Here is a 144,179-nt window from a genome sequence, read left to right as displayed (position 1 = left end):
GAGACTGGATGCAATAGTCAAAAATATGGGTGCCGAAAGCATGGTTTGAAATGTACCAATTTATGTTCAAATTGTACTTCTGATAAATGCTCCAATGTCGAAAAACCATTTTTTTTTTGATATTAATGAATATGATGACATTATGGATGAGAAACCAATGCCAAATAAAGAAAATGTAGACGAAGACCATGATGGTTTAGAAGATTTAGAGGAAACTGCAGAATCTGTAAGCATTACCGAATGTGATGAAGAAATGCCATCAAAGAAGCAAAAACTTAATTAATTGATGAAAAATTGGCCATTAAAATTATAATAATTACTTTCTTCTGTATTAAATAAACTTTTTCGTTAAAAAAGTTGTTGCGACTTTTAATTTGGTTCATGAGAAAAAAGCTTAAAAAAAATGTAGTTTATAGGTAAGTAGGCAGACTTAAAAAAAATATTGTTTAAAAAAATAAAAAAACACGCTTTTAAAGCACTAAAAATTTAAAAGTAACTTTTAAAATTAAAGCTAGTAATATTTTATTTTTAAATTTTTAGTGCTTTAAAAGCGTGTTTTTTATTTTTTTTAACTATAATTTATTCACAAAATTAAAAATCACAGACAACGGCATTAGTGTAGTAAATTTTTAACAGAGGTTCGTTGGTTCCTGCTCGCTATGCAACTTATATTACGTCTGAGAGTCTGAAAATGGAGAGAGGTTGAACATAAATTTCCGATTTTTGCCTTTTGTGACAACATTTTCCACAGTAACGTATATATTTTTTTACACCATCAGGAAATAGAGGTTTCAATAAATAAAAAAAATGCCAACTTCTTTAAAAAAGCTAAAAAAATTTCGGAAGATTTTTCAATTGAAAAAATGCTTACATTTTCTCTTAAACATAAAAAACAAGAGTTTAAAAAAATATTTTTATACAGAAAAATTACAGCGTGTTTGGGACAGAAAGAGGTAAGTTTTCACCATATTAAGTAAAAAAAAAATTTTTTTTCAGTGAGAAAAAAAAAAATAAAGTCAAAAACATCGAATTTTCCAATTTTCTCGGATATTTTGAGGTTATGTGAAAAATGTTTGTTTACAAAAGTTATAGATCTTTCTATTGCCTACAATTTTGCAATTCAACCTTTTTCGATAGGATATGCCGTTTTGCCGCAAATCGTAATTAACCGTTTTCACCCCTAAAAACGCTCCCCCAACCCATGTTCCCCTCATCCAGATTTGGTGAAAAATGTTCCACATGTTATCTAATATGTGTACTTTCATTTGGAATTGGTCTCATCCTGCTATTAATTTTTTATTTTTTTGGTCCATTTTAGAGCTATCTGCACTGGTCTATAACACATTCGTTCAAGGAAAGCGTGGGGCGAGTCTTCATCGAATAAACGGTTTGAGGATAGATACCTTTTTTAACGCGCCCCACTCTTTTCTTTAACGAATGTGTTAGATTTTTTCAATTTTTTAACGAATGTGTGAGATTTTTGTCTTTTTGAAATTTAATCTGTCGTAACAGTTTTTTTCGAATAATCCTTCGAGTTTAAATTTTTTTTTCTTTTTAATTGATTTTTTTATATTATTAATTTTAGTCACTCGTAACTAAAGAAAAGCGTTTCTTAAAAAAATTTTTTTTATATTTTTTATTATTTTATATAGTCTCCCGTTTTATACCGCTGACGCGGCTTTGGTTATGGGATTATAGCAGGGCAGTCTGCTATATCTAGGACCTACGATATATAAGGAAGGTAACAGGGCCAGTGCTACGCTTCAACCGCCTATTATTACCCCTGGTTTGACCCAAGGCTATCATTTTTATTCAGGCTGAGTCGACCTGGGGTCTATAGACATTTTTAAAAATGTCTAGATCTTCTTGTCGGTTGTCGGCGCTGGGTTTCGAACCCCGGCCTACCTGCGTGAAAGTCAGACATCTACCGCCTGAGCTAGCCGGGCTCATTTTATTTATTTTTAATTGATACACCAATAATTGCTGTCTTTATTTACATTTAGAACGTGACTTTAAGATAAAATTACAAAAAATTTACACAAACTTCGCACAAGTTGGTTCGTAGTTATTTCGTCGCTTTCCATGGATCGTGGTGAGTTTGAGATGAGTTCGCTGTAAATATAATTTCAACGAACTGTATGCGAGCAGTTCGCAAACAGTTCGGCTCGTATATGTGTACCCGGCTTTATGAAAACGGCATCTGGTCGAATGTAAACAAGAAGGTATCCAATGTCACTGCCTTTAAAGCGATCTGCAATATACTATTATCACCACTATATTTTTGAAAGAAAGATATTGCGACGGATATTGGGAACCAATAAAACCATAAAAGAAACGGAAGATCTGAAAACAACGTTAATACGTTATTAAGGTCGCTCATATTACATAACCCCTATTCTCCCCACATCCCATTGCATTGTATATTTACACCAACTATAATAGTAAATTAAAATACTTCATTATCATTATTTATTAATAACATGTTTGATAGAAGTAGTGTTAATATACTCGGTAGGTATTATTTCCAATCCAAAAGGATTGCAATACATTTATACTCTCTATGCACTTGGAAAAATCATACTTAAATTCCGTGCCGTGACTTGAGTGGCTTCCCAACACGAGTTGATGATGTAACGTATAAAATCGTTTAACTAGTTACGCAAAAGAATACCTACAATATTTGTTCCTACATCGATTTTAAGGATAACTTTATGCAGGCAGTAATGTAATATAATTTAAAATCTTTAAGAAACGAAGATACAATAAAACAGTGTAATACTAAAAATTACGAGAAATGAAAAGGTCCAAGTCCTGCAGTAAATGCCAGAGTCTTAAATACATAGGGTTAAATAACAATTTTCCGAGACATTAGTCAAAAATAGAGTTGGTCACTTAAATAATAAAACAAAAGAAACTAATTCTGTTTGAAATCTTCATTTGTAACCGAATATCAGATAGGATGGTATTTATGTTCTTATATCCTGGAAATCAGGAAATTTGTACTTCCAATAATAATATGCCCGTAACTATTGGTTGACATTAGAAAAAATGTTCCCTGAAACAGAAGGTTCATTACTGGTCATTCAGGATCAGGTTATACCAACCAAAAATTACCTGAAAGGTATCGTCAAAGATCCTCAGGTACAAAACGACAAATGCCGATATGGATGTCAAGTCCAAGACCCCATCCAACATCTTACAGAGAGCTGTCAGGCATTTGTTTCAACTGAATACAAGGAACGGCATAACTCACTAAGAAATATCCTTCATCAAGAGATTGCTATCAAGCTGGGACTTCTGCACACGGACCATTTTCGATATTATCAATACGTTCCTGAGAGTATGCTTGAGAATGACAACTACAAGCTATACTGGGACCGCACTGTACTCACAGATCAAGCAATGGCACATATTAGACCAGATTTCGTACTAGTTACTAAATTATCAAGACAAACAACACTAATTGATGTACCGATACCTAACAACCATAATGTACGTACTACATTTACTGAAAAGATCGCCAAGTACAGAGATCTGGAAATTCAAATACGAAGACAATGGAGAATGCAAAGTACACAGACAATACTGCAAAGTCTACTACTGGAGTCATTCCGAAGAAAACATAAAAATGAACATCTTTATAAGACCATGCAGAAAGCTGTACTACTCTCGACGGCCAGATGTGTACGAACATTCTTGGGAGATACTCCAGCATACGAAGTCACCTAGGGCTCGATAACACGGAAAGGGTCCCACCAGAGCTCAATCCTTTTAATACCTTAGGTAAGTTGGGATAAGTCAATTTTCCTCTTGGAGGGAGTGAGAGCCGTATGGCTAAATCTGGATAAGCCCGTAATATACTAATAATAACAAAATATTTAATGATGACTTTTAGTATTAGCTGATCTGGACAGTTACAGTAAAGTCTAAATGCAAATTTGTAGATTTCACGTAGGGATATAGTGACATGATTATGTCACCCGACTGTTTTCAGCTCCTAATATAACAGACCCTTTTTGTTTGCTGAATTTATTTATGTGTTTGTGAATGCATTTAAAAGGGGGACCTTTTTAACAGGTACACACCTCGATGTTTCTTTTTCATTCTAGAAGTTTTATTGATTTATTATGTAAATACTGTTTCTCGATTTTTCTGCACTATTCTTTTACTTGTATTATGGAAGCATACAATTTCTTTCCGGAATATTCGCGAAAGATTATGTTTCTATAAAAAGGAAACAAAATTGTATATTTAGTCAGTTGTGAATTTGAAACCGTCGGTGTAGTTTGATATGTAACGAGCGCAGTATATTTTTGAATTTGTCTTCTCTTCTTCTTCTTTTTATATATACATTACTCTGTCTGTTTTTCAATGTGCCTCCAGTAAGTTGTCATTCCATCGTTTTCGTGGTCTTCCCACTGATCGTCTTCCTATTGGGGAACTGTCTCTCGCCGTCCTTACTACTCTATTTGTTGTCATTCGGCTTATGTGGTCGTTCCATTCTACTCTTCTGCTTTTCACCCAGTTATTAATGTTGTCCACCTTGCATCTCCTTCGTATATCTGCACTTCTAGCTCTATCCCACAGCGTCTTACCATCGATTTTTCGCAATGTTTTCATCTCTGCTGTTTCTAGCATTCTTTTTGTCCTTTCTGTATCAGGTCGTGTTTCTGCCGCTTATGTCATTATTGGTCTGATGACTGTTTTGTAAATTCTGCCTTTCATTTCTTTTCCGATGTTTTTATTTCTCCATATTGTTTCATTCAGGCAACCTATTGCTCTGTTTGCTTTATTCACCTGATCTTCCACTTCTGTTTCGAGCTTTCCGTAACTGCATAGTGTAATGCCTAGATATTTAAACTCCATGAGTTGTTCTATTATTTGACCCTCCAGCTCTAATTTACACCTTATTAGATCTGCTGTTATAACCATGCATTTAGTCTTTTTTGGGGAAATTAACATGTTAAATTTTCTAGCGGTTATATTAAATTCGTGCAGCATACGTTGTAAGTCATCTTCACTTTGAGAGATTAGTATTGCGTCGTCTGCATAGCAGATTATTTTAAGTTGTTTTTCTCCCATTTGGTATCCTTTTTTTGTTCTTACTTTTTTATTATTTCGTCCATGATCAGGTTGAACAACAGAGGACTTAGAGAATCTCCCTGTCTTATCCCATTACCAGCTTCAGTTGGGTTAGTTAGTTCTTCATCTACTTTTACTTTTATTGTGTTGTTCTGGTAGATATTTTCGATCGTTTTAATTATTCCTAGAGGTACCTCTCTTGCGTACAATAAATGGATAACGTCCTTTAATTTTACCCTGTCAAATGCCTTGTTAAGGTCCACGAAACATAAGTATGCCGGTTTGTTGTAATGTAACGATTTTTCTTGAATCTGCCTCATTATAAATATAGCGTCGGTGCATGATCTTCCCCACCTAAAACCTTGTTGTTCTTCTGCTAATGTTATAATTTTATTGAGTTTGTTTGTTATTACTTTGGTCGTTAATTTTAGTGTTGTGTTTAATAAATTAATTCCTCTGTAATTCTCCGGGTCCGATTTTTCTCCATTTTTGAAGAGAGGTATTAGGATGCTTGATCTCCATTCTTGTGGTATTCTGTTTTGTTCTATTATTTTTTGGATTAGTTTTAATAATTGTTTGGTCAGGTCTTGTCCTCCATACTTTAGGAGTTCTTTCGATATTCGGTCCTCTCTTGGTGATTTTCTATTTTTTAATTTCTTTAATGCTTCCGTTACCTCTGCTTCTTCAATATTTATTTCTTCGTTTGTTGTCACTTCAGGTGTTGGTGGTTCGTTATCGTTATCTTTAGCAAACAGAGATCGAAAATAGTCTGCCCAAGTTTCCTTCTGAATGTGTTTCGTTTTTATTAGTTCGTTCATCTCTTTTCTTTGTCCTCTGATCATTCTCCATATTTCCTTTTGTGTTCCGTAGAAGTCGTGTTCCATCTGTTTTGAGAAACTCTCCCAGTGTTCTGTTTTTATTTGTCTGACTAAAGTGTTTGTTTCGTTTCTAATTATTTTATAGTGGTTGTATGCCTGTTGTGTTTGTTGTGTTCTGTATTGTAAAAGGGCTTTATTCTTTTCTTCACATTTTATCTTCACTTCCTGTCGAAACCATGGGGTTTTCTTTTTTGATATATTGGTATTCGTTAATTTCCTCTCTCCAAGTGATTCTGTTGCTGCGTTAATTATGTTACTTTTGAGTTTTTCCCAGCTTTCCTCGATGTTATCGTTTTCTAATATTTCATTATCAGCAATCTTCTCTGATATTCTTTTTCTATATAAGTACTCCGTGGATTCCGTACTTAGTCCTTCGATTTTTGTTTGTGTTGGTGCCACTCGCTTAGGTGGTGATTTCATGGTGATTCTAATTTTACATAATACTAGGCTGTGGTCACTACCTACATCTGCTGAGTTGAGGCATTTTACGTCAATTATTTTTGATGGATGTATATCTCTGTTAATTACAACATAATCTATCATAGATCTTTGTCCACGGGTATTATTGAATGTATATTTGTGTTGGCCTTTGTGGTCAAAAAAGGTGTTGTTTATTCGAAGTTCGTTATTCGTGCAGAAGTTTATCATCACTTCTCCATTTTTTGAATTTGTAATTAGATAAATTAGAAGATTTGGTGTAATAAATAAATTAGAAATCGTACTTTGTAAAATCAAGTAATGCAAATAAATAAAGTTAACTAAAATTAAACATTAGTGCCTAAAAGATCATAGAAAAGTCAAGTCAGTTTTGTGACATTGGTGATCAGAAGTGGATAATAATAAAGAAAATAAACTCGGTTTACATACAGTGTGGAATCTTAAATAATAAATAAACATAAATCGTAATTAATAAAGTGTGTGACCATGTCCTCACATCATAAGCCGCTAATTAGTGACCTGCACGTTACGGAGGTAAGACTTGAGTTAGAAGATAGAGACATGGACACTACTGGAAAAAAGGCTGATTTAGTCGAACGTCTGAAGGAAGCCCTAAAGAAAGGGGATTGCGAAAGTTTCGACAGACATTACATCGTTAGAGAACAAAGTTTCGGCGGATATAACATCATTAGAATATAAAGTTTCTAGTGAGATTTTGAAAGTTTCGGGTGATATTTCATCCCTTGAAAGCAAGATGACTAACGAGATCTCTGCTAGCATCTCTAAAGTCACTTCTGATGATCTTTTAGTCATAGAAAAGTCAAGTCAGTTTTGTAACAATATACTCAAAGACAACTCATTGATATAAGTGAAACATCCTGTATAATCTCATAAGTTTAATCATCGCTACAAGTTATGGCAACATATAGTTAATTCTGCTAGTTTTTTAATATCAATCGAACATTTTTGAAGTTACACTTCTTTAGGCGCGATTGAGATTGAGGGTGAATTTATATTGATCTGCGCGCATGCGCACACCGACAATATGGTATTAGTCGTTATACGGGCTCTGATTGGGTGTTGAAATGATCTGTCAATAATAAATAATTGTTCAATATGAAGGTAAACAAATGTATAATATATTAGTTTTATTGTTGTGAGGACAGAAACAAAAAAAGTTTATAATTTTAGTGACTTTTAAATAGTTTTTAAAGCAACAGGTACGTAATAATTGTAAATGTATCATAGGTACCTACCTATTTGAACCTACCAAAATACATAGTATGTAATACTTTTATTTACATAATTTGATTACCATCAAAATTTCTATCAATATTCACCTAATATATTGTTTTCTTACTCTATGTTTTGTTGTATTTTTTCAATTCTAAATCATTTCAATTCAAAATCAAAATAATTTGATTTATGTAATTCAAAAATGTCAAAAGTTTAATCCGTTTAGGTTTAGTTAGTCGATCTTCGCACATAATGACACGTTGTCTCCGTGGCGAAGCGTTTAATGCGAATGAACCCCAATACAACGCCAATACTAACCGCGCTGATAAGTTGGTTCGAATCCCAATAGAAACTTTTATTTTTTTATTTTTTTTATACATTTTATGATTGTAAGTATATTTATTATATAATTTTATTTTCAGAAAATACGTATTTAGTTAAAAAAATTTCCGACAATTAATGTTCAGAAATCATTTGTGGCATTTTTAATGTGTTTGTGTGTGTTTTATTCTTTTATTATTTTAATTTTTGGGACTGTTTTAATAAAAATGTTTGAGAAGTAGTAAGTATAAATTAGTTTAATATTTAAATAAAATATAAATAAAAAGTATATTAATTTCGTTTATAATCATATAATCATATAATAGAAGTATAACTTCTTACGTGCGTACAAAGTACACACACATTCTTTTTTTAATGTTAGGAGGTCATGTAAACAATGGAATATTGAAATGTTAATGGGCTAAAATTGAATACCTGTTGTAAATTGTCAACTAAATAGAAAATCTTTCAGCAAGAAAGATACCGTTCAAAATTGAAAAGGTTCTGTTCTGAATCAAATTTTAATTAATTGTTTTTAGGTCTGCCTTAGGTGGAATAATTGATATAAAACACGAACTAAGGAAATATATATATTAGTGGAGTCACTGAAGGTGGATATGAGCTATTACCTCCGATTTCGTTCAACCTCCATCGATTTGCATGAAAATTGGTGAGTGGTTAGAGGATATCTCAAGGAACAAAGGTGAACTGGTGCCAACTTGTGCTTTTACCCTGGGGGTGGATCCCACCCCTTCTCGGGGTGAAAATTATTTTATTAATAATAACCCCACAATTAAATAGGGGGACAAATTCTAAGCAAAATTTGTTATATAAAGTTATTAAAATAAATCAAAACTTTTTGAGTTATTAAAGATCAAAAATTTTAATTTTTCAAATCTAAGTATTCAAGCTTAAATCACGGGAAAATTATGTATTTTATAACATAATAAACTTATTAAACGTTTGTGACAGTACTTAAAAATATCTATCAAATGAGATACAGAACAAGTTAATAGCATTAAAATTTATGCTTCAAAAATTTTTCAAACTTAATCTTTTAAAAATTTTTCCAAAAAATGTTATCGTCTTTTTCTAATAACTCCGTTAACTTTTAAGATATCAGGTTCATCTGAAAACAGTTTGAAAGGTAATTCCAATTGCTATTAAAATGCGTTGAAATTAATCATTTACACCCCTTACTTTTTTAAAAATCAAAGATTAAATGACCACGGTTACATGGTTCTCGCAGCAAAATTTAAGCTGTAAACGTTTCTATCTCGGTTATTTTTCACCTTACAGAAATAGTAAAACAGGTATAATATTTTATATAGAAAAAACTCAAATTTGGTTGTTTACCATTTTTTACGTATATTGAGTACTTTTATAGTTATTATCAAAAGAAAATGAAAATGACGATAATTTTAAAAATTCTGATTTTTTTAAATTATTTTTTTTTCAAAAATATGCATTCTAAACCGGTGAAAATTGTTAAAATCATTACTTATGCTAATACAAAGAAATTTTGGTAAGGATTACTATAAATTTTAATTTTTGTGGAAATGCGTATGTTTTATTTTTCACTTTTTCCTAAAAAAATCGAAAGGGTTCTCTTCGTTTCATCATAACTTGCTTAATTTTGATGCTATTAACTTCTTCTGGAGCTCATTTGTTAGGCATTCTGAAGTACTTTGATAAGTGTTTAGCAGGTATATTTTATAAAATGCGGTGCCGCCCAAAATCCCGACAGCCAAAATTCCGACAACCAAAATCCCGACGGCCAAAACACCGACACGCCAGAATCCCGACACGCCAGAATCCCGACAGGCCAAAATCCCGACATGCAACAATGCTCGCATAAGTAAAAATTCCGACTTTTGTTTAATACCTTTAATGCAAAATACTTTTGTTTAGTAACAAAAAATAAAAAACAGATGGCCATAAACAAAAAATAAATGTAATTATATGTTAAAAAGAAACTTATCAAACCTGTCGATATTCTGGCCTGTCGGGATTTTGGCCTGTCGGGATTCTGGCGTGTCGGGATTTTAGCCGTCGGGATTGTGGCTGTCGGGATTTTGGCTGTCGGGATTTTGGGGTAGACACTATAAAATGCATCGTTTTCCCGTTATTTAAGCTTGAATACTTAGATTTGAGTACTCGAAAAAAATATACATTCAATTACCCATACCTCACTTTGAATTAACATTAGCTTAGTACTTTGAGTGAACAGTGTATTTAATTTTTTATTGTCTTCAATTTTGGTAGGAATAACTTTTTTGTTAAAGCTAATAGTTTTTGAGTTATACGTGAAAAAAAACTTTAAAACATGCATTTTTTTAATAAAAAATAAAATCTTTGATCTTTAATAACTCATAAAGTATTGATTTATGTTAATAACTTAATATAACAAATTTTGCTTAGAATTTGTCCCTCTATCGATTTATGGTATTATTTTTAATAAAATAATTTTCACCCCAGAAAAGGGGTGGCATCCACCCCCAGGGTAAAAGCGCAAGTTAGCATCATGTCACCTTTGTTTCTTGAGGTGTCCTTTAACTGCTCACCAATTTTCATGAAAATCGATGGAGGTTCAACGAAATCGGAAGTGAAAACCTTCAGTGACTGCACTATATGTAAATAATAGATAATGGCGGTGGCCCTTGAATCGAATTAAATGTAAAGCTGTCTTTCCTTATTTTACTTATATTTGAGTACTTGTAGAATTCTGTTGGATTTTATCTAGATAAGCAAACATGTGATGAATGCAAATTGTACATTCTCCCATGTCCGCTTTTTATCGGCCTTTTTGCTTTATAAATTGTAAAATGCTCGGGCAATAGATTGTTGCCAAGGATTCTGCATTCCGACCTAAAAGAGAATTTTTTCAAAAATGAATAACCATTTTCATGAATTTTTCTTTTCTCTTTTGTTTAGAGATGTTGCTAATGCGTCCAGCAGCAAATAATTGTTTATTATTTTGCTTAGTAGACAGCTAGATTTAGTTCCCTTTAGGGCATTGTTTCCCAACCTTTTTGTGCCATGCCCCACATTAGTCTTTCTAAAATTCTTATGCCCCCTATGTAACATACATAATTTTTAATATTAAAAATCTAATATGATTGGTTTTAGGAAGAAATCGCCAGGAAATTTGTAAAGAAACAGAGTAAATAAATTTTTAAAACATAATAATATAATGAAAAATTCAAATTCCAATTATTAATTTTCCAGATATTTCTATATTAATTTATTTTAATTTAGTGAGCTCCTTGTGCTTTATTCCTGCTGCTTGCTTCCCAGGGATTTTATATTATTAGGTTCCAATTTCCTTAACTTCAGTCTGAAGTCTCCACGTTGTGTTATGTACAGCCGATTTCTTTTTTTACCAGTAAATCATTTACAGCACTAAATCCATATTCAACTAAATATGAAGATGGAAATAGTAGCGATAGCTTTCTTGTACATTTGATTGAATTTGGGTATTTGACTTCTAATTCCTCGGAAAGCCATGCCATCGCTCCTTTTTTATTAAATAAAGATTTTCACTGATTCATTATTTCGTAAGTCTGTGAGTGTTCCTTGACACTGCATATTTGCTATATCAGACAAATCCACTAACATTAACTGCATCATCTATGTTGGAAAATCAATTTCTTTTGAATCAGAAAATCTTTCTTTTAATTCAGCTTGTAGAATATTCAGAACATTGACGATTAAAAGTAAAGCGGTATTAGTTACTTCACTTTTTTTGGAGCAAATGAAATTGTTCAAAGTTTTTATTGTTAATATGTTTCTGTCATAACTCGATACATAATATGGGTAATGAAACCAAATATCTTCGATCTGCATCGACAATAGTTTTGTTTGTACTTTATTAGTTTTTCAAAGAATTTTGCTAAATAACTCAGAAATGTTCTACCTTCGATTTCAGATGACAACATGATGATGTACTCAACAGATACTTCATTTCCGGTTTGTTGCTTAAAAAATCAAACAGTTTCATAAATCTTTTCAATCAGTTTTCTTCCGATAGCGATCTTACTTCAGTATGAAGTAAAAGTCTCACGTGGTCTTCATTTTTTTTTCACAAAATACCTTGAATAGACGCTCACATTTGACATTAGATTTAATAGCATTAACATACTTTATTACTGAATACAGGGTGTTTCATTAATAATTGTCCATATAAAAACTGGAGAAACCTTAACAAAATACGAAGATTTAACCTAAAACACTTAAATAAAATGTGGTTCCTTACTGAGTTACAGGGTGTTTGATCTAAAAATTTTACATTTACTTTTGATTGAGACTGGCTGAATGACCATAGTCCAAGCCAAAAAAGAAAAAGGAAAAAAAATCTGAAAATTTAAAAACTATTTTGGTTCAGCATTTTAATACTATTCGACGTATCCTTTTCATACTTGGCATGTAGGTATAGGCATAGGTACTGTACAAACTACTAAATTATGTTAAACAAACGTTTCTGGCTATTAACAGAGGCGTACGACGGAGGAAAGTGAATGGTTGACCCTTTCCAAATTCTACGCCACTGGCGAAATTGCTATTTTAGTTCAATTTTTGGATTCTCCAATACTTTCTATACAAATAATGTACTCTTCATTCGTAACGATAAAGTCATTAGTTTTCGAGATCTTTGAAATTAATAATGAAAGGACACAGTTATTTTGATTAATGTATTGTGTCGCTTCATTTTTAATTTCAAATATCTCGAAAACTAATCATTTTATCGTTACGAATGAAGAGTAGATTATTTACATAAAAAGTATTGCAAAATAAAAAATTACACTAAAATAGCAATTTCGTCAGTGGCGTAGAATTTGGGAAGGGTCAACCAGCCACTATCCCCTGTCGTACACCTCTGGTAGTAGCTAGAAACGTTAATTTATCTTAACTTAGTACAGTGTACAGTACCTATACTTTCTGCCAAGTATGATAAGGATACGTTAAATAGTTTTAAAGTACTGGGTACAAATAATTTTTTAAATTTTAATCATATCATAAATTAATCAAAATAACTGTGCCGTTTCATATTTGACTTCAGATATCTCGAAAACTAATGACTTTATCGTTACCAATAGAGAGAATATTATTTACGTAGAAAGTATTGGAGAATCTAAAAATGGCACTAAAATAGTAATTCCTCCATGGCGTAGAATTTGAGAAGGGTCAACCATTCACCATTCCCTGTCGTACGCCTGTGGTAGTAGCTAGAAACGTTTGTTTATCATAATTTAGTAGGGTGTCAAGTATAGTCGGTTCGCTAAACTCAGACACAACTGGCTAGTGATTTTAGTAAGTAATTTTGCCAATTTAGTAAAATTTACAAAAAAATATGCAAAGAATAGTTTTTAATTACTAAATAGTTAGTAATTTTGCCAATTTCAGCAATATTGGAAAAAACAAAAAAATTACCTACTAAAATCACTAGCCAGTTGTGTCTGAATTTAGCGAACCGACTATAGTCGCGCTTTCTGCCAAGTATGAAAAGGATTTGTCGAATAGTTTTAAAATGCTGAGCCAAAATTGTTTTTAAATTTTTAGATAAAACACCCTGTAACTCGGTAAGGAACCACATTTTATTTAAGTGTTTTAGGTTAAATCTTCGTATTTTGTGCTAAGGTTTCTCCAGTTACTGTATGGACAATTATTAATGAAACACCCTGTATAGTGCGCTATTTAGAATAGCTGAGATGTTTTTAGCTACTAAGTTTTCTCTATGAATAACACAATGCACAATAATCATTTCTGGATTCACATCTTTCATGAATTTTAAGCAGAAATTTTTCTTGCCTATCATATTAGGAGCACACCAGCACATACAAGATAATATATAGTCCGTCCGCTATAACTTTTCCCATGCGGTACGATTCATTTTCAATCAAATTAAGTCAAAACATAAATTGAAATGAACGTCGATGTGTATATACATTTTGTATACTGTATACTATATACTACACACATCAGCGTACGTTTCACTTTCTGTTTTGACTTAATTTGATTGAAAATTAATCGTACCGCTTGGGAAAAGTTATAGCAACCGGACTATAAGTTATCAATAATGCCTCAATGTCTCTCAAAGTTACATCATCCATTTGCACTGAGAAATTTTTTGTTTTCAGCTTTTCAACAAGTTGTTTTTCAATATCTTTGTTTTTACCCATTCTATCTGTTTTTCTAACAGTATTGTTACTGAGAGGCATAGCTTTTACATCTTTCGTCATCTTTTTCAAGAACTGTTTTAAGAAATGCTGATATTGACGGTTTGATTAAATTATCTCATATAGTTTAATTTTTTCCCGTTTTAGCGACGAATAAAGACATTTGATAACTAGCTTTAAGCACACGATTATTAGTTGAAGTGTGAGCAGTAAATAGAGACTTTAATGTTCTTCAACGAAATCTAGGTGGTGAGAACGGAAGGGTTAAACTCGTGTCGAGTCCACATTCGAATTGCCCCCCTTAAAAATCAAATTACCCCCCAGTGGGGCGTGGGCCCCACGTTGGGAAACACTGCTTTAGGGTACACCACAGGTGGTTCTGAAGACTCTAGAAAGCAGAAACATATGTCAACCGATGGTGATGGCCCCTGAATCGAATTAAATCTAAAGCTGTCTTTCCTTAATAGATATCTGTGAAAAAATTTGATTTCGTCTCTTTAATGTAACAGTGACAACTTTTGTAAGAAAATATTGTGACTTATACAAATATAAATTAATAAACTAACTAGAATAAACATTTTTAACACTATAGCAAGATTTCTACTGCGGACATTCTCTTTAGCTTCTTGCTGTGTACTTATGGTAACATCACAAATATTATTTTACAATTTTTCATGCCACCTTTGCATTTTTATCTGCGTTGCATTACGGTTAAATGGATTTATATTGATTTTCAGTAACTTTAAGAATAACGCGGGGTCCAGATGGACGCGACAGAGCTGTGATTAGCGACACTAATGAAGATACTGATTCTGAAACGCCAGAAAAATCGGTTGATTGTTTGGTTTTATTTGAACCAGAAGATATCGATATTGACGTTATATTTTTGCATGGGCTTCACGGAGCAATCAATAAAACATGGAAACAAGGTAAGAATATTCAGACTAGGACTACTATTATATTGCATTACTTACTCCGTGGCGTTACAACCCTTCGTGGTTTTAGCCGACTCGACAACATGCCTCCTTTCTTGGATGGGACTCTTTCAGGTCTCCTGCTATATTATCTCGCCACCGGAGTCGAGGGCGTCCACCTGATCTTCTTCCAGTTGGGACTTCCTCCCATACCAGCCTTTTGGTCAGAATGTCTTCTGAGATGCCCTGATAATTGGAGTCTTCTGGACTTTATTTTTTTTTATTATGTTGGCGTCTGGGTAAAGTTCTTCGATCTCTTTGTTAATTTTGTTATTTCTTACCTTATATTGTCCTGCTGCTTCATCAAGCACAGGCCCAAAGATCTCCCTTAGTTTCGTTTCCATAGATCACAACGGGTCGTATTATTATTTTATGTACTTGTATCTTCGTACGTCTTGTTAGTTGTTTCGATTTTATACGGTTTTGAAGGGCATACAGACATCTGTTGGCGGCTTGTATCCTGTTGTTGTTCTGAAGCTATTTCCTTGTGGCATTTGTGTAATTAACTATTCTAAATGGGAAATAAGCCACAATTTTACTAAAAAATGATTTTATTAACGCTTCGCCGTCCGATGTGGATAAAAAATGATTTTTAGTCCGAATAACTAATACCGAATAACTATTAGACTGAATATATAAAGGAATTATTCGATGATGAAAGAAGCGAACTAGAAACGCTAAATGACATAAGCAGTCCTCCAATAACTAAGGAAGAAATGCAATACGCTATAAAGAACGCAAAAAATGGCAAGGTGATCGGACCAGATGGGATTTACGTAGAAACACTTAAGCTTTTAGGTACCGAGGGCATTAAGATGCTTACGAAATTATTCAACTTAATCTACGAAAGCGGAAAAATTCCTAAATATTGGCTTAAATCACCCGTGTTGAGCTGCCCCCCCCCCCCACTTGCAAAAATTAAAAAACAAATAGCCCTGATTTATGAGCTCTCATATTCCGCAAATTAAAAATTTTGAGCTCGTTCCACTGAGCAGGAATTTAATATTTTAGTAGGGGGGGGGGGCTACTTAAAAATAGGAATATTGAATCGATTTTCGCGGCAGAATTACGAGCTATTTATGAGCTCTTGAAATGATATAGTTTCGATTTTTGAGCTCATCCCCTTCACCCCCAAACAACCCTTTATTTGATTTAACTTGCTGAGAAAACTTAAAATATATCGTATTGCGTATATAATTCCTATATAATATATATTCTAAGAATAAACTATTAAATCACGTGCATTTCGATTATTGAGCTACAACCCCTTCGCAAGAAAACTACCCCATCTTCGCGAGCCGTAAAAGAAAGTTGTACTTAAATACATTAAATTAATTATTTGGCGACTACATATCATTTAATAATTTATAAGCTCCCAAATTACGCTCATTTAGATCAGTAAATTGCAATTTATTTTGTATAGTGCAGTCACTGAAGGTAAAAATCAATGATTACCTTCAATTTCGGTGAATCTTCATCGATTCTCACGAAAATTGGTCAGTGGTTAGAGGATACCTCAAGAAACAAAGGTGACATGGTGCCACCTTGCGCCTTTACCCTGAGGATGGATACCGCCCCTTCTCGGTGGTGAAAATTATTTTATTAAAAATACCTGCACAAATCAATAAAAGGACAAATTGTAAGCAACATTTGTTATATAAAGTTATTAAAATAAGTCAATACTTTTTAAGTTATTAAAGAACAAAGATTTTAATTATTCGTGAAAAAAATGCATGTTTTGAAGCGGTTTTTTGTAAATCACTGAAAAACTGTAAGTTTAAAAAAAAAGTTAATGGTAGTTTAATTCGTATAGCTTATATTCTAAGAATAAACTCTTAAATCACACGCATTTCGACTATTGAGCTACATCCCCTTCGCAAGAAAACCATCCCATATTCCCGGCTTAAGAGAGAGTAGTACTTAAAATAATTTAAATTAATTATTTGGCGACTACATATCGTTTAATAGAGCTCGCAAAATATACGCATCTCAATTATTGAATTGCAATTTTCTTTCTATAGTGCAGTCGCAAGGTAAAAATCAACTATGACCTTCGATTTCGGTAAATCTTCATTAATTTTCACGAAAATTGGTAAGCGGATAAAGGATACCTCAAGAAACAAAATTAGCAATAACAACTTGCGGTTTTAGCCTGGGGTATAATATGTCACCCCCTCTTGGGGGTTAAAATTACTTTATTAAAAATAACCCCACAAATCCAGAGAGGGACAAATTCTAAGCCAAATTTGTTATATAATGTTATTAAAATAAATCAATACTTTTTGAGTTATTAAAGATCAAATATTTTTATTTTTGTGAAAGAAAATGCATGCTTTAAAGCGATTTTTCATAAATGACTCAAAAACTGTAAGTTTTTACAAAAAAGTTTTCATCACTAAAATTGAAGCTAATAAAAAATATAATAAATTGCTTACTTAAAAGTAATGTTAATTTAAAGTAAGTTAATTCAAGCTTTAATAACGGGAAAGAGATGCATTTTATGTAACACTTACTAAATACTTGTGAAAGTACTTAGAAATACCTAGGTATCAAATGAGCTCCAGAAAAAGTTGATAGCATCAAAATTTATACTCCAAAAATTTTTCCAAAAAAAAATTTTTTTGAATAACTGTTATTTTTTATGATATCAGGCACATCCAACTATTTGAAAGGTAATTTCAAGAGCTATAAAACTGTATTACATTTAATCTTTCAAATACTTTATTTTTCAGGATAATAGTAAAGGGCTCCTGTTACATTGTTCTCGTAGTAAAATTTAGGCTTAAACGTTTCTATCTTCGTTATTTTGATTCACACAGAAATCAAAAGGCAGGTCAAATCTTTGTTAATAAAAAAAACTCAAATTTCGTTATCTATCATTTTTTACGTGTACCGAGTATTGTTGGAGTTATTATCAAAAGCAAATAATTTCCAAAAATTTAAAAAATTTTGATTTTTTTAAATCATATTTAAAATAATAACTACAACAATACTTTACTTTACTTTAAGTACAACTCTCTCAAGCCGGGAATATGGGATGGTTTTCTTGCGAAGGGGTTGTAGCTCAATAGCCGAAATGCGCGTGATTTAAGAGTTTATTCTTAGAATATAAGCTATACCAATTAAACTGCTATTAACTTTTTTGTAAAAACTTACAGTTTTTCAGTGATTTACGAAAAACCGCTTCAAAACATGCATTTTTTTCACGAATAATTAAAATCTTTGATCTTTAATAACTTAAAAATTATTGACTTATTTGAATAACTTTATATAGCAAATGTTGCTTATAATTTGTCCTTTTATTGATTTGTGCAGTTATTTTTTATAAAATAATTTTTACCCCCGAGAAGGGGCGGTATCAACCCTCAGGGTAAAGGCGCAAGGTGGCACCATGTCACCTTTGTTTCTTGAGGTATCCTCTAACCACTAACCAATTTTCGTGAAAATCGATGAAGATTCACCGAAATTGAAGGTAATCGTTGATTTTTACCTTCAGTGACTGCACTATACAAAATAAATTGCAATTTACTGATCTAAATGAGCGTAATTTGGGAGCTTATAAATTATTAAATGATATGTAGTCGCCAACTAATAAATTTAATGTATTTTAAGTACAATTTTATCTTAAGCCGGGAAGATGGGGTAGTTTTCTTGCAAAGGGGTTGTAGCTCAATAATCGAAATGCACGTGATTTAATAGTTTATTCTTAGGATATATAAGCTATAGGAATTATATCCGCAATAATATATTTTAAGTTTTCTCAGCAAGTTAAATCAAATAAAGGGCTGTTTGGTGTGAAGGGGATGAGCTCAAAAATCGAAACTATATCATTTCAAGAGCTCATAAATAGCTCGTAATTCTGCCGCAAAAATCGATTCAATATTCCCATTTTTAAGTAATGGGGGGGCTGAGTCAGCCCCCCCACTACTTAAAGCGATTTACGCTTAAAGCGTCACTAAAATATTAAATTCCTGCTCAGTGGAACGAGCTCAAAATTTTTAATTTGCGGAATATGAGAGCTCATAAATAGCTCATAAATCAGGGCTATTTGTTTTTTAATTTTTGCAAGGGGGGGCAGCTCAACACGGGTGCTTAAATCCTCATTTGTTTTACTACCAAAAAAACACAGAGCCACAAAATGCAGCGACTATCGCACCATCAGCCTAATGAGTCATGTATTGAAAACTTTTCTCAGAATAATTCAACAAGAACATATAGAAAAATTGAGGAAAGAATCTCAAGTACTCAATTCGGTAACTTTACAAAAATCTACGCGGGACTAAACAATACATGTAGTTTCAAAATAAAACAAAAATTAGGTCTCTAAGTGCTTTGGTTGCAGAGCTATGTGACATAATGTTAACATTGTCGTTAAATGGGACATTGGGTGCCCTTAAAGATGCAGAGATGTAAATAATGACGTTTTCATGTGCGCGATTGATTTTGAAAAGGCCTTTGATAAAGTTTGCCATGAAAAAATGCTACATATTCTCAAAACTACTGGTCTGGACGGTAGGGGTATTAGAATAATCGCAAATTTGTATTGGGGCCAGGCTGCATGTGTTAGGGTTGGGAATCAGTGCTCTGAAGAAGTAAAAATAAAGCGTGGAGTTCGACAAGGCTGTATATTGTCACCAATATTATTTAATCTTTACGCTGAAACAATCTTTAATGAAGTGTTGGAAAACGCAAAAGAGGGAATACTCATTAATGGTATGCTTATCAACAATATCAGATATGCAGATGACACCTTGTTACTGACAGGATCAATTGAACATCTTCAAGCGTTATTGAACCGAATGGTGGCATTCTGCGCGATATATGGACTCAAACTCAACGCAAGAAAAACAAAGTTTATGGTTATTACTAAACAGGCAGCCGTAAATAATAATAACTATAACGTATCAGATACAAGATATCAGATACGCAGATGACACCTTGTTACTGACAGGATCAATTGAACATCTTCAAGCGTTATTGAACCGAATGGTGGCATTCTGCGCGATATATGGACTCAAACTCAACGCAAGAAAAACACAGTTTATGGTTATTACTAAACAGGCAGCCGTAAATAATAATAACTATAACGTAACAATCGGTAATGACTCAATTGAACGAGTAAGTAATTTTGTATATCTGGGTACTTATATTAATAAAAGCTGGAACCCTAGTACAGAAAGAAAAAGTAGAATTGCCAAAGCAAGAACAAGTTTTATGAAATTTAAGAAAATCCTGTGCAGTCATGATCTAAATTTGGAACTTCGCATAAGAATGGTTCGATGTTATATATTCCCAGTACTACTTACGGGGTTGAAGCATGGACCCTGACAGAATCGCTTTTAAAAAACCTAGAAGCATTTGAGATGTGGGTCTACCGCCGTATTCTGAAGATCAGTTGGGTAGAAAGAGTCACAAACGAAAGGGTTTTGCAACGTTTGAATAAAAGTTGCGAAGTAGTGAACACGGTTAAAAGGCGCAAATTGGAATACTTTGGTCATATAATGCGCCAACCAGAAAAATATGGCATACTTCACCTTGTCATGCAAGGTAAAATAATGGGAAAAAGAAGTGTGGGCCGCCGTACAACTTCTTGGCTTAAAAACCTACGCCAATGGTTTGGGAAAACTAGCACTGAACTATTTCGTGCGGCTGTAAATAAGACAGTGATTGTTAATATGCTGGGCAACATGAGAGCCAACGATCGACAAGCGGTCTCGGCACCTTAAGAAGAAGTCCGAATAAAATAATTTTTTTAGTTAAATTGTGGCTTATTTCCCATTGAGAATAGTTAATTGTATCCTGTTGTTTATTTCTTGTGATCCTCCATCTGGTGTTTTCTATTAAATCGACATCGTCTGCAAATGCCACTAGGACATTCGTGGTAAATAATACTTTTGTCTGAGATTCCTTGATTTATGGGTTTGGGATTAATCAAACACTTTAAAGCTTTTTAAACTTTTTTAGGAGTTTGGAGAACAAGCTCCCACAAGCTCAACAAACAATCGCCTGTAAGAAGGCTATCGACAGGCGATATGTACGTCCCAACCAAAGACCATACATTAAAAAGAACCATTTCAAGTATTTATTCCAAAATACCCAACAAAGTGGCGAGACGAGAAGAAAATGAACAAAATGAAGAAAATAAAGAATATAACGAAGAAGACGAAAGGAGGAAGATTGAGGATTATAGTGACTGTTGGCCTAGAGATTGGATTCCAAAGGATTGTCCAAATGCTAGAGTTATAGCGTTGAACTACACTACGGATGTACTATGGCGTCCTACGTGGATGAAAAAGCGAAAAAGGTATGGTTTTCTTTACTTACACAATATGTAATTGGTATTCATTAATCTCGGGAAAGCCCAAACAATGTTTAGTGCCATGACGAAATGTTTAGTCTGTATCCGTCCTTGAGTGTTACTCGACCATTCAAGAGACTTCTTTTGCAATCATCATCAGCTCTCTTCCGAGTTTTCCAAAAGAGAGTGAGAGCCGTATGGCTTTAATCTGGAAATATTAATCATAATCTGGGTATAATGAATGTCTTTAAGGGCTTTAAGTTTGAGGTTAATTAATTCATAAAATATATTCTCCTGATCATCCCAACAGGGTCCGCATTGCCATGATGATTTCCAACCTTCGATAGAAGATGGAATTTAAAGAAGAAGATTCTCCTGATGTTCCATGGATGGATCGTATTCGCTTCAGGAGGTTGGGTATTCTACTGTTATACTATATAGGAGAAGTTATGGAGGAGAAATGCTATACGAATTAGCCCTTAGCGAAGAAGTAAATATTAGGCAAAAATCTACGTTATTATTATGTACAGACTTCGGATAATACCATTACCTACTTCAATTCTTTCTCGTGTTTTCGTTGCTTGTATTCATATTAACAGTTCATTGTCAAACGTGAGTAGGTCGGAAAACATTAGCTGACCACGCAGGACTGTATATCATACATAGGCGTAACCAGGATGATCCTAAGGAGGGGGTTAAAACTACTGGAAAGGGGGGGCGTTACAACTACTGGAAGGTCTCTGAGGGGTATGGTGTTAAGCGTATAGAGCTCAAAGTACATCCCAATGGGGGGGGGGTTATAACCCCCAAAACCCCCCTGGTTACGCCTATGATATCATAATATCCAAAACATTACACATTTTATTTTTATACTTTTCTACCTACATGCAGAAAAATATTGAATTGATTTAATAATGAAATATCTGATAAGGTTACTAGATAATTATTATCTAATTGAAATAATGACACATGGGGTCTATTCCAAGAGGATTCATTGAGTCCACTGTGGTTCTGTCTAGCGATAAACTCTGTATTCTAACTACTGAATTTCAGTGATTAGAGTTTTAGTATCAAATTTAGCAATGCTTTAGTGGTGAAGCTTAATCGTAATTTATATATGGAATATTTGAAATTAATGGCGTCCATTTCAAAACACTTCACTTTCAAAAGATCAGATGCTAAAAACTGTTAAAACCTTCTATAATGATATTAGTATACATTTCGGACTAGACGTGCTGTATTTAAATGTGTAGTTGGAGAAATTTTTGATATAAAGCAAATGAAAATCGAGTTAACCCATTAGCGCCCAGCGTCCTCGTTTGAGGACGGTTTGTTTAGGTGGGGATAAAATAATTTCTGGGTGAATATTTTGTGATTGCCTACCTTAGTGGTTTAGTAGAAGCACTATCGTTAGGCGTAAGTTAGGTTAAATCCACAACTTGCACAAAAAAATACAAAAATGACTACCCAGTAAAAAACGTTAAAAAAATTATAAGAGTATTATACGTCCTCAAATGAGGACGCTGGGCAATATCATATATTTTGTGTAAAAAGTCGACATTGGCATTTTTAGTACCTAACTAATTATTTTCTTCGATTCTAGGATGAGACAAAAATATTTATTAGAGAAAATTATTAGAGAAAACCGAACTGCAAAGTGTCCTACCAAACAATAAAAATACCTAGAACAGAAGGCTTGAGGTGCATATGGCTGGTGCTTTGACAACAACAATGCAGTAAATGTGTTTTTATTGGAACCAATTATGAAACGATTTTTCTCACCAGCCAAGTTCAACAATGAAGTAAAAAGGAAAAAAAGAAAGTACAAATTTCCCAACTATCCGCTATTTCCAATATATGGGTGGCGTGGATCACCATGACTGGTTGTAAGAAAAATACCATATCTGTAAGCGGGCTCGCATACCGAAGCAATATCCTATATCGCATGTGGCATGCATTGCGAAAAGATACGCACTGAGTGTCACATCTGGTTTTCGGTGAATCTTCGGTGACTTTCGGTGGAATTTCGTTCACCGAAAACCAGATGTGACACTCAGTGCGTATCTTTCCGCAATGTATGTTATGCGATGTAGGGATATTGCTTTGGTTTGCGAGCTCTCTAAGAGGAAAAAAATGGTATTGGTGTCTTATTACACGAATGATAGATATGGCTATGGTAAATCGGTGCGTGCTATACAACATAATACATAAGGGAAAAATATATATTCATCAAAGAATTTAGGCGACAAGTAGCTTATTCATATCTAAAAATTGGACATGACGTAAGAATAAGCAAAGGTCGTCCATTTAGTCTTCCATGTACATCAAGAAGCAATATCTCTGAAGACATTAGATATGATAGTAAAAACCACACTGTAGCAAAACGAGAAAAATAACGAATATGTCAAAATCGAAACTCTACGTCAAAACCGCGAACATATTGCCAGAAATGTAAAGTAACGCTTTGCGTGTCGATTTGTTTTGAACAATTTCATAAAAAAATATAGGATTTATATAAACATTTTTGTTGTAATATGAATATAATTTGAATATAATTTGAAATAGTATGTATATAATATGAATATAATTTGAAAAACTACTAAATAAACTTATTTTGCTAAACTAAATTTTGTCTTTAATTTCATAGTAATTGAGCCCAGCGTCCTCAAATAAGGACAGTTGTTTTTTCAAAAATTTGAAAACAAAAAAACAAAAACTTTGATAGGACATCATTTTGTACCTCGAAATATATTACGAAACAAAAAATTACGTTAAAAATGCAAAAAGAAATTATTTGGGCGTTAATGGGTTAACTTGTAGTATTATATGAAACAGTTGCTTCGTTCATGTCTTAACAATAAAAATTCATTTAAGATCCCCATACGCATGTCCTGCGCTTAGCTATTCATTTGGTACCTATTGTTAAGCGGTCTAAAACGCATATAAAAATTCGTCAGCGAAAAGTACGAACACAGGTCATAAAGACGTAAAAATATCATCCTGTAGACAGAACGATATTACCGCGGTATTTAGGAGGAAGGGAACTTATGGATGTAGATCAGCAATTAAAAAAACAGATTGCGAATTTGTTTCATCCATTATCAAATATCGTTCCAAACGGCGTTATTTAACCTGGGCCCATTAATCCCAAGTACCTGCTGCCCCATCGCCGAGAAAGTTGGGGATTAAGTCTTAATGACCGGAAATTCCAAATTTGATTATAGTTGAAAGTAAGAATATAAATATTTTCAGTTATTCACTTCAGTTGCAAGTAGTTGCAACTTTTAAATGGCGAATCCAACGACTATGTTTAGTCAAAGGAGAGAACTTTTATTAATAATTAATGAATATAAATATTCAAAGGCCCATGTCTCAAAAGATGGAAAATTTAGATGGCAATGCATCAAAAAAGGGTGTCAACAAAAAGTGTACACAAAGGAAGGTGATGAAAATTACGTTATTCTTGAAAAAGCATCGGTGGAGCATAATCATGCTCCAGATATCCACGTTGACCGGCAAATTTTTAGTAATTCTACAAAGAGGAAAGCTGTAGAAGATGTATGTGAAAGACCTTTAAAGATTGTCCACAAGGAATTGAGGAAGGAAAATTTCAGCAATTTACCGCTGACGACGAAAGACATTTCTTGCGTTCGAAGAAATATCTACGCTGCAAGACGAAAATCCACCCATCATTGCCCAAGTCACAGGTTCTACAAGTGTTAGTGAACTTAAATTTAAAAACAAATACAGGTGAAAACTTTTTATTATCTACGAAAAATAATTCCGCAATTTTTAGTTGTTTCACAAATCTTTACTTTTTGTGTAATGTAGATTCTTTATATGTAGATGGAACATTTCAATACTGTTCTAAATATTTTTGTCAGATGTTTACTATACATGGCTACAAAAATGGTTTTTATGTTCCTCTAGTATTTTGTTTGTTACCAAATAAAGCATAGCAATCGTACAAAAGTCCTTCTGATACATTAATAACAATATGTACAGATTTGAATTTAAATTTCAAACCGAAGCGAATAATCTTTGATTTTGAAATAGCAATTTAAAATGCAGCCAAGTTAGTGTGGCCCGACATTATTATTTTTTGTTGCCATTTAACACGAAATTGGTACCGAAAAATTCAAAATTTAGGTTTGTCATCGGAATATAAAAATCAAACTGTTATTGGAAAATATTTAAAATTATTTTTCGGCATTCCTTATTTAGATCCAAATGATGTTGGTGACTTTTATTCTGATGAACTTTTTAATATTATGCCAGAAGATGACAGAGTTTTGCAATGTTGTGATTACCTAGTTGATAATTATATAACGGAAGATTCAACATTTCCGCCTTACATGTGGGCTTCAAATTCATCATCTCTTATATTTACTACAAACGCATGTGAATCATTTCACTCGAAATTTAACGAATGTTTTTATAAATCGCATCCTGACATATTTAAATTTACAGACATTTTGTTAAATTTTCAAGTAGATATGTGAAAATTAGAACTGCACATAGATTCGAAAAAAAACTTGATAAAACGGCAAAAAGAAAAGGTGATTTTATTGAAAATAGGCTAAATGAATATTACGTTAATCAAAACATTACTAAATTAGACTTCATTAAGTCAGTTTGCAATTATTATGCAGCTAACTTTTAAAATCTAAAATATAGTGTTCACTCTTACTTATTTTAATCACTAATCAGACATTAGAATTAAGCATTGTTATTGTTTAACTGTAGTTTTTGTTATTGCATATATAAGTTAATGTAGATTTATAAATAAATTTTATTCGATTATATTGTTATAGTTTCATTATTTAATCATTTAAAATTTTTGCTCATGCTTTGGGAATTGGGTTCCTTTTTGAATACAATAAAGTAAAACAAAAACTATATATGTTCACAAAAATATTATCTAAGTACCTAGGTAGCGTGGGGCAGTTCGTAGTCGCTTTTAATTATACTATAAAACTGAACCCATTAAAATCTAGGTAGCGTGGGGGAGTTCGTAGTCGCCCTTTCCAAAGACACCTGTTTATTGTACTAATATATAGTTGCATACAACACTTTGAATAGTCCACATGCTGTTTTTGCATGCTAGCATACCAGATAACCATTTTAAACACATTTTTCTCATTGGACAAATATTCATGGACAACGGTAACTTGAGTATTTTTACAATATGTATGTTACGAGCAAATGCTAAAACCATCATGCAACGTAATAACCGCACGGAAAAGTAGATGTCCATAGGCTAAAATGAAGAATGCAAATTAATTTCGAATCGTTCTTGAATCTAGGATTAGACATATCAAATAAATCAATGTAATGCATCAAGTACCTTTTCTTTTTATGTAACATTTAAAATATTAATCAATAGATATCATATTGTTGTGATGCAATAAACCATTTTTGTTTTAGAACCAATTTGATCGAACGAAGTAATGAAATGATCGAAGAATTGGTCAAAATCGGTGTAGGAAAACACCCTATTGTATGGGTTGGACATTCCAAAGGAGGACTCTACATTAAACAGATGATGCTTACTAGTAAGTAAAATTTTAATATGTACAAAGTATAACTCTTGAAAAGTATTTTTTATTCTGACTTTTCATTTACTACTTCGATGTCATTGATTCTGACAATTTCTGGCTGGTTGTTATTTCTTCTACATATGATCATAATTTTTGTTAATGTTCTATCTAGCAGCTGCGTCAATTCTTCCAAGGATTCGACAAAAAATGTTGTATCATCCCTGAAGTTGCTGCTTTTTCTGCCGTCGGTAGATGTGCTCTCTTTCTATGTTGAGATTTAAGTTACAAAAAACATTACACTACACTTGAGAGCAAAAAACTCGACTCACTCGCTGCATTGTACACCTTAGAGGTCTCGAATTTCCTAAACCTGTTGTCCGATTTGAGTGATTTTTTTAGTATATTATAGCCTTATTATTTAAGAAAATCGATATAATAATATTGTTGCTATACAGGTAAATGTCATTTTATACCGGGTGTAACAATCATACTGTTTTTTTATTAAAATTCGGAACACCCTGTGGAATGTTCTAGCATATATAAAATATTTAAATTAAAACTTAATTATAGCCTCAAGCTTTTTTGACACTTTGTTATGCTAGGTATGCTATTTGGCCTTGATCAATATCATTCCAAATCTCAAGAGCTACTGTTTCTATCTCTTGTAAGGTTCGAGGAGGTGGCAAACGCTATCGTAGTCTTCTGCCAATTATGTCGCACAAATATTCGATACGGTTAAGATCTGGATTATGCGATGGCTAATTCAAAGTACGAAGATTTAGCTGTTGTAAATATTCGGTTACAGTTCGTGGACGTGATGTCATGCATTATCGTGCATTAGCAAAAAATTGTTACCAAAATAAGGAGCCGATTTTATTATTTGTTTTAAAATACAATCTGTTACATCACTAAGTAACACTAAGCATTTCTGTTAAACGAACTAAATGTGAGAGGAGTTTAGTCCAATGACTATCAACTCCTAGTAGGTTTATTACTAATAACTACTCTAAGCTACAGTAACCAGAAATGGTTCGAGCAGTGAACCTAACTTACTTGATGTGCACATAAAAAAAAGTTACAGCACTTTGAAGTTACAAAGTGAACATCGATTTTGGCCAATATATCGAAAACTGTTAAAGATTTTATATTGAAAATAGACAGGTGGCTTTTTTATGGCAGGAACATCTTTAAAAAATAACAGTGAAATTTGTGCACCCCATTAACATTTTATGGGTGTTTTGTTCCCTTAACCCCCCTCTCCCTAAATGTTTGTGTACAATTAAATTATTATCGTGGTACCATTACTGAAACACAATATTTTTAAAACTTTTTGCCTCTTAGTACTTTTTTGAAAGCGAGTTTTTGAAGAGATATTTTGATACCTTACTGAAACACAATATTTTTAAAACTTTTTGCCTCTTAGTACTTTTTTGAAAGCGAGTTTTTGAAGAGATATTTTGAACGTTTTTAAAATCCACCAAATATTTGTAAATATAAGATTAAATGTTCCTACAATAAAAGCCACATGTCCATTTTCAATGTAAAATCACAAATAGTTTTCCATATACAGTGCGTCCATAAAGTAACGCATAAACTCATTATTTCGAAAACTGGCAACTTTAAGGAAAAATCCTGAAACAGGTAGATCTTTATTTTTAAATTACGATTTTTTGGCATATATTTCATACTAGTGACGTCATCAATCGGGGCGTGATGACATAATCGATGATTTTTTTTAATAAGAATATGGGTCGTGTGATAGCTCATTTGAAAGGGTATTCAATTCTCTATTCAGTAATATAAACGGAAATATAATTAAAAGAAAATAACAAAAGATGGTTCAGATTTAGTACAGAGCCTCTACTATGTGCTTATACGTATTTCGGGATAACCGTTTCCTCATCGGAGCACCTGGGTAGAGGCACTGAACTGAAATCAAATCCTTTCATCCTTTCCGGGTAATTATCAAAATAATTACCAAAGATGCTACTAGCACCATCTATTAATCAAAAGTCTAATAAGTCAGGAAATAAAATTCGAAATTATTTATCGTTTGAGCTTTTTAAGTTGGAAAAATAAAGCATAACAGAGTGGCGAAATACTCAACAAGGTAGTTTTTTCCTGTTTTCTGACAACAGTAAAAGCTATTTTGTTTTAAACAAATTACTTACATTCTTCTTTTTGTCTCAATTTAATTAAATTTTTTTTTAAACATCCTGTGCAAATAATTATGTTAATGTTTATATTAGTGAATAGAGAATTGAATACCCTTTCAAATGAGCTGTCACATGACATATTTTCATTTAAAAAAATCATCGATTACGTCATCAGGCCCAGAGGGATGACGTCACTAGTATGAAGTATATGCCAAAAAATCGAAATTTAAAAATAAAAATCGACCTGTTTCGGGATTTTTCTTAAAACTCGCCGGTTTACCAAATAATGAGTTTATGCGTTACTTGGAATTTATGCGTTTATTGGAAAAAATCGATTTTAATTTTGTAACTTTAAAAAGCTGTAAGTTAGATTCAATCGAACTATTTTTGGTCCCAAAATATGTAATTTAATTTATGTCCTACCTTTTTGATACACCCTATAGATCCATCGCTCCGTGTGTAGACGATAGAGTGCGTTACCCGATAATATGTTACACAGAAGAAAAAAATACAATAATATTTATTAGTGTTTCATTTAAAATAAAAACATTGATCGCGACTTTTTATACTCAAAGAACGAAATAGTTAGCAGTGAATTGTTGCATGACATGTTTCTTATTGGTTACTAAAATAATAGTATAATTATAAAATTATACACGCAAAACTATAGTATAATTTTATACGTCACTGAAATTACTCCCCTTTCTCCTCAAATTCCGTAATAATACACGAACTTCGAAATGAATCACTGACAACTATTTCGTTCTTTGACCATATATTACTGGAAATAACAGCCAGCTGTACTGTATCTAAGTATTTTAATTATATAATTATGTTTCTAGCTTTTGACAGTGCCGAGTCTAGTAAAATTAGGGACATATTTAACCACTCTAAAGCAATAATGTGGTACAGCGTACCGCATAAAGGGTCTACCTTAGCCGATTTTACTTTGCCCTTGTTACGAAGAAGTGTTGAGTTGCTTGAAGTACAAAGAAGTAAGTATACATTCATATATATTGTTGAATTAATCAACTGATTGTATATATCGACCCTCCCTACGAAAACTATCGCAACTCTTTTATTTGTTTCATTTGTGTTTTTACTCAAAATTTCGTTCAGGGAATACCTTAGAGTAGGGAGAATTTTGGGAGAATTTTACACTTCCCTAAAGTGTAAAATTCTCCCTACTCTAAGGGGAATACAATAAAAATAACCACTAGTGTCTTAATATAGGCAACATATTGTGCATTAGTAGTAGGTAGGTACTCCATAAAGTGGTATTATGGAGTTATTACTAGGTGTACTATTTTCTCATCCTCATCATACAACTGAATTACTCGATTAAAGACACTTTTGTTTATAAAGAAATTTGAAAAAATAATTAAAAAAGTAAACTTTAGAGAAAACTTTAGCAGTTTTTTACCATCGAGAATAATTTGTTGCGGATCTAGCCGATTTTTATTCTTGTTTGGAAACCCGTTTGTGCTACACTGGTCGTGCTGTAGCCAATTAGAATATTGTATATATTCTATTAATTATTATACAAGTCCTCGAAATTTTTGTAGATCTGCTATGTGGAAGCTTTCAGCTAATACCCGATCAATATTTTATTCTACCCTGGTACACCTAGGTTACACGGTCGAACAACTAATAGAAAAAAGAATGGCCAAAAATAGATCCGTCCATCTGGCTTTTGACGATCTTAAGAAGGCATATGACTCGATACCTAGAACCAAGCTATGGGAAGCAATGGAAGACATCAAAGTTCTACAAATATTAATAAAAGCAGTAAAAGCACTGTACAATAATAGCAAAGTACCTAGCTATCAAAACGGGCAATAGAATATGCAGTCCATTTAAGACGACAAAGGGACTACTACAGGGCTGCTCCACATCCCCTACCCTGTTCAAAATATTCTTGTAAAAAACCCTGAAACCATGGAAAGGAAAGTTCGAAGGAATGGGTATACCTGTTTCTCAAAGAAGAAGCTGCAGGGTAACAAGAAGAGATAGAATAAATAACATAGAGATTAAGAAAAGAATGGGAATGGACTCGGGTATAATAGACTTCATCGAACAGAAGAGATTAACCTGGTACTGACATGTCAGAAGAGCAGACCAAAATCGTTGTTTAAACAGAATAACAGATTGGAGCCCGATAGGAAGAAGGAAGATAGGCAGACCCCGAAGATCTTTCAGAGATAAAATGGACGAAGCAATAGAAAAGAAATCTGCAGGAAGGGGACTGGCAAATAGACAGAACTGAAGAGAACGGTTGAGTGAAGGAATACAGTGAAAACTGTGGAAATCCTTAGTATATAATAAATACCCAAGAGCTCGATTTTTGACCCTTCGCTTCGTTATCGAACGTATTCGCTTCGTATCTGTTTAGTGTACAGATAGCGAATGATTGATAACGAAGCGAAGGGTCAAAAATCGAGGTCCAGGTCTCTTGTATCAATGCGACATTGTGTCTTCTGGTGGCAGTAGTAAGTTTTGCCGAAACTAGACACGATAGTGCTACACCTCAGGATTTGAGAGTGCAGCCGTCGCAACACCATTATGATGAGTCACTTGTGGTGCAGCTCTCTAGTGATTTTCCGATTGAGCATTGTGTAGGTATTCATCAGGGCCGCCGCTAAGGTATTGGCCACCTGTGTGCAACTTAATATTTGCCGCCCTCAACACTTTAGAAAAATGTACCTTATACTAGTATTTAAAGAAATGAGCAGAAGTAATGTGTTGAGTAAATGTCTTGTTACTTTGAAAAGTCGACTTCATTGTCTTTCCAAAGAGACGCTAATTGTATCTGAACGTATGCTGTCCTTCCGGTGAGTACCGATTCCACAAAGATAGAAACTATTTTCACCTATTATTTTTAATAAATGAAATGTCTGTCTGTCTGTTCTCTTCTCCCTCTTTTTCTCTTCCTGTTCTCTTTCTTTCTTCCTCTCTCTTGGTTTGCTGTTTCTCTCTTCCTTCCCTCTTTTCCCCCTTATCTTCTCTGTCTTTTCCATTGCTTTTGATTGCACTGGTTCTAGATCCGATTTATTTCTTTTCTTCCACTTCTCGCCTCCAGCTTTTCTCCCCTCGAGTTTCGTCCCTTCCTTTTTCCCTTCCTCTTTTGTTTTCTCTTTCGCCGCCGCTGCTCTCTCTTCCGCCTTTATTGTTTTCTTTTTTTGTCCCATTTTTCTTCCCACGAGTTGGGTCGTGCTGATCGGTTCAGTGGGGTAGTGCGCCCTTGCCCCTCCAAGGCTATTTTCCACTCGGGTTCGCCATCTCCCTTAGGAATCGCTTGTAACCCACTATATTACCCCTAGGCCATCACCCCTTCGGCATGATGGTGTTACACCTTGAGGTTGGGGTGGCGGTATATTAGGATGATACATAGCCGTCATCTCTATGCATATCCGTTTGTTTTAAGTGGTTTCCTCCAGTGGTTTCAGAGATTTTCTCCTCGGGTATAGGTTTGGGTATCGGGACGTGTACCTATGATGGGTAGGGGTGGGTGTCGTTGGGAGTATTAACTATCACACTGGGACAGGTTAGGAGCTTGGCTAGAGGAGAGCGGACAGCTGCTCCAATTTGTTGCCTTTTACGATGAGCAGGAGAAGCTGTGGAGGTATTCTACTTGAGCGGCCCGCCTCCACACAGGGACGAGAAAATATCTAAAAGTCCGAAAGCCGCCAGCCGCTTTGAATGAAAAGTATTCCCGGAAATGCTTTATGACCATACTTGCAAAAGGGCAATGTATACAATAAATAATATTTTCTGATATTTTTGTTTAGATTAGGATTAAAAAAAAGAACTATAAAAAATGATAAATGAAACTCATTTTAGTATTATCAGGTAATAATAATAATAGTTTACAGAATTATCTGAATCATTACAATTTAATTATTTGAATTTATTTTCGTTTTAAAAAAGTATTATCATCAGTGGTCTGCTTTTGGCCGCCCCTATTGTTGTCCGCCCGTGTGCGATGCACACTTAGCACAAATGGTAGATGCGGCCCTGGTGTTCTTCTGCATTTTATTTTTGGGCATACGTATGTGGATCATGTTTATGTTTAATACTTTTACAGTTATTATAATATAGCCTATTCGCGGTGTGCAAGTACTTGGAAGGGATACGCGAAACGATCGTGCGCGAAGAGCGGAGATAAATTGCAACTTTCTTAAATAATTCATATTGTCAATTGAAATTGTCAAATTGACGTACATTTCATACCTATTGTCATTTAAGAAGAAAAATTATATATTGCTCCACAATATTGATGTGATATGCAATTATTATATAAAGGTAAATTTAATTAATTGTATTTTGCTTGCAGTACTGCATTTTAATAACTAATTTTATTTACTACATAGGTACAATTATTTACGTTTTAATAACATAACCTAAATCTTATTTTTTCTTCTTCTTATTTTTTTTTTGGACTATGGCCTTGACAATTATCCAGCAACCAGAACCATATGACTGGCCAATATAATTAAAAGTGCGAATAAAAGTGCAGAACGTAGAAACCAGGTGTCGCTTTTCCGAACTTGCACGGTCCCAGTATGTTATGTTATCAAGTAATCCGCAGATGGTTTATTTGGTTTTACCCTATTCACACCTATCCTATGGTTCCATGTATCTATAGAACGTTTCCTATTAGTCATTTGGATGCGCCTTGTAGGGCATGAGAACTTCTCCACTTAGTTTTTCCTGCGTGGATTACTGGAAACCTCAGATTCAGATAGACAAGGACGGGTTTAGTAAGAATTGTCAGGACTTTTTTTTATTTATTTATTGGTTAATTAACCAATTTAAAATTAATACCTTGTTTTGTGGTATACACCACAAAGTGCATAACCAGAACATTTTTGTGGTATAACCAGAATAAAAGTCGAGAATGAACTAACATCGGAAGTAGACCTCAACTCGGGAATCAGACAAGGGGATAGCATGAGCCCATTGCTTTTTAATTTATTTAGTCATGGACAAAATCATAGAAAACATTAAAGGTACTGGAAAAGGATATAAGATGGCGGAAAACAAATAAAAATCCTCTGTTATGCTGACGACGCAATCTTAATCTCCGATAACGAGGATAACCTACAGCGAATGGCACAAACTTTCAATACAGTGGCGAAGAACTACAACATGAAAATATCAACAGCCAAGACAAAATCCCTGGTAGTGTCAAGGGAACCCATAAGATGCAAATTAGTAATTAACAACGAACTAATTGAACAAATCTCGAGATTCCAATATCTGGGAATCGAAATATGTAGTTATGGAGATGTTAAAGAGAGCGTCCGAAAGCAAGCAAATAAAGCCAATTACGTGTCAGGATGTCTGAGTGATGTCATCTGGAGAAACAAAGATATGAGGCTGGAAGGGAAAGTACGCATATACAAATCATGTATAAGACCGATCATGACGTACGCGATAGAAACAAGATGTGACACAGCAGAAACCAAGAGGATACTGGGAACATCAGAAATGAGAACGCTGAGGTCAATAACTGGGAAAACATTGAGAGACAGAATACTGAACGACAGAATAAGAGATATCTGTAACATACAGGATATAGTACGGTGGGGAAGACAGAGACGACGAGAGTGGAATCAGCATGTGACGAGAATGGACAGCGAGAGAATAACCCGTATAGCCAGGGATTCGAAGCCAACAGGCAAAAGACCAATAGGAAGGCCCTTTAAAAGGTGGCGAGATAGCTGGCAGTCAACATCACAGCTACGAATACAAGCTCAAAATCGGTAAGGAACAGGCCAAGAGGCCTATTATAAGAAGAAGAAGAAAATTGATACCGTACAGATACTCTTTAAAGTCATAGTAGTTGCTAGAAGACTGGCGATTAAGATTGTAATTTTGATTCTGTTGTTATGGCAACAAGAACTAGCCTATTACTAAATCGTCCCATGCGTATCTGAGTGTAACTCTCAACCCCCGATATATCTGTACACAAAAATGCAGAAAATAAAAAAAATAGTTACGTTCGTATGACCCTAAACCCCTGAAATGAAAATTGAGATAATTGATCTTAAGAACGATATGAAATATCTCTTCAGGTATCCGTCAATTCTACAGTACATGACGTCTGAATTGACTATTCGAAGGGTCCCTTCAAGCCAGTGAGGATTCCTGCAAAGGACCCCGCAGAAACCTTATGGGAAAATGGCTCCCTGTCAAATGCTCTGAAACTTTGGGTTCTGGTAGTCCTTGATGTGTAGAACATAAGACTCAATGGGCGCATAGCTCTAAAAAATCATGGTTTTAAGATATAAGCCTCTGAAGTTATAGGTACAGTGAGGACGTTTGAGTTGGAATAAATTCATTTTCTCAAGAATGGGCGACTCTGGAGATAAATTACAAATCAGAAACCAGAAAAAGATATTTATTTGATAAGTAAATATTGTTTTTCGCTTATATTCAATATTAAAGCTGCCATCTACCTGCCTCTAAAGCGCTGGTTTCCTCGAAAGCGGTGCCGACAACCTCCGATCGTAACACTGCGATGAATGACATCATAAAAAACTGTACCATGCAAAATAATAGCTTTGGTTTCCAAGGGTGCGTTGGAAGCCACCGCTTGCTGAGCTTGCACATTCCATTGCCCCAGTGAAGAACCTTGAATTTTTTACCGTAATCTGACGTAATTCATCGCAGTGCTACGATCGCTCTTTGTCGGTGCCGCTTTTGAGGAAACCCAGGCTTTAGCAGTTTGAACATTTAATATAAGCGAAAGGGGTCGTGTGATAGCTCATTTGAAAGGTTATTTAATTCTCTATTCGCTAATATAAACATTAACATAATTTTTTATACAGTGTGCCCAAATTTTTTTTGAATTAAATTAATTGAGACAAAAATAAGAGTGTATATAATTTATTGAATTCGAAATACATTTTACTGTTGTCCGAAAACAGGAAAAAATGTTTATTTGATAAATAAATATTGTTTTTCGCTTAAATTCAATATTAAAGCTGCCAAACACCTGCCTCTTAGCAGTTTGAACATTTAATTTAAGCGAAAAGCAATGTTTATTTTTCAAATTACCATTTTTTCTGTTTTCTGACAGTAGTAAAATATATTTCGAATTAAATAAATTATATACATTCTTCTTTTTGTCTCAATTCATTTAATTAAAAAAAATTGGGCACCCTGTATAAATAATTATGTTAATGTTTATATAAGTGAATAGAGAATTAAATAACCTTTCAAATGAGCTATCACACGATCCCTTTCGTGTATGATATATTTCGTCACTAGTATGATATACAGCGTGTCTACTTAAGTTGGAAACATATGGGAAACTTTTTTGTTATTCATTTTATGAAAAAAAGTTATTCTTTATAAAAAGTTCTGCATGCTCTAAAACCTAAGATTCTATCATCATATATCAAATTTTGTCAATATTATACGAGGTATGTGAAAAAATATGAACTTTGTTCAAGAGTAAAGTACCTTTATTTCTCTCAATATCGAAAATTCTTATGATCAAAAGTTGTTTGGAAATAAAAACTAAGAGCAAATATGCAATTACATGCTTTTAATTGGAAAAAAATATTTTCCAAATTTTTCTCAATTTTATTCATACTAACTTCGTTTTTATTTATTTCACATACAATAACTCTTTTATTATTACTTTTACGAAAAAAATGTATTCTATATAAAAAGCTCTCTATGTCCTAAGACCGCAGATGCAACCATCAGATGTCACATTTTATTAATTTTATACGAGGTATGTCAAAAAATATGAATTTCACTCAAGAGTAAAGTACCTTTATTTTTCACAATATTGAAAGCGGTTATTAAAAAAGATGTTTAGAATTAAAAACTATGTTTCAGTATGCAATTACATCTTTCTAATTGAAATATTGTGAAATATAAAAGTACTATAATCTTGAGCGAATTTCATATTTTTTGACACACCTCGTATAAAATTAATAAAAGTTGATATATCATGGTTGTGTCTTAGATTTTAGACCATGCAAAGCTTTTTATGAAGAATAACTTTTTTTCGTAAAATGAATAATAAACGAGTTATCATATTTGTAATAATTAAAAACGATGTTGGGTATCCATAAATTTGAGAAAAAAATTTTTTTTTTTAATTAGAAGCATGTAATTGCATATTTGATCTTAGTTTTCAATTCCAAACAACTTTTTATCATAAGAATTTTCGATATTGAGAGAAATAAAGGTACTTTACCCTTGACCGAAATTCATATTTTTTGACATACCTCGTATAATATTGAGAAAATTTGATATCTGATGATTGAATTTTAGGTTTTGGGGCATGCAGAACTTTTTATAAAGGATAACTTTTTTTCGTAAAATCAATAATAAAAAAGTTTTCCATATGTTTCCAACTTAAGTAGACACGCTGTATATGCCAAAAAATTATAATTTACAAATAAAAATGGACCTGATTTGTAATTTATCTCCAGAGCCGCCCATTCTCCAGAAAATGAAATTATTCCAACTCCAACGTCCTCACTGTACCTATAACTTCAGAGGCTTATATCTTAAAATCATGATTTTTTGGAGCTACGCGCCCATTCAGTCTTTTGTTCTACACATCAAGGACTACCAAAACCCAAAGTTTCAGAGCATTTGACAGAGAGCCATTTCCCATAAGGTTTCTGAGGGGTCCTTTGCAGGAACTTGCCTTGGGGAGGGGGAGACTTTCAATGCGACACCAACCGAAAGACAAAAAATAATGTAAACCCAAACTACCTACATAAATAATAACATATTCATTATCATTAGGTTCACTTATAATTTCCTAAGTAGCTGGTTTATTGGGTTGAATTTGTCCGTCTATGGTGTAAGAAACTTGTATTAGATCTTCGAATCTTTGGGAAAGAAATTCCCCCTATTCCCCCTCCCTCGCCGCCCCGTAGATCCACCACTTCATCGGTGCAGTTCATGAAGCCGAAGATGATGAGAAAGCTGTATCAAGTGGAAGTGAGAGGAAAAACGATCTACCCATAATAGGGAACTTGCACATTTTTTTATTACATAATAATGTTCAGTTTTGTTTAAAAATGAGATTTCCAAAATTTCACGCCTTAAAAACTCATAATAACTTAGAAGTATCAATTTAAAATCTTCTGTGTATTTAAACCATTTCAAAGGTAAACGACCCAAAAGGCGCGCGAACACTTGTGACGTCACATCATTATATTTTATAATGACATTTATCGTACCTAAGTCATTGTAATAATATACACTCACTGACAAAAATATTGCATATTTTGAAATTAACGTGTGAAATAAATTTTTTTGTGCTGCCCCCAGTGTCATAGAAATAGGATTTTCTTTCAGAATGCGATGTTTTAATGTATCATATAAATGGCATAATCGGATTTAAATTTAATATGGGCTATATGGTGGCCAATATAATTTTTAAAATGAATCTCATCAAGGTAAGTATTCACTATTCTACCGACATGAAGACCTGCGTCATGGTGCATTAATACAAATTTGTTATCCAATAAGGATGGCAAATGGCAAAATATGATCTTCTAAAATGTGTTTAATGTACATACATAGTAGCTATTATTCACCCAATCACCTCCACAAGTTCGGTAGTATCTTCTTTCCAAGAAATACCACTCAATAGCACTATGCCACCTACATCAAAATTAATACTCTGTATGAGGTTACATCTGGCATACCGTTCACCATATGGAAGCAACATTTACAAAACTTCGTCTACAGAAGAGTTGGCGAACAGTATGTAAGTTGTAACCTCATGCAGAGCGTTAGTTTTGGTGGTTGGTATTGCTTTGAAAGGACATACCGAACACGTGAAGGTAATTTAGCGAATGCCAACTGATATGTACCGGGTGTCCCAATAAGAATGGCTCTCGACCATATCTCAGGAACCGTTTATAGTACAGCGTTGAGAAAAAAAAAATATAACAAAACTTGTCTCGGGAAAAGCCTGGAAATTATTTTCATAATTATGGGTCCACCGCTAGAGGGCGTTATTGAATATCAAAAATAAAAAATCTAAATTTTACAAAATTTTCCTAATGAAGGGTCACTGGAAATTCAATCATCGTATTCTTCATAAAATTCTACGCATATTTGATTTCACAAGTTTGCACTACCTTTGCCAAAAAATGGTGGGGGTGAGTGGGAACCTTGTTATGAAAAAATAGCTGTAAGTCCGGTTCTGCTAAATCGAATGTTGCAAACTTGGTATTGTTGAATACAGATCTTTCTCATCAATGTAAGAGTTATAATTTCGAACCAGCCTAATAAGTAATATGCCAGCTAGGAGGCGTTATTTAATTTTTTTCATAAATCTAATTTTCTTTGGAAAATTTAAATTTAAGTATGCATTTTTATTCCTGTATTATAAAATTGGATTAAATTAGCAACAGAATAGCGAAAACCGCATGTCGATACCTTTTTCAACGCTTCTTATTTGTTTCTAGCCTCCGAAGCGTTGAAAATCCCTATTAATTAAAACAACAATAAAACAAACAACACTATAAAATATAACAAAGAAATAAAAACAACTATTTTAGTGGCGACCTAAATGTTCAAATTGTTGCCTTTTCGATGCAAGCATTTACTCTTTCAAGAGTAGATTGAACTGCAATCTGCTCTCGAAATGCTTTGAATGGCCTTTCGTATTATCTGGATCATGTTTTCCCGAGTAATGTTGTAGTAGTAGTGTAGTAAATGATTGCATCGAAAATGATGGGCAACAATTTGAACATTTAGGTCGTCACTAAATAGTTGTTTTTATTTCTTTGTTATATTTTATGGTGTTGTTTGTCTTATTGTTGTTTTAAATAATTGTATTTATATACGTTGACATCTGGAAAATGTTTCTTTGTTTTTTTCCATAGCACACTACTTTTCCTTAACTTAGTTTACCGGTGACAGTAATAACAGTTATATTTAAAATTTACACGTTTCTGAAGATATCTCGAGATAGAAAAAAGATATCGACATGCGGTTTTCGCTATTCTATTGCTAAATGATTATAATTTTATAATACAATATTTTCCAAAGAAAACTAGATTTCTGAAAAAAAAAATGAAATAACGCCTTCTAGCTGGCATATTACTTATTAGGCTACATTGACGAAAAAGATCTGTTTTCAACAAGACCAAGATTGCAAAATTTGATGTATCCGAACCGGACTTACAGCCATTTTTTCATAACAAGGTTACCACTCACCCCCACCTTTTATTTGCAAAGGTAGACTTAAAATTGTGAAATCAAATATGCGCAGAATTTTATGAAGAATACGATGATCGAATTTCCCGTGCCCCTTCAATAGGAAAATTTTGTAAAATTTAGATTTTTTAATTTTTGATATTCAATTACGCCCTCTAACGGTGGACCCACAATTATGAAAATAATTTTTAGGCTTTTCCCGAGGCAACTTTTGTTGTAAATTTTTTTTTCTCAAAGCTGTAAACGGTTCCTGAGATATGGCCGAGAGCCATTCTTATTGGAACACCCGGTACATACATTGAAAACATTTCAGAAGAACATGTTTTACCATTCAAAAGCCATATTGGATATGACATATTTATTGTTGCTAATGCCCGTCTTCATGTCGCTAGTATAGTGAATACTTATCTTGATAAGATTCAATTTAAAAATTTTAAATACAGGCCAGTATCAGATTTAAATCCGATTATAGCATTTATGTGATACTTCAAAACATTGCATCGTAAAAGAAATCCCATTCCTATGATATACAGGGGGGCTAAGGATAGCAGCACAAAAATTTTCATTCCACATGTATATATGCAATATTTTTATCCGTGAGTATATATGTCTTAACAAAAACACTAAAATATTAGTCAGAAATAGCAACTATCAAAATATTTATAAAACTGAGTGTCATAACGAATGCCAAACCTAATGAATTAATGGCGAGGACATCAAATACTATAATGATATGACGTCACGACCAATGGGGCGCGTTTTGGGCTGCCTGCTATAATTTGAATTTTCTCTCTATTTTAATCGTCTTTATGGCCCAAACGAAAGACAAAAAAACTTTTTTTCTTTGATATGTTTTAAATTATATTCTGTTGTGATTTATAGTATTTTTTTAGGATTTAAAATTTTATGCAAGTTACCTATTACCGATGGCTAGTTCATATAGCAAAAATTGCGCACTATTCATTTTTCTCAAACTCGCACACTGCGAATTGAACTAGTTTTAGCTACACATCATTCATTCATTCATTTATCAAACATTACATTAGAAACAAAACAAATTCTGTAAATAAAGTGTCATTTAGTAATATAATTTTTGTTCTTAGATTGCGATTTCGTATTGGACCTACACAGACGTTTTGTTGAACTTATAAAACAACAAAAACCGACAATCGATATATTTAGCTTTATAGAAACATCTTTTACTTTGATGAGTGTTGTTTTTCTGAAGATCGTCGCATACGAATCTGCAGGTATGTATAAATAAACAAACAAGTTTAATAATTTTTAGAATATTTAGCAAACAATTTGTATGGGTAACAATGCACACTCCTGTTCCAGTAATTTTTTAAAGGTTTTGAAGGTGTAAATTAAACATACAACAAATAAAATACAACCTTAGGAACTAATATGTTTAAGCTGCTTATGGTGGTTGGGGTTGTTTACCCACGACGAGGGGGTTGACTTGTAAAACACTATTTATCAAACATGTATTTATTTACCACACTAAATATATCAGTAACGAGTTGGTGGGCAAAGTCTATATTCTAACTACTTGATTTTTAAATAATGAATGATGAATAAAGAATGATCTCTGCAATACATTTTCCGTATCTATAAATAAATTCGTAATTGTTTTGTTATGATTTTGATGACACGATTGTGACCGTAAAATACTCAATATCAAAATCGCTGACTGAGGTGTTCTCGAACCGATTGGCCTACATTGTGAAATAAGTCTCACCCAGTTATTTTACTATAAACAATAATATTTGTTTAAGACCTTTAAAAATTAAATCGATATGAATTGCTCTTATTTTTGAATGCCAAAATATAAATCCTGTGCATCCCTATCCTTTACAAGAAAAATTTTATGAGAGATGTACATTATTTTCTCTGCCCTTCTTACAAAGAAGAAAATTTTTCTAGACAGCGTCACCAACTGATTACTGTGTTTTAACCAATACAAAATTAAATATTTATTTCCTATAACTAATAAGTAAACACAAAGAGAAAAAAATTTTTCGATATCAACATTGTTCCCGTTTCACTTTTCACTCACTGTGTCCTTGGACTGTAAGCGTATAGTCTATTCTTATGTATTTCCTTGATCTTATTGTTTTCCATTTTAATTTTACATTTAACGTTATTTACCTCTGTTATTGTGAAGGGGTCTACATAAAGACTATCAAACTTACCATTCTCTTCTCTTTTTACCAGGACTAGGTCTCCTATTTTAAAGTGTTGTGGTGTCGCTTTGGGCTTATTCTTTTCTTGCCGCTCTTTTTTGTGCTTTAGTAAGAAGGGCAGAGAAAATAATGTACATCCTGGCAGGATCGCCATATACTGGTTGGGGTTGTTTACCCCCGACGAGGGGGTTGACTTGTAAAACACTATTTATCAAACATGTATTTATTTACCACACTAAATATATCAGTAACGAGTTCGTGGACAAAGTCTATATTCTAACTATTTGATGTCTAAATAATGAATAAAGAATGATCTCTGCAATAATTTCTCCGTATCTATAAATAAACTCGTAATTGTTTTGTTATGATTTTGACGACACGATTGTGACCGTGAAATACTCATAATATGAAAATCGCTGACTGAGGTGTCATCATGGGAGTATGTCTAATTGGGAGCAAGCTATGGGAGCGTTCCAGCTCAGTTTTCGTCTTGGCACCTGGGCCTACAGGAGTCATGGGTCGCACCATCCTGGTGCATCATTTTCTAGGATGCAACCGCAACCTTTTTAGGAATCATTGGGATTCGTTTGGAAACAATTAGTGTGTTTTAGTAACTATTGGTTTTTTTTTACATTTCAGACTCTCGGTTTAATGCGCTATGTTAATTAATTTTTTTTCCAGATTTAGTTTACCTCTGGTTTTTTTTTTAATATGACATATTTGTATATTAGATTATTTGGTTCCCAAACTTTGTATCTACGGTAACTTCTTGTGCACAGGAATAAGCCTAGAGAAAATTAGGTTTTTAATACTTTATTATTGTTGTAGTAAAGAAAAAAGCAACCCATTCATTACTTTATTATTGCTTTGATATTGGTTTATGTAATTCGGGTAAATTTATTTTGTAATATTACTTGCTTGTTTCCCAAATATTTTACTGTTATTCGCTTTATTCCATTTGTTCGGTTAATTTAGGTCATCGTCGGTATTTATCTCAACTTCATTTCTACTTTAGTCAATTGTATATTTAACTTTATTTATTCATTATTGTATTTTCCCTTAGTGAGGCTTGGGCCTATTTATTTGTATTATTTTCATCTTTGTCGGTTTCAATTCAGTTGTACGTAGCAGGCGTACTATAACCATTTGGTAGAAGACTTATGTAATTTTGTACCCTATATGTTAGTAAGAGGTACTTATACCTTTAAGTTTTGTAACAGGTAACATTATTATTATCTCAAATATAACTTTTTGTATAACTTATGTCATTTTAGAGTCACATGATATACACTTTGTGTAACTCAGAGATTGTTAAAAATCTAGTAGTTATTTTAATAAATATTTACTTATTTTGTATATCAATTATTTTATTATTCCTTTATGTTCATTATTACAGGTTTAATATATTTAATATTGGAAAGCAGTGTAAGATACCTGGGAAAATGATCGAAGATCATTTTCATGGCGCCCATGATTAGTTAGTTTTATTTATTTTGTTCGTTTTTAGTCATTATTCATCTCCATTCAGTTTCAGTACATTATTCTTATCTTATTATTTCATCTTTTAGTCATCATTACTATCTATATAGAGCTACTGTTCTTCGACAGGCATGCAAACGAGCCGTATCCATCCTTGAGTGTCAAGTGGTTTTCTTGCATCTCTTGCTAGCCAACTCTATTCAGTTTGCCTCTGTCTCTTCCCACTTCTACTTCTATCCCTTCTAATCCCCCTTTCTTCAGTACTACTGCACTTTAGTAGTATTTTTTCATTTTTTTTTTCATTACTTCTGTTGGAGTATATCACTCCAACAGAAGTTCATTTTTGTTACACTGGCTAAAACTGGCTGTTACTAAAAATTAAATCGATATGAATTGCTCTTATTTTTGAATGCTAATATAAATCCTGTACATGCTGCATATGACACCCAAATATAGATAAAAATACTTTAGTTACTTGTACATAGAGGTACTGTAATTTCTTTGTTATTCATTAAGAAACTCTTCCACTGAATAATATGGTCTTTTAGATAGATAGGCTTTTGTAATTTTACGGAACTTGGGGAAAGATGTTGCAGATTTAAGTTGTAAATTGAGATGGTGGTTGTGATATAGTTTTTTTTTGCGGAATATAATATAAATTTCTTTACTAACTCAGTGATCGGGATCGGTAAATACCTAGACATCAAAGGTTGATTTTCTGGTGAAGTAGACATGATTAGGCATTGCTGGAAAGACATGTATCTACATAGGTGTTTGCGAATTAATCAAACAGTTTGTAAAATATATAAAAATGGAAGTATTAAAATTCCGTGATCTTTGAAGTAACTTCTGTAATGTGTATTCTTCTGAGGCCAAACAGATATGGTATTGCTCTTTTTTTTTGTAATTTAAAAATAATATCAGATTGGGCAGCTGTACTAAAACCCCAAAAAGGAAGACCATATCGAAGATGAGACTCGAACAAAGAAAAATATGCTATTTTAGAAGATGCTAAATTGATTTCCTTCGAAACAGATCTTATTGCATAGCAATCTGAGGTGAGTTACTTAACAAATCGATATGAAGATACCATTTGAGATTGCTGTCTAAAAAATACCAAGAAATTTTACAGAATCAACGGTACTGATCTGGCTGTTATTAAAAAGCAAGGGTTGAATAGCTCTTATAGGATAATGCTACTGTCTTATCCACGTTGAAAGAGAGTAAATTAGAGTCAGAGCAGATTTTTATCATAAGTATATCAGAAGTTATAGTTGCATGAAGAGTTGCTCTAAGTGACACTAGTATCATCAGCAAAGAGAAAAAAAATTTCATCAATTTTTAAATTACTGATGTCATTTATACGGTTAAGAAAAAGTAGAGAACCCAATACTGAACCTTATGGTACTCCATATACATACAATGTTTTTGAGACTAGAGTCAGTATCATTTGTTCTAACCAATTTTTCTCTGTTATCCAAGCAAGATTGGAACCAATTCAAAGAAATACCTCGAATTCCGTAGATATTAAAATTTTATATCAAAATGTCGTGATTTAAATAATCAAAAGCTGTTCCATAGTCACAGAACAGTGGCAGTAGGTATAAAGATTATTGTCTAGTGCTTGGTAAACCTCATGTAGTACAGAAAACATAGCATCAGTGGTACATTTATTATTTAAAAAGCCGAACTGATTTGGTGATAACATGTTTTCACCGAGAAAGGACATAAGTCGGGCTTTTATGAGTATCTCAATAATTTCGGAGAGTACCGGTAGTAATGCAATAGGTATGTCTATAATTGCAGGCATTGGATTTTTCACCACCCTTATGAAGAGGAATAATAGCTTTTAGGCAATCTGGAAAGTTACCTTTTTCACAGGAATCATTATTTAATTAGTGAGACGAGGGGTACCTGTACAACAACAAAAATGTATAAGGTTATTTGTTTTATTCCATGTATTGACATTGTTCCAAAAGCGAGAAAGTCAAAATTTCATATACAAAAAGTGGTCTGAAACATAATAGTCCAGGGCGCATCTGTTTTGAGATGGACGTTGAGAGGTGACTCAAATTTTTTTGCAGAAATTGCTTGAAAATAAATCAAATAATAATATTTGAGTTATTCTCCCTCTCAAAAAGGTCCGGAACATTGTTTAAATAATCAAAATGTCAAAAATTAAAGGAAAAATTCGATTTTTTTCTTCGTTTTTTGATTATAACTTTAAAAGTATTCATTTCCGAGAAAAGTTGTACTAACATAAAAGTTGCGTAATTAAATTTCCTACAATATAGAATCGGTTAAAAATTTAAAAAATAGTCACCCTAGTTGCAAAATAGCAATAATTGCGAAAAAACCATACAAAAACAAGTATTCGCATTTTACGTTTTTCAACCATTTATGCTACACTTAGGACCTTCATATTTCACCCAGAAAAACTCTATGATACAGTAAAACAATACTGTAAATTTCTTTAAAATGGGTTTAATAGATTTTGCAAAATAAATTTTGCAATCCAGCTTTCGCAAAAAAAATTCATTTTTTCAAAATGTTACAGGACTGAAAATAAAGCAGATAGCAAGTTGAATTTTTTTTTTACTTATAGAAGTTTACTGTACCTTTCATTTGCAATTTTCATAATTAAAATCGATTAATTAGCACGGCGTCAGAAAATTTTTGAAATAAACAATAATTTTTGGTGCTACGCGCAGGACAGCGGTGTTCGATTCACACAAGTTGATTTCCACCAAAATTTCTTCCAATCTCTATCTAATATATTATTTTCTTACTCTATATTTTGTTGTATTTTAATATTTTAATTCCACAAAAATCAAACTAATTTTATTATTGTTTGTGAAATATTGTTTAAACAATTGCATATGTTTAAAAATAATAAACTTTTATTATTTAAGTTAAAATATATGAACAAAGAAAGTTTTTGCTAATAAAAGTGTTATTTCAAAGGATAGAGTAGGTGTTTTTATTTTGCAATAAACAAATTTATTTATTTATATCGAAATGTAATAAAAATTAAAATGTATTAATCATTATCAAAGGTCATTGGAATGCCCAATCAGAGCAAACTATCCGCTGTCCTGCGCGTAGCACCAATAATTAATGTTTATTTAAAAAAATTCCTGACGCCGTGGTGTTAATCGATTTTAATTTTTCAAAATTGCAAATGAAAGGTACAGTACACTTCTATATGCAAAAAAGATTTCAACTTGCTATTTGCTTTATTTTCGGTCCTGTAACATTTTGAAAAAATGAATTTTTTTTACGAAAGCCGGATTGCAAAATTTATTTTGCAAAATCTATTGAACTGATCTTAATGAAATTTACAGTATTGTTTTACTGTATCATAAAGTTTTTCTGGGTGAAACATGAAGGTCCTAAGTGTAGCATATATGGTTTAAAAACGTAAAATGCGAATACTTGTTTTTGTATGGTTTTTTCGCAATTATTGCTATTTTGCAACTAGGGTGACTATTTTTTAAATTTTTAACCAATTCTATATTGTAGGAAATTTAATTATGCAACTTTTATGTTAGTACAACTTTTCTCGGAAATGAATACTTTTAAAGTTATAATCAAAAAACGAAGAAAAATATCGAATTTTTCCTTCAATTTTTGACATTTTGATTATTTAAACAATGTTCCGGACCTTTTTGAGAGGGAGGATAACTCAAATATTATTATTTGATTTATTTTCAAGCAATTTCTGCAAAAAAATTTGAGTCACCTCTCAACGTCCAAATGTACTAATATTTTTACAGATGGGCCCTGGTCTATAAGTTTCAGACCACTTTTAAACAAGATCGGTATACGTAAGTGTAGAGTCATAATTAAGGTAATATTATGTAAGATAATAATTAATGAGATTCAACAGCATATGTTGCCTGACTGTAAATTGTAATCAGAGGGGCAATGAAATCAAAATATCGAAGAGGACAAGAGAAAAGGTGTCTAGGTATTCTGAAACATAAAAAAAACTTGAAAATTTTGAAAAAGAAATCAGAAAATAGGAAGAGCTGATGGTGCCCAAACAAAGTATAAGAAAACATTCAGAAACAACTGTTTAAAGGGTAGCAAACAAGAGGCGTGACCAAGATCTTAAATTTTAACTATTTATAATGGGAAATAAGCCACAATATTATTAAAAAATGATTTTTATTTAATAAAAATCATTTTTTAATAATATTGTGGCTTATTTCCCATTATAAATAGTTAAAATTGTAAAAATGCCACAAGAAAATAGCTTCAGAACAACATCAAGATCTTAAAAAAAATAAAATGGGAAAGCTAGAATTAGTTGTGTCAAAAGTTTAAGTCGAAGCTTATAAAAAAAACTATCCAATTAGACGTTGTTTGTAGTGGTTTTTGAGGTGCGCTGTTAAATCTTTTCGGCCTTTGTTGCCATGCTCTCTCTTTTTGATTAATTAATTAATTAAGTTAATTGGGCCGTCTGTACTAGCATCTCCTCATTCACAAACTCCTTCTGGAGCTTATTTGATAGGTATTTCTGAGTACTTTGACAAGTGTTCAGTAAGTATATTTTATAGTATACATCGTTTTCCCATCAATTAAGCTTGAATAATTAGATTTGAGTACTCGCCAAAAAAATTTACATTCAAATATTTACCTATAACTCACTTTGAATTAATATTAAGAGGTTTTTCAAGAAAGAAATTTATTCGATTTTGTATTAGCTTTCATTTTGATAAGAATAACTTTTATGTAAAAACTTTTAAGTAGTAGTTTTTGAGCTATTTATGAAAAACCGCTTTTTATCTATGCTATTTTTTCACGAAAAATTAAAATCTTTGATCTGTAATAACTCAGAAAGTATTGATTTATTTTAACTTGACATAATAAATTTTGTTTAGACGTTGTTCCTCTATAGACTTGCAAAAGCGCAAGTTGGCACCTTATCAATTTTGTTTCTTGAGGTATCATCTAACAAGTCACCAATTTTCATGAACATTGATAGAGGTTCACCGAAATCGGAGCTAATAGTTGATTTTTTACGCTCATTCACTGTAGTATAGGAAAAATTTCCAAATTATGGCCTAAAAGCTTAGAAAATAATGTAATATTACAGAACTGTTTAATGTTTAGTTCGGAAAACTTGCATTATACCATTTTTTTTACAGGACCCGCAACACTCTGGTCTCTTTTATGGAAAAGTGGCTGCAGTCAAATTTAACGAAAATTCGGCCAATGATATCTCTCAGTGCGCAGATTAAAAAGTCCATGGGATCTAGGTCTGAAAAACTATTATTTTGAAACTACAGCCTTCTGAAGTTATTGGATTCAGGTGCTCGGCTTACGTTTAACCCTCCGTTAGATGTATCCTATTTTAGTCTTCAGAAAACCTCTGAAAAGTCCTTAGAGAACTGAAGAAGTGCGATAGAAAATGTGCTGCTAGAGCTACATGCATCTATTTTTGACCACGAATTCGTGTCCAACACGCAAATATTCATCAAGGAAATGAGTATTGTCTGTTATTTAAATAATAAATATTATCGTTCACTTGACTGTGGATTATTAGTGTACTTAAACGATAAGCCGAACACCTGAATCCAATAACTTCAGAAGGCTGTAGCTTCAGAATAATAGTGTTTCAGACCTAGGTCCAATGGACTTTTTTAATCTACGCACTGAGAACTATCATTGATCGAACTTTCGTTAAATTTAACCGGTGCCATTTTTCCATAAGGAGTGTTGCGGGGTCCCCTTTACTTACTTTGTATGCTGTTAAGAATATTTGAAGCATTCGTTCATTTTATGTTTGTTTTAGATGCCAATATTGGTATTAAATGCGATGTACCTCTGGATCACAGGGAAATCTGCAAACCAGCTGGACGGGATTGCTTTTTATATTTGGAATTAGTCAAGATGATTCAAAAATACAGTAAAAATGATCCTTATCTCCAAATAACATAAAAATGTCCTTTCCATATGAAATTAGTTTTAATATAATGGAGAAGCAACTATATCTAATTTTAAATCTTGTGATATTAAAGTTTTGGAATTTTTTTTAAATAATATAGTAAAATAACATTGGTTACCTGCCTATTGTTTTCCTCGAGATGTGACACATAATTATTTTTTTATTTTAATTAAGATTCAAATGCTATACTAATATTTGAAACTGTGATAGGATCTGTATAAATTACAGTATTAAATAATAAAAGAAATGTTGTTATTAATTATATCACTTGAAACCCCATTATACTATTTTAAAAATGCTTGTTCGATTGAAACGCATATTTGGTCATCATGATAACCTCGAAAGTAATGTATAGTAATCAATGAAAATAAAAGAGAGACGTACTCACAATCATTTATTGGTTTACTCTGACGACCGGTTTCGCTGTCTTTAATTTGCACAGCATCATCAGGTCCCGGTAACAGTATACTAAATGTGATGTACTGGTAAAAAATCATTTAGTAGGTATACTGTTACCGGAACCTGATGATGCTGTGCAAATTATAGACAGACAGACAAATCAATAAATGATAAATGATTGTGAGTGCAGCTTATTCCAAACCTTTTTTCAGTGCGTCATAGTTTGTCGAATTCGCTCTAATGCATTAAGCTCGAAGATACAGACAAAACGTACGTCCATGATTATTATACATACAACTTTTACAGAAAATTATGTATTCCTTGAAGGCTGTTTCCATATTAACGCGACTTATACTTAGAGAGGTATAATATTGGTTGACAATTACAATACTCTTAGGGCAGGTTGTTCGAACGCTAATCAACAATAATCACTATCAAATATTTAATTACTGTCACAACTGTCAATGTCAACTTTGGTTGGGTTGCTGAAAACGCATATGATTATAAGTTATGAGATTGGCTAATCAATTAACATAACAATTATTAACATAATTGATTAACTAATTTCATAATTGTTCATCAATAATTATGTTTTCAGCAATCCAATCAAAGTTGACATTGACAGTTGTGACAGTAATTAAATATTTGATAGTGATCATTGTTGATTAGCGTTCGAACAACCGGCCCTAAATCTAAATAGATAATTAGATAATCAATCCATGATGCGAATAAAGATAATTTGAAACAAAAGTAATCTATCGTGACAGTACCTACTTTCACAATCTTAACGGATAAAATGACAATTGCAATTCTGGGTTATAAAGTCAAGGAGGTAAATATAAATATTTTCTATCATTGGTATATTCGGACACTGTATAGTGAAATTGTATTTTATATTTATTTTTTTCTTAAAATATTTTAAATATTAATATTCCGGCAAATATTGATATAAATAATGATATTTATATAAACATAAATAAATATTCTGATAACTGTCAGATTTAACTAAAATGTTATGCAGTGATTCGCGAGATTTGGGATAAACTGTACGTCTCTCCCTTTGTAAATGTCATAGGCGTAACCAGGATGATCCTAAGGGGGGGGTTACAACTACCTAAAAGGGGGGGGTTACAACTACTGGAAGGTCTCTGAGGGCTATGGTGTTAAGCGTATAGAGCTCAAAGTACATCCCAATGGGGGGGGTTACAACCCCCAAAACCCCCCCCTGGTTACGCCTATGGTAAATGTCACACTGATCAGTTCATATATCATTTGTATTTGACTGCGGTTTTAAGTAATGGAACTTAAAAATGGCGTTTGTCGTTAACAATCCGTTCAAATATAATCAGCGTGCGGTCATGTGTTGAAGATTTGCAACCATTACAAATTGATACACGAATGCAAGTAGTGTATGGAAACGCATGTTTTGCACGCCTCGGAACAAAACTGATATACGACAACGAAAAATGCTACGGAAAAGAAAAATGATTACGGAAACCAAATGGAAGCGTCAAGGATCGGAAAATCTAGGTAAATACGACCATTTCTACATCGGAGTATCAAATGTCCCTATCTAAGGATTTTCATGTGTACAGTTGTTTTCTCATACTATCATAGAGTCGTATAAGGATATATAATCGCAGGTATAACCCTAATAGCACACGACGTCCAATGGACGTCCAAAATAGGTCCATTTTTGGTCCTAACGTCCATGGACTATAAATGGACGTCCTTTGGACGTCCCATGTTGGACGTCCTTCGGAAGGAATAAATATGGACGTCCTTTGGACGTCCGACGTTGGACGTCCTTCGGACGGAATAAAAATGGACGTCCTTTGGACGTCCGACGTTGGACGTCCTTCGGAAGGAATAAATATGGACGTCCTTTGGACGTCCGACGTTGGACGTCCTTCGGACGGAATAAAAATGGACGTCCTTTGGACGTCCGACGTTGGACGTCCTTCGGAAGGAATAAATATGGACGTCCTTCGGAAGGAATAAATATGGACGTCCTTTGGACGTCCGACGTTGGACATTCTTCGGACGGAATAAAAATGGACGTCCGACGTTGGACGTCCTTCGGATGGAACAAATATGGACGTATATATACTGGACGAAATACGGACAATTCCCTAATAGCACACGACGTCATTTGGACGTCCAAAATAGGTCCATTTTTGGTCCTAACGTCCATGGACTATAAACTGACGTCCCATGTTGGACGTCCTTCGGAAGGAATAAATATGGACGTCCTTCGGACGGAATAAATATGGACGTCCTTTGGACGTCCGACTTTGGACGTCCATACTGGACGAAATACGGACGTTTTATGAACGCTTATATTGGACACATTATACCAATTACGAGATCAAATAGCAAAATAATTCAATAAAATATTAACTTGCGTTAACTTTACGTTAATGAAATACAGTCAAACCTGTCACTAACGGCCACTAAAATGAAAGAACTATTGGCCGATATAGAAAAGTGGTCGTTATTGCCAGTTTTTGTAGCCTAGATATACAGTACAACCTGTGTTACTGGCCACCTGTACTAACGGCCAGTTTAAAAATTCCCCAAACCAATTATATCTAGACTACAAAAACTGGCAATACCGGTCACCTTTCTATATCGGCCAATAGCTTTTTCATTTTTAGCGGCCGTTACTGACAGGTTTTACTGTAATTAGTGTGGGGAATTTTTAAACTGGCCGTTAGTACAGGTGGCCGGTGTTGGCAGGGGGCCGGTAACACAAGTTTTACTGTAGTTTAAATCGATTAGATCGAAAGATTAAATCTTAATTCAAAATTGTATATTAAATTATTACAATTATAAAACTATATAGTTTAATATCCAAAACATGTTTTGATTTCATGTAATGTAATGAAAATCTTATTTGTAAATTATTGGTTACAATGTTTAACAACAGGAAATATTCAAGAATAAATAAAATAAAAGTTTCCCCTAACAACAAAACATTCCAGGAATTCTACTATCAAAGTTCTATTCCGTGAACATCTGATTAAATTATGGCTGGAAAGTTACCACAAGATATTCTATGAAAAGAGTACAATGTCCTCCTGGAGGGGTAAAATTTTCCATACTCTAAAGAGAGGCCATTTACTATTCAATTTGCGTTCATTTTCAAATTTGCCGCGCGAGTATCTATGTAGCGTCGCGTGGTCATTGGTCAAGTCATCAATTATTTCATTTTCATCATAAGATAACCTAAAAATTTAGTAAAAATTTTGATTGGAAAAAAATGCATCGATAAGGGGGTGAAAAATGGAAATTAGTGGCTTTTTTTGCTGTACTCAACTGTACTGTTTAGTATGCTAGTTTTGGCTATGGCTGGATCTCTTAAACAATTATGTAAGTATTATAAAATCCGTTTTCAATTTTCTTTATGAAACGAATCATTTATGCATGTATTACCTGTAAATATTTTGATTTTTAATTGTAAAGAATAGAAAAATTACCGTTCATTTTAATTTTTTTTAGAATCAGCTGAAAGTGGTCTACAAAAAAACAGATATAACCAAAATAAAGATATAAAAAGTGTATTGGCTAATTGGAAGAAACAACATTGTCCATGCATAATAAGTTATTACTTTATAAACAAATATTAATACCTAGGAATGGAACCTGGATATAATCATCAAGAAGATAGCAGGAATCCCGACAAACAACTTAAATAAGTACAAGAATATTGAGGAAATCCTCCTCGATACTACTGGGCAAACTAGAAGATTGAAGAGGACAAAGCCTTTTGAACTAGTTTGAGTGATAGGTGATAGTGAAAAGCAGAGCATAGTGCGTGATGTGGCTGTATATGTTAGAATAGTGCACGATCTTGTTAGATTAGATAAGAGACGCTATCGGGTAAGCTCTTCATTTTAAGAAACATTAGTAATTTAGGTTAAATTAAAATTGCTCATTGGTCAGTTATGACCAGATTGCTTTTTTTATGTTTGACAAAAAGGGCGTAAGTCAGAATTGCACATTGCTAATGTTTTGATGATTTCTGGACCAGCAAAAAACTGTTGTAGACGTAAACTGTATGTACCAATAAAAAGAGCCGATTTTTCTGGTCCAGAAATCATCAAAACATTATCGATGTGCATTTCTGACTTAAGCCCTTTTTCCCAAACATCAGAGAATTGTAATGTACAAATTCTCCTATCTGATTTTTCATGAATTTTGTAGGAGACGAAAAACCATTTTTAGGATCATCTCCTGCTTTCACATGTAAATTTTGACATGTCTTGTAGTAAATAGATAGTTGAATTTACTACAAAACATGTCAAAAAATATATGAAAACAGGAGGTAACCATAAAAAAGTTTTTAGTCTCTCTTACAAAACTCATGAAAAAACAAATCGGAGGTATGTCACATCAGTGACTATATCCAGGGAATGTCTAAAAAATATACTTTGATGTCCCAAGAACCAAATATAACCTTTATATATATATACAGGGTGTAACAAAAATACAGGTCATAAATTTAATCACATATCCTGGGACCAAAAATAGTTTGATTGGACCTAACTTACCTTAGTACAAATGTGCACAAAAGAAAAGTTACAGCCCTTTGAAGTTATATATTAATAGCACCAAGGGCCTTAGAGGCCCATGGCTTGAAAAGTTTGTTTTTTCTTCATTTTCACGTTTCTTTATGTACTGAGATCTTCTCTGGCTTGATATGTGATTTTTCTCCATTCCTTCCTCTTATTCATTTTTCTTTTCTGACCCTGTAACACCATTCTTTCCAAATCTTTTTCGACCTCTTGCTTCCATCTATTTTCCGGTCTTCCTCTTCTCTTTCTTGAAGCTATAGTGTAGTTTAGTACCCTTTTCGGAGTCCTCGTTTTTGGCATCCTTTCAATGTGACCTCGTGATCTAAGTCTCTGTGCCTTTATCACTCATTTGAAGTTACAAAATGAAAAGTGATTTTTTCCAATGTATCGAAAACAATGTGCTTTTGTGCACGTTTCAATTTAATTATTATTGTAGTACCTACCATTTAAACAACGTTTTAAAAACTTTTTTGCCTCTTATTGCTTTTTCGAAAAGTCAATTTTTATCGAAATATTGTGAATATTTGTCAAATCCACCACATATTTGTATATGGTTAAGTACGATTATGGAGACTTGGTAATAATATGCAAACTTATTTATGCTTTACATTTTTAGGTATATTTTGAACCATATTAAAAAAGAAGCCAGACTCGATAAAACGTGCCTTATCGAAAAAATACAAAGAGGCAAAAAAGTTTTGAAAACACTCTGTTTAACTAATGGTACCTCAGTAATAGTTTAATTGGAACATACAACATTTGGGGGGTTTAAAGGAACAAAACCCCCATAAAATTTTTACGTGGACATATTAAAAAAGAAGTCGCAACTCGATAAAAACTGCCTTATCTGAAAAATACTAAGAAACAAAAATATTGAATTTAACTAATGGTACCACAATAATAAAATTGAATTGGAACATACACAAAAGTTTGGGAGGATTTAAGGGATCAAAACCCCCATAAAATTTTTATGGGGTGCACAAATTTCACCATAATTTTTCTTTAAGATATTCCTGCCATAATAATGCCACATGTCACATGTCCATTTTCAATAAAAAATCGCTAATAGTTTTCGATATAATCGAAAAAATCCATTTTCATTTTGTAATTTCAAAGGGCTGTAACTTTTTATGTGCATATTTGTACAAGGTAAGTTAGGTTCATTTGAACTATTTTTGGTCCCAGAATAATGTGATTTAATTTATGACCTGTATTTTTGTTACACCCTGTATATACAGCCCATTACGCACCACCTTAAAAATTGGGCATTTTTCATGTCTCGAATTTCCTAAACCTGTTGTTGCATCTAGGTGATTTTTTTTATAATATTCTAGCCTAGGCCCTAGAATATGTTACCTCCTTATGCTTGTCATGCACAGGGAGCTATACTGTAATATATATTATATCACATTACTATAGAGAGCGATATGATATAATATACATATATTACAGCATGACAAGCTTAAGGAGGTAACCTATAGCCTAGGCTATAATATTATAAAAACATCACTTAGATGGGACAACAGGTTTAGGAAATACGAGACATCAAATATACCCCATATTTAAGGTGGTGCGTTAATTTCTTGGAGAAGTGTATTGTAATTTAATGTAAATACTGTAATATCCAATAATTGTAATTTGATATAAGATGAAATATAAGTTCCTTAAAAAATATATTTTTTATTTCCCACAATACATTCTCCACAGGTCTAAATATCGTCGCTAGACGTCCACCGAATGACCTTCCAGGACGGTAGATGGATGTTCAGCAGCAAGACATTGGACCAAACTGGGACATCCTATGAATGCCCAAATGACGTCCACCGAACGTCCCCTCCGACGTTAGGTGGACCTCCATTGGACGTTTAACAACTTGGCCTTTGGACCAAAATTGGACGTCCTGTTAAGGTCCAATTCACGTCCCCTAGGACGTCCGATTAAGGTCCAATTCACGTCCCCTAGGACGTCCGATTAAGGTCCAATTTACGTCCGATTAAGGTACAATTTACGTCCGCTTAACGTCCCATTTACGTCCGATTAAAGTCCAATTTACGTCTGATTAAGGTCCAATTTACGTCCGATTAAGGTCCAATTTACGTCCGATTAAGGTCCAATTTACGTCCGATGAAGGTCAAATTTACGTCCTATTAAGGTCCAATTTATGTCCGATTAAGGTCCAATTTACGTCCGATTAAGGTCCAATTTACGTCCGATTAAGGTCCAATTTACGTCCCCTAGGACGTCCGATTAAGGTCCAATTTATGTCCGATTAAGGTCCAATTTACGTCCGATTAAGGTCCAATTTACGTCCCCTAGGACGTCCGATTAAGGTCCAATTTGCGTCCGATTAAGTTCCAATATACGTCCCCTCGGACCTTAGATGGACGTCCAATGGACGTTCGGTAGCGCGACATTTGGACCAAAATAGGACGTATAAAGGACGTTCCTCGGACGAAAACGGACGTCCAAAGGACGTCCCTAAAGTCCGTGAAGGACGTCCAATGGACGTCCATTGGACGTCCTTGTGCTATTAGGGAAGGATCCCTCACTGGATGCTTCATAGCTCAGGAACAGTGAGCCATGTCTGAGTTTATTTTGGCCGACAAAGAAAGTGAAAAAGAACGCGTATTTTATCGGTTTAAAGCAGATTCTTCTTTTTTAACTATGTAGCGTAAGGTATGATGTAAGTTAACTTAAGATTTAGTAACAATAAGGGCCGTTTGCACCGACTATATTAAGGCCCGGTTAAAGTAAATATTTTCGATGCACCGTATGTCAAACCCGATTTAAACCTCACTTAATTTAAGTTTTCTTAAGCCGCCGAATTTGACGGCTTAAATTAAGTGAGGTTTAAACCGCGTTTGACATACGGGGCAACGAAAATCTTTACTTTATGCCTTAAATTTGTTAATGCATAAATAGTGAAAATATACTTGAAATAATTGAAAATTTTTAAAGATACATTCAAAAAGTACAAAATTCTGCGAGTAATGTTTATCACCCTTTCCGTGGCCGTGCGGCAACTTGGTTACCCCAGATGCGGTTTTGTCTTTATAACTTTTCAAAATATTTTTATTTTTTTTATCCCTCCAGGTAATCTTAGAAAATATATTACTAAATCGTTTTTTATAAAAATCAAATATAATTTAAATTTTATACCAAAATTGAAATTAACTCCTCGGGGCACACAGTGCCAGAAACCCCTGCCAGAGACATTCAACAATATACAAGTCGAAGATGCAGCTTTTGTGCCAGGGCACGTGATAGAAAGACTCAAATATCATGTAGTATATGCAGAAAACCAATTTGTACCATACATCGAGAAGAAAGTAAAACATTTTTATGCCCGGACTCTAAAAATCAGGAATAAAATCAAATTGTAATTACAGGTAAAAATAAAAAAATGTAATCTTTTTAATAATAAAAACAAATTATTTCAGTTACTAGTGCCTTATTATATAACTTTCCAAACAATAATGTAAAATTTAAATGAATTATTAAAGCATTTTAGTGGGGTAACATAGTTGCCCTGCACGGCCTGCAGCGTAAGTTTTTATAGCACGGTTCCGGAAAGGTTAATCTTAAAATGTATAATACGAAGATAAAGAATCACTTGGGTTTAGCTGTATATGCATTGCTGACAGTTGTTTGAATACAAAAGTGGGAAATGCCGTATATTACATGATTATGGCGATTGTTGAGTATGTATGGGCGGTTGTACATAAGTAATAGGTTCTGAATATTGTATAGGGTGGCCGGAAAGTCCCTTTACATTAAAGAATAGGTGTTGTTGTAATACAGAGGTAAAAAAAATAATACAATTTTGTTTGTATGTTATTTATTACTTATTTACGTATCTAAAATATCGGTGTGCATACATCCATTGTCGCACCACAACTTGATACGACGCATGTTCCTATGCTCATCCGTCTCAGCATGTCCGGAGTTACTGACGTAGAAGGTTGGCGAACTCCGTTCGCAAGTCCTCATATGAAATATATCTGCGTTTTCTAATTTCCTCATTAATGAAACCCCGCAGTACATTGTCCAGCGTCAAATCTGGACTTTTTGGAAACCAAGAAATTGGAGGATCTCGCCCAATCCATCGATCCTGTAAAATTTTATTCAGGCGATTGCGAACATCGAGAGCAAAATAGGGTGATGCGCCATCTTGATAAAAATAACTTAGGTCTTCACTTGTTAATCCTTCTGCATGTGATCTTGACTTGTTAACCGTGCAATATCAAACTCTGCAGAGCGTTTCCGCGTCGACTTCATCGGTGAAGGTTCAATGGAATCCTCAATACCAGCAGATGTTTTCGAGTGCTTGGTCTTCCACTTCTTGGTGCATCGAGAACGGTTCCCAATGAAAAGGCCTTCTTCTCCTATTATAGCAAAGATGCTGTGGATGGTGATGGTTTTTCAAAACAAACAACAAAGATATTCATACTGTCGGCCACTGTTTTATTGTTATGACACCGTTCATGTATCTATACTGCAGCGACCAAACGCTTTTCAATTGTATACTCACTTGTGTCAGACATTACATTTTAATCGCAACTATTGTTGTCTGTCTGCGTGACCATACAGATGCTCTTAACGATGCGCATGCGCCGGAACGCCAACAAACATTGGCGCGGTGTTGAAACATTATTATTTTTAGTGTAAAGGGACTTTCCGGCCACCCTATACTTGATGAAGAAAATCTACTGGTTATCAGAAATTTCAAAAGTCCCTTATAGTATAAAAATTTAATCAAATATGCGTTTAAAATAAAATTTTCGAATTTCTTTCGGCCATATTGGATCCGATATTTTGTTAAAAAATGTTAGATTTATAATCAACGACTTTAAGCTACCAAATTTGACAAAAAAATTGGCATTTTAATTGATATTTTCAATTTCTTTCCGCCATTTTGTTTTTCAGAAGAAATAATGTCAGATTCGTAATCAGCGGTGCCAAAAACCCTTAGGGTACGGCCAGGCTTGCGAGCGATTTGTTGCGCGAGATAAATCGTTCACGACAATGTAGCGGGCGACAAGCGAGAAGCTGTCCACGGAAGAGCGATTCAGATATCAGTTTTCGTCATGCTTCTCAGACGAACGCGTCGAATTGCCCTTCTTTCAGAAGATGATCCATTCATAGAGTGTTTGTTAAAAGGCAAAAGGAAGTATGGTGTACATTGTACATCCCAATAATAGATATAGGAAAGCATACGGGAAATTTCATCACTTATACAAACAGTTACGAAAATACCCAGAGATTTTTCCAGTAAGTATCTCAGAATGAGCATAAGCACATTTTTAACCTACTGCCTGCTACTGCTAAATAAAATTAAAATTTGTCTACTTTGCACTTCGGAACTTAAAATTTATTTGGAATAAGACCAGAGAACAATGAACACGTGGTCGTTGTTCTCTGATAAGACATCGTGCCGTTTAGTTTGACGACAAAATGGAACTAAAGCAAAAGAATTGGAAACAGAGCGACACGCTTAGCCGCTGAGCGATTTTTCGCTACGCGATTTTTTAGGTATGGCCACTGTAATAATATCCATTGGGTTTGAAATATTTTTTTGTAGTTCAGTCATCCACGATTTATCTCTTAAGAAAAATCGCTCGCAAGCCTGGCCGTACCCTAATAAACGAAAGTAATTCCGAAGTGTATAAACAATATACGCTTTTAAAGGTTCATGACCAAGTTTTCGGCATTTGGAACCACAGTGCGCCGGAGGGAATTTTGTTTAAGCTGTTTTGATACGAAGTAGGAGAAATCATGAGGTTTGTTCCAACATAACGAGAACCGGAATGTAGCGATCACGTTACTATAAAATAATACGTTCCATGCTGTTCCATTCTGTGTCTGTATTTCGTGCGTTCCATGCGTTACTTTGTTTACTGCGCAGGCCGGTGATCGTTACATGGACGGTTTCTCGTTGTGTTGGAACAAACCTATGATAATATAAATAACGATAAATAGATATCAAATACATAAATAAACGATAAATAGAGTATCATGGATATAAATATCAAACGGACGACGTTTAGGGAAAATATTCCATCGTTGCATCTCAGCTTGCCTATTCGAATCGTCATCATTTTTATACTCGTACTCGCTCCGTGCGTCTCCTCTCTATTTACATTTACAGTCACGTGACACGCTGTCAGATTTTGTAACGACCTTTTAACATTGAGTCTTATGGGATTATTTTGTTAAACTTGAATATTTTATTTTGTAGTGATAATAACCGAATACAAATTGTTAGAATTCATTAGTTATTAATTTATAATGCAACAAAAATATTTTCTTTTTCGTTAATAAATATTTATTGACATAAACTGCGATAGTGAGGTTATGTAATGTATACATAATCAAACTGATAATCAATATTGGAAAGTGAAGAATTTATACCAGATTAAGTGCATTTTTATTAATACATAATATATCACTAGCGTGACAAGGCATTTTTTTAAATGTCCCGTTTAAACATACACAAAGCGTCCTTACAAAATTTCAAAAAAACCGCCACCATGAGTAGGACGGTCGATTTTGCTTTGACACTTTGTTAACGTTCGAAGCGAGTAAAGTGTAAAAGCAAAATCAACGGTTTCGTTTTGATTCAAATCGAGTCTAAAGACTAACGATTCTAAGACTAGACTTGAATCAAAACGAAAGGTGTTTTGTTTTTACACTTTACTCAGTATACGCTGAGCTTCGCTGGTATCGCCAACTAGCGGATTACTTGTGCAACTTCGCTGGAAATTTATTTAATTCTTAACGTGCAATATTTCCAATGCAAGAAGTAATTACAGTAGAACCCCGCAAATCCGAACTAATTGGGGGGAGAGCCTGTTCGGATTCCGAGAAGTTCAGATTATCCGAAAGATAGCCTAATTAATAATTCAAAGCTTTCGTTGTCGTTGATTTTGAGTCTCAAAACGTTCTCGCACGAGTGTGGACAATATTTTTGGACTTAAGTTGACTGCAACAGGACCGACGTAAGTTTATATTTAACCTCGTATAAAGTACGTATTCATTTTAAAGAAATTTTAAATGTCAAAGTCCTATTAATCCTACATTGTTCAATTTTCTGGTTTTACTCTGTATAATAAACATGTTTTTAAGTTTTTGTCGTGAATTTTTTAATTTTTTTCACTTCCTGTTGGTTCGGATTAGCGGGGTTCGGATTTGCGGGTTTCTACTGTAGATTGTAATCGATGGTTAATATCAGTAGTAAGTACAGAATTTTTGATTCATTATGATTATTTTTTTAAGATTATATTTGCCATTTTTACTAATTTCCTTTTTTCCTACTTCAGGTACTTTCATAATTATCGTGTAGATGGCGTTAAATTAATAGATTAATTTATATTATAGATTGTCAAAAACCAAATTTCAGTATTTAAAACCTAAACATATTGGTAAAAATATATGCCACAGCTTTTGCCAACTAAGATTTTTTCCTATTATGTTTTTAATTTCAATGTTTTAAATTAATCACTTTGACATTTATGTCAAATTTCCAACAAACGTTCACTGATTTGTCACTACTGACGCTCACGAACTTTTAAATGTCCCCTCTACCCATGATACTATAAATAACAAGATAATATATTGCACATCAGAAGTCGTGACGTAAGTGGAGACCCGCAAGTTCGTAATAGTTCGGAATCATTCGTAATGTCTGATTAGTTTGAATTGTTCGCGGTTGTAAGCTAATTGTATTCTATATTTTATTTTTGACAGTTATTTTGACTGGAATCTCGACACTAAATTATTTTCGAATACATTGAAGTTTAATGTTATTTTGCTAATTGAATAATTTCATCACATACTGCATACAAATCCCATTTAAGTTTAACAAGAATTCAAATTCAACTTCCGGTCTCCAGTTACGTCGTCAATGCGCGAACTCGGACGTATTTGCGCTACGGAAAAATACTATCTCTTTATTTATAGTATCACGCCTCTACCTACGAGCTCACAGCGGATACGAGTAAAAAATGAAGACGATAGGCAAGCTGAGATGCATAGATGGAATATTTTTCCTAAGGCTACGGCTCCACGGGCGAGAAATTGACGCTAACAGTAGCTGTAAAATTACGGCAGCAGCACAGCTGTAAAATCTTGGCTCCACGAGAACGACAATTTACAACATGCATAGCGCCGCATCTTGGTTTGTAGTGGCTCCATGCAGGGTCGGCGATAACGGGCCTGCGATGGATGCACTGCAGGCGGGCGGTCCTATTTGAGGGGCTCCAAAATGAGCTTTTTTCTGTATACATGTTAAACAAAATATTGTAATAATTAAAAAAACCGAAGGGCGTCTATGCTAATTTTGCAGACGGGACTTCATATCACCCATTTTCATAGGTCCACTGACATCTTCTACGGTCTTTCGCTTCAAGGAGTTATTTAACATTTGACGATTGAGCACATCTTCGTTTAATTCACAATGATTGAGGTCATCCATAATTTCCGTCACTACGTTGTCCCATTGGGTTTTTAAAATTGCTTTACATATTTCTTTCGTCTGCGCACAACAAATTCAACGCTTGTCATCATGCCGTCATCTTTTGAAAATTTGTGAAAATGATATTTGAAGCCATTCAACACAATCAATTGTTTTCCTTTTTCACTAAGAACAACTTTCACAGAATTCATTTTGGCAATCAACTCAAACCGTATCGTATACAGATAGATCGAGCTCTATAGTGTTACCCTTCCTTATTAACTTATTTATTTTTAGCATATAGGCAAAACGCTCGGACAGGTCGAATTTTAAAATAATCATAGTATATTATAGCATCAATGTTTCGAACTTTACGCGATCCCTCTTCAGGTGACGGGCATAAATTTGATTTTTTTAAATGGGAAAGTACATCATGTGACAACTCATTTAAAAGCTTTTGAAATACTGATTACAAAAATGTATAATACCTTAATCCTTTTTGAAAGCGTAGGTGCAAAATTTCGATCGAATTCTTTTTAAATGCATTCATTTTTTTTCCAATCCTGAGAAGACTAAATAAGTATTTTTGAAAAATTTAAACGCAAAATTAAATATTACAGTATTATCGAGGGTCAACAGCCCCTAAGAACTTCTATATTGTTTATTTTAATAAGTCACAGGGGTAAAAAAAGAGAAAATATAGTCTGATTTTTAATTTCAAATATATCATTCAAATGAAACTTCTTGTTTATTCTAAGGACTTTCAGCCCTCCGTATTAATGTAATCTTTCATTATGTGTTTAAATTTTTAAAAAATACTTATTGGTTTTCTCAGGATTTGAAAAAAATTAATGCGTTTAAAAATACTTCGATCGAAATTTTGCGCCTACGGTCTCAAATAGGATTAAAGTATTATCCATTTTTGTAATCAGTATTTCAAAAGCTTTTAAATGAGGTGTCACATGATGTACTTTCCCATTTAAAAAAATCAAAGTTATGCCTGTCACCTGAAGAGGGATCGCGTAAATTTCGAAACATTGATGCTATAATATACTATGAGTATTTTAAAAATCGACCTGTCCCAGCGTTTTGATTATGTGCTAAAAATAAATAAGTTAATAAGGGGGTAACACTTCGTCCAGCGCACTGTATGTATTACATTTTATATTTGGTTATCATAAATGCATAACCAATAAAATACTTACAAATTAAAAGCTATTAAAAGGTAATTAGAATTATTACGATGCCATTTATTTCATCGTTTTCTTATTTCTCATTTGGGTCTAACTCAGTGGCGACTCGAGACTTTTTCTAAAGTGTTACCAAAACCAGATGTAAAAAATCTTATTTAAAAAAATATTTTGAACCTCCCAAATATAAGTTTTTGTTTTCAATCCTGTGGGATAAAATTAAACAAATCACTATTCCCAAATTATATGTATGTAATAATGTAATAATGTATATGTAATAGGTATAACAGTAAATAATACACAAACTAAACAGATTATTCTACCATAAAATTAACATAAAAAAATGAACAAGTAGGAAAAAAAACATATTTTGAAAACTATTGTTTATATTAAGTCTTCCATAATCAATATGTAATCTCATATACCAGGAGGATGACTTTTTAAGTAGTTGATCGATTACGCAGCAACACTCTTCCATGTTTAAATGCAGGCACACTGTAATCTGTAATAGGTACTAAACTAACGTTACCAAACCAAAAAATACTGATATACACAGCGTGCCCACGCGCCGTCTCTAGAGCCGTAGCTCCTTCAAAATTTTCAGAAACAAGCCAGTCCCTAGCGATAGCGAGGATCATCCTTCGTTATCACAACCAAAAGTGGTAACAACGTATAATGAGCATATAACGTGCAACGGATTCACATAATCTCGCCAATATTTTCGTGCGTCTAGTTGGCTATTTACTGAATTAGGTATGTACTATTAACAAATATTTCTGTTATAAAATAGTAGTCATAAAATATTTATGTGCAAGATTTTTAACTGTTATCAAAGGTAGCAGTGGTTACATGGACGCTTCGCCAGTGGTTAAACTGAAATAGGTATCTCAGCAATATTTCGTGACAATTTAGGAGAAGACACAAATTCGAATTCATATGATACTGGTAGTGACTTAACATCGACAGTTACAGACACAATTTTTGAAGAATCATACAATTTGATTTCACTTTCTCGATCTTACTCTATTAAGATCTGGTTCGATTTCGTATCTTACATTAAATAAAATATAATGCAATAAAAAATACTTAAGTACTCTAAAAGTACTCGAAATGTATTTAAACCAGGGACCCGGACCGAAATGAAATAAAAGGTTCCGGTCCGGTTCCGATTCTAGTAAAATTCAAAATTTTAGGTCCGGTCCGGTTCCGGTTTTGGTAAAATATTTCGATTCGGTTCTGACCAATTTTTTCGGTTCCTTCAAATTTTTCAATTTCACAGTCTGATAAAAAAGTAAATATATGGTGTAATTTCTCTATATAATTATTTTTATGTAAGATATAGTAGGGGAGGAAAGTATGCTAAATTTGCAGTTACTCGAGCGATATGGGGACCTATTGGGTTGTGAAGATTAGGTCCTAAAACCAAAAAAAGTTAAGTAAAGTTTTCTATTTAAGTGGGGACTTTCCATTTTTTAATTTAGTTTTCCATTTCCAACAATCATTTTTCCGATTATGGCGCCATCTATCCATAATTCGAAAAAATATCTCGAATAAAAGTTACTTATTTTTATGTAAGAAATCCAAATCTTACATTAAATAAAATATAATGCAATAAAAAATACTTAAGTACTCTAAAAGTACTCGAAATGTATTTAAACCCTTCACGAAAATTTCTTAAGTGTTACGGATTACTGCAAATATTTTTCAATGTTTTCGATTTAGTGTGATGTGTGGTAATCATGTTTCGACACATTTTTGTTTCGTCCTTTAGAACTCGTCAGCCAGGTTTCCTGAATCCGACAAATAAATATTAATTATAATAAAATATTACTCTTACTCTGAGTATCTTCATTTATTTTGCTTTTGACAAAATTGTAATTTATTTATATGTTCCTGTTTTAAACATCCAGCACTCCATTTCATGCAACAGTAACAGTACTGTAATTATCTAATATTTACATAAGTGTTCTAATCCTTAATTTCAATGTGATGTTCCTATTACATACAGGGCCTATTTTACCACTAGGCCCGTGCCTCGGGCCCGCAGTTAAATGGGGCCTGGAAAGGTTACCAAATTTTTTTTATTGCAATAAAATAAATTTTCTAAATTCTTTCATTTTACGAACAGGAAATGATAGATGATGACTACACTGTTGATTTTCAAGTGACTTCACCTGTCACAAATACATTTCCGTCAACTTCTATAGAAAACGACAATGTTAATAACTCTTTTCCTAACTATATAGGGGATTGGCCAAAACATTTAAATCTGGAATTTCAACAAAAAATAATCGACCGAATTTATATATTGAATTAATTAATGAATGTGTTACACAACTGGATAATAATAAAACCAGACATTTGCAAAGTGCGATTTTTTTATAAAATGAAAGCTAATGGGGAAATATTCTTCGCGAGTGGTTAGTGTACAGTCCTAAATGTAGCCGTGTTACGTTTGTAAACTGATCCACGAAACTTGTTATTCTTCTAACTTTCGATGAGTATAACCACTGGAAAAATATCAATAGGACAGTTATTCAATATGAGCCATCTCCTGAACATATTTCATCAATTGGTACGTAGTCAAGAGAAGTAGTACAACAGGACAAATTGTAACATTAATTTACTGTTTTCTTTGGAAAATACTACATCCACAATTCTAGCTTGAAATTAATTTATTAACGTTTCGAATTCCACGTCGAGAGTCGGTATCGAAAAATGACATTATTTTAAATTATCCCAAAGAAAACAGTAAATTACATAATTATGTCACAAGGAAATAGCTTCAGAACTGTAACATTAATGGAAAAAAGTTATTTAGAAGAACAGGAACATTGGAGAAACGTTCTTCAACGAATAACAGCAACCATTAATTTTTTGGCCAAGAACAGTCTATCCTTTTATGGTTCAACAACTAAATTATTTACAAAAGAAAATGACATATATGTATACAGTGTGTCGCATTTAAGATGAAGACAGCCCTACATTATGACAGATTTACAAAATAAATGCAGATTTGACGTTTTGCACAGTCATACAGGTCGAATGTTCACATTTTTTTAAGATAGTCAGCTGAAATTTAAATTTTAAACACAGCCTACTGCGACTCCACAAACAAGATAAATTTTAGATATTTTGCTTCGCGTTAGAGATATTGGAACAAGTTATTTGAAAAAGTTCTTCCAAATGGTACACTAACCCCACATAACAAATTTCATGACAAAATTCGAACTAGTTTTTTCATTATTTGTAGTCAGGGTCAGGACCTCACAACTTAAAATTGGCTGGCCCGAGATGCATCTCGGGAAAGCTGAGATTTATTTTACGGTCCTGACTACAAATAATGAAAAAACTAAAAGTGCGGATTTTGTCATGCAATTTGGTATGTGGTGTTAGACTAATATTTGGAAGTACTTTTTTAAATAACGTTTTCCGATATCTACAACACGAAGCAAAATACGAAGAAAATTTACCCTGTTTGTGGATTCGCAGTAGGTCGTTGAGTATTTTAAAAAATGTGAACCTTCAACCTTTATGACTGTGCAAAACTTTTAAATTTGTATTTATTTTGATAGCCGAAATATAGATCTGTCTTAATCTTAAATGCGACACACTGTATTTAAACAATGTTTAATTGTTTAAATGTAAATTTTATTTATTGTTAGTAAAAATTTAAATTTCTGGTGCAGTTATGTTTCTATTAAATAATTAATTCATTTAAAAAAGTTATTATTATTATTATTAAATCATATTTAAGGGCCCGAAACTTGTGCAGTGCCTCAGGCCTGACTTGACGTAAAATAGGCTCTGATTACATATGAGTTTCTTCACTTTTACACAAGTATTTAGAACAAATGGCAGTACTTGTACTTGGACTCGATATTGAAGCACCAAATCTTTTTAATGTAGGTAATGTAGTATGTACACAAATCGGTTATTTAATACTCAGTACTTAAATTTACTGTTTTCAAGTACTACTTAACTGAAATACTTAAGTATTTATTTATTCTTGGTACTAGTACTTATACTTATTTCCACTTAATGAATAAGTACTGGTACTTAAGACTTCAGTACTTTTTGTCAGTACTTACAACAGTTCTGGTTTGGAGAAATTTTGATATAGCAAACCCCAATTATTTTTCAGTTTTTTACTTATTCTAGTGACGGTGTTACCTTTTTGAAAAATATGTATAAAATTGTACCAAAAAAACGAAAAAAAAACCGAAAAAATGCGGTTTTTATTTTAAAGGTGCGTTTCACCAATTTTAAAAATTTGAAAAAATTCAGGGTGAAACATTGTGCAAAAATACACGTTACATATTTTTTTAGTGAAAACGAATGTCTTAGTTATTTTTTATACTCATTTAAAATTTTAAAAACGTTCTTAAATTTAAACATCCCGCCAAAAATTAAAAAAAAATTTTCGGACAGAAATTTTTAAAGCTTACAACTTTTTTATTTAAATTTTTCGCTAGTTCTCGATGCGGCTGAGATAAAAAATAAAAACACAAAAAGCGTAATTAGGCTCTAGGTGGGTTACATGACCATCTAGGGGCTAAAAATTTCAGAAAGTGAGTTTCACTATATATGATAAACGGCGAACTATATGAAATTCGAATCGAGTTGGGGGCACTTTTCATCATCTCACTCGGCTAGGCCCTTTCTCACTTTTAACACTTTTCTCCAATGTGAACTTTCATATGCTCATCGAAAGAACTTTTATGAGCGAACTGCTTAAAACAAATTTCACACTTATAAGGCGTTTCCCCAGTGTGAACTCTCAAATGTATATTCAGACGACCTTTGTGAGAAAATTGCTTTAAACAAATTTCACACGAGTAAGGCTTCACTCCAGTGTGAAACAACAAATGTCGATTGAAATTACTTGTGTGAGTAAACTGCTTAAAACAAATTTCACACTTGTAAGGCTTTTCTCCAGTGTGCACTCTCAAATGAGTTTTCAAATTATATGGTCGAGTAAACTGCTTAAGACAAACATCACACTCATGAGGCTTTTCTCCAGTGTGAACTTTCGTATGTTCATGCAAAGAACATTTTTGAGTGAACTGCTTAAGACAAATTTCACACTTGTAAGGTTTTTCCCCAGTGTGCACTCTCAAATGACTTTTCAAATCGTATGCTCGAGAAAACGGCTTAAAACAAACTTCACACTTGTATGTCTTTTCACCAGTATGAACTGTCAAATGTCTTTTCAAATCGTATAATCGAGTAAACTGCTTAAGACAAACATCACACTTGTGAGGCTTTTCTCCAGTGTGAACTTTCGTATGTTCATTCAAAGAACTTTTTTGAGTGAACTGCTTAAGACAAATTTCACACTTGTAATGCATTTCTCCAGTGTGAAACATAACATGTTTCTTCAAATCTTCACTTTGAGTAAACTGCCTAAAGCAAGTTTCACACGTGTAAGGCTTTTCTCCAGTGTGCAATCTCAAATGTCTATTCAAATGACTATTGTGAGAAAACTGCTTTAAACACATTTCACACTTGTAAGGCTTTTCTCCAGTGTGAACTTTTTTATGGTCATCCAAAGAACTTTTACGAGTGAATTGCTTAAAACAGATTTCACACTTGTAAGGCTTTTCTCCAGTGTGCAACCTCAAATATGTTTTCAAATGACTTTTGCGAAAAAACTGATTTAAACAAATTTCGCACTTGTAAGGCTTTTCTCCAGTGTGCACTCTAAAATGTCTTTTCAAAGAATGTGCTTGAGTAAACTGCTCAATACAAATTTCACACTGGTAAGGCTTTGCTCCAGTGTGAACTTTCGTATGTTTATTAAAATGACTTTTATGAGTAAACTGCTTACAACAAGATTCACACTTGTAAAGCTTTTCTGCCTTGTGCGTTTTCATATGTTGTTTCAAAGAATCTGTCTGGTTAAATTGCTTAAAACAAATTTTACATTTACAAATGGAATTTTTTAATGTTTCTTCAGTGTTTGATCCTATTTGCTGTTCTGAAGTACATGCACGTTCAGTTTTCATGATATCCATTTTGTTCTGAGGAAATCCTGAAATAAAAATGAAGCTATAATAGTATATTATGCAACGAGCATTTAACGATGGTAATTATGAATCGAGTATGAGGAATATGAAACGAGCCGCCTAGCGGCGAGTACGAGCTTCATAATGATAATTAAATGCAAGTTGTATACAAGATTTTTTCTATGATCATTCACAACAAAAAATATATTCAAATTTATTAATTTTATAACGCAAACAAATTAAGTAGTTTGTCAGGTTGTTTACATATTGAGAACTGTCAAAGCGTATATATTTGACTCGCCATTGGTCACTACGCGTGTGCCACCTTCATCGCGAAAGCCATATCGAGATTCTATTGGTTAAAAATCTGTATCATAATGAAGTTCATTATGATACAGGTAGTGAAATCATAATTATTATATTATACAAATGTTGAATGGGTTGCATATGTGAGTTCATTTTAAATGAATGAAGTAAAGAAACACAGACGTACTCACAATCTTTTGATTACTTCGACGACCGGTTTCGATCTCTACAATATACAGATCATCTTCAGGTCGGCGTTACAAGTGATTAAATGATGCCGTTACAAGGGATGAGTTGTAAGTTCATCAGTAACATATTTAAACGTCCAGATTATGCTAGTAGGTTAGCTAGGTGAAGGACTGGGTAGGCGGACATGCTTCGTAGGTCAAAACACAGTGAATTGGAATGGATCCTGAAGGCAGATGTGTTATGTGAAACAGAGATAAATGTGTTAGCTATGAGAAAGACAACGCTTGGATGGAAAGTTCGTAAATGCAGCTAAAGTGCAGATTGACTATGTGTATGCACTTGTAGGATTGTAAAGGTCAAATGCACTTGTACAAATAAATGGATAAAATTTTTGGTAAGGAGTAGCACTACATTTGTTGAATTCACTGTAATAATTGCAAATATTTTCACGAAAGATAAGAAAATCTGCTAAACGAAGGGAGTAGATTGACGGGTATATAGAGGGGTAGCTTAGGTAACTGGTCGGGGGGTGGACTGAGTAGCTTCTCGGCTGTTTTCCTGAGACACCCAATATTGCCCAAAGTCTGCAAGGGATTTTCTCGAGAAAAGCATGAGGTCAGACGACTATCCAGATGATCAGAACAAGAAAAGACCGGCTGAAAACTTCGATATCTTACAAAACAGTAAGTTTGAATCCACTGCAATTATTACAGTGAATTCAACAAATGTAGTGCTACTCCTTACCAAAAATTTTATCCATTTATTTTTTCTATGTAGTTGTGATAAATCTTGTGTGTTTTTGTGTCTTGTGTTATGTTAATTTATTTATTATTTTAAATTTCTCAATGTAAGTGCCTACACCCTGTAATTATTAATTCATTATGTGTTTTGACCTACGAAGCATGTCCGCCTACCCAGTCCTTCACCTAGCTAACCTACTAGCATAATCTGGACGTTTAAACATGTTACTGATGAACTTACAAATCATCCCTTGTAACGGCATCATTTAATCACTTGTAACGCCGACCTGAAGATGATCTGTATATTGTAGAGATCGAAACCGGTCGTCGAAGTAATTAAAAGATTGTGAGTACGTCTGGGTTTCTTTACTTCATTCATTTATTATATTATAGTATGAGAATAGAAAATAGTTATTTATGTATTAAGAGTGAAAAGTGATACATTATTGCTCGAAAGCAATAATGTCACTTTGCGCTTGTAATACATACCACATTCTACAATCACTTTTAATAAAATGAAACTATTTTTAAATCATTAACTTTCTTCTTCTTCTTCTTTTGCCCTTTAATTCGTCCAATTCTGAACATAGGCTTCCCCCAGTTTCCTCCATTCGCTTCTGTTTAGTGCCTTCTGTTTCCAGTGCGTTCCTCCTATCTTTTTAATGTCGTCTCCCCATCTCATCTGGGGTCGTCCTCTTGCTCTCTTTCCTGTCCATGGTCTCCATTGTTGTATCGTGCTATTCCACCTATTGTCCGTTTGTCTAGCGTTATGACCTGCGAAGCTCCATTTTAGCCTGGTTATATGTTGACCTGCGTCTTTGACTTTTGTTCTATTTCTGACCCAGTTGTTTTTCTTTTTGTCTGTCAATTTTACTCCTAACATTGCTCTCTCCATGGCTCTTTGTGTCTTTATTATTTTATCCATGTTTGCCTTGGTCAAGGTCCATGTCGAACTTGCAATGTCAATGTCGAACTTACAACAATGTCGAACTTACAACAAAATGTCGAACTTACAACATCATTAACTTTATTGTTACTATTTTATATCTGTCATTATAATGTCATAACATTAACTTTTATATCTTTCAGTTTGAATGTTCAATGTGTTTGTATTGTATGGTTGTACGGTTGCTACGGACGACGAGCGTAACATCAAAATTTACGCGCTAGAGCGATACAGTGACGGTACTCAGTAAACGTCAACTTTTCGTTGCCATTGACAAGCGAAAAAGTCTTCTTTATCAAGTGGGTATCAAGGAAAATGATATTGCTAAAGTACTAGCTAGATACAAGCGGCAAAATTAACGGAACACCTTAAAAATGGTATATGTTAAATGTCTCCAATTTCCTAAACCTGTTGTCCGATTTGGGTGATTTTTTTAGTATGTTATAACCTTATCATTTAAGAAAATCGATGTAAGAAGATTGTTGCTGGACAGGGAAATGTCATTTTATACCGGGTGTAACAATCATACTGTGTTTTGTCCTCAAAGTTCTGAAAACCATGTGGAATATTCTAGCATATATAAACATTAAAATTAACATTCAATTGTAGCCTTAAGCTTTCTTAACATTTTGTTTTTTAATTCATTCGCTTATGTTCGATAATACAGTTGAGTCCAAGGTTCTTTACCCTTCTTCTTCTTCAAGTGCCGTCTCCTAATCTGAGGTTGGATATCATCATCACTATCTTTACTCTATCCACCGCTGCTCTAAAGTGCGTCATTAATTCCTGGTGAGATAAAACACATAACTTTTATCTAGCATCATTGTCTTCCACGCATGAGACTAAATACAAACCAGATACCGCCTGTTATTAAGTAAAGACATGTTATTTTAATAAACGCTCTAGACTCAGTACATCGAAAAAAGATAGGTACACAAATGACGCTTTTCAGATTTTAAGTACAATTTGTGACATTTCTGATTTGTTTACTTGCCACTGTCAGTTTCTTGAATTTTTTGCTGTTTGTTTATCCTGTTTCTACCTCTTGTAAGGTTCTAGGATGTGGCAAACGCTGTCATAGTCTTCTGCCAACTATGTCACACAAATGTTTGATCGGGTTAAGCTTTGGACTATGCGATGGCCAAGATTTAACTGTTAAGAATATTCGGTTACAATTGGTGAACGTGTGGTCTTGCATTATCGCGCATTAGCAAAAAGTTGTTACCAATATAAGGAGCCGATAGCATGGTAGCTCAGTCCATCGCTATGTAAGATCACTGCTTGAACACATTCATCACATAGCGCGTTCCATTTTCACCAAACAAAAAAATACTGACTTAATTCAAACTTAATAATAATAAATAAATCTCCTAAATAAATAATAAATCTCCTAATTTTCGCAACATACCAGGCAATTTTTTAAAGTTAAAAACTTGACATCTATTAAATTGTTAATTTCTCATAGCCTACTTTGGGCTAAAACTAAGGGTTTGTCTACTTGCTCTGCTTATACCATCTATTTTCGTGTTTTTAAATACCTCCTTGTAAATTTCTTGTTAAAAAATAAACTCACTTTCACTTTTGACTAAAGCAACAAAAGATTCTTGGCACATATGCCAAATTACTTGAAGGCATATCTATCTAAGTCCGTGCATTTCAAAGAGCCTTGCCATATGTAAGAAAATTTATTATTAGGACGTCTTAAGTATACATTTGCTTACGTCCTTTTCTCTGAACCTTTCGAACCACAGTGAAGAAACGGTCCATCCCCAGGATTTATGCACATCTTTTAAGTATGTACCAGACAGAGAGCTAATTAAGTCACGTCACAACACCTACCAAAAGGACGCTCTTTCTAGGAGCGGCTGCCCACGGCATGCAACCCCTGGAGATGATGTCTTACTACAGTACTTTAAAGGTAAGTGCTATTAATCTCTTATAGCTATGACAAACAATTCTGCCGTGCTTAGCTTAAAAGTGGTATCTCCAATTTTGTGCCAAATGGAGTTATGATGTTATACATTTATAAACCTTTACATTCTACATCATCTTTCTTAACTTAAAAGTTGTAAAAGCTTATAAAAATAAAAATATATTGTTAAAAAAATTGTGGTATGTACAACAAAACAGCGCAGTAATAGTCTTAAACGTGGTATCTACTATTCCTTAGCTAGTAAGTGGTATGTTCTCAAAATTCTGTACATACCGCTTTTAAGACAAGTAATTCACCGGCTTATGAATGCGCGCCCAAAAATGCAATGTTTGTTTTCATTTGATTTAAATCAAAGCAACAAATGTGTTAGCGTTTCATCCTACCTAGTAAATTTGCTTATTATAATTTTGTTTTTACCTAGAAGTGGGCACAGTTTAGGTGTGTAGTTCTGGGGAAAAGGTACAAGTTTGCAAACAATTTTTTATATCGACATACAGTAAAAATAATGATAGAATACTACAAGACTGCTTTTCTAGAAACTCAGAAAAAATTATCTGTCACAGTATTAGTAAACAAGGTAAGCATAAGGCCCCCCCCTGCCCATAGGTATGGGCGCCCATGAGGTGGATATCACTTTTATTTCTCTAAACTTATTCTTATTAAGAAAAGTGTAGGTTAATAGTTTGAAAAGATAGATGCATGTGCAGGTCATACTATTATTCTTTTTAAATGTATCTCTACAAGATTCGTTGTAATCTAAGTTAAAAATTAAGCGAATGAATTGCTTTTGAAGGACGAATATTCGCCCAGTTTCCGTAGCTCTGCCCCCACACAATTATATTGCAGCTGATGGCGGAGTATACAAATGCATAGTACAAGTTAAGTAGGTAAGATTGATAAAAATTTGATTTGAAACTATTGAAAGCAAAGTGGAGTTTATTTAGTTTTTTACAGAGAGAGTCAATTTGATGATTAAAATTTAATTTGGAATCTAATTCCATTTCAAGGAATTTAGTGTGCTCGACAGTCTCAAATTTGCAATTATTTAATGTTAAGGTTATATTGTCACCTTTCTTAAGTGGAGATGTGAATTGGATAAAAGTGGTCTTATTTTCATTGATAAGAAGGTGATTTATTTGACACCAATGAATGAATTCATTCATGGTTATTTGTATTTTCTTATGCAACTCGTCTAAACCATCAGCTACAATTACAATTGTTGTGTCGTCTGCATATATAAAAACACGTCCATTTGTTAAAGGTAGGTTATTTATGTAGAGGAGAAATAAAAGTGGTCCTAATACTCCACCTTGCGGAGTTCCAATAGGAGTACTAAACTCATCAGACAACTCATCATTAACCTGCACTTTGAGTGTTCTGCCAGACATATGAGTTAATCCAAGATTGAATTGGACCTCGAATACCCGTTGCTTCAAGTTTTATTGATAAGTAGTTATGGTTAATCGTGTCAAATGCACGGGTTAGGTCGAAAAATATGCCCACTAAGTAGTTGTTCTGATCAATATTTTCATGGACATATTGTACAAGCTCAATTGAAGCAGTTTCGATTGAATAGTTCTGGCGAAAACCATGTTGGAATTGAGTAACTCATTCAATGACAGCTTTTAGGCGTGCATAAATGTGTTAGGAGGTCATTTTGAACACCTTATGTAACTAAATATTTAAATATTTTAATAAAAGTAGGTACCTTTTAATGTCTTCAAAAATGTTGCATTTTGTGTTCATGTTTTTTTTGTAAAATTTATTACTGATAAATTATTTTTCTTTCTGTATTCAGTAATCGTAAATTGCCAATGACAATTCAGTCATGGCTTACTTAAAATTTGGAACAATTAAGACACCTAATTAATAATTTGCCCTGAAAAATGAAAATATCTCAAAATCTAATAAATTTAGACATAGAATGTTATATAAAAATTAAAGTACAGTAATAGTGCTTTTCGATAGTGATATAAAATATAGGGAGTGCCATTTAAAATTACTAAGAAAATAATGTACTTGCGTTTTGACTCACCCTGTATTCGATATAAAGAAAATTAGCAATATCAATAATTTTTAAAAATTTTGACACTAAATAAAAATATATGGCATCATTAATCCATTGCTGTTGTGTTTATTTTTATTTATACAGTTAGTTGAACTTGTTACGATTTTCATATAAAATTGGTTATAACTTTGTAAATAACCTTGTATAACATAACAAACATAAAAACATTTTTGTGATGGAGAATTTGAGAATATTTCGAATATTAAATAAAATACAGAGTACTCCATTAAAAAAACATGGAAAAAAACGTGGAAAAACAACTTTGCTTTTGTGGAAATGTCGGGTTTCTCAAACGACCGATTCATATATTTTTATTACCTGAGTTTCCTTCATCCACTTTATTAATCAAGTCTTCAAGATCTAGGGACGTACATAGCTCGCTCTCCCTGTATTCTTGGTAGTCTTCGGCAAACTCTTCCTTAATTTTAGCTCTTAGTTCCATTTCTAATAAATAAAAATTACATCAACTTATGTAACACTAATTTTTAATACTAGTAGCAGTAAAAGCAGACCAAACAGTCTGTGATAACTACAGAGGCATGACCCTGCTAAACGTGACCTACAAAACACTGGCCTTTACGATCGACTGTCGGGATATTGTGAAAGCATAATAGGCAAATACCAGTGTGGGTTTCACAAAGAAAAGTCTACTATCCATCAACTATTCCTTCTAAGAACAAGCTTTGGAAAAAACATATGAGTATCGAATTGATACAATTTGAGGATTTTAGTGTGCCTATGACAGTGTAAACAGAAACGCATTATACAAAGTCATGACAGAATTTAATATCCCAATACACTTAGTGAGATTGGTGAAAGCATCCTCTCAACAGTCGAGTGTAAGGTTATAGAGTGCGGATTACAATATCAAGAACTTTCCAGGCACAAACAGGGCTTCAACAGGGAGATAACCTATTGTGCCTTCTATTCAACATTGCCCTAGAGAAAGCTATTAGAGAATCTGGAATAACAATAAGAGGGACCATTATTAATAGGTGTGTACAAATACTAGCATCAAAGAATACTCCATCCAACAAGAAGCGAAAGCATCGACTATTTCACGATCCAAATTTCTTTGCGCATGTACGATCCGCCATGTTTCATGTATTATTTCTTATTTCTCAACCTAACCCCTAACAACTGTTGTTGAACCTAACAAATAATGTGAATGTATTTGTAAAATTATTGTGTTGTTTAGTCTTTTCTAATTGTAGAAAAAAGAATAATACTATTAAACATACTTATCTATTGTTAAAATAAACTCTCATTGTGATGGCTCCACGCAAAGGTGGATTTTCTTGTGTGGTTCGTACTGGGATGCCCCACTAGATCGTAAACAAATAATTCTCTTTTCAGTACCGAGACCGAGAAATCGTAGCAGGTAAACGATCGTTGGGCAAGGAGAGAAGTTCCTTTTAAACATTTATATGATTCATTTTCAAACATTTATGTGATTCCATATACAGTGGAACCCCGATAAGTCGGCCCCCGATAACCCGGAACTCCGGCTAACCCGGACTGATTTTTATCAGACAAACATTTCAACAATAAAAATGTATTGCTGTTACAGAATCTCGTGAACCTAATTCATTCATTTGGTGACGTCAATATACGAACGAAACGATTGAATCCGACATTACTGAAAATATCAGGGTGCAGATGGGACCCTGTCGCGCAATTCGCAGCAAATAAAATAGTCGTATGTTTTTTGCTTAATTTTATTTCGGTTATACATACGCATTTTCAAGGTTCACGAGGTTTTGTACCAACTTCTATGTAATATAATATTTGAGAGATAATGGAACCGGATTGAACTACATATACCATAGTAAAAATGACTCATCATGGCACACCACATTCATTGTGGTGTTATCGAAAACAGACACCTGTATTATCCTTTATTTATTTGAAACTTTCTTAGCATTGTTTAGAAAAGACTATTAAAATTCTTTTTTTAACAATGGTCTTAGTTATCATTGTTATTAAATAACATAACATCAGAGACGGTATTGTGTGTAGTAAAGTCGTATTGTTCGCTTCGGTTTTGTAATCGTTCGTAAATTTATTCAGATTTTGTGTTTGCGTGTCTTTTGTCTATAAGGGCAACAAAACGTAAAAATGTTGTAGTGACAATGGAAAAGAAACTAGAAGCATTAAGTAGAATTGATAAAGGTGAATCTTGCAGCATTAAATTATGGTGTCGGTACATCTACAGTATCGGATTGGAAGAAAAATAGAACTAAAATCGAAGAATTTTTTTTCAAAATGATAACAAAAGACAGTTTGGACAATCGGTGCAAAGCTAATAAAGCTAAGAATGAGACATTTGACGACGCTTTGTATGTGTGGTTTTGTGTGGAATGCGAACGTGGTTTACCAGTGTCTGTGTGACAATTATAACGGAGTTTATCTGTAAGCATACCATGTTTTATTAATTTTTACCATTTTCTCCGGCTAACCCGGATTTTCGATAACCCGGATCGGCCGCGGTCCCAATTAATCCGAGTTAACGGGGTTCCACTGTATTGTTATATTTTGTGGCTGCCTTATTTCTGCGTTTTTACTTACCTGCATATATTTTGTTTTGTTCTGATTGATTTTAACCTTTAACTACCAGCGCATCAAGTTATGACATAACATGCGTGGCGTACTTTATATGCCACAAGAAAATACACAATAACAGCGGATTTGTTTATTTTTTTTTTTTTTGAAAAAATACACTTAGTTGTTTGTTATAAACCTTATTAGACATCAGTGAATACTTGGAGTTCCTTCTCAGTAAGCCAATTGGGTTTTATAACTGGAATTATGGAATAACTGGATTCCACGATAAATAAAATTGCTAATAAAAATTTTTTTGAAATGTGATTTTTTACGGGAGAAAAACTATTGTTTATAAAGAAAAATATATTTTGTGCCATAATGACTAACAAACAATTGAAATATGTACTTATATTAATATAATCGTGGCGTATATTGTCCAATACCGGAAACAACAAATAATAAACAGTAAATTACAATCTTCCCAAAACACTGATTATAACAAACCTAAAACCAAATTGTAAAGCACATTCCAGTGATAGGTTAGAGACATAAATAAGGTCAAAAATTAAATTCTTAAATATATTTGCAGTAGAATTCTTATATCTGGCTTACAAAATACGCCAGCACGTGTAGTTAAAGGTTAAGGCCACTATTTTGTGCAGCTCGTTCTATTTGGTTGAACGCCTCTATCATTTCTCTTCTTGATCTTGCGATTATGTCAACATCATCTGCAAATGCTAGTATTTGCACGCTTTTATTAATGATTGTTCCTCGAGTATTGACTGTTGTGTCCCTCATTATTTTCTTATTTATTTATTTATTAACGGGATAAACCCAATACATACAAAATACAATAAAGCAGAGCTTTTGTCATAATAATGAAAATATAAAATTTAGATACATGTAAAACTACAACTATAAAACACAAACATAAAATAAAAAAGAATATAAACTATTTGTAAATGATGAAAACAACTGAATTAACTTTTTTTTTTATTTATTTATTTATTGCTTATTTACAATCTACTTCAATACAGTAATAAGTAAATATAATGTATGTTGTTGGCTTGTGGCAGGTGTCGTCCATTGACGACTCTCTGGAATTTACCTAGCAGCTAGGTCTTCTGGCCAAAGTCTTTTCAGACGTCTGTCAACCAGTGGGGGGTTGAATAATTCATCTATGAGATGGTTTGGATGGTCTGCGCTGCGATTCATGTACCTTCTGGAGTGGTCAGCAATCACATCATTGATGAAGGGGATGTTGAGGTCTGCATGAAGGGTTTGGTTTGACACATACCATGGGGCTTTAGCTAACATACGAATAGTTTTTGACTGGAATGTCTGTAGTATTTTGGTGTTGGATGGTTTGCTACAGCCCCACAGCTCGATTCCGTATGTCCACACTGGTTTGAGTATTGTTTTATAGATGGTCAGTTTGTTTTCTAATGAAAGTTGCGATCTTCTGTTGATTAGCCAGCTCATATTTTTAACTTTTAGGTCGAGGTGTCGTCGTTTGGCTGCAATATGTGATTTCCAAGTAAGTTTTTCGTCTAGATGAAGGCCCAGGTACTTTACTTCTGTTTTTATTGGTATAGGTGAATTATTTAGGTGTAGTTGTGGACATCTAATTCTTCGATTTGTGAAATTTACTTGACAAGACTTGTTTGTGTTGGCGTTTATTTTCCAGCATTTAAGCCAGTCTTCTAGTTCATTGAGATGATTTTGCAATTTGTTAAATGCTAATATTTCGTTGATGTCTGATGCTAGTATACCAGTGTCATCCGCAAATGTTGCCATTAGTGTATTTTCGCTAATAGGAATATCAGCAGTGAAGATTTGGTAAAGGAATGGGCCAAGTACACTGCCTTGAGGTACTCCGGATTTTATTTGGTGGTAGTTGGATAGAGTACCTTCGTATTTAACTTGGGAGTATCTGTCGGACAAGTATGATTTAAGGAGGAGGTAGATTTGGTCAGTTAGCTGAGTTTTTATTTTAAAGAGAAGACCCTCGTGCCACACTCTATCAAATGCTTGCTGTATATCGAGAAATGCTGATAGACATATTTGTTTCCCTTCTAGGCTCTCTTTTATTTTGTTGACTAATCTATGGCACTGTTGTATGGTTGAGTGATTTGAGCGAAAACCAAACTGATGATCTGGGATAAGGTTTTCTATAGGTATTATTGTTTCTATTCTGTTAAGGATTAACCTTTCGAATACTTTTGATAAAGTCGGAAGGAGACTTATTGGTCTGTACGAACTGGCTTCAGTTAGAGGTTTACCAGGTTTAGGTATCATTATAATTTGTGCATACTTCCATTGCACTGGAAAATAACATAGTCTCAGGAGGCTATTAAAAATAATGGTTATTAAGACGACACCTTTTCTTGGGAGTTTTTTTAAGATTTCGCCAGTTATGAGGTCAAATCCTGGAGCTTTATGAGGGTTAAGCAGGTTGATTTCGTTACGGACTTCATTTGGTGAGAAGTATTTTAGTGGTAATGATAGCTGACAGGGTGCATTGAGGAAGTCTCTAATTTTCTCGTCGTTAATATCGTTGGCCTCTGGGGTGGAGAAGACGGTTGATAGATGTTCTGCAAATCTGTTGGATTTTTCTATATCTGATCGAGCCCAGGCTCCATCATTTTTTCTAATTGGTGATTTCATTACTACCGGCCTTTTGAATTTCTTTGTGGCTTTCCAAAGAGAGTTGTCGTCAAGAGAAAGGTTTGTGACATATCTTTCAAAGGATTCGTTTTTGGCTGTTTGGATAGCGGAATGAAGTCTGTGTGTGAGTCTGTTAAGATTTGTTTTATCTATCGCGTTTCTTGTTCTTTGCCATTTGTGACGGGCTCTTCTTCTCTCTTCTACTAGTGTTCTAATATGGAGGGGTATACTATACCTTTCATCGATGGTTTTTTCCTTTACAGGAGTAGCTTTCCAAGCGACCTGTTGTATTTGTTCCGTTAAATATTTTACAGCTTCTTCAATATCGTTTTTGTGCTTGAGTCGAATGTCAAGAGATATTTTATCATTTATTTCTTCTTTGAATTGAACCCAATTCGTGTTACTGGAACATAGCCTTGGTGCAGGAGTTTTCCAAATTATATTGGTACTTAAGGTAATCAAGATGGGACTGTGGTCCGAATGGAGATCAAAACTGGGGGTGATGTCGCTGTGTATTTCAGGTATTCCCTTAGTTATAGCAAAGTCTAACAGATCAGGAATTTTGTTGTTATCAGTGGGCCAGTATGTGGGGGTACCAGTTGTTAGGTATTTCAGGTTATTATCTTGTATGATCTTAATAGATTTCTGCCTTTTGGAGATATCAGTCTTGCTCCCCAGGTTGTATGTTTTGCATTCCAGTCCCCTGCCACTAGGAAATGTGAGCCAAGTTGTTCAAAAAACTCTCTGTATTCCTCCAGATTGATGGTGTGGCGTGGTGGGCTGTAGATAGAAGCTATTGTTAGTGGAAAGGTGAGCGCATGTACTTTTATGATAGTACTCTGAATTTTGTTGGTGATATATGGAGCAAGTTCGTAGTGTTTTATAGCTGTACGAATTATTACAACTGAACCAGCATGGGCTGTTCCATCTGGATGGTTTGCGTAATAGACAGAGTAGTTTGGAATTTTTATAAAAGACCTCTCAGTTGTGTGACTCTCGGATATAAGTAGGATGTCTATTTTGTTTAATTTTAGAAATAGTATAATTTCTTGCACATGGTTTGTTAGACCATTTGCGTTCCACTCTGCTATTCTAAGTGAGTTAGCCATTACGACGTTCTATTTATCACTGTTGTAAGCATGCTTAGTATCATGCTGTTTTGGTTTATCAATTGTGCAAACATATTTTTAAATTCGTTGAGGAACTCTGTAAGTTTATTTGAAAGGTCTGAATTATTGTTGTTGTCTTGTGAAGAAGTATTAGTTGCTGCAACTTGAGCATATGTTACATGTGATTGGTGTATGTGGTGAGCATTAGTGTTATTATTATTTAGGCTTGCAACTCTAGGTATAGGAATGCTGCTTGTTATATTTTTGTTTTTCGAATTGACTAGGTCTTTATATATAGCACATCCTTTATAGTTTGCTGGATGATTGCCATTACATAAGGCACATGTTGCTGGTGTGTCGCGTGCTTTTTTGCAGGTTTTTGTGTCATGTGATCCTCCGCATTTAACACAGGCGAATGGCCTTAGGCAGTAACTTTTTGAATGCCCGTATTTTTGACACCTTGTGCATTGAACTATTGTATTTTTTATTCTAGGTGGTTCTACTGTTATTATGCAGTTTCGTAGGACTTGTAGGTTAAATATGTTTTTGTTGTTTTCGTTTGGCTCTATATCGACAAAGAATAAGGGCAATGGTTCTTTGGTAACTCTATGTCTAACATTAATGATGTTGCGAACTTTAAAACCCTTATTATTTAATTCATGCGAGATATCTGCTGTGGGTATTGAATGGTGTAATCCTCTTATGACAACTCTATAGGCCCTCTCTTGTTTCGGTTGGTAAGTGTGATGTACAATGTTTTCTTTTCTAAGGTGCTGTATGAGTGTCCTGTAGGTGTCTGAGTTTGTAGGGTTAATTTTTACTGTATTATTTGAAATGGTTTTGGTGTAATAGGTTTCTGCCGCAGTTGCAGTTGAAAGGTTTGCTATCATAGCACTATAGTCAGTAACTCCATAAATATAGATTGGTGGCGGTGAGGGATCTTTTTTGGTGATATTTGTGTTTTGTGTATTTGATAAATTGTCTGTTTGTTCATCTAGATTTTCTTTTGAGAGGGAATCAAATCTGTTTTGTGTTTGGATTTGGTTGGACTTTTCTGAAGTTGTTTGTCTTTTCATCCTTTTTCTCTTATTGGCAACTTCTTGCCAAGGATGTTTATTTTGGTTTTCTGTTTCGTTAAGTTCTATGTCGCTATCGCTATCTGTGTAGTTATTGGTGTTTTGTGTTGATGAGAGTGAGCATTGAGGGTTTGTGGATAATGTTGTGTATTGTGACTGAATAGGGTTTTGAGTGTTTTGAATATTTTGTGCAGTTGATTGACTAGGAAATTGTACTTGGTTTGGTATAGCTATTTGGGTTGGAATAGGTATTTGGTTTGAGCATGACATTTGATTTGTTATCTGGTTAGATGGTGTTTGATTAAAATACAAAAATGGTACTTGCGGTTTTACTGCTGTTTGGTTTGACTGGTTCTGGTTATTTATTGTTGGGACATCCTGTATAGTATTCATTTGTTGATAAATTGGTTGGCCATTATTATCAAATCCTAATAAGTTCCCCGAAGGGAACATATTTCTTTTGTTTGTTTCACTAATCACTTGGTTTTTGTTACTTTTCACTTTAACAATTTTTTGATGCTGATAAGATAATTACTAGTTAATTAGGTAGTTTTACGATAAGGAAGTTCTCTAGCGCTTTTAATGACGGAACATGTTCACGCTTCGAGAATCAGATTGCTACTAACTGAATTAACTATAACAGTTAAATCTATTTAATTTTTTAAATTCAAAATTCAGGACGCCCGAGTTCTTGTTTAATAGAGGAAACTGAAGAACCAAACAGATCTATTACATGACTAAACTTGTTTCCATACAGGGCCAATCTACTAATTGGTGCATATTGACCATAATTTGTAGCATGTCGTTGTTCCTTGAATATTTGTGGATTTCGTGTCAATCTAGCAGGTATATTAAAGTATACAAGACTTATCAATTCTTCGGAGTTAATAACACCAGAGATAATTTTGCGAAGACAACAAATATCCAACATGACTCTTCTGCATTCAAGAGTTTGTAAATTTAATCTCTTTAATATATTATCGTAAGTATAATTTCTAAGTGTTAAACCCATCTTAAAAGCTGCGAAACGTAAAAATTTGTTTTGAACCTTTTCAATATTTAGGATTTGATATGCATAACTAGGTGACCAGATAATAGAACCATATTCAATAATTGATCTCACGATACTGCAATATAAGATTTCTTGAGTACGATGTTGAACAAGATGCATGATAGAGCGTCTCCCTGGTGTAGTCCCTTTTTCACATCTATTGTTTCCGTTAGTTCGTTTTGTATCCGGATTTTACTTTCTACTTTTAGAGATTCTTTTATCAGTTCTATTAGTTGTGTTGGTACATTAAATTCTTTCATTGCTTTTACAGTAGAGCGTCGATTAACCGAACTAATTGGGGGACAGGGGTGTTCGGAAAATCGATTTTTTCGGATAATCGAACTATATTGATATAGGAATACTATTTATCCATAGGCGAATGAAAGCATTATTTACATAATTACATATTTACATATATGATACATGTATATCTTTAGTGACAAATAGGATAAAAATTAAACAAAAAAGTGGTGTATTTGCAACAAAATGAAGATTTTTAAAGTATTAAAAAACCTTCAATTTTCTTCTGCCGAAGCAATCCTACCTGTTTACGAGCGGCTGGTTTACGTGTTTTTTAACCATTTGTCTGGCAAAGTATTTCAGAATGGATTAAAAAATATGAAACTTGATTTAAGGTGTCAGTTTTTCATCACAAACTATATGCAACAAAGCTAAAACGCCCTGGAATCTTGGGAGTAGAAATAGGTTCTCCCCGGGATCTTTTTTTTAAGTTTTGAGTAAACCGCTTATATGTACATACAGCATCATTTAAATCCGTATTGGTAAGTTTTATCTTATTAAGATTTGTGGATCCGTCAGAAGAATTAAGCCGGAACATACAGATACTTATGTCCGTCTTTTGTTTTTTATCCATTTTAGCAGCCTACCATTTTGTATTAATTGGATAAATTGGTTGCAGATTCACCTCCCTCAGACGGTTTGTTAATCTCGTGTTTATTTTTCATAGAAAGTACAATACGCTTATACGTTTAGGTATTTTCAATCGAGTTTTTACATGACAAGTCAGGAGTTCGGATAAGCGGTCGTTCAGTTGATCGACGTTCGGATAATCGACGCTCTACTGTATTAAGAATTCTCGGTTTATATTGTCATATGCGCTTTCGAAGTCTATGAAGAGATGATGTGTGTCGATTTTATATTCACTTGTTTTTTCGAGGATCTGTCGCAGAACAAATATCTGGTCTATTGTTGACTTCTGTCTACAGAAGCCACTTTGGTATTTGCCAACTATTTTTTCAGCTTGTGGTCTAAGTCTTTCATAAATGACGTTGGACATTATTTTGTATGCTGCATTCAGCAGCGTGATTCCACGGTAGTTTCCACATTCTAACTGATTTCCTTGTTATGTAACGGTACAATAATACCGCTATTGCACTCCGCTGGTAGCTGTTTATTTGACCATATCTTTGTTATCAATTCATGTATTGTATTCATGTATATCAATATTGTTGTTCTTTTTGTGACTATATTTGATGTTAACACATTTGCGGACACGCTTCAGTATATACACTTTTTCTTATGGAGTAAGTAACTTCATATGCAGTCGTGTCCATGAATGTGTTAATAAAAGTTTAATCCATAGTACGCTCTATTTAAAAGGAGATTTTCCGTTAAATAAATAAATAAATAAATATTTGCTAGAGATATACGTCTGTTAATCTCTGCAGTTACTGTATTACTTTGGTTGATTTGTGAACCTAGATATATAACTCTCTTACTCCTTCGAAAGTATATGTTCCAACTGTTAGATTTATTTATTTATTTATTTTAATAGTAGAACCATTTACAAAAGAATACAAAAAATAGTAAAAGTAACGATCATGTACAAAAAACATCAAAAAATCAACAAATAAAAGACAATTAAACAATAAAATTGGTAAAATAATAAAGTATATCAAATCACAGAAGGTGAAAAATATCACATATTTAAATCATTTAACTTCTATGTTGCCTTTTGAAGATATTAATGTTTGGACAGAATGGATCCAGAAGCATGTCAATGCAATCGCTAGGCATTCTCGAAAGGAAAAATGAGCATACTCAGTCCTATGAAAAGGAATATAAAAGTGCAGTGTGTCGAGTTCTATGAATTGTGTTTAAGCAGTGGCGGATCCAGGGGAGGGCGATCGCCCCCCCCCTCTCAAACCAACTTATATATAAAGATTATAAAAACATTCATTTATTTTTCATAGAAATTTAGCCAATCAGTCCCCCCTCTTGACGATGCTGGATCCGCTGTTTTTAAGTGTACACATTATCCAATAACGAGGGACAATTAATAGCATTGTTTAGAATTTTAAATAGAAATAACATATCGGCTCTCGACCTGCAGTTCATCAGTGTAGCAATGTTAAATTGAGACATTGTTGCAGAATAATCTATGAAGAAATTTTCAGTATTAAGATCTTTAAGTTCTGCTATTTAATTATTATTTGAGACCTTCATATACTTAGTTTTATTAATATTAACTTGTAGCCTCATTATTTTTGCTGCTGCTTCCAATGCTGTGAACAATTTTGAAGCAGGTCCGCCTTTCTTCTTGCTATGATATCATCATCTGCACATGCACATGCTAGCAAAGAATACTCCATCCAACAAGAAGGGAAAGCACCTGTCGGTTCCTTTGATGTTCAGGGGACAGTAGTGGTAATACTTCACACTACACTAAGAAAAGTAATGAGGAATTCGTTCAAAACAGTAGGAAATTTGAGTTACACTGAGAAACAAAGTAATAATTAAAACTAGTGTTTTTAAGTTGATCTATTTAATATTGATTGTATTTTTTTCTCTAAAATTTAATATAACCCATACATCAATTTTGTACTGATAAGTAAAAAGGTTTTAAGTTAAAAATATCGATTTTGACTAAGTTTTTTAAACTATGTAAATGCTTAGTTGAATTTAATGCTTAGTTGAATTTAATAGTTAATTTCAAAACAGAGATGAAAATTTCTATCGATTTCTATTACTTTTTTTCGTATTAAAAAACTTTGTCAAAATAGACATTTTTGACCCAAGACCTTTTTACTTAGTACCTACATAATTATACTTTAAAATTTTCTATTAACTTTGTCTTAGGTTGATGACTTTTTTTGTTTCCTTTTGAGAAATTTCTTTGAATGTCTATTGACCTCCAACACCACTATATTCTCGCTGCATGAGGAAACTCTGCGGCTGAGGCTAGAATTACTTTATTCACCTTCGATTTCTTTCTGTACGTCTGAGGTTTCTGGAAACTCTGGTTGTACTGTACCAAATTCAATTCGCCTGGATATAACAATTATCCCATCACATCTAGCATCTAATACCTGGGAATTAATCTATCAGCTGAAAACAATATCGAAGAAGAGGTAAAAGAACAAATAATTGAAGCCAGTAGAACGGCCGGATGCCTAAACGACACAATTTGGAAAAACAAACACGTAAGAGTGCAAACAAAGGCCCGAATATATAAGTCAGTTATTAGGCCACTTATGACTTATACACGGCCGAAACAAGACTAGATACAAGCAAAACACAAAAGCATCTGGAGACCAACGAAATGAAGATCTTAAGGATTGCTGGAAAAGGACTACAGAACAGGATAAGAAGTGAGGAAATCAGACGCATATGTGGGGTAGATAATATAAATACCTGGGTAAAGAACGGAAAAGAAGAGTGGAATCAACATAATATAAGCAGGATGTTTAAATCAAGGATAGTAAGAATAGCCAGGAACAAGTCACTGTTAGGCAGAATAAGTAATGGACACCCAAGGAAAAACTGGAATGACAATTTAGAAACAGAATGAAATGCACCGTAGAAGAAAAACAGGCAGTACTGCCTATATAAAAGAAAGAAGACATCAGATCTAGCATCTAGCCACCTTAACCTGTTTCTTATTTTGTTTCCAATAGGATCCACACCCAATTTTTTCTTATATTAGGCAATCCAAACCACGTGACCTCTGGTTGGCACACAAACTAACAAAGAGGTTATGTTTGCATCTATTTTTCAATGATTTTTCATTGTTTATCGTCGTATTTTGGATTCATTTGGATTTCGTTTCCTGTTTTTGTGAACTTTATAAACTTTACCACAATGCAAACTGATTATTTAAGGAAATTATTATTGGAAACTCCAGATGTTGCGAGAAAGGTAGGCGAAACAATTTTTTTACTGTTCATTTTGCCCCGATATTTATCAATAATGATGAATTTTGCAAGCAATAACATTATTTCTTTTATTGTTCTAGATATTTATTGAAGCTGAAAATAATTGGGGATTTAGATCCATACGCAATTCAGTCAGAATTAGATTTTACAGTAAAGTGCAGTCCATCAAGTTACTATTATAGATATTTATACATATCTGGTGGAGTCTGATATGTCACAGTTGCTACTCTAAGCAGCAGATGAAAGCATACAAAAGCCTACAGGCACATAAATATTTTACAGCTGGATTTGTTTTGAATGGAGTAAAAATTGTTAATGATTTCCTGATTTCCATATTATTGTCGGGGAGGTATGCCTTTATTTTATTTATTCACCATTAAGAAATATATGGATAACAGTATTAGTGTCTTTTGGATAAATTGGTTTTAAATATTAGATTTATTTACGTCCTAATCTGTAAACTGCGAACTCCATAATTCTCTGAAAATGATTTATTACTGCCATATATTTGAATTACTGTCATGATTGTTCTAAAATTATATTATATGAATGTCTGATTTTAAATAAAATATTCTCAATCATTGTAAAGAACGCAAATACTCTAATAAAAATAAATTTTTGTAGTTGAAGAATTTCCAAAAAAATAAAATATTTTTTTTTAGGTGAAGCATTTCCAAAAATCTAATGCTAAACGACTAAATGCTTGGGTGGGGTGATAGCCAGTTCTGATGACATAGCAAATTCACATTGTATGCGTATGGCCGGTAATAGTGAAGTCTGCAGCCATATTGCAGCAATCCTATTTTTAGCTTAGTATGCTCAGGGCAAGACAGACGAAGAACCCAATGTATGTACATATGTTACAGCTACATGGTTTGGAGATAGCAACATATGCATTCTCTGATGAAAAACTAATGAGTTTTGAAACTGTTCGGTCAGAGTGCTTGTTGCACTCACTAAACGAATTGAAATATAAGATGGCTTTGGCATTGTGTTGCAGCGATATGAAAATGGTTATTCATTTTTAATTATAATGTACTTCTTCATCATGAGTAATTATGTATTGGTCTTTTAAATGTGTATTTATTTTTGTAATTAGTATCAACTTGTAATAATAATATTCATTTATCGTTTAAGGTATGACTATGTTTTGACTCTAAAATAAATGTTTTAAAAATCGAATCCTGCCTCTTTCTGTTAGTAACTACCCATGGATATCACAAATTGTGCTTACTGATAGGTTTGTTCGTAGAACGATCAGCAACTCTTGCCAACCATCAGACACATGTGCATTCGTAGTTAACTGCTCATGCATCTGATGGTTGGCAGCAGTTGCTAATCGTTTGTGTCGTACTATGAACAAACCTATTAGGTCTGGATCCCGTGTACCAAAAAAATTGATTAATAGCAAGCTGAAAATTTGTTAATAGCTTAACGGTGTCCAGTTGGACAAACTTTGATGCATTGTGACACTGGAACAGGGGTAGTTTTAATTGTGAAACAGTTTGGAAACTCAGATTTGGAACATCAGATTACAAAAACATCCCATATATTTTGTCGGACAGAACATCCAATTGATCTGTTATCCTTTCATTAAATTCTCATGCAAAAATCAGACTGCTATTACTAACCAACATGATTCCTGTAGTTTGACATGGTCTTCGTGTTCTACTCATTAAAATGCCCAGTTAGTGATTTTTTCACCAGTCTGGTTTTTCCATGAGAGTTTAATGAATTGGTAGCAAATCAATTGGAAGTTTTATCTGACAAATTACATAAACATTTTCGTAGTTTGACGTTCCAAATTTTTAACCTGTTCCACAGTTAAAACTTCCAGTGTTCCCGTACATCAAAGTTTGTCGGACTAGACACCATTAAGCTATTAATAAATTTTCAGCTTGCTATTAATCAACTTTTTTTTGGTGCGCGGGATCCAGGTCTATATGGAATAAATAAATAACAAAACAAATTCCCTGTCAAAACTGCATTTATTTTGAATAGAATGAAAAACAAAATAATATTGTTTTAACAAAATAGGGGATAAATGTTAAAATTTAGTACTATTAATAAAGTTTGTCACATTGGCCTAAAAATGAATGTCACTAGTTACGTTAGTGTCACATATAAATAATTGTAATAATATTAATAAAAACCATAATTCCTAGCATGAGTGCGTCCTGTTATTTGACAATTTAGTTAGGTGAGGAAACATAAATGAGTTTCTAATACGGCTTTTCATCGATTGTCATTTGTTTCGAGCTTCTGTCAGATGTTGTATAATCCGTGTATAATATTACTATACACGGATTATACGACATATGACAGAAGCTCAAAACAAATGACTGTGAATGAAAAGCCCTATAGAGGGAACACGAAAAAAATTAACATTATCCGATCAGCTCGACTTCCACAGTTCACTACTATACAGATTACAGGCATGTTTTCAGCACTTAAAATCACCACAAACGAAAAGTTTATAAAATAATCAATTTAATGAATGTCTTTAAATACTATATTAAGCTCAAAATCACGACAAAAATCAAATTAAAATTAACATTATTCTGATCAGTTGGACTTCCACAGTTCACTACTATACAAGTCACAGGCATGTTGTCAGCACTCAAAATCACCAAAAACGTAAAGTTTATAAAATAATTAATCTAATGAATGTCTTTAAATACTATATTAAGCTCAAAATCACGACAAAAAACAAATTAAAATTAACATTATTCTGATCAGTTGGACTTGCACAGTTCACTATTATACAAGTGACAGGCATGTTGTCAGCACTCAAAACCACCAAGAACGTAAAGTTTATAAAATAATTAATCTAATGAATGTCTTTAAATACTATATTAGCTCAAAATCAGGACAAAAAACAAATTAAAATTAACATTATCCCGATCAGTTGGACTTCCACAGTTCACTAATATACAAGTCACAGGCATGTTGTCAGCACTCAAAATCACCAAAAACGTAAAGTTTATAAAATAATTAATCTAATGAATGTCTTTAAATACTATACTACCTCAAAATCACGACAAAAAACAAATAAGAAAAATCAATAATTACATTGAGTTTAGGTTAAGAACAGTTTTGTGTGCCAACCATAGATCACGTGATTTAACTTTGACAGGTCGATGGATTCCCTAATACTCATTTCTAACATTATCTTTTCTAGTTATTCGCTAGTTCTAGTTATTAATAACTACGGGTTTAATACGGAACTTAACCTAACCCTAATGAAGCTCTGCTTTCACACAAAATTTTCCGGTTTCAGCTGCATTCGCTCTCTCTAATTGTTACCGTCTGATACATCACTTGTAACACTCTCACATATTCAGCCGGCACTCCTTTCCTACTTAGTACCAATAGGTTTCTGGTAACTTTTCTATATACTACAGTGGAACCTCGATAACTCGGATTAATCGGGACCGCGGCCGATCCGGGTTATCGAAAATCCGGGTTAGCCGGAGAATTTGGTAAAAATTAATAAAATAAGGTATACTTACAGATAAACTCCGTTAGAATTGAAATAACATCAAATATTATATAAATAGGTATGCACAGTACCTACACATCTAGTTTACTAAAAACATGCAAACACAAACGTAAGCAAACGGAAGCGAACAATATTATATTATAATACACGACTGTCCTACACACAATACAGTCACAATCGATGTGATGTTATTTAAGAACAGTGAAAACTAAAGACCATTGTTTGAAAAAGAATTTTTTAAAATAGGTAGTCTTTTAGTCTTTATAAACAATGCTGTTTGAAATATATAAAGGAATACTATGTACAGACAGGTGTCTGTTGTTTCTGCCGGCGCAGCGTGTGCCATGAGTCATTTTTACTATCGTATAGTTCAAATTACACAAATACACATTATGTCTCAAATATTATATTACATACATTTTTATTGCTGAAATGTTTATCTGATAATTAACTATGTATTTTGATAGGAAATAAGCCACAATTAAATTGAAAAATAATTTTATTAACATTCCGACGCCCAAATCGGGTGTCGTCAAAATACAAAATACTGAAAATCAAAATGTTTATCTGATGAAAATCGGTCCGGGTTAGCCGGACTTCCGGCTTATCGGGGTGTGACTTATCGGGGTTCCACTGTAGTAGAATACAACATTGAGAGGGTAAAAAACTTTACATACTTGGGATCCCTAGTCACGTCTGATAATAACGTTGCAGAGGAAGTGAAGAGGCGAATATTTATTGCCAATAAAAGTTACCATGGCTTAATTCAGCAACTAAGATCAGATAACGTCGCAAGAAAAACAAAATGCCAAATATACAAAACCTTAATAAGACCGGTACTCACATACAGCTCAGAAACCTGGACACTCACTAAAAGAGAGGAAACATTGCTAGTCACCTTTGAAAAAAAATCTTGCGACACATACATAAGGGCACAAAAGAAAACGGAATTTGGCGAAGAAGGTACAACTTTGAACTATACAAAATATACCAGGTTCCGGATATCTAACATTCATTAAAATAGGACAGCTGCGTTGGATGGGATATGTAGAAAGAATGGAAGAAGGCGAAATACCAAACAAAATATTCAAACAGATGCCAGTAGGGAAAAGAACAAGAGGAAGACTGAAGCTGAGATATTTAGAACAAATAGAAAATTATATAATAACCTTAAAAATAAAAAACTGGAGAAAAAAGCATGAAACAGATCAGAACGGAGAAGAATCCTGGAAAAGGCCAAGACTCAGAAAGGGTTGTCGAGCCAGTGATGGTGATGAATATTGATATACAGATATACTAATCAAGCCTGTCCTCACATGCCAGTAAGTGATAACTGATAACTCATGATCCTCACTAACGTGGATGATAACAAAAAGTGATGAAACTGTTAGGCTGTTTTGAACATTAAATCCGCAGATATACCTATAAAGGTGTGTAGGAAAACAGATTATGGCGTAGACACTATAATTATGAGCTTTACCGCCTTTATAGTGAGCCTAGTATTGGTAGATCTAACATACACAGGCTAGGTCACTTAGAGAGAATAAATAAGGTGAAGCCATCAAAACACATTTATAGCCAGAGACTGGATGGAGCGAGGAGAACAGGCAGACCCAGAGCACAATTAAAGGACCTGGTGGAAGACAACTTGCGAGTGTTAGGAGTGCGAAATTGGAAAACCAAGGCGAAGCATGGAAGCTGATTCGAGAACAGGCCAAGACCCACCATATGGGTTGTACAGTGAATGATGATGATGAATTTTTAGTACAGTAGAACGTCAATAGTCCGGATTAATTGGAACCGGACCCCATCCGGATTATCGAAATTACCTCAAAGAAGGCCAGTATACACATTAAAGTACAACAAACGTTTTAAAATTTTATGTTTTCTCTTGTACAGTAAAGTGTCTAGAGGTGAAATTAATCAAAACATTTTTTTATGTTTAAACGCTGTATTGTAATTAATTTATAATATGAGCATGTGTATAGTAAAAACATTAGACACTATTTGGGCTTTTAAAAAAATGTGTAAAATATTTTTGAACTGCGGTAGAGGTTCGTTTTTCGCAGCTAAGTTCTTAATTTATTTTAAAAGAATCAGATATTTTTGCTAGATACAAATCCGGATTATTAACGGTCCGGATTTTTGACGTCCGGATTATCGACGTTCTACTGTATTTGTCCTACCTGAGTTAACTTCATTTTTGAAGTTTTTTAGGTCTACTGATGTGCATGGCTGGTTCTCTGTATCTTTTTGGTTATATTCAACAAATTGCTCTTCTTTAATCTCTACTTTAAATTCCATAGCTGACATTTATATTATAATCTGAGTAAATATATTAGAAATATACAAAATCCTTTACTACATTCAATGTAGTCACCGTACCACCATGAATGGTACCATAGAGTATTCCTGTTCTTTGTTTATATGAAATCCAAGAGGGTCACCTCACACTACAATTATTAAAGATGTAAGTATTTTAATGTTTATACATACAGTTGTTTTTTGTTTTGTTTCGAGTTGTAAGAAAATATTCTGAGCATCCTGTAATCAGTTCAGTTTAACGCGAAATGCTTATTTACTTTTTACTTTAACTTTAATTCTTGTTTTTATGTCTCTTCAACATAGAGTTATTAGCATAGAGAGAGTGTCAAGTGTCATTCAGAGCGAAGTGACGACACCATCTTTTTTATTTGGATTAGTGCTGTTTCACTCTTACGCATAGTAAAGCTGCTACAGTTGTCCTCCTCTTCCGTGCCTATATTCACACTTAATGTCATCATAGATTTTCGATACAATGTGTTAGAAAGAGATGCAGCAAACCAGTCCATGAGATCTTGTCGTCAGGAAGCGCGGAAGGTAGGCTCCCTCTATGTTAATATATGCCTCTATGCTCTTTAACGAAGATGAAGATAACCTAACCTAAGATTTATTTGACATTGACATATTGATTTGACTTATTTTTCACATAGGGCACTCTAATATGCTGTCAAAATTAAGTCAATATGGCGGCTGGGAGGCAAACATAAATATTATAACAAAATGTTATTTTGTGAGTTCATAATTGTATTTTAAGGACTAATTTATTATTTTCTTTGGAAGAATTAATTTAAAAAGTGAATATGCCTCATTTCTGTTATGTATTAATGCAAAGTGTGGAACGCGAAGTCATGATACTATAAATAACAAGATAATATATTGCGCATCTCGAAGAGAAGGGAGTCGTGACGTAACTGGAGACCCAAGTTCGTAATGACCGAATGATTTCCGATTAGTTTGAATTGCTCGAGGTTGTATGGTCCAGGCTGTATGGTCGCCCCCGTTATGTAAATTATTCCGATTCGATTTTTTCGCACAAACTTACTAAAAAAGAGTTCCTTATAACAAATCCGCAGGGTTCCGGGAGGTGCCGCGGTCAGAAAATGGTTTAAACAATTTTTTTAAACAAATTCAAAACATTAATTTTTTCGATTCGTTCAATTTTCTTACATTTTTTGGATCATTATAATATAAGCAAAAAAGAGGTGATTTTTCTCTAAAATTTATTTTTGTCGAGTTATACGCGATATAATATTTAAAAAACGCGGAAATCGCCATTTTCAAGGCTTAATAACTCAGTTAAAAATTATTACTATGAAAGTTAAAAAGTGACCAAATCAAAGTTTAATAAAGTCCACCCTACAAAATCCTGAAGAAATTTTTGTCATTATTTTATTACTAAGCTGTTATTTTTAATTATTAACAATGAGCGCTAACTGCATATTGGTGGCCGTCAATAGTGAGTGCGAAAGAGATGCACCATTCCGGCCGTCTAATGGCCGTCAATTCACATTGACGGCCGCCTCACTTGGTTAACAATTAAAAATAACAGCTCAGTAATAAAATAATGACAAAATTTCTTCAGAATCCTGTAGGGACGGCTTTCAACTTTGATTCAGTCACTTTTTGACTTTCCTAATAAATTCATCGAGTGAGACGTTTTTTGCAAGTGTAGTACATAATGTTAATAGACCAGAGCGCATCTGTAAAAATATTAGTACATTTGCACGTTGAGAGGTGACTAAATTTTTTTTGCAGAAATTGCTTGCAAATAGGTCAAATAATATTTGAGTTATCCTCCCTCTCAAAAAGGTCCCGGAACATTGTTTAAATAATCAAAATGTCAAAAAATGAAGGAAAAATTCGATTTTTTTCTTCGTTTTTTGATTATAACTTTAAAAGTATTCATTTCCGAGAAAAGTTGTACTGACGTAAAAGTTGCGTAATTAAATTTCCTACAATATAGAATTGGTTAAACATTAAAAAAATAGTCACCCTTGTTGCAAAATAGCAATAATTGCGAAAAAACCATACAAAAACAAGTATTCGCATTTTACGTTCTTCAACCATTTATGCTACACTTAGGACCTTCATATTTCAACTCAAATATTATCGAGTTATTTTCAAGCAATTTCTGCAAAAAAATTTGAGTCACCTCTCAACGTCCATCTCAAAACAGATGCTCCCTGGACTATAAAACATTATTTTAAAATGCGTCTGCACGAATTTAAACACAAAAATTAATTCGGATTGATAGATACGTTTATTTACAGGCCAAAATAATTTTCTTCTTATTTCAGAAATATTTTAATTATTCTTACAAAATTGTATGAAAAGTGCGTATTTTGACCAATCTATCATGGTCGAATTAACCAATCTTTTATTAATTTATTCTTATTTTAGGGCGCAAGAGTGGTGTACAGTTTAGCAGCTGCATTTCGACGTTTATAAATTTCCACATCCTTTCTTCATAAATGATGGAGCATGGATTATTCTTCAATATTATAACAAACTAAATATTTCTTTAATATATCTTAGCCTTTATTGAATATAGTACATCGTACTTAAACACCAACACATACGCACATTCACACAAACATGCACATATACAAACACGTACGAGTACACTTATTTACACAATACACCCACACAAAGACAACATGAAACACACGTAGAACTCACAACGGTTTAGCTTGAATTATATACATAATAAATAATTAAAACTGTAAGTTAATCATAATAAATATAGATTCCACAATCTTTCCATTGTCTACATGTGTTCAAAAATCGGAATATTTTTTAATTAATAAATTATTTTTAAGCATATTTAAAATGCTGACGCAAATGAGTACTAACCATTTCCATGTTGTTCTGAAGCTATTTCCTTGTGGTATTTTTATGATTAACTATTTAGATTGGAAATAAGCCACAATTAAATTGAAAAAATAATTTTATTAACGTTTCGAAGCATAAATCGGGTTTCGTTGTCAAAATACTACTGCTTCGAAACGTTCATGAAACTATTTTTTCAGTTTAATTGTGGCTTATTTCCCATGTAAATAGTTAACCATTTCCATATAAAGATAAAAAATGTTTCTTCCTTATTGTACTGTTAGGTGGCATTCGGCAAGCTGCGCTATGTCCTTAAGTCAGAGCTGCCTACGTGTCTCAAAAGAAAAGTCCTTGATCAGTGTGTGTTGCCAGTACTTACCTATGGTGCAGAAACTTTAACAATAACCAAGAAAGTAAGAAATAAAATTTGTGTTACCCAAAGAGCCATGGAACGCTCAATGCTAGGCATTTCTCGTCGGGATCGAATTACGAACATGGAGATAAGACGGAGAACAGGAGTGACGGATGCCATATAAAGAATTATGACCCTAAAGTGGAACTGGGCTGGACACATAGCTAGAATGTCGGATAACAGATGGACACAGCGAATAATACACTGGAGACCAAGACAAGAAGCATATCGAAGTAGAGGTCGTCCGCCAACCAGATGGTCTGATGACCTAAAACGGATCGACAAAAACTGGATGCAAACAGTACAAAACAGAAATGCATGGAAAATACTGAGGGAGACCTATATCCAGCAGTGGATAGATCCGGGTTGAATGATGATGATGATGACTGTTAGGTTTAGAAGATTTGTAAACAGTACATGAGTTAATCCATAATCCATGCAACATTTAGAACACAATAAAATATTCGTCATCTTTAGATACTTCTGTCACAGTTATAATAGAGAACAACGACCACGAGGTCGTTCTAGGTTTTCAGCCTGAGTCTGCTCATCAATAATAACATTGTTGATCCTGGGAAGTGGTTCTGTAGTAACCATGGTGGAGGTTGCATTTTATTCGATATTTTAACACGTAGAGTACGGCGTGACGCTAGCAATACGTCACAACATAATCACAGTCAATTGGCCGGTGAGACATTAAGAGTGGTCACGGGCAGACAAGCATGTTTAGACCATTTGTTCCAATCTAGAGTCCCACAGTAATGCTATTTCATTGGAATTCAGCTATTTTAGACTTCGGCAAATATGCAAATAAAAAAGTATGAAATATGCGCATAAATATGCAGTATATTACCCAAAAATATGCATGTTTATCTAGAAAATATGCATGTAATAAAAACAATATTTACAATATTTTTTTATTTACAAAAATATATTCAATATCTTCACATGTATTAACTAACATGTACCTATGTATTTTACAAACCAAGCCTTTGTAATTAAATATTTATATAAGTATTTTAACAAATAAATTATATTATTTCGAATTATGGTAACAATAAATTATCAAATGCTGTTCAAAATTTTCAACTTTTTTTTTCAAATTTACGATAATAGTTGGCTCTAAATTAAGTGGTTCGGAAAATGTCGCAGCTAGTATTGCACCACTTCAGAAAGAACCTGGTAACCACTATTTATTTCCATGGTTGCTTTAAATTTTTGGAAAATTTCCTCCTCAGTATGTAGTATTTTTAATGTTTTGACACAATGATTCAAATTCTTTTATTAACAAGTTGACGGACAGTGCGTCAAATGTATAAGCAAGTGTCGTGACACTATATGTATTTTGCAAAGTAGAATAGGGAAAAATGCAACGTCTATAGACGTTGTGTCACATTACATCAAAGGAAATTAGACGTCTATAGACGTTCTATCCGTCAACGTGTTAAAAATGTACAGTCTAACAATGATAATTTGGAAGATTCTAATTGGGTAATGGTTTTGTGATCAAGACTATAGCTTGATTTTATGAATGGCACTGAACTGTATATTTTCGGCATTATCAAAGCACAATAATTGTATTCACAATTACAAAGACATGTGTTCACGGTTTATTTTACAACAAAAGAAACGGACCATCAAAATAAAAAAGTTTGCCTAGAGATATAAACAGGCAGATTTTGGAACCCTTGTATCAAGGACAAAACGTGACAAAATGTATAAGCCGATATCTTTTATTAGTTAGTACATTCCGATACCAAAAATTTGAATACCTACCAAGAGATTATAAAACAAAATCAAATATTGAGATTTCCAAGCTATTTTTGTTACCTGAATATAAAAAGATATGTATAATAGTTTCAACAAAATTTAAAATTATATGCACTTTATGCACATTTATATAAAAATATGCAAAATTGTAAATTTTTGCATTTTTATGCATAATATGCAATTTGCATATTTGCCTAAGTCTAGCTATTACAAATAATTGTAAATTTGCAGACAAATTTTATTGTACAAAATGTAAAAAATACTATACATAATATAAATTTTGATTAATACAATAAAATATAGTTTCCATATTTATTTTGTTTACTTAATGGATAACAAAAAATATGACATGCAAAAGTTTTTTTGACTCATTTACTCAAACCAAATGTCTTGAAAAAATTTATTACAAATCACACAAAACTGCTTTGCAAATATATACAGAAAGCGTAACGCTACTATATACATGGGTAGGTACCTAATTGCTATGGGTTAACCTATGGGTTAATCCGGTCCGTTCTCAGATGTGACTTTCATCTCTGTCATGTTACTGTCAAGAAACTATTCAAAATAATTGTTTTTCCATACAAAAAATACATTAGTTAATAGTATTGTTACTCTGCTTTAAAATAACTTTATTCAAACACCAAGAATATTACACTTTAAAACTTTTACAACTTTAACAAAATCACAACTATAAGTGTCAAATACAGTTCATCTATTGTTAACTTTCTCTGTTAATATTCAGTTTCTATACATTTTCTGACGTTCTAAACGTTAGTAGACATAAAAATAAATACTGCAACAAGTGAAGGGTCCGGGACTGTAATACCTCAATGTTCCTATGTGCCTAGTAGGGTGCCGGTTACTGTATGTGTCAAGACTTTGAGAAAGTGATATTGAAATCTCACCGGCCTGGTAATCAAGATACGTTCCTCAGGCCACCGAGGCACGCAAGTTATGTCTCAAATAAAAGTGCAAAAAAAAAATAGCGAATCGGTGTAATATTTGAATGAATAATATTCGCAATGCAAAATATTTAAATGTACAGTTAAAAAACCAGTTTAAAATATCTCAGAGACCATTTATTTGTTATGTTACATCCGTGCTCAACGTGTTCAATACTTTGGGAATGAATACGGTCAATACTACAGTAATTTAGTGCCTTCATGATTGTGAATTATATGTCACATAACGTATAAAAATTAAGCGCAGAAAACTTAAATAACTGTGAAATCTGCGATGAGATTAAATAATGTTGTTCTGAAGCTATTTTCTTGTGGCATTTTTGCAATTAACTAGTTTTGATGGGAAATAAGCCACAATTTTACTAAAAAATGATTTTATTAACGTTTCGACGCCCAAATTGGGGTTGATTTCATGTAATCGAATGAACTATCTTTCAATAAAGTCGTCCCAGGAACGCAACTCATAAATATCGGCAATATCATTTTAAAGTCCTCTACTTTAAAATGCATAATATATGTTTGAATTGCCGATATAAATGAGTCAGATTAAATAAATTATTATAATTTTTTTTACTAAGCAACAACATTTTTGTTTAATTCATTATTTTTTGTATTTTGACAACGACACCCGATTTGGGCGTCGAAACGTTAATAAAATCATTATTTTAGTAAAATTGTAGCTTATTTCCCATCAAAACTAGTTAATTGAGATTAAATAAGGCGTTATGTCACTACTCTCCACAATAAATCAAACTTATTTATGAATATTCAATAGCTAAAATCCTGGCTCCTGATACTCAATTGATATTACAGCTCCCGGACTGAACCATGGCCGGTGAGAGAAATCCTGTCTGCTTAAAGTTTAGGTGGGTGTATAATCGACGTCAGCATTTTTCATCGGCCATGGTTAGCTCCGGAAGCTGTACATACTAATAAAACCTGCTACCAAAAAAATAGTTTATTTTATAATTTTACAGTTTATTCGCAAATAAATGTCTGATAAACTTAAGTTGTCACAAAAAAAATGGTATATAGTATGTAAAAAGAACAATGTATTTTTAGTGTCCATAAGATTCAATTAAAGTCCACTTGTAGTTTACTAAATTAATATTTTATTTTTTGTTTAAATAACTAATACTCTGCATTCAATGAATTTAAGGAGTCAAAGAAAAAACAAAAACCTGTAACTTAATGTATTAATTATTGTCGAATATCGTGACGGACAATTTTTTAAGATCAGAAAAACTTAAACCGGTTTCTCTGAGACGCTGTGAAAGGCTTCAATCGAAAATGATCATAAAAATTATGAATAGCGTTATAGACGGGACTATACCGTCGCCCCCGTTAGCAAAATTATCCCGATTCGATTTTTTTTTGGTACAAACTTACTCAAAAAGAGGTCCTTATAACAAATCCACAGGGTGCCAGGCGGTGCCGTGGTCAAAAATTGTTTAAACAATTTTTTTTAAACAAATTCACAAAAAAAATTTCATTTCGGACAAATTTTTTTTAGGTAATTTAGGTAATTCTGAGCAAAAAAGGTCTCTTGTCCTTTTTTTCTAAAATTGATTGTTGTCGAGTTATAGGTGATTTAAAAATTGAAAAATGCAAAAATGGTCATTTTCAAGGCTTAATTAATAATTAACTCGATTAAACAGAAGGTTTTAACGAAGGTGGAAGATGCAATTGTAAGAATTGCGCTAATGAAATGGAACTGGGTAGGACACGCGGCACGGCAAAACATCGAAAGGTGGACGAGATACATTTACATTGGAGACCACGCAAGCATAGTCGTAGTAGAGGAAGACCACAAAAACGATGGGTAGACGACATCAAAGCAAAAATGGGGAGAAACTGGAATCAAATAGCACAAAACAGAGAAGAATGGAGAACTCATGGGGAGAACTTTGTCCAGGAGTGGATGCAAACAGGCTGAAGAACCTACCTATATATTTGACTAAATGACGCTACATAATACGTAGCGCCATTATATAAAGATAATGGAAATACAAATGCAAAGACACGTTTTGATTTATCTCAAAACTACGTTTTTGGGCTTAGGCCACTGTTGCTCTGATAGCCTCAAATACAGGTTGACTCTCTGATTCTTTACCCGTGCGTCATCATTTAAAGCATACGAAATTACAAGCTACATTTGAAGTAGCTTAATAAATTATTTTAATACCATTAGTGATATTATTAAATATTTGTTACAAAATAAATATTTGAAAATAAAATATTTTCTTTCTGATATTTATTTCCCTTTTACGGAAACTTAAACAAAACCATTCCTTAAATGTGAATGAGGTTAACCTTGCATGTAAATTAATGGTAAAATAAAATACACTTACCATAAAATTTCAAACTCTAGTATATAATTGTAGTATGTTAGTTTGTTATGTATTTAAGAGTCAGAAATACAGAAATAATTCCTCTGATTGAAAAAAAAATGTTTGTTTTTAAAATAACAAAATGCCTGGTTAATTGGCTCGGCCAAGGACATCAAATTCACACAAAAAAAGTATACAATTAATTGGTTGTGAAAATAACTTTTTATTTAATATAAATAACTCCTAAATGCAAAAACAGGACAAAAAATAGCAAAAAATCCAACAAACTGACAGTGACAAGTAAAACAAGAAACGTCACAAATTGTACTTAAAATCTGAAAACGTCCCCAAGCGTCTTTTTTATACCTATCTCTCTTCGATGTACTAGTCTAGAGCGTTTATAAAAATAACATGTGTCTTTACTTAATAACAGGCGGTATCTGGTTTGTCTTTAGTTTCATGCGTGGAAGACAATGATGCTAGACAAAAAGTATGTGTTTTATCTCGTCAGATATTAATGACGCACGGATAAAGAACCCCTGACTCAACTGTATAACACAGTTCATAATATTTTTGATCATTATCAAATTGACGCTTTAGGTACGATTCCGACATCGACGGCAGTTACAGTTGTTACCATGACATACGTATTTATTTTGCACTATTAATTTGTATAATTACTAGCAACTGACGTTCTCCCGGACAGTAATTGAAGTTAGATGTCGGAATCAGTCTCATACAAATTAATAAAGCAAAGTAGTGACGCCTGTTACGGCGACAACTGCAACTGCCGTCCGTGAAAGGAAAATGCCTGAGTTTAAGACTTTCTGACCATAAAAAATTGTGTGAGAATATTTTAGTAATCCTCAAAGTTACTTTCAGCCTGCGTTTTTGCTTCGACTCCTTAGGTTGATGGACTGTAAACTATAAGTCAGGGGTGGCCAAGCTCTTTGATAATCCGAGGAATTTTTAAAATTAGAAATTTTTCGCGAGCCGCTTTAGCAATTATTTAAAAAGTGTAAAAAGGTATTCAATTTTTCCCTCACTGATTGGATTTACAAACTCTAAAGTGAAATAGAATGGTTCACATCGTTGTTTCAAATATTCAAATAATACTACAAGCAGCCTTTACTAATTCAGGATACTTCGATTCTTCATCATCCTTCCATCCTTTTCTGGGAGGGCCTACTGATCTTCTACCGTTAAAAACAGTGTTTTTAACACTCTGTCTTCCTGTGCTCTTACCACCACTGTCCATCTTATCTTAGCTTTTATGTACCATCTCTGACGATGTTTTCAGTACCATACAGTCACCAACTCAGCGTTGCGGCGTCTTCTCCACTTCCCAGTCAATTCATCTCTTTAACGGCCAAATATCATTCTGAGAATTTTCCTTTCAAAAACTATTCCACGTATAGTGCTTTGTTCCACGCAGCTATCCATGCTGATACCTCTTTTTATATGTGGTTGACATCCGAGATGAACGCCCCTAGATATTTAAACTCTTTTACTACTTCGAAGTTGTGGTCATCAATAGTTATGTTCTGCCTAACTCTTGGTCTTGGATTTTTGGTTATTAGAATGTATTTCGTCTTCCCTTCATTTATTCGAAGGCCCAGACTACCTGTTTCTTCCTGGATTTGTCAAAACACCTCTCTCACGCCTCTTGTAGAATTAGCGACTTCACCTAAATCATCACCAAAGGCCAACAATTTAGAATGAGCGACTTCACCTAGATCATCACCAAAGGCCAACAATAGTTTTGATCCTTGATTCACAATCCCCCTGTCAACTCAGATGATATTTTACTTATTACGGATTAACTTTTTACTTATAACGGTAATGAGGGGTCTCCCTGTCCAAGTCCTGATGTTATAATTAGTCTTTTATATTTGCTATCCGTTGGAATTTACCAGCTGAACAGACGGGGTCGTGAAATGTAAGTTTTTGTATTCCCCCTTGTCTTCTTCGCTTCAGCATCCATCTGGCTTGCAAATTTTAGAAGCATGGAGGTGTTACCAGGGAAATGGACCAATAAGTTTTCAATTTAAAAACAAGTTTTCAATTTAAAAATCTTTTAGTAATATTTTTCAATATTATTAATGTTGCTATTATTAGGATTGAAAACTTTACCTTTCTTTTATATTTGTTGTCAGTAATTTAAGACATTTTGAAACACAAAACTTAACAGTAATTCAGGTACATTTATTGAGAGCCCCAAATAATCCTTCAAAGAGCTCGTGAGCCACAATTTGGCCACCCCTGTTATAAGTATTACAACTTTTTGCAGATATCCATACTATTACTTTACACAATCAGTAAATAATAAAATTTCTTCTCTATTACGTATTTACAAAAAATAGTCTATTCTATAACATCGTTAGATTGTTCTAGTACCGCTCCGCTGTACGCTAAATCCCAGTAGTGTTCCACTTTATGTTTTTTAAAATGTTCTCTTGCCATTTTCTCCATAGGACACACTTTAAACTTAAGTTCTCCAAAATTTCTTTGTTTAGCAGTACCCTCCCATACTAGGTTGCACTTGTTGGGTATTTCTTTACCGTCCGGGTCTTTCACTAAATCTTCCTCCCACTTGATTCGGTTCAACATCAACCTGAAATTAAGCACTAGGATTATTATTTATTAGATCTGGATATGTACGAGTAGACCAGGGCATTTAGGAAAAAATAAATCGATTTTTAAATACAGCCTTTTTGGATTGTGTTCGAAATCACATCAGCAAAAAAGTCTATAAATGGAAAATGTTTAATTGCATTTACAGTGCATAACATGCATCCAAAACTGCCTGTCAAAATCAGTATTTATGTATGTATACACCGTTCTTAGGCGTCAACGCCCTTCGGTAGGGATCTATGGAGAAGTATCACCAAGCCGGAAGCCCTTATCCCTTCCCGTACCGCTCCTCCATAGGTCGATCAGACGCCAGTTTATTCCAGACCAAGCCGTAGACCCTATTGAGTTTTATACTACGGCGTTGGCCTTTTATAAATTTCATGACCTAGCTGAGGCTCGAACCAGCGACCGTAAATCGCAAATCCACTAAACTTGTCGATCGACTGAGCCCCAGCTAACTGGACCGTCAAGACCGAAAATCAGTATATTAACCCATTAACCGCAAAGCAAAGAAATACTGTAATAATATGTAATATATTTGATTAACTAGAGTAAAATAAATTTAAACAATCGTAAAAAAATTGTTTTACACTTTGATAATGGCAGGTGTCACAACAACAAAATGGTTCGTTTTCGAACCTTTGGCGGGACTGAGCTATAAAAATTGAAATACACAATTTTATTTTTTGTGAAAAGTCTTAAAACATTTAGAGTGTAAATGGACCTGGCATTTTTGATAAACAAAAATAGTATGGTTAGAACATTGCCTACACCTTCTTGTTTGTCAAAAACGAAGTCGAACGGCCCTTTATCTTTTTTAAAAATTATTTTAGATGTTTCCAGTTTACACTTTTCAATCCTGTATCTCTCACTATGCCAGTTGCATAAAATCGACAAATCGACATATTGTCTACAATTCTACAACACTACACAACCTGCCTTATGTAGCCCCCCCCCCCCCCTTCAGCCCTAGATTATAGCTAAACTGAATACAAGAATACCCGTCTTTCGAAAGGTACGTACCCACTATGTTCGTAATATTGGACCACCAAGGCGGAGCGCGCACTGTTGCACGATCCGGGAGCGCCACTATGTTCACGAACCTGTTGCGCTCCGCGCTCCCTGCAACTGCTCCAATCGATACGGTATGCGCTCCTCTACATATAAACCAACACCAATTGGAACGCCGAGGCAGAGCGCGCACTGTTGCACTGTCCGGGAGCATCAACCATTCACTATGTTTACAAACCTCTTGCGCTCCGCACTCCCTGCAACTGGTCTCATCGATACGGCATGCGCTCCTCTACATATAAACCGCCACCTATTGGACCGCCGGCGCTGGGGCGGAGCGGGCACTGTTGCACGGTACGGGAGCGCCAACATCCACTATGTTCACAAACCTCTTGCGCGCTCCGCGCTCCCTGCAACTGCTCCTATCGAGACGGCATCCGCTCCTCTACATATAAACCGCCCGCCACCTATTGGACCGTTGAGGCGGAGCGCACACTGTTGCATGGTCCGAGAGCGCCAACCATCCACTATGTTCACGAACCTATTGCGCTCCGCGCTCCCTGCAACTGCTCCAATCGATAGGGTATGCGCCCCCTTACATATAAACCGCCACAGATTGGAGCGCCGAGGCAGAGTGCGCACAATTGCACAGTCCGGGAGCGGCAAACACATCCACTATGTGGAGCAGTTGCAGGAGCTCAGAGCGCAAGCATAGTGGATACGTGCTTTTACACATTTTACACATAAAAATATCCAAACAAATTACTGCCTGTGCGTCACCTTGAAATTCCTGATAAGACAGGATTATAAAGCAGGCCACGCACCGAATCGGCATAGAGCGATCGGCTCGGCTAAGAGCAATCGGCAGATTTTGCTATGCATGTAAATAAATGAGCCACCGCGCACCGCTTAAGAACGTTCGACTGTCGAGCGGTGCGCGGTGGGTCATTTATTTACATGCATAGCAAAATCGGCCGATTGCTCTTAGCCGAGCCGACCGCTCTATGCCAATTCGGTGCGTGTGAACCTTACGTCAACTTCCGCCAATGGTTCGTTATCGAACCATTATTTTCAAACACGAGATTTGATGACTCAGATTTTTTAAAATTTTTATAACAATTGATTTACAAACAGGTTAAAAAAATAATGTGTTAATTTATTTGACCACAAAAGTGTTATGCCAATAAAATTACTACAGTAAAAATAAAGTTGTGTCGAAGGATTGAAAATGTCGGACATTTAGAAAATATTTTTGTGATGAAAACATGAGTTTAGAAATGAAACAAAATTAAATTTAGTTACACTTATATCTTCTGGTTGCTTAAAAAATACAAAGATTTAAAAAAAATTCTACAAAAAAATGGTGCGTTTTCGCACCGTTGCACAGTGGTGCAGGAGAGCTAAAAAGTTGGCATAAAATGAAAATACCAAATGCAGTATTTTCTGTCGCATTCATTTTAATTAAATAGTACACAATCCTACATATGATTTGGCATCATTTTTTTCCCATTAAATCCCCCTCCACCAGTTGCGACGCGTCGCAAAGAGCACATGGTCCCGTGTTAACAATGCATAGGCCGCGATAACGTGATTCGACTTACGTTTGATCCACTTATTTCAAGTCAAAAGTTAATTTACCAGTAAAATTGGCTACGGATATTTGATCTTCAGGAAAGTGACAATATTATTACAGATGTGATATAATAATTAAGTAAATACAGTCTGTTATAATATGTTGTTTAAAATTACCTGTACAAAATATCAAAATATGCATTTTTCAAAAAGAGCAAGTGATTTGTTAGTGTTCCCAGACTGATCCAACTTTAATTTTGTTTTATTTTGAAAGCTTGAGTATTATTCTTCAAAAAGTCATTTTAACTTTTTGCTCATATTTGCTCCTTTTTTTATAATTGTATTTTTTGTGAGGTTATGTTGACCTAATTAAATTGAATAACACTCTATTCTAATTTTTGGTTATTTGCATAATTCAATTAAAATAATTCAAGAAAGTGTAGTAGATCCAAAACAAATTAAGATGTATTCCACTTTTTGTGGATTAGTAGTGACCCACTGATCACAAGCAAAAGAAACATAAAAAGAAAGAAATTAGAAGACCTGCCAGTGGAAGCACTGCATATTAGTGCATAATATATTATGTTTCAAATCTCCGAATGTGCAAGATGTTGACGTCACATCTGATGATTCTGATGATGATCTGTAGTTTAAGTTTTTCAATATTTTACTTACGAAATTTTATGTTATTTTTATAAATATGCGGTAAATGGTTTTAAAGAACAATTTGGTTAAACAATTTTTCAAAAATAATGTTAACACAATTGTTTTGAGATATAAATAATATTAGATAATAAATCTACATAAAAACAAGTAAATTAGACTGTAGATTTATTTTAAATTAAAATGACTAAACTTCAAATATCATTTAAATCAATATCGGTAGTAACTACTGACATGCAGCTTTGAAAATTTTGAGCTAAACACTTTTTGAACAAGCCATCCTTCAAGGAAAAATATTTGTAAAGCGAAGCCTAGCAAGAAGAAGAAGAACATCCTGGTTAAAGAACTTCAGAACCTGCTTTAACACAACATCTGTGCAGCTTTTCCGCGCTGCTGCAGATAAAATTAAGATTGCCATGATGATCGCCAACATTCGGCACGGATAGGCACATTGAGAAGAAGAAGAAAACATTGAAAAAAGATCGTTTTTGTTTATGTACACACAACTTATAATATTTGAAAAAAAAAATTGGCCATAATATATCGACAATGATTTAATGCCAACTTATGTTGTCTCTTGCCCCACTGTGCGTTGGCGCTAAATGGGTTAAGGGTCAGATTTTATTACTTAGGGGATTTTCGGGTCGCTGAACATGAACATGCCATGGCGTATTCAACCACCGGGCAGAATGATATCATGGTATCCAACCAGAACCGACCACCGGAGCACCTGCTGCCCAGGGTCACTGCTAAAGCAGGTCATCCGAACTTTAGAGGGCTTTCGGCACTAAATTGCTGTTAACAGATTACTCGGGGGTTGTAGGGTCGCTGAATAAGAATACACCATCACAACCGACCTCCGGTTCAACTAGTGCCTAAAAACCTTCGAAACTTCAGAAGATGACGTGTCTTAGCAGTGACCCTGGGCACCAGATGGTCCGAGGGTCAGTTCTGATGGCGTATTTGTGTTCAGCGACCCCAAAAACCTCTCAGTAATCTGTTTGCATTAATTTAGTGTCAAAAATCTTCGAAACTCCATTACGTGCATTAGCAGTGACCCTAGGCACCAGGTGCTCTGGGTGTCGGTTCGGATGGCGTATTCGTGTTCAAACCCCAAAAACCTTTCAAGAAACCTCTTTGCATCAATTTAGTGTCAAAATCTATCGAAACTCAAGAAGATGACGCGCCTTAGCAGTGACAATGGGCACCAGGTGCTCCGGGGTTGATTCTGATGGCGTATTCTTGTTTAGTGACCTCAAAAAACCGCGAATAACAAATTCGGGCCCTTAATATACTAATTTTGACATTTTTATGCACTTTAAAACGTAATTATGCATTTACACCCATTTTTCTATTGTAGACTTTTTTCTGACGTCATCCTGAACAAAATGCAAAAATTGACGAGTTGATAGGTGTTGTATTTAAAAATCAATTTATTCCTGTATTTTCTGTTCTAAATACCTTGGTCTAATGAAATCGGAGATGTCCAATAGCAGTGAGAATTACCTATCCGTCTTTCGTCATTATCGATCATGGTAACTCGAGTACTCAACAGCCCAGCGGGGGATTCACTAATAAAATCTCAAGTAATCAAGGTATCCAGAGATGAAACGCGAATCCGTTAAAATATAATCATTACTGTCTTCATTCTGGAAGGGGTTTTTCATTGATGTGGCAGTTGTTTTTGTTGTTCGTTTCTCATTAATTCGAATTAATTCTCATTCATTCGAAATCAAAATTGATGAGAAAATAAGCAAGGTTGAGATATCTGGGAATAGATATAACTAGTTACGGAGATGAAGAAGAAGTACGACAACAAAGCTTAAAAGCAAGTAAAGCGGCGGGATCTCTTAATGACACAATCTGGAAGAACAAACACCTAAGACAAGACACAAAAACAAGAATCTATAAAGCAGCAATTAGACCTATAATGACATATATGACGGAGACAAGACCTGACACACCTAAAACGAGACGACTACTAGAAACAACAGAAATGAAAATACTTCGACGAATATCAGGGAAAAGTCTGTTGGATAGGGAGAGAAGCGAAAACATAATAAGAGCATGCAATGTAGAAGACATAAATGGATGGGTGACAAAACGGAAACAGGCGTGGAACGAACACATTAGTAGAATGGCAGAGGATAGGATAGTACGAATAGCACGAGATAAGTCACCAAATGGACGAAGAAGTATTGGCAGACCAAGAAAAAGCATAGTGCAATAATTTAAACAATTTAGGAAGCTAATATTGAAGAAGAAACAGGCTTTAAAGCCTACATACAAGAAGGAAGAAGAAGTTTCCCATTAAGACATTTTTGTCTTTTTATTTTTTGATAGACTGGTGTAGTCTCTTGTACGTATTGGTTTGCTTACCACAGGTGGTTGGTTGGTTTGGTTCCTTGAGGAAGAGGTCGAAAGAGCAGAGAATAAGGGAGATATTGGTAAATGGTTTTTTAGATTTCGTTATTATTTTTAATTATTAGTTTATGAATTCCTTTCAAATATCAATGTATTCGTCAAAGAGTTTGTGGCAGAGACCCGCAATTTAGTGGAAAAGATTCTTTTTGGAATGGTTGACAAATACATAATTGAAAAATGAGCAGAGTGGTTTGGAGGTTTTGGGGTCTGCCTCGAATGGTTTTAAGGGTGTAAACTCCTATGTATATATCTTGTAGGAAAGTGCAAACATGTGTTTACGAGAAGGAATAGTCGTGTCTGCTGTAATTAACTTTACGTATGATTTTTCTTTAAAAATATAGCAGCTTGCGTGTTAAGTCGTCACAGTCACAGAGAGCAAATATTCGTTCTGTAATTCAAGAGCAATTCAAGAAAAGAGAAACAGATAGAGAAAGCAGAATTTTTTAATATAAGTGTGAAACTCTTGTTTCTAGAGTTCATTCTCTCGGTTATTGTTGGGATATTGCGTATATAATGGGTTTCCTGTATATAATGGATTGCGGTACCTTTTGTTGTTTGCTAAATGTATCGAAACCATTCTGCAACAGAATGGGTTGTTTGGACGCCCCTTGGGGTAGTAGGAATTTGCCTTAAGGCGCCGTTGGCTGTACGGAGTTGGATTCCAGACGAAAATGAGAAGTAGTCTTCCTGCTTCTTCATATTCTCGGGATGCCTATTAGTCCACGTGGTGAGACCGCTCCCATCTGAAAAAATTTCTGATTTGGTTTCTTTGTGGATTCCTATTAAAAAATGTCCCATTTAAACAAATCCGAAGGGTGCTGGGCGGAATTTTTGGGCAGAAATTGTAACAATTTTTTTGAACAAATACAAAAGATCACGTTTTTTTGGTCTGGAACATATATTTTTAGGTTTGTTGGATCATTATAAACAAGAAAGGTATAGCCCGGTTATAGATAAATGAGAAATTTAAAGCGATAGACCAATTGGTGTACAAGTGGTAATACCATTTGTACACCAATTGGTCTATCTTTTTAAATTTCTTATTTATCTATAACCGGGCTATATCTTGTAATTTTCCTCAAAAATTGATAATTTTCGAGGTATAGGTGATTTAAAATCTGAAAAATGCGAAAATACGCATTTCAAGGCTTAAAAACTCATATTTATATTAGTGTTTTTGAGGGTGCCAGATATTTAAATTGAAGATTAATCATTCAACTTCAAGATTCTGAAGAGTGATCGCGTCTAACCTTAACTTATACCGTTTTTTAATTGTTAAATATGCGTGTTTATCCGATTTTTTTACCGGTGCGGCGCGCACTATTTCAAAAATCTCATATTTTCCCACGAAAAATATTTTTTCTAGATTCTTTGGGATATTCTAAATAAAATAGGTTTTTTGAAATTTTTCGGAAAAGTTAATAGTTTTAAAGTTATAAGCGATTTAAAAACCGAAAAGTGCCAAAAAACGCATTTTTGGATTTTAAATCGTTTATAACTTTAAAACTATCAACTTTTGAGAAAAATGTCAAGAATCTTATTTTATTTACAATGTCCCAAAGAATCTAGAAAAAATATTTTTCGGAGGAAAATAGGAGATATTTGAAATAGAGCGCGCCGCACCGGTAAAAAATATCGGATGGACATGCATAATTTAACAATTACAAAACAACGGTTTAAATTAACGTTAGACGTGATCACTCTTCAGAATCTTGAAGCTGAATGTTTAAACTTCAATTTAAGTATCTGGCAACCTCAAAAATATTAATTTAAATATGAGTTTTTAAGCCTCGAAAATGCGTATTTTCGCAGTTTTCAGATTTTAAATCGTCTATAACTCGAAAACTAAAAATTTTTAAGAAAAATTACAAGATACCTTTCTTGTTTAGAATAACCCACAAAACTTAAAAATATATGTTCCGGAGCAAAAAACGTGATCATTTGTATTTGTTTAAAAAAATTGTTTAAACAATTTCTGCCCAAAAATTCCGGCCGGCACCCTTCAGATTTGTTTAAAGGGGACATTTTTGAACAGGAATCCACAAAGAAACCCAATCAGAAATTTTTCCAGACGGGAGCGGTCTCACCTCATGGTTTATATGGAGCTATATGCATTCCGATATATTCCGATAATTGAATACTTGAGTTACCGTGATCAACGACCTTCTCCTGCTCCTGAAGCAGCTACCTAGAAATGTATCGAAACGTTGAGATTGATTCACATAAGAATTGTCCAAAAAGACACGGTTCAAACCTGAAAGATGAATGGTGAACTATGACTCTGCGTATGGAAGCCTCCGATTTAATTTAATTACGTGATGGATTATACAGAGTGTTTACTTCCACTATAGTATTCTTGTGTAAAGTTGCCTCCATATTTCTATTGTCCATCATCAGATTCAAACAGATACCACATTTAGTCCATACAATATATTTTTACCACAAAAAAGAGATGTCTTAACCAAATAATGCTTCAAATAATAATATAATTTGCTGAATAATTGTGAATTTCGTCCCGATAATGAACTTGACTTTTTTGTTCTTAAAAGTAGAAAAAAAGTTAATTATTTCCCTCGCGTAATATTTATCCTATAATAATTTTAACTGTACTATATGAGAGTGTCAAGCTTTAAGTTATAAACAATGTTCATGACAATTAACAATGAGTAGGTAATCTAATACGACTTAAAATGCCGGCAAGTGGTTATCTATAAAACCGGTTATTTGTAAAGGACTACACAAAAGCTACACACCAAAAATACGTGTCTCCACTTCACCCCCTGGAGGTGGGGTGGGGGTAACTTTAAAATCTTAAATAGGAGCCCCCATTTTTTATTGCAGAGTTGGATTCCTTACGTAAAAATAAGTAACTTTTATTCGAGACATTTTTTAGAATTATGGATAGATGACGCTATAATCGGAAAAATACTATTTACTAGCACCATCTATCAAAAATTCTAAAAAATGTTTCGAATAAATGTTACTTATTTTTTCATGAGGAATCCAAACCTGCAATAAAACATGGGATTCCTATTCGATTTTAAAGTAACCCCCCACCAAACCTCCAGGGGGCGGAGTGGAGGGTAGTGTTTAATGTTATTCGATAGGTGCTTAAAAAATATTAAACACCTATTCTTTGGTTTTTTATTTGGAAGTGTATTTCTCGGGATATTTCGATAAATCGTTTTTTTGATTATAGCGCCATCTATCCACAATTCGAAAAAATGTCTCAAATAAAAGTTGATTATTTTTACGTAAACAATCCAAACTGCAATAACAAATGGGGATTTCCATTTAAGATTTTAAAGTTACCCCCACCCCATCTCCAAGGGTTGGAGTGGGGGTCGTGTTTAGTATTAATTGATAGATTTAAAAAAACATGAACACGTATTTTTCAGCGTTTCGATCCAATTTTCATTTCGCGAATTATTCGATCGTCCCAGGCGACGAGTTCCACCCTGGGCACCAGGCACCTCGGAGACCATCGTCGTCACAAAATTGGTGTTCAGTGACCTCCAAAACCCCCAAGTATAAAAATTGAACTCATTTCCGTCAAAATTTCCTGAGTTCTAAATTTTTCATTTTCCATCTCTTCGACATGCACTTTGAAAATGCATTTACTTATGCACAAAAATTTTTGCCGGAGATCAATTTAGTTGCATGACGATTCATCTTACTGCACAAAATTCCTAGGTTTTGAGCTTTTTAGTGCTTCGTTGCTTCGTCTATAAACTTAACTTGAACCAAACAAAATGTATAATTTATACCAATAACATTAAAGAAACTAAATTGACATTAAAAATAATAAGCTACGAAAATATCTACCTTTTATACTTCTTTTGTTGCTTTGGTCCACCTTCAACAACTACCACGCAACAATCTGGATACATAACAACACATCCTGTCATAAAAAGCTGCTTGGCGTTCGTTTCTACTTTAAATTTCTTTGATGCTAGTCCTTGTAAATCACGAATTCTGTAGACTGATACATTTATACCTGAAATATTAATTAGATTTATAAACCTGTTAAAAAATAATAAACAGGCGAAATCATTCTTTATTAAGGGGGTAGGCGTAAAATCTTAGTCCAATGCTATTTAAATGCATTAATTTTTTCGAATTCCGAGAATAGAATAGAATAGAATAGAATAGAAATATGCTTTATTGTCATGAAAAATTGTACAATTTTATCGACAAAGCTTATAAAAAGTCAAGACAACAAAACAATAACAATCCAATTTACTAAAATTACATAAATCGTCAATATATTTACAATAATAACAATAATAATGAAGTTAAACAGAAGTAGTCAATTGCAAAATTTAAGTAAACTGCAAATGCATAGTCTACCTAGTAATTAATAAGTTTAAAAGTTAAGCTGCTGTATATGACACCCAAATATAGACAAAAAAATGATAATAAAAATACTACTTGTGCAAAGGGTACTGTAATTTCTTAGTTATTGATTAAGAAAATCTTCTACTGAATAATATGGTCTTTCAGATAGGTAGGCTTTTGTCAGTTTACGGAATTTGGGGAAAGATGCTGCAGATTTAAGTTGTAGAGGGAGATGGTTGTAAAGTTTTTTTGCGGAATATAATATAGATTTCTTTACTAACTCAGAGGACGGGGTCGGCATATAGACGTCAAACGTAGAATTTCTCGTGAAGTAGTCATGATTAGGTCTTGGTGGAAAGACATGTAGATGTTTACGAATTAAGCAAACAGTTTCTAAAATATACAAAGATGGAAGGGTTAAAATTCTGTGATCTTTGAAGTAACTTCTGCAATGTGTTGTTCTTCTGAGGCCAAACAGATATCTAATTGCTCTTTTTTGTAATTTGAAAATAACATCGAATTGGGCAGCTGTACCAGAACCCCAAAAAGGAAGACCATAACGAAGATGTGACTCGAACAAAGAAAAATATGTTATTTCGGAAGATGCTAAATTGAGTTCATTCGAAACAGATCTTATAGCATAGCAAGCTGAGGATAGTTTTTTCCTTAACAAATCGATATGGTGGGACCATTTAAGGTTGCTGTCTAAAAAAATACCAAGAAATTTCACAGAATCAACGGTACTGATCTGGCTGTTATTAAGAGGTAAGGGTTGAAGGACTCCTTTATAAGACAATGCTACTGTTTTATCTACGTTAAACGAGAGTAAATTAGAGTCAGACCAGGTTTTTATTGTAAGTAGATCAGAAGTTATAGTAGCATGAAGAGTTGCAATATTTGAGTTGCTCCAAGTGATACTGGTATCATCAGCAAAAAGAAAGATTTTTCCATCGATTTTTAAACTAGTGATGTCATTAATAAAGATAAGGAAAAGTAGAGGACCCAATACTGAACCTTGAGGTACCCCACATACAATGTTTTTGAGACTAGAGTCTGTATCATTTGCTCTAACCAGTTGTTTCCTATCATCCAAGTAAGATTGGAACCAATCTAAAGAAATACCTCGAATTCCGTAGAAATTTAGTTTTCTTATCAAAATGTTATGATTTACACAATCAAAAGCTTTGGCGTAGTCACAAAAAACGGTGGCAGTGTGAAGATTATTGTTCAGTGCTTGATAAATCTCATGTAGTACAGAAAAGATGGCATCAGTGGTGCATTTATTATTTAAAAAGCCGAACTGATTTTGTGATAAAATGTTGTTTTCAACTAGAAAGGACATAAGTCGGGCTTTTATGAGTCTCTCAATAATTTTGGAGAGTACCGGTAGTAGTGCAATAGGTCTATAATTGCAGGTATTAGATATTTCACCACCCTTATGAAGAGGAATAATGATGGCTGTCTTCAGGCACTCTGGAAATTTACCTTTCTCAAAGGAAACATTAATTAGTGAGATGAGGACTTCTAACACATTTTCTGGGAGATTAGAAAAAATTTTTATCGATAGACCGTCAGTACTGCAGGAGGATTTGCTTTTGATACTATTGATTGCTTGGATCAGTTCAGATTTATCGACTGGTTTTATAAAGAATGAATTCGAGACCTTTCTTGAATTAGGGAGATAAGCAATGGGATCTTGTTGTGGCAAAATAGTTGATGTAATATTTTTACTCACATTAACAAAGTATTCATTTAGATTTTCAGGGTCTGGAAGGGAAATTGTTTTAGCAGTGTGGGTTTTATTTCGAAGATCGTTTATTATGGACCAAGTTTCCTTTGCAACACTTTTTGAGCTTCCCAAACGGTTATGGTAGTAGTCTTTTTTAGCTGATTTTATAAGTTTAAGATAGGTTGCCCTGTACTTGGTGATATATTCAGTGATAGAAACGTTGGTAGTAAATTTCCTGATATAGAGAAGAGAACGCATATTCTTGGAAGATATTCGGATACCTTTAGTAGTCCAGGGTTTGCGATGTTTTGGCTTAATTGCAATTAAAGGAAATGCTTTATTGAAGATACGGACAAGCTTATCCAAAAAAGCACTGAAATTATTATCCACGTCCATAGCAGGAAAGCGCCACTCAGAGGTTAAGCATAAATTTTGGAAATTACGAAAGTTCCGGGTGGAAAAAATCCTGCCTAAACGTCGGGTTTTCGAGGAGGGTTTGCTCAAGATATTAAACTTCGTATAAACTGCTTCATGATCAGATAGTCCAGCATTAATAATTGTAGAGTGGACGTCAAGGGGTGAAAAATCTGAGACAGTATAATCAATTATGGTAGATGAAGTTTTTGTAATCCTTGTAGGAGAATCAACGTGCATTGTTAGACCATACGATTCAAATATGTTGACCAAGGATATTTGTGTAGCACTAGCAGCAGCATAATCAATGTTAAAGTCCCCGCATAAAATTTTTCTACTTTTATGGGGCAGGTCATCTAACAAATTTAGCAGGTTCTGAAAAAATAGTTCCACGGAAGAGTTAGGTGATCTATAAATGCAAATAATATAAAGATTAAGATTCTTATTGTAAATTAACGAAAACTCAAAGAAGGCTTCACTTAGCAGAAAGTCATATTTTGTTACCGAAGAAAAATCATTGCTCGTAGATAGAATTAGGGTGCCTCCGTAAGCTGAGCTTGGACGATCATACCTAGCAATTGTGGTGTATTTTTCTAAAAAAAAAAGGCTCGTTGACTTCAAGCCAGTGCTCTGTAACCGCAACTACCGGGGGAAATCCTAATTCCTCTAGGAACAAAAATAATTCATCAGTTTTGTACCTTATAGAACGAATATTAATCAGAACCATGCTAAAGTTGTTATCACTAAAACAATAAAAACTGAGAAAAATTTTCTGAGAAAACTAATAAGTATTTTTGAAAAATTTAAACTCAGAACCGCAGAATGAAAGATTACATTATTAACGAGGGCCGAAAGTTCCTGAAAACTTCTATAATGTTTATATTAATAAGTTACAGGGTGAAAAAAAAAAAAAAAGAAAAAGTTTAGTGTGATTTTGAATGTAAAATATTCTTTCAAAAGAAACTTTTTGTTTATTCTAAGGGACTTTCGGCAATAATGTAATCTTTCATTCTGCGTTAAAATTTTTCAAAAATATTTATTAGTTTTCTCAGGCTTTGAAAAAAATTAATGCATTTAAAACACATTGGCGCGAAATTTGCGCCTACGCCCTTAAAATAAATTGACACTTTTCGGCAGTGGGCAAAACTTTTGTTTGCCCATTTGACCATCATAAGGATACATTTTTAATGATATAACGGCACAACTGCACATTTTTTAATGAATTTGAAGATTTTTCATAATTTCCTTCCTTCTACTGGTAGATAATACAAAAATATAATCAAATCCAAAAAATTACTTCAATAGATTAAAAACTGAGTGTAATAGTAGACCAGGGCTGATCTGTTTTGAGGTGGCATTCGGATTTTTGCAGATAAAGTTAGGTGACAACTTCAATAATTATAATTGACTTATGCTCCTTCTCAAATATGCCCGAAACATTAATAAAAAAATTTAAATATTTAAATTTTCGAAAAATATCGATTTTTTTCTACTTTCATTGCTTATAACTTTAGATTCATTTTAGAACAAAGTCGTAGGGAAAAAAATAAAGATAATTGAATTTTGTATAATATACGACTGGTTTAAAACGGCTTAAATTATTACACTTTCTGCAAAATAGCAATAAATAGAAAATAAGGGGACAAATAAGACTGTTTTTATTCAATGTTCTTCAACCACTTTGGTTGCACTTAGAACCTTCGTTTTCCGTTTAGAAAATTCTTACAACATACTTAAACCGTCCATCAAATTCCATTAAAATCGACTTAATAGATTTCGCATAATAATTTTGCAATCTAAATTTTTTAAAAAAGTTCAAAATTTTTAAAAACTTTCTGAACAAAAAGTAGGCCATTTAGAAGTTTGCTAATTTTTTTACATGTAAAGAGGTTCCCTACCTATCTAATACACTTTACAGAATTAAAATCGGATTATTTAAGCGGCCTCAGCGGCCAGTTGGAATAAATTCATTTTCTTGAGAATGGGCATCTCTGGAGATAAATCCCGAAACAGATCGATTTTTATTTTTAAATTATAATTTTTTGGCATAAATATCATAATAGTGACGTCATCCATCTGGGTGTGATGACGTAATCTAAATATTGGAATTAATTTAATTCAAATTTTTTTTTAATTCAAACCCTGTATAAATAATTATGTTAATGTTTATATTAGTGAATACAAAATTGAATAACCTTTCGATTGAGCTATCACACGGCACCTATTCTCATTTAAAAAATCATCGGCTACGTCATCATGCCCAGATGGATGACGTCACTAGTATGATATATATACCAAAAAATTTGAATTTAAAAATAAAAATCGACCTGTTTCGGGATTTATCTCCAGAGACGCCTATTCTCGAGAAAATGAATTTATGCCAACTCAAACGTCCTCACTGTATTTGTTTATAAGCCAAATAGTCTGGGCTGATTACCGGAGAATAGGCCATTTTTGGGAAAAGTTATTTACCAGCAATTTTATTGCTGGAATCGAATTATAAGATCCTATATATTAATAATATAGGTATACAAAGTCCTCAGATAGTGTGCTACTTTTTTTATAAACAAAATGGCGCACGAAAATCGTGTTTTTTCAATTATTGCTCTATAACTCCGAAGATTTTAACTTTACAACAAAAATACCCAAATACAAATTCACCGTGATTAAATTCTGCATAGAGACGCGATTTTCCCGATCTGCTCCGACGAAAATGTTCCTCGGAAAATGCGGGTTTTCCCAACAAAATTTTTAATTTTCAAATAAAGTTTTAGATAAGTAATTATCTACCAATAATTAAATAATTTGGTGACTTAAAAGCCTTTTTGGTTTAGATTCTAGTTACAGAAGTTGATGAAAATTAAACGAATATTTTAGCAACAATTCAATTGTTAATTAATAATTTACGGTCGCAATAATAACCAAAATAATTATGATACACTGATCAAGCTTTGAAATCTTATAAAGATGAGATGTCTATTTAATATTTTGTCGACAAAATATGATTTTTTTATTTTTTTGCATAATCTTTAAATGTTTTAAAAAAAAATAGTTATAAACAAATTAACGTTTCTCAGAAAGTTTTTATTATATTATAATTTTAAAAAATAGCTAAAATGCGCATTTTAAATATCTTTAAAATGAATGCTTTAAAACTTTTTTGCAACCATTTGTAAAAAAGTTATGAAACAACAAAATAAACATACGATTACTACTGTGTTTATATATTTTTTTAATTCTTTCAAAGCGTAGAAGTGAGTTTAAAGTACAAGCTAATTATTTACAAAAAATATCGATCTCAGTTTAATGGTTATATATTAATTAAAGATTATAAATATATTTTTTTGTAATTTACACGCGCGAAAGTAGAGTAACACAGTACTGTAGCTAAAATTTTCACTCTGAGCGACGACCAGCCGCGTGATGTACACTTTTAATAAATAATGCATGCTGCGTGTCAGTCGCTTCGAGTGAACATTTTAGCTCCGACTCTGTATCAGGCCTACGTTTGCGCTAAAAATTACAAAAAAAGTATTTTTAATCTTTGATTAAAATATAACCATTGCACTAATTTTTGACATTCTTTGTGAGTAATTAGGTTGTACCATAGACTCACTTTTAAGCTTTGAAACAATTAAAACAAATTATAAACAACGGAGATTTCGTATATTTACTTTGCTGCTTCATAACTTTTTTGCAAATGGTTGGAAAATTTTTTTAAAACATTCATTTTCAAGACCTATGAAATACGCATTTTAAGTATTTTTTTAAATTAGAATATAATAAACAATTTCTGAGAAATGTTAATTTGTTTATAACAATTTTTTTTAAACATTTAAAGATTATGCAAAAAAATGAAAAATTTATATTTTGTCGACAAAATATTAAATAGGCATCACACCTTTATAATCTTTCTAAGTTTGATCAATGTCTCATGATTATTTTGGTTGTTATTGCGACTATAAATTGTTAATTACCAATTGAATTGTTGCTAAAATGTTCGTTTCATTTTTACCGGCTTCTGAATTTATAATCTATAACAAGAAAGCTTTTATTTCACCAAGCTAAATAAATTGATAAATAATTACTGGCCCAAAAAATTTATTTGAAAATTCGAGATTTTGTTGGGAAAACCCACATTTTCCGAGGAAAATTTTCATCGGAGCAAATCGGGAAAAACATGCCTCTATGCAGAATTAAATTGGCGTAAATTTTTATTTGAGTATTTTTGGTGTAAAGTTAAAATCTTCGGAGTTATAGAGCAATAATTGAAAAAAATACGATTTGTCGGCGCCATTTTGTTTATAAAAAAGTAGCACACTATATGCGGACTTTGCATACCTATATTAATAATATATAGGATCTTATAATTCGATTCCAGCAATAAAATTGCTGGTAAATAACCTTTATTTGTACTTTACTAATTAGACCAGCGTATTATAACTATTTTTTTTTCAAAATTTAAAGATTATGCAAAAAAAAGAAAAATTTATATTTTGTCGATAAAATATTAAATAAGCATCTCATCTTTATAATCTTTATAAGTTTGATCAATGTATCATGATTATTTTGGTTATTATTGCGATCGTAATTTGTTAATTAACAATTGAATTGTTGCTAAAATATTCGTTTAATTTTCACCGGCTTCTGGAATTACAATCTATACCAAGAAAGCTTTGATGTCACTAAGTTATTTAATTATTGATGAATAATTACTTACCTAAAACTTTATTTGAAAATTAGAGTTTTTGTTAGGAAAACCCGCATTTTCCGAGGAAAATTTTCGTCGGAGCAAATCGTGAAAAACATATCTCTATGCAGAATTTAATTGCGGTGAATTTTTATTAAGGTGTTTTAGTTGTAAAGTTAAAATCTTCGGAGTTATAGAGCAATAATTGAAAAAATACGATTTTTCGGCGCCATTTTGTTTATTAAAAAAGTAGCACACTATCTGCGGACTTTGCATACCTATATTATTAATATATAGGATCTTATAATTCGATTCCAGCAATAAAATTGCTGGTAAATAACTTTTCCATGAATTTTGCTAATTAGCCCAGAGTAAAAACATTGTTTATAACTTAACAGTGCTGAGGCCACTTAAATAATCTGATTTTAATTCTGTAAAGTGTATTAGATAGGTAGAGAACCTCTTTAGATGTAAAAAATTAGCAAACTTCTAAATGGTCTACTTTTTCTTCAAAAAGTTTTTAAAAAATTTGAACTTTTTTAAAAAAATTTAGATTGCAAAATTATTATGCAAAATCTATTAAGTCGATTTTAATGAAATTTGGTGGATGGTTTAAGTATGTTGTAATAATTTTCTAAGCGAATTACGAAAGTTCTAAGTGCAACCAAAGTGGTTGAAAAACATTGAATAAAAACAGGCATATTTTGCCCCCTTATTTTGTATTTATTGCTATTTTGCAGAAAGGGTAATAATTTAAGACATTCTAACCAGTCGTTTATCATACCAAATTCAATTATCTTTATTTTATTTCTGTACGACTTTGTTCGAAAATGAATCGTTTTAAAGTTATAAGCAAAGAAAGTAGAAAACAATCGATGTTTTTCGAAATTTTTAAATATTTTAATTTTTTTATTAATGTTACGGGCATATTTGAGAAGGAGCATAAGTCAATTATTATTGTTGAAGTTGTCACCTAACTTTATCTGCAAAAATCCGAATGCCACCTCGCACATCCAAAACTAGACGTTTTTTCACAGATCCGCCCTGGTCTATAAGACAGACTTGCGCTATTACTCGAAACTACAAATTAGCATCTGTGTCGGTATCTTTATAAACCGTCGATGTGGACAAAAATGTTCTTCATACATGAAAAAAAAAATAATCTAAATAAAAAGTACTCTAATATAAAGATAAAACTCTCAAACTATTCCGCTTACCTAGAGATGTATCTTCCTTGATTTTCTTAATTTTTTTATCCCGTTTCTGATCACTAGTCAACTTCCTAGCGGCATTGGCATCTTCGTGAGCCTTCTGTCGTTTCGCCATCTGCTCTCTAACATGTGCTTCGATTTTGGTAGGATCCTGTACTGCCTCAGTACCCAAAGCTCTCATCAGATTTGATATACGTAGCTTAGGCTCAGGAGGAGGTTCCAAACCTAACCGAATCTTCTCTTGCTCTTCTTTCCACATCTCTCTTCGGTTTTGACGACGAAGCTTTTTTCTTTCTTTTTTCGTAAGGAACACGGGCATATATACAGGTTTTATTGGATCAGCTAGAAAAAATAAATAAATTGGTTATAGACAAATATACCGGGTGGTGAATTGGAAAACGGGCCATAGGAAACCCAATGTAAAATTCTAAATTGTTGAATTTCTGCTTCCCTAATTATTATACATCAAAAGTCATGAGAAACTATTTGTAGAGGATTAAAATCTGTATTAAAAACAAAAGTTAAAATTGTTCTACGATTTAAACAGAGTCCAAAATTTTGAAAAATAGAATACATTTGCCATACCTAAGTAAGTGCGTAAAAGTAAGGCCACACGTTACTATTTAACTGACAGTACGCAAACTATTGACTGAATAAAACATCTTTATTATTCCTACTTTCTCCTCAACTGAGGACGTGTTTTCGACTTTCTTGTTTTTTAAACAATAAAAACAATAAAATAAAAATACTGACAGTTCAAAATATTGTTAATATAGTAATTTTATTGTGACCGAAGGCAACCTTATACACATTCTTGCAGTATGTGTGGCCTAAATTTGGCAAATACTTTGTTAAAATTTATTATATTTTACAAAATTTTGGAATGTGTTTAATTCGTAGAACAATTTTAACAATTGTTTTCAATAAAGATTTCAATCCTCTACAAATAGTTTCTCATGTCTTTTGATGTAGAATAATTAGGGAAGCAGAAATTCAACAGTTTAGAATTTTACATTTAGTTTCCTATGGCCCGTTTTCCAATTCACCACCCTGTATAGCATAAGAGCTGTGAGACATTTCTGAGTAGATATTTTAGGCAATCTGCGAGAAAATTTTTCAGGTAACTCTTCCATGATAGCCTAATACAAAAATGCCGGTCCAAAAATGCCCTCAAAGATAAAAAAAAAGGGTAAAACTTGTTATTACAAAAAACATCTTCGAGGTGACTTTAAAGTAAATGTAAATATTCAAATATAAAGAATATAAACAAGCGAGGCGATTTGCGAGTGAATTTAACACTGCGAGATGCTTGAATAGGCGTCCCAGTATTATTTTCAGGCGGTGCATCTGAACTTTAGGAGATTACATCTGAATCTATACTTAACATCTATATACTATTAACTAGTATAAAATATACAACTAAATATACAACTTATGTATAGCTATGTGCTTTCTTTCCGGACAGTGGGGTGCAGGTGCTATTTTGACAGGGTATTTTTTAATAATAAAAATAAATATTCTAAAAAACACTGGCCTTCTTTTGCGAGATTTTTTACCTGCCAGGTAATAAAACAAAATTACGCGTGCATGTAAATGAAAAGCGTTATAGGTAAGCTGCAGTGTGACAAAGAGCGTATATCGATAGCTCCAAGCGTCCTCTTTCGTAGCGATTCGCTCGGGCAAAATCACGTGATCTGACGATACCCATGTTGTTGTGCCTCAAAATGTTAAAATCAATTTTGCAAATAAATATGATAGGAAAAGATAAAGTTATTATTATAAATATAACGGGGTAAAAGTATAAAAATAGAAATTAAATTAATTCTGTGTCCGAATCTTGTACTTCGTCTTCAAACTAGGGAGCGTTCAAGTATTACGTAACGCAATTTTTGAAGGTTTTTGACCCCCCCCCCAACCTGCGTTACGTAATACTTGAACGTTCCCCTATCCATCTGAGCTAAAATACTCACTTTCTTCTTCTTTTTCGTCGGACTCCCTTGGACACTCGGATTTCTCTATAGGATCTATAAATAGTTCTTCTTCGTGTGCCTCATCCTTTCAGGACAATGGTGATCATCACGACCCGTTTTATTCTGCAGAATGTTGCAAACATGTTTGCAACGGTGCTGAAGAGTTCCAAGTTTTGTTTTTACACTCCACTACTTTAAATTTTTCAACCAGGATACGCGTCGTCTTCCCGGTTCTCTTTTTCTTCCACTTTTCCTTGTATAATTAATCGCATCAACTCATGTTTTTCATTTCTTAATATGTGATCAAAGTAGCTAATTTTTCTTTCCTTCGTAATGTTTACGTGTTATGTCCATGATATTTTTTACATTCATCGATGACACCACATCTCAAAAATGGCAAGACTTTTTTCAGTTGCGTCCGTGATTATCCAGGCTTCAACTCCATATAAAAGGACAGAGAATACGTAGCAACGAAATTAATTAATTTTTAATATTTTTAATTAATGTTAGATTCATTCAATAAACACAACTATTTACAGATCATATAGAGGAATCCGAGTCTCGATGGGAATCCGAGGAAGAATAAGATGAAGAGTTTGAAGAAGTACAAGATTCGGAATTATAATTAATTTAATTTATATTTTTATACTTTTAAACTTATATATGCATATATAAAATAAATGTATCGTTTTCTATCATATTTGTAAAATTTATTTTATTGTTTGTATTATTTTCTTTTAATTAATAAAAAGATATCTGAAAAATCTAAAATATATAATAATTATTTTGACGCACAACAACATGGTTATCGTGAGGTCACGTGATTTTACCCAAGCGAATGGAATCGCTGCGAACGAGGACGCAAAGAACTATCGACAATACGCTCTTTCTCACACTGCAGCTTACCTATAGCGCTTTTCCTTCACATGCACGTGTAATTTTTTTGATCACCTGGCAGATAGAAAATCTCAACGGAAAAAACCTGTCTTTGGAATAATTATTTTTAATATTAAATAATACCCTGTCAAAGTAGCAATTGCACCCCCCTGTCCGGAAAGAAAGTACCTACATACCTATCTATACATGTATAGGTATATATTTTGTACTGGTTAATAGTATAGATTCAGATGCAATTCCCTAAAGTTCAGATGCACCCCCTGAAAATAATCCTGCGGCGCCTATGCAAGCATCTTGCAGAGTTAAATTCACTCGCAAATCGCCTGGCTTGTTTATTTTCTTTATATTTGCATATTTAAATTTACTTTAAAGTCACATCAAAGATATGTCTTTTGTAATAACAAGTTTTAACCTTTTCTTAACTTTGGGGGCGATTTTGGGGGAAAATAACCGCTACCCTTCAGCCAGACCGTCATTTTTGTATTAGGCTATCATGGAAGAGATACCTAAAAAAATTTCAGATTGTCTAAAATACCTACTCAAAAATGTCTCACAGCTCTCGGACCAATAGTAATCTTACAACAATAATTCGAAAACCCCTGTGTGCCCAAGTACATAATTGAAGTGATGGATGTTTGTGACTATGGACAAGAGAGATATGGTTAAGAAATTCAATCTGAAGTAGAAAAGGGACTATACTGGAAAAAATAAATGACAACTGAAACAGAATCTATCAACTCGCAGCAACATTAAACGTGACATTACTAGCAAAAAAATTCACCATCCAACAACACATAAGGCAACATAAGACATCCATTGAGAAAATCAAATCGGTCACATTCTAGCAACAAAAGAATTAGTTCATAAAATACTAGACACAAGATCTTGCAGAGGGCTAAACGTGAACACACAGTGACCAGCCACTGTCGCTGATCCTCGCTACTAGTGGCGTCTATTACAAAATCATTGGCTCTTCAAAATCACCTGTTTAAGCCACTTTGTGGATCCACTCAGTAGCGCTAAAAAAGTAAAGTTCGTGTAACATTCTGGCTAAGGTCTAGTGTTAGGGTTTTCAGGTCGGGCAAGCGCCCCTAACATGACTTAACGAGTACTTACGTAGCCAGGACTGACAGCTTTACGTGCCCTCCGAAGAACGGTGGCGGCTCAGTTCAATTAGAAATTGAAAAATTTGTCAGTGCCAGGATTCGAACCCAGGCCCTCCAGCTTGTTAAGCCAGTAACTTAGTCACTGTGCTACGGCCGCCACGGTAGAGCTGCAGAGTGGCTCATCTGTTTCTATTTTTAGTGTAATACCGTATATTTGTCTCATAACGCAGACAATGTGTTACGAAAGGGGATGAGAACTTCTTCTTCTTCTTATATTAGGCCTCTTGGCCTGTTCTTAACTGATGTTGTGCTTGTATTTATTCGTAGCTGTGATGTTGACTGCCAGCTATCTCTCTATCTTTTAAAGGGCCTCTCTATTGATCTCTTGTCTGTTGGCTTCGAATCTCTGGCTATATGGGCTATTCTCTCGCTGTCCATTCTCGTCATATGCTGATTCCACTCTTGTCTTCTCGATCTTCCCCACCGTACTATGTCTTGTATGTTACAGAGATCTCTTATTTTGTCATTCGGTTTCTGTCTCTCAGTGTTTTTCCAGTTATTGACATCAACATTCTCATTTCTGAAGTTCTCAGTATCCTCTTGGTTTCTGCTGTGTCACATCTTGTTTCTATCGCATATGTCATGTCTTACACATGATTTATATATGTATACTATCACTTCCAGCCTCATATCTTTATTTCTCTAGATGACATCCCCCAGACATCCTGACATGTAATTGGCTTTATTTGCTTGCTTTCGGACCCTCTCTTTAACCTCTCCGGAGAGAGAGAGAGAGAGAGAGAGAGAGGATGAGAACTAGTTTAGTATATCTGCTAAACTTAAACAAGTCAAATTTGAAAGAAATTTCAAGGGTCTTTTAAGTCTTTTTATATGAAAAATTTATAGTTTGAGTGGGGAGTAGTATGTGATGAATTATAATATCCTGCAGACCATAGATTTATTGGATGTTCAAAAATAGTTTAAAAGGAAACACCAAATAATTTGTTTAATAATAATGGAGAAAGAAAAGATACAGCTACTTACTTGGACATCTCATTTGTGTAGGATGTTCAACCAAAGTATTAATAATAGAATCCTTAATAGCGATTTGATCACCGTCCATTGTATCTAAATTATCTATAAGTATCACTGAATCCCACCACTCCATTTGTGGAATTTCTTCGCTAATTCCTTCTGATTTTGCTATTAAAGCTAGTTTTGTAGCAGATGATATTCCAGTCTTTTTGGCTATTTGGGAGATTTCATTTTGAAGCTTTTCCAATTGTGCCTAAAAAATAAAGTTATAAAGAATTATAACAGATGTATCTACAATAAGAATTATTTACATGGTCTAAATAAAAAGTTCATATATTATTTTCAAAAAAGTATTAATTAAATAAAATTATTTTGTCTCCAAGGTGTGATTCTGAAACATCCAAGCTTAAATACCAAATAGAGGTATGGTATGGACATTAACTGTAGCAACTATGGATCTGCTCCAGGCTTTTGTGGCGTGGTTTATAGGGGTATCCTACATATATCATGTATTCACTGAGTTGCCTATGTAGAAGTCCTTTGCAGAATAGAAAAGAAATGTAAAATTTTGATGACATCAAAAGTTGCTGTTATTACTATGTTACCAAGTTAAGTTTAAAAATACTGGTTAGAATATCTGGAACACATGATGATAAATTAAAAATGTTATGGCCTTTCCCAATTGATTTTCTAGTGGAAGGTAAGTGGTAAGTGTAAATCAAGAAGAAGACAGAAGAAGAAGAATTTCTTGGTTGTAAAATCTATAGAAATTGTGTAAAAAGCCTACTACCGGGCTGTTCCATGCTGTAGCAAACGAAGTAAGATATTAGGGATGGATACCAATATCTGGAATATATAGGCACCATATGAAGATAATATTTACAGCAGTTGAACCCACTTATTGGAATAGCCGTTGTGCGCAGCAAAAGTATTCCTATGACTGGGATATTCTAATAAGCGATCATTGGTGGCTAGTAGAAACATTTCAGCACCTCAAATTTCTATTCCTTAAACTGGGATATTCCTATAACTACTATATACCTTACTACTACCTTTGTCAAAATCTACCATATGCAGAACTGCGCTTTTGCGCTGGTTGTGAAAAAAACCTCATCTAGGGGATGAAATTTTTTTAATCAAAATAACTATGGAAATCGATAGAGTTCTGAGTAAATTTTGTTCTATAAAGTTTTTTTTTGCAAAATTGACACTTTCCAAGTTATTTGCGATTTAAACTATGCAAATTTCATTGACAAAACTAACGTTTTATAACCGGTTTTCATGAATAACTTAAAAAAAATTTAATTTTATAGAAAAAATTATTAAGAACAAAATTGTAGATAATAAAAACAAAGAGATTCGCGTCTGAAAGACCTATGCAAACCCAATAACGACTGAGTTATTGCTCTTTAGGATGGTTATTTTTGAAGAACATTGAAATGGAGAACTTTAATCTCAAATAACTCGAATGTGGTGCAATTCTTTGGGAAAACTTAAGAGACATCTTTTAAAGTTCATTAAAATACCTTTAAAATAAGCTCTGACAAAAGTTTTTTTCTTAAGAACTGACTGACTTATAATGAAAATAAAGTCGCTCTTTGCTTATTTTTTTTTTAAATATAAAAATTAAACCCTCGTCGTTACAATGCTAATAGAAATGAATAGCTTGCCACTTGAAATTACCTTTATTTAGGTATAATTGTTGATTAAACCGAAAATGACATTTTTAAAATTAAAAAGAAATGAATTTTTCTTAAAAAATTCTAAAACTATTCATAATATGGAAAAACGTTTTAAATATTAATTGTAGAATTTCTCTTACTGAAAATTCTAATTTCTTTTTGTTTTTATATCATGAATACTTTAAGGTATATTTAACAGAGGAGTAGTCCCACTCACTTCTGTAACGTGAACAGTCGCGTGTTAGATTTCATCTCACAATACGAATTTAAATACGAATTTACAACAAATTTTTATTTTATAGTATTTTTATTTACTTGCTATGTTAGAAATATTATTTCTAACAAATATTAAAGTTAATTGGCTCTCCCCAAAGCCATAAATTCCACAAAAAGAAAAAGAAAAGAAAAAAAACCTACGCGTTACTACACCCTTCCTCGAGGCACTTACGAAATTTTTTCAAAACTGCAAAATTTTTCATCAAGTTATCGCGAAAAAGGATAAAATGTGAGATTCTATCTAACGGCACGACTACTCGCGGGTTAAGAAAAATGCTCTTTTTTAAAATTATAATACCTCAGCTTGAATGTCAGCAACTGTTCCTATGATATCATTATCTTAACTGAAACCTGGCTCACACCTGAAATTACGGATGCTGAACTTGGGCTTCTCAACTACAACATCTACAGAACTGACCGCTCTAAGGACTCCAGTGTCTTCAGTTAGTAGAGGTGGGGGAGTGTTGATTGCCATTAAGAACTCGATTCCTTCTTATCAAATTCAGTCTGATCCTTCGATTGAACAGTTGTTTGTTCTCTTTAATAACAAATCTATAATCGGTACAGTATATTTTCCACCTAAATCTATAGCTACTTTATACCAATCGTACTTCGAACAGCTTATCACTATAAGCGAGCAATACGATAGAGCAAACCTTTTTCTATTGGGTGATTTTAATCTTCCATCAGCAGTTTGGGATGTCGATGATTATTGTTCCATTGCTTCTCCTCAGCCTACAGCTACACAATCTGAAGCTGATTCTATTGAAACTATATCCAATATCTGTGCTTTTTTCAATCTCTTCCAGACCAACGAAATAACCAACGATAGAGGGGTTACGCTTGATCTCATTTTATCTTCATTGGGTATTGATGTATTGAAGGCTATCGACACTTTAATTCCAGTGGACACACATCATCCTCCGCTTGAATGCAGTTTGCCACTCAAAATCACAAATGATCATTCATCTGGTGAAGAGTATTATTATGACTTTGTTCATGCTGACTATGCAGCAATTCGTTCATCCCTTGAAGCAATTAATTGGGATGGTGCACTTCAAGGAAAAGAGCTCTCTGACATGGTTTCTGTATTTTACGACATTTTTTATTCCATCATTGATCATTTTGTTCCGCTAAAAAAAATCTGTGATAAGAAATATCCATGCTGGTACTCCTCTGAGCTGAAGAAGTTGCTTCACGAGAAGAAATCAGCGCACAAGATATATAAGAGCACAAGGTGTCCAGAAAGTTATGCAGCATTTAGTAACTTAAGAACTAGATGTAAATTTTTATCAAGACAGTGTTATGCTGATTACATTCAACGTACCGAATATTCTATTGTTAATAACGTTAAATCCTTTTGGAAATTTGTAAGTAGTAAAAGGGAAAATAACGCTATACCTAATACAATGACTCTTGGAGATCGTACTGCCTTCAATGGAACTGATATTGCTAATCTTTTTGCTAACCAATTCTCTTCCGTCTATACTAACCAATCCTTATATCCGCATGTAACCCAGATTTCACCTTTGGTTAATGTGTCTAATTATCACATTGAAATTTCAAAAATCTACGAAAAACTGTCTGAACTCAATACCAACAAAGGTCCTGGTCCTGATGGAATTCCCCCCACTTTCCTTAAAACATTCAGCTTCATTCTATCGCGCCCACTTTTTTATATATTTAATAAGTCTATATCAACAGGGGAATTTCCAGACTACTGGAAAAACTCTTATGTCACTCAAATATATAAATCAGGTCGAAAATCAGATATAGGTAACTATCGTCCCATTTGTATTCTTAGTGCTATTCCTAAAGTTCTTGAGAGCATTATTTCTGATTATTTAAGTTATGACTTCTCGCCAATTATAGGGGCCCAACAATTTGGATTTACATCCAAAAAATCAGCAGAATTGGGTCTCATAACATATGTTGATTTTTTGACAGATGCTCTTGAGAGGGGTTTACAAGTTGACTCTGTGTATACTGACTTTTCCAAAGCTTTCGACAAAGTTAATCATGAGCTCTTGATTCATAAACTTTATTTATACGGAGTTGATGGCCTTATATTGAAGTGGCTCAAGAGCTATCTTACGCAAAGATCGCAAATTGTCAGGGTTAATCATCACTATTCTCATACCATCTCTGTTACCTCATGTGTACCACAAGGATCACACTTGGGACCTCTGTTGTTTAATATATTTATCAATGATCTAATACCCTGTTTCCAAGTAAGTGAAACTTTGTTATTCGCTGATGATTTAAAATGTTTTAAAATAATCACATGTGAGGCTGATTCACTTAGTCTACAAGGTGATATTGATCGCCTATCTAACTGGTGTGTGCAAAATGGTATGTGTTTGAATGCATCCAAATGCCATATTTTTCGTTTCCACCGAACTCATCATCCAATCATCTTCGAATATAGTATAAATAATCTGACCTTACATTCTGCCTCTGAAACTAGGGATCTAGGTGTGATCCTTGACTCCGCCCTTAGCTATAAATCACACATTTCCAGTACAATACAGAAGTCTATGAAGATGCTTGGCTTTATAAAAAGAACCACTAGAGACTTTACAAACATCTCAGCTATTAGATCTCTTTATTTCTCCCTGGTTAGATCTCATTTCGATTACTGTTCCACAATTTGGTCCCCCTATTACTTTACTCATAAACTGAAAATTGAGGCTATCCAACACAATTTTCTGAGATATACTGCCACTAAGATGCATGTATACTATGACTATTCTGTATTAGAGCGCATACTGAACTTACCTCCTCTTGAGGTACGCAGAAAACAAAGAGACTTAATTATTTTATTTAAAATTATCAACGGGCTGTGTAACTGCCCCGAACTTCTCTCCAAAATATCTCTATTTGTCCTCAGTCGTTCGACTAGGCAGGTGCAAACCTTTTATGTCTCTTTTCATAGATTCAATTATTCTTACAACACATTTATTCCTAGAACTCTTCGATTAGCTAACTCATTAAATAACCTCGAAATTTTTAATATATCAGTTTCCCGCTTTAAAAACCTAATTTCTTCCCTAACTTTTTAACTTTTTAATATTTTCGGCCAGAGCTTTTGTATTGTGATTAGTGTTTCATGACCTGTATGTATTAGATAACTTAAAACCGTTATACCTTGGAACATTTCCGAATTGGTTTAGGTGATATCTTTTGTTTGTAATTGTACTGACCTAATGTTATCTTATTCTTTTTTGTAACTGTATTACTCATAGAATTATTTTTCCACAAACCACTTTGTTATGTTATATTACGATAATTTATGTTATATAATTGGTTAACATTAATGTTATATAATTGTATAATTATGTTATATAATTTAGAACACTGTAAAATTTATATCTGAATAGGGCTTGCCCGTGAATAAATAAATAAATTACTCTTTAAAATAATAATGTCATTTTCAATTTAATCAACTATTTTTTTCTAAACTAAGCATTCCAAACGGGTCGAATCACATGGATCGTATCAATTATACCTAAATAATGTTAATTTCAAATGGGAAGCTATTCATTTCTATTAGGATTGTATAGTGTTGGAAAATTCTCGAGAATGAAAAATCGGAGAATATTCTCGGGAATATTCTCGATATGAAGAATTTTCTGAGAACGAACCCTATGACGCGCTTAGGGGTATTGTTAACGATGAAAAAGGGTATTAAAAATCATGAAATTATATACAAATTATGAGACAAAAAAACAATGCCCTTTTTATATAAAAAATGCAAAAACAACAGAAAACACAAAATTTATTTGATAAAAAACGAAATTTTCTTCGTAACAGCAAATAATAGATATATGGTGAACTAATATGAGAAAGATGAGGCCTCAGATTCAGAATATATTTCAATCATTAGCTCATCATGGCCATCTTCATTCTGCATTTCAATGTACTGATGAGAAGTTATAGGATTTTGTTTTTCACAAGTCGCCAGCTCAGTCATGGATTGGTCTATGTCTAACAATTTTAAATTGTGAGCTATAAAAGTTACCTTACCAGCACGTTCAGCAGTAAGCCGGTTTCTTTAAGATGAGTTGATAAAAAAAATCATAAGTACTGAAACTTGTTTCAGTCTCTGCTCAGGATGAAGGCATGCTTAATATATCAACTGCCCTTTTAGTTAATTTTGTTCCCAAACATGTAACTTTCAACCATATGATTGGGTCTAGTTTTTCAATTGATTTTACAACATATGGTTTTTCAAAAAATATCTCATTAGACCGATAAAGTTCCAAATCTTCCATTATTTCAGCCAAGTCATAACCATATTTTAAAGTTGCTAAATTATCTATAAACTCAGTTTCCCCAGCCCTGGCTACTTTGTATAAAAGTATCTAATAATAAAATTAATAATGTTTGGTATGCAAAAAATATACTAGGAGAATTGGCAAAAACAATATATGTACATGTTTTTTAAATTATAATAATTTGACCCATATCTAGTTTTTATTTTTATTTCGGTTTTTGTAAAAGAAAATTCTCGCTGAGCATTTTCTGGCCGAGAATATTCTCTTGAGAATATTCTCTGCTTACATCACTAGGATTGTAACGACAAGGGTTTAATTTTTACATTTCAAAAAGAAAAAAGCAGAGAGCGACTTTATTTTCGTCATAAGTCAGTCAGTTCTTATGCAAAAAACTTTTGTTAGAGCTTATTTGAAAGATTTTTTAATAAATTTTAAAAGATGTCTGTCAGGTTTTCCCAAAAAATTGCACCACATTCGAGTTATTTGAGATTGAAGGTTCTCCATTTCGAGGTTCTTCACAAATAACCATCCTTTAAAGAGCAATAACTAAGTCGTTATTGGGTTTACCTAGGTATTTCCGATGTGAATCCCTTTGTTATTAGTCACAATTTTGTCCTTAATGAGTTTTTCTATAATATTAAATTTTTTAAGTTATTCATGAAAAACCGTTATAAAACGTGAGTATTTTCAATAAAAAATGCATAGTTTCAATCGCAAATAACTTGAAAAGTGTCCATTTTGCAGAAAAATTTATAGAATTTGTCACTCTATCGATTACCATAGTTATTTTGATTAAAAAATTTTCATCCCCTAGATGGGGTTGTTTTCACCCCCAGGGCAAAAGCGCAGTTCGGCATAGGGTAGATTTTGAAGAATAGTGTCAACAGAGCTTAAATCCAAATTTTCATTAAAATCGGTGTTGATTCTTAAAATTCCACGGTGTTACAGTTTTTTACAGCTGATGAGTGGTCTACTATTCTAATAAGCAGATTGAACTATATTAACACAAATTGAAACTTACCTTCATCCTTAATCTCTCGGCCAGTTGTTGAAATTTTCCAGGTTCGTGGAACCTCAAAGCCCTTTTGTTTCTTGTAGCTGGTTTAATACCAATCCTAGGGTCAATAAATTTTGTTTCACTGTTGTCTTCACTATGACGCTCAAGACCAGACCCTCTAAAATTTTCCTTTTTCATAGCTCTCATGTTAGCCTTCAAAGTGGGTGCCACATGAGTAAGTTGAATAGTTTTACCTAAAAAAAATAATGTATTAATAGATTCCAGTGGCTGAAATACTTGGGTCGATGGTCTTTTGGTACATAGTATCAATAAAGTAAAAATCTCTCTCTAGATTCCTGCTGTTGAAGACTGAACAAGAAATATGAAACTAAACTATTCAAAATACTTTATACTGAATCCTAGAACAATTTTTCAATTGCAATTAACACATTCACGGACATGACTGCATATGAAGTAACTTTCTCCATAAGAAGATGTATAGTCCGTCTGCTATAACTTTTACCATGCGGTACGATTCATTTTCAATAAAATTAAGTCAAAACAGAAAGTGAAACATATGCCGTGTGTAGTATATAGTATACAGTATACAAAATGTATACAGGGTGTCCAGAAACTCTACCGACAAACGAAGACAGGAGATTCCTCATATGATTTTAAGATAAATTAACCCAATTCATCTAGTCCGAAAATGCTTCCTAAGGGAGCTAGAGCTCTTTGAAGATGGCGTCATGAAATTAGTTTTTCTTAAATACCTCCAGAACGCTTCTATTTACAAAAACGAAAATTGGTATGTCTATTTACTTTTCCGAGATGAATCGATTCCATCCATTATAAATTTCTAGTACCGGTCATAGGGGTCCGTTTTGGGTAGAGCAACAGGTGTTTTATCGCATAACTTTTTTGTCCTTAACTTTTATGCATTTTTGACACCAGATTATTAAATTGTGAGGTATTCTAGTACTAAAAGGTACTTTTGTTTTAAGTCGGTAGGACACACCGTTTTCTAGAAAAATCGATTTGAAAGTTTTTCATTTTTGGAATTTGAAAAAAAAATTGAAAGAACTTTTCAACAAAAAACGAAGTATTTTACCAACATAAAGTAAGAGTAACTTTTAGTACTCGAATACCTCATAATATAATAATCTAATGTCAAAAATGCTCAAAAATTCAAGACAAAAAATTATGCCATAAAATAACTGTTGACCTACCCAAAACGGACGCCTATGATCAGTACTAGAAATTCGAAATTACTGAAATCGATTTATCTCTGGAATATAAATAAATGCACCAAGTTTCGTCTTTCTAAACAGTTTTTTTTTTGATTTTTTTTTTTAATTCAAAAAGCGAAAAATTTTCAAATCGATTTTTCTAGAAAACGGTGTGTCCTACCGATTTAAAATAAGAGTAACTTTTAGTACTAAAATACTTCACAATTTAATAATCCAGTGTGAGAAATGCATAAAAGTTAAAGATAAAAAAGTTATGCGATAAAATAACCGTTGCCCTACCCAAAACGGACGCCTATGATCGGTACTAGAAATTTGCAATGGATGGATTAGATTTATATCTTGAAGATAAATACGTGTACGAATTTTCGTTTTTCTAAATGGAAGCGTTCTGGAGGTATTTAAGAAAAACTAATTACAAGACGCCATCTTCAAAGAGCTCTAGCTCCCTTAGGAAGCATTTTCGGACTAAGTGAATTGGGTTAAATTATCTTAAAATTACCTGGAGAATCTCCTGTCTTAGTTTGTCGGTAGAGTTTCTGGACACCCTGTATACACATCGACATTCATTTCAATTTATGTTTTGACTTAATTTGATCGAAAATGAATTGTACCGCATGGGAAAAGTTATAGAGGATGGACTATATCTACATCTGATGTGTGTCTGCGAATGTGTTAATAAAGAGGTGCTATATAACTGACCACATAAAACATTTATTAAAACTCGTATAGAAATTGCAAAAGGAGCATTTATGAAACTTAGATCTATTCTGAGCAGGGCCGTCTCAACCCGGGGGTGCAAGGGGTGCGAGGAACCCGGGCGCCAAGTCCAAGGGGCGCAAGCCGAACACTTGCTAGGCTCAAAATTGCGCTTTTTGTCCTTAAAAAAATTACTAATAACAAAAACATACAAGTGCACTTTCGCTATTTTTTACAAAGGCTATTAATGCTTACTACTCCTACGAGATGCAAATGAAATATGAAAACCATTTAGATTATTCAGACTATAATTTCAAAAAGGTGACGCGTATTATACACTATTTTGACCAATATTGAATGTCGAATGATAATGACCATCTTGTAAAAATTATTAGTGTATCCGATTCTGCTGACAAAAGCATAATTGCCGTTTGGGGGCCTATGTATGTAAAAGCGACGCATTATGTATAAAAGTAGTCAGTATTTTTTTAAAGGTGGCGGTATAATCTTTTATAATAGGAAAATATAAATGCTGATTTCAAAAACCTAATTCTTCATTCATTGCGTTTGCAACAAGAAAGACGTTCATTGCATTTTTAGAAAGACACAAGAAAAGTTGCAGTCACGTAATTTCTGTAAAAAAATATCTAGATCTAAAAAAGCCTTACACTAGAAAGTCCCTAGAAAGACTAGAAAGTCATACAGTAGACTCTGTCAATCAAGCAGCAGTTGAACGCGAAAGAAAAAGATGGAGGGCGGTTTTAGAAAGAATTATCAGTAGTAATTGCACAAGAGCTCTAAAATTATCGAATTTTTCCCGAGTGACACTTTGACAGTTTTAATTTCACGACCCGAAGGGGAGTGAAATTATGTCAAAGTGGCACGAGGGAAACAATTCGATAATAATTTTAGAGATCGAGTGCAATTTGCTGCGATTATTTCATGAATAAAACTGTTCAAAACCAAAATTTTATTGTAATTTATTTATGTAAGTACAAATTACTACAGTTAAACACACAGTTGTTATACATATGTGACGGTTGAAAGTCATCACTTTTATAACTCTTAAAACAGTAATTGTTATTAATGTCACTGAATGTGTTTTTTCGTAGCAACGAAGGGCATCTGACGTAATATACTTGACGACGGGATATTATCAAAAATTATCACTTTAGTTTTTATTTCTGTAGCTTTCTATTGGTCAGAATGTCCTATGAATAAAATAATCGAAATAATAACATTTTTAGCACAACAAAATTTACCATTAAGAGGAACCAGTCAAAGGTTGTATAAATCGGATAACGGTAGCTTTTTAAAATTAATAAAACGTATTTCCGATTTTGATAATACACTATCAGAACACATTGCACGAATTCAAAGTGTTCAGCATCGTATGCCTAATTATCTTGGACATAATATTTAAAATGAATTGATAAGTGTAATTGGTGGAAAAATTAAATGCACAATTGTTGATCTTTCAAAACAATCTAAATATTATTCTATAATTTTAGATTGCCCACCTGATATTTCATACAAGGAACAACTTACTATTGTTGTTAGGTGCGTTTATCCTAATTCGTCAACAAAGCTTGCCGAAATTAGAGATCATTTTCTAGGTTTTTTACCGGTTACTGATACTACTGGACAAGGATAAGCACATTATTTGTTAGAATTTTTGAAATTAACAAATATTAATTCAGATGATTTCGAGGCCAAATGTATGATAATGGGGCAAATATGAGAGGAAAAAATATTGTCCCTAAAAAATTTTTAGACATGAATCGTCGTGCATTTTATGTTCGTTGTACGGCTCACAGCCTTAATTTAGTACTAAATGATGCCGCTAAATTCTCAATGGAAATAACAAATCTTAAATTGTTAAAGAAATTTGGGTACGTTTTTTCCGCACCAACATTACGGTGGAATGTCATAATGAATGAGATACCCACCTTTACATTAAAACCGCTTTAGCAAAGGTTAATATTGTCAGCAAAACTTTGCAAACGAGCGATATTATTATTTCGGAAACTGTTAAGATGCTTGATCAAGTCAGTAAAGATTTAACCAACAACCGCACTGACACTGTTTGAGCGGATATTAATTGACTCGGTATCAATTGTTAAAGAACTAGATTGCGAAACTAAATTTTCTGAAACTGTTTTCTGTTTCTGAAACAGACGAGCCTCTTTTATACTCAAAACCAAATTTTGATGTTAACTTCTATTATTATTTATTGGACATTGCCATTGCAAAATTAAGTGAAAGATTTGAAATGTTGAGGGAACATAACTATAATTTTTCTTTCTTGGAAAGTTGGTATATTGAGTTAGAGAAACTCCAAAGAAAACTTACAAAAACACAATGTTTAAATTTACAAAAAAAAAAACAGTGCATGGAAATAGGTCTGATATAGATGGTGAAGATCTATTCCATGAGTTAGAATTGTTACTAATATTTTTTATAAATATAGACACAAATCCACTCGATAATTACACTTCCAGTAAAAATAGCTAAAGGAGAAAGATCTTTTTCTAAACTTAAATTGATCAAAAATTATCTGCGCTCAACAATGGACCTTGACAGATTAATAAACCTGGCCTTAGTAATTATAGAGAAGCAAGTAAAATATCACCGAAGCAATAAAAACTTTTGCCAATTTAAATGCTAGAAGCGTTGACTTTGATGTACTAAAAAGTATGATACAGTGTTTTAAGATTGATCATTTTTGAATACTGAAACCATGTTTTTTAATATAAAAATAAATAAAGAAAGCAGACATAATTAGTTTTTAGTTTAGCGTACCTATAACCTATATAACCTTCTGACAAAAGGGGGCGCAAAGATGAGTCTTGCACCCCGGCGCCGTGTATGCTTAAGACGGCCCTGATTCTGAGCAACTCTCAGCTGAACTTACAACTAAGAATCAAGTTCCTAAAATGTTATGTGTATCCTGTATTACTATATGGATGTGAAACCTGGATCATGAAGGTTAACATGATGAACAAATTAGAAGCCTTTATGTGGTCGTATTGTAGAATGCTCAGAATATCTTGGGTTCAACGCATTTCAAACAGAGAAGTTTTAAACAGAGTAGGTCAAGGCGAAGGATATTTAACCAAGCTGACAAAAAAGAGAAAACTTGAATATCTGAGGCATATAACGAGAGGTAGCAGATACAGGATGCTGCAGTTAATACTCAATGGAAAGATCGACGGAAAAAGAGGAATTGGTCGGAAGAAATATTCATGGCTCCGAAATCTTCGTCAATGGACTGGCTTATCAGTAGATCAATTGTTACATGCCGCACAAGATCGAGAACGATATCGACAAATTGTTATGAAAGCTACCCACGACTAAAAATTTGGGCAGGGTACTTAAAGAAGAAGAAAATATTTAGGGATATAGACAATAAACTGAATAGGGTTAAACACACTCACACTATGCTTCTCCTTAACACCTTGGCTGCGTTACGAGACAAATATACCTTTTAAAACACTTATAAATATCTCTAAACGCAGCCAGTGAAAATTATAGAAGACAAAAAATAATAAAAATTCTTTACCTGATTTATCCACAGTTCTTCCATCTTCATCTAATATTAAGGGAGCTGGTTTATTTGGAACTATTGGCATTTGAATTATATTGGGCAAAATTCCAGAGGAAAGTTTATTCTTAATCTGTGCATGGAGCTGCGCTATCTTCCTAGCTTTATCAGCATCTCCTCTATTCAACAGCCCCACAGGTATACCATATATACTAGGTGTAGGAATACTGAGGTTTCCTATGCTTATATTATTTTTACTGGGAGGTGGTAGTTCCCTTTTAGAATTTTCCGTCGGTTTCGGTTTTGTCCGATCAGGCTCCTTACTCTCATATCTAGAACCATTTTTGGACCGCTTTGAATCTCTTTCTCTATCATCTTCATGAGCTCTTTTTTTGGATCTATGAGAACTTCTGAAATCATCCACTAAATCTGCAATTTTATCAGCTAGCTTATTAGCCTTTTTACTATCCAAATAAACCCCAAGTTTATCACTTATCTTTTTCTTGTCATAACCACTAGATACACAATCTGTAGCTGTCCTAAGCACTGAGGAATCACTGCTTCCTAAAAGTTTATATACAACTTTTTCTATTGAAGGCTTCAGGTCATCTAAATCTCTTCTTGATAAATAAGACATTTCTACGGTTTTTCAATAAAATTTTTACAAAATCACCAACAAATAACAAAAACGTTTCGTAACGTAAACGTAAAATTAAGGTTAAGGTTACTTTTGACATCTGTCATTTCTTCTTTCTGTTTTATGGCTGTATAGGTCGTCGGTCGTGGATTTCATCTAAGTATATTTTTCATGCTCTTAAAAAAAAAAGCCGCGTACAAACCAAGTTCGCGAACCGTTAGCGAGCCTGTTCGTGTGGATTACAGTGTGGACTACAGTTCGTAATGGGTTCGCGAACAGTTCGCTGTTCGCTTGGATAGCGGTAACATCAAAGGGTCTGTTCGCGAACAACCAGTTAGTAAACAAAACGGTCTGGACGTATTGAAGTTCGCTTAAACGAAAAGGGGTTATGTTCGTATTTATTTTAGTTTGATGTTAAAATATTTCAACGTGGCTTGCTGCTTTTTTATTGTTGTTTACTACTATCCGCTGTGAGCTCGTACGTAGAGGGGATATTTACAAATTTTCGAGTGCCAGTAGTGGCAAGTCTGTAAACGTTTACCGGAAATTTGACATAAATGTCAAAGTGATTAATGTAAAATTAAAATTAAAAACATTAATTATAAAAAATATTAGTTGGTCAAAGCTGTGGTATATATTTTTACCTTAAATATACTTACGTTTTAAATACTGAATTAAAGTTTTTTTAATGTTCCGTAATATGTAATTATAATTTAATCTAAAAATCTTAGCGCCATCTACACGATAATTGTGAAAGTATCCGAAGTAAGAAATTCATATTTTATCAATAGAACGTCAAAATGATTAGCAAAATCTTAAAAAAATCGATTACAATTTAATTAATTTTTTGCGTTGTAAATGTTAAGCGATAACAATTAAATAATAAATTTAAAAATTACCGGTGAAAGGTAATTCACAGTAAACTGTTTTTTTACTGTGAGATAATTCCAGTAATCCGCTAGGAGCGCCACCAGCGAAGTTCACAGCGTATACGCTGTGAGCTCGTACGTAGAGGGGATATTTACAAATTCGCGAGCGCTAGTAGTGGCAAGTCTGTAAACCTTTACCGGAAATTTGACATAAATGTCAAAGTGATTAATTTAAAATTAAAAGTAAAAACATTAATTATAAAAAATATTAGTTGGTCAAAGCTGTGGTATATATTTTTACCTTAAATATACTTACGTTTGAAATACTGAATTTAAGTTTTTTAGTGTTCCGTAATATGTAATTATAAATTAATCTTAGCGCCATCTACACGATAATTGTGAAAGTACCCGAAGTAAGAAATTCATATTTTATCAATATAACGTTAAAATGATTAGCAAAATCTTAAAAAAATCGACTACAATTTAATTAATTTTTGCGTTGTAAATATTAAGCGATAACAATTAAATAATAAATTTAAAAATTACCGGTGAAAGTTGAATTAGTAATCCGCCAGGAGCGCCACCAGCGAAGCTCAGGGCGTATACCGCTGTGAGCTCGTACGTAGAGGGGATATTTACAAATTCTCGAGCGCCAGTAGTGGCAAGTCTGTAAACGTTTACCGGAAATTTGACATAAATGTCAAAGTGATTAATGTAAAATTAAAATTAAAAACATTAATTATAAAAAATATTAGTTGGTCAAAGCTGT

The 144,179-nt window shown here is 33.4% G+C and overlaps 3 protein-coding genes and 2 long non-coding RNA genes across 9 annotated transcripts in view; 3 read left to right on the top strand and 2 right to left on the bottom strand.

The window, feature by feature from the left end:
- LOC114324739 (protein SERAC1) overlaps nucleotides 1–50,183 on the top strand; it is a 116,390-nt gene extending 66,207 nt beyond the window's left edge. For all 3 annotated transcript variants that reach the window (XM_050656111.1, XM_050656101.1, XM_050656106.1), the window contains 6 exons: nucleotides 14,869–15,060; nucleotides 21,070–21,409; nucleotides 26,831–26,958; nucleotides 29,942–30,094; nucleotides 41,414–41,560; nucleotides 49,776–50,183. In XM_050656111.1, coding sequence (XP_050512068.1) covers nucleotides 14,869–15,060; nucleotides 21,070–21,409; nucleotides 26,831–26,958; nucleotides 29,942–30,094; nucleotides 41,414–41,560; nucleotides 49,776–49,921 — 1,106 coding nt within the window. In that variant the 3' untranslated portion in view covers nucleotides 49,922–50,183. The remainder of the gene's footprint in view (nucleotides 1–14,868; nucleotides 15,061–21,069; nucleotides 21,410–26,830; nucleotides 26,959–29,941; nucleotides 30,095–41,413; nucleotides 41,561–49,775) is intronic.
- Nucleotides 50,184–64,793: 14,610 nt separating this feature from the next.
- Nucleotides 64,794–95,263, bottom strand: LOC114324737 (zinc finger protein 227). Of its 2 annotated transcripts, XM_028272568.2 has the most exons (3): nucleotides 95,047–95,263; nucleotides 77,055–77,180; nucleotides 64,794–70,580 (listed from the first exon to the last, which is right to left on the bottom strand). In XM_028272568.2, exons 1-3 carry the CDS (start codon nucleotides 95,171–95,173, stop codon nucleotides 69,217–69,219), a joined length of 1,617 nt encoding a protein of 538 aa, XP_028128369.2. In that variant the 5' UTR covers nucleotides 95,174–95,263; the 3' UTR covers nucleotides 64,794–69,216. The 2 variants fall into 2 exon arrangements, with proteins under 2 accessions (XP_028128369.2, XP_028128372.2); XM_028272571.2 differs by lacking the exons at nucleotides 77,055–77,180; nucleotides 95,047–95,263 and adding an exon at nucleotides 76,377–76,519.
- On the top strand, nucleotides 89,120–90,540 carry LOC126888068 (uncharacterized). The gene is made up of 2 exons (XR_007699374.1): nucleotides 89,120–89,341; nucleotides 89,439–90,540. It is a non-coding gene; the product is annotated as an uncharacterized LOC126888068 (long non-coding RNA).
- Nucleotides 95,184–97,939, top strand: LOC126888072 (uncharacterized). 2 transcript variants are annotated; one of them, XR_007699375.1, is made up of 2 exons: nucleotides 95,184–95,330; nucleotides 97,583–97,939. It is a non-coding gene; the product is annotated as an uncharacterized LOC126888072 (long non-coding RNA). The 2 variants fall into 2 exon arrangements; XR_007699376.1 differs by lacking the exon at nucleotides 95,184–95,330 and adding an exon at nucleotides 95,563–95,719.
- A 2,862-nt stretch (nucleotides 97,940–100,801) lies between these two features.
- LOC114324741 (U4/U6 small nuclear ribonucleoprotein Prp3) lies at nucleotides 100,802–142,634 on the bottom strand. Its single transcript, XM_050656069.1, has 6 exons — nucleotides 141,923–142,634; nucleotides 136,439–136,668; nucleotides 129,192–129,435; nucleotides 124,181–124,516; nucleotides 115,618–115,789; nucleotides 100,802–106,102 (listed from the first exon to the last, which is right to left on the bottom strand). Exons 1-6 carry the CDS (start codon nucleotides 142,539–142,541, stop codon nucleotides 105,853–105,855), a joined length of 1,851 nt encoding a protein of 616 aa, XP_050512026.1. The 5' UTR covers nucleotides 142,542–142,634; the 3' UTR covers nucleotides 100,802–105,852.
- Between the last annotated feature and the right edge of the window lie 1,545 nt (nucleotides 142,635–144,179).

This window comes from Diabrotica virgifera, chromosome 1 (assembly GCF_917563875.1).
Source record: "Diabrotica virgifera virgifera chromosome 1, PGI_DIABVI_V3a".
Taxonomy (NCBI): Eukaryota; Metazoa; Arthropoda; class Insecta; order Coleoptera; family Chrysomelidae; genus Diabrotica; species Diabrotica virgifera.
The sequence above is the reverse complement of the archived record's forward strand: the minus strand, read 5'-3'. Positions and strand labels throughout refer to the sequence as shown.

Excerpts from the sequence above, each read along its gene's own strand:
- LOC114324737 (XM_028272568.2), bottom strand. The coding sequence starts at position 95,173 with ATGTCAGCTATGGAATTTAAAGTAGAGATTAAAGAAGAGCAATTTGTT. Across the intron at positions 77,181-95,046 it reads CAAAAATGAAGTTAACTCAG|AAATGGAACTAAGAGCTAAA; the intron begins GTAGGACAAATA and ends TTTATTTATTAG. Across the intron at positions 70,581-77,054 it reads AGTGGATGAAGGAAACTCAG|GATTTCCTCAGAACAAAATG; the intron begins GTAATAAAAATA and ends TTTTTATTTCAG.
- LOC114324741 (XM_050656069.1), bottom strand. The coding sequence starts at position 142,541 with ATGTCTTATTTATCAAGAAGAGATTTAGATGACCTGAAGCCTTCAATA. Across the intron at positions 136,669-141,922 it reads AAGAACTGTGGATAAATCAG|GTAAAACTATTCAACTTACT; the intron begins GTAAAGAATTTT and ends TATTTTTTTTAG. Across the intron at positions 115,790-124,180 it reads CAAGGAAGATACATCTCTAG|GTATAAATGTATCAGTCTAC; the intron begins GTAAGCGGAATA and ends TTAATATTTCAG.